The sequence below is a fragment of the Dipodomys merriami genome, unplaced genomic scaffold (genome assembly GCF_024711535.1).
Source record: "Dipodomys merriami isolate MVZ:Mamm:240054 unplaced genomic scaffold, mDipMer1.0.p SCAF_15, whole genome shotgun sequence".
Lineage (NCBI taxonomy): Eukaryota > Metazoa > Chordata > Mammalia > Rodentia > Heteromyidae > Dipodomys > Dipodomys merriami.
In genome coordinates, this window is record NW_027202826.1 from 19,919,321 (window position 1) to 20,035,647 (window position 116,327).

The 116,327-nt window shown below is 39.7% G+C and overlaps 1 protein-coding gene across 4 annotated transcripts; it reads right to left on the minus strand.

Annotated features, from left to right (window-relative positions):
* Positions 1-232: 232 nt before the first annotated feature.
* Positions 233-81,643, minus strand: Slc39a8 (solute carrier family 39 member 8). 4 transcript variants are annotated; one of them, XM_070022352.1, is made up of 11 exons: positions 81,496-81,643; positions 66,507-66,679; positions 59,363-59,502; positions 57,978-58,444; positions 34,156-34,318; positions 27,142-27,311; positions 23,657-23,779; positions 22,758-22,922; positions 4,546-4,753; positions 3,949-4,133; positions 233-1,881 (listed from the first exon to the last, which is right to left on the minus strand). In XM_070022352.1, the coding sequence occupies exons 4-11, from the start codon at positions 58,194-58,196 to the stop codon at positions 1,732-1,734; spliced, it is 1,383 nt and encodes a 460-aa protein (XP_069878453.1). In that variant the 5' UTR covers positions 58,197-58,444; positions 59,363-59,502; positions 66,507-66,679; positions 81,496-81,643; the 3' UTR covers positions 233-1,731. The 4 variants fall into 4 exon arrangements, with proteins under 4 accessions (XP_069878453.1, XP_069878454.1, XP_069878451.1 ...); XM_070022353.1 differs by lacking the exon at positions 59,363-59,502; XM_070022350.1 differs by lacking the exons at positions 66,507-66,679; positions 81,496-81,643 and having other exon boundaries at positions 59,367-59,839.
* Positions 81,644-116,327: the final 34,684 nt, after the last annotated feature.

Genomic DNA, 116,327 nt, shown 5'->3' on the forward strand with positions numbered 1-116,327 from the left:
ACTCTTATCTCCAAAAAGCCCAAAGTGGAGGTATGGCTCACGTAGTAAAGTCCTAGCTTTAAGCAAAAAAAAAAAAATCTCTGGGACAGTATCCAGGCCCTTATTTCAAGCCCCAGACTGAGCATCAAAAACTGAATAAATGAAAGACTATAATCCACATATACAACAAGGATCATTAAACTATCGTGTTTCTATATAATGATATAGTTTCTTAAATAAGACACACAATCTATATTTAAAAAGACAAAGATTATTTATTAAGATTGAATGTAAAAGATGAACAAAAAATAGATTTTATTCACAGAGATGAATAATAAATCTTTGTAGTAGTTATTTGCTAGATATCTTTGAAATAAACACATCAATTTCCTTTTCATCCAACACCCCCAAAACACCATAGAATCCACTTTTTTTAAAAAAGACATATGAAATGAATAATGAATGACACAAGACATGGTTTCAAAGGGGTTTACTATTGGTCAAGTGATAATTTCTTAAACTGTCAATCATAAAGTAACATATACATGAACATCTATGGAAAATGTTCATCAAACATGCAGAAAAATAGGATTCCTGAGATAACTGTTGGCTTTTGATGGTAATTTTCCTCATTGTCAAATCATCTTTCCTTAAGTTACTTGGGAGTGTGCCTTGAGGTTAGAATATTCCATTTTGAGCTAATTTTCTGAATGAACAGACTCTATCTTTTAGAAAGGGTAGAAATGTAGCCATGGTGTGATGATCTTTCCAAGATATGCTATATGGAAAAAAGAACACTGAACACAAAAGTCTTTCCTGAATGACTCTCAAGTAGCCATGAGGAATGTCTATTTTCTAGTTAAGCAGTCCTTCCTGGAGAGCAGGCCAGCTGTTGTTCAGTATTTATCGAAATAATCTCTGCTAAATAGTTATCTGCATCTTTAAAGGCAAATTGCTTAAAAATTATATTCAGTTTCTTTCACCCCCAACCAACATATTTCTTCACTGTTGCAAAACAAACACAGGGTATATTGAAACAGTTGACAATGGCTTCACAGGCTGTTCTGCCATTTAAGACCCCTAACCTAAGTCAAAATAAGAATTCTAGAGTTCATACTCAAAGATCAAGCTCTAACCCAAACTTCATAGGGTAAGCAAGGCTTTGATGATTTCCTAATTCACAGTAGTTTAATGTCATTTTCAAAACACTCCTACAACTTGCTAAAACCCAATAGGAGCAATCTTTCTTTCTGGGGTTCATTAAGACCTTGGAATCATTTGTCTCTGTGCTAAAAATGTTTTCATTCTCTTCCACATTTGGGCTGTACCTGCTCTTGGATGCATGAGAACAAACTGATGGCAAGAAAGCCATTCTGAAGTCATTGGAAACTTCCATCCTACTACGAAAGCCTTATGTGACCTATACATGACGCATCCTGTATTTTTCTCTGGGTCTGGGTGTTTACATGACTATGGAACACATGTGTCTTGCCTTATGATGATTTTAATGTATGCATAAAACACTGAAAAACATAGTTTTACAGAAGACCCATACACTGAGTATTGCAGATGGGAACCAAAAACCTTTTGAAACATTTTAAACAACAAATAATGGTCTGAAAGCAGTAATTCGATTATCTTGAAAACAAAATTATCTTTTAACTAAATAGGGTAAGCTTAAAAATCCCTTTGGAGATATTTCCTTTTAATTTCTGAAATGCCTTCATGAACAAGACCATCTTCGGTGTCCCATCACTCCAGGTCGATTTCTCCTGCGTACAAGGTAATGAGCAGAATGGCCGTGAAGCCAGTTAGCATTCCAGCATTCTGAATCATGAAGAAGGTGAAATCCTTTTTTCTTCCAGTTACCTTTTCTCTCAGCATATCATTCATCTCTGGAAACTAGAAGATAGATTGTTAGATAACTGTTGCCATCTTGTGGTCAAACATAAAATGGTCACACATAGATTTCTACCGGAGAGCTGAGCATTGACTGCCAATGTTTTGATGCTTTAATAGAACTTGTGTGGCTGGGGTAATTAATGCTTCCACCATCAATAGAGTAAAACAACTGAAATTGTGTTCTTCAACTGAGTCTGTTGGGATTTTTCTCATTTTGTTTCGATCACTCCTCTCGCTTCTCACTCTCTCTTCCTTCCACATCATTCTTTCAACACCCAAAATGCACAGTGCCTTTCTACACACTCTTCACGACTTTTTCCTGAACTCCATTCCTTCTAACTTTCCAATAGATGAAACTCCACAGGTTTTATCTTAAATCGCTTCCCATAAATTATCCTAGTTTATACTAAGTGACCCTATGGTCGCCACCACCTTCTATTTCACTGCATTTTGAAACTACTCATAGTTTTTTTAGTCATGTGCATGGCTTCTGTTTGGTTGGTTCCTGGTTTGCTTCATTCTAGATAGAAAATTTCGTGAATATAGGATCTGTGCCTATTTTTACTCTGCCTGGGGTCTAAGGGCCTGACTATTTTAGGCTTGGCACAGAGTATATACCAATATTAGCTTGTTGGACAGTTTTCAAAATGAGCCGTGTATTTATTTCCCCCTTTTTCTCAATTTGTTTCCTTTAGCTCATTCTACCCTCACAAAAATCCTTAAATAAATGATGCATTATTCTAGGGTTAAAGAAGATGAAGCCAGTACAATGAAAGTAATTAAAACCCCATGCTGTTTTACTTAAAATGTACCCTTTGTCAGCTGCATCTTATCTACCCTTCATCTTATCTACATGAAGAAGCTATGTCAGGATATAAGGAAATGCCAACTTTTCAAAACATCTTCTCTTATTACTCTCTGTAGATGCTCTGATGCATTTTCTCCATGTATAAAGTTCTCAGAATCTACAGTTAATGTGTGGACTTGGCTTAAGAAAATCCAGTCAGCTACAATGGATGAAAGCTGTGAGCCAGTACTTTAAAAAGTAAATCCATTGTATGGATATAGAACATAATTTATTAGTATCTCTTCTTCAAACTGAACATCTCTAATAGATTCTGTTCTTATATCAGAGAAAGGGCAAATGACCACCTACAATCAAGATAGTGTAAAGCATTAATTCTGTGGAGTGGTTTAAAGATAAAATCCTTGTTCTTGAAAGGGTGTGCAAAGAACAATGAACCCAGGTAGCTATAATTTGAGCTAAGAATTCATATGGAGATTAAGTTCTTAAATTATATATGTAATTCATATATGTTACATGAATTCATATATAAGTTATATGAATTACATATATAATCACACATATGGATTAATTTTTATAAGTGATATAAATTTAACTTCATGCAACATGAGTTATATAACTATAACTTATATGTAAATACAACATATATAATTCATATTAATTCATATATAATTCATATTATATGTGTAATTCAGTCCCATATATAATAAAAACTATTCCTTGATTTTTATGCACTAGATTTGTGTGTTCTAGAAGGTTATCCACAACTTCCATGGACACATCTATACTCGCACAGTTATGAATAAAGACAATGACATAAATATAGACCTACATATATATACTGACCCAAAGAAATATTGCCAATTTTAATTTTTCCCAATTTTTTGTGCTAGTTTTTAATTTGCCCCAAAAGTTTTCACTGCTCTGGCCTTTGAAGTAACCAAATGCTAGTTACTTTCCCAGCTTGTTCTTCTCCCAATTCTACATCCTCACAAACCAGGGGGAAAAGATTACACGGGGCAGAGAGCTTTGTGCACCACAAGAGCAAAAGAGACCGAAGTAAATATGCCAATTTCAGAAGGAAAAAAAACTCACTATCCTTAAGATCAGAGATAAAAGAATCAAGGAAACCCACTTCCAAGTGACCATTGGTGCAAGTGAACCCATTGAAATGGGAATGACTTTGTGCACTATGGAAAGCAGGCCACCCTTCTTCAATTTTCCTCTTAATTTAAAGCAAACAAAAGCATTCAATTTCTTACCATATCTGCCAGAGAAATGTAGAGAAACATGCCTCCAGCAAGTGCAAATATAATATTTGGAGCAAAATTGTTGCCCACCAAAATGCCGAATGCCAGCCCAACGTAGCAGGAGCAGGCAGACAGGAAGTTGAACAGCAGGGCTTGTCGGGTGCTCATCCCTGCATTGAGCAAGATCACAAAGTCCCCTAGAAAAAGAAAAAGGAAAAAACAAAGCAAATGAATCTCTCTCCTCTCTCCTCTCTCTCTCTCTCTCTCTCTCTCTCTCTCTCTCTCTCTCTCTCTCTCTCTCTCTCTCTCCTCTCTCTCCTCTCTCTCTCCTCCCTCCCTTCCTCCCTCCCTCTCTCTCTCTCTCTCTCTCCCTCCCTCTCTCTCTCTCTCTCCTCTCTCTCTCTCTCTCTCTCTCTCTCTCTCTCTCTCTCTCTCTCTCTCTCTCTCTCTCTCTCTCTCTCTCTCTCTCTCTCTCTCTCTCTCTCAGTTTCTGGACTGAGATCCAAGATAATCATCAACACGCACAATGGTTGCTTCAGCTTGGTGCATCGACAGTTCTTGCTAAAACCAAGATGAAGTCACCTTTGCCACAGGAGCAGTGTCTCTCACCTAGCTCATGCGGAAACTCCTCACACAGGATTGCAATGGAAGTGCTGAGTCCCTGGAGAAGAGATAACGTGCAGGAAGCTCCAATGGCCAGGCCGTCGATGAAGTTGTGAAGGGCATCACTGAGCGTTATCATCCAGGCAATTGTCCCGATTTCTGTCAACTTGGGCCCCTTCAAACACGTGCATGAACTTGACTCCTTTTTCCCATCCTGTAAAACAGCAGAAAAGAAAGCAACGGGATAAGCAACTTTGTTTTTTCTTTTGAAAGTCTAAGAGATACAGAGAAAGAAGTAGGCGGTGGGTTGTGTCTTCAGAGACAAATGACTCGACTTGGAAGTCTTTGGAGTGGATGGGAAGCTTTCACAGTATATAGGAGAGAAAAAGGAAACGTGTGTATGTGTGTGTTGGGGGGAGGGGGGTTGTAAAGTTTGAAGGTTGAAGGGATGACACAGATCAAGATGAACTGTGTACAGAAACAACTTTGGTTAAATGGCAAAAAGGAATTCAATACATATTCTAAAAAATTAAGAAAAGTAGGGAAGGGATGGGCTGGGAGGGATGGGGGAGAATTGGAAAGGGGTAACATTGATCAACATGCACTGTATTCATAAACTGCTCTGTTGAATGACAACTCCTTTGTACTACTACGTAAAGATAATTTTTAAAAATTACAAAAAATGAAACACGGTATGAGAAAGCAAATGTACCAATAGGTATACTTTGGAGAAGATTTTTACAGACATTTTTAGTTTCCCTTAAAATCAGTCCTTCAGACTAGTATGAACAAGCCTAAGAATTTGATTTGTATCCTTACTTTAAAATAAAGGTATGCAAAGACTAAATTTAAAGTCTTCTAGCAATTACAATTTAAATGTGAGATCCATAATTAAAGCATGGTGACACCAAGGGACATTTGGTTTCAGGACCTCCTATGTCACTGTGTGAATATGAGCAAATTATCTCAGCCAGTTTCTTCAACTGTGAAATGAAATGAACATATTATAGTATGCATTCTTTGGTCAACAACTTAATTAAGTCTCCACTTGGTTCCAGTAACTATGCTTGGTATTTAAACTCTAACAAGATGGCCCCTACCTACCCTAAATTTCAATTATTTGCAACAAATTCTATTAAGCTTGATTGAAGAAGGTTTGCCCTTATGCTAACACCTATTTCCATTTTGAAGCAATAATAAAAAGGAAATCCTATGACCATTGGAAGGAATTGCAAGTTCCATGAAATTGACATGTTATACAAAGTCAAATGATAAGTGCCGACTAGAGCAGTTTTCAGAAATTGTGAGTAAAGATGATACAATGCAAATTCATTTTTTAAGTAGGACAGCAGTTTTCAGTTGAAGAACTTCTCCCTCGCCTCCATCTAAGCACCTAATCAACATATTGGTTGAACAACTGCAATTTATAAAACTTTGTGTTGCCATAGCCAAATTGTGGAATCAGCCAAAGTGTTCAATAATGAATGGATAAAAAAATATGATGTACACAAACCATAGCATATTACTCAGCCATAAAGAAAATGGAACTATGTCATTTTGGGGAAATACATGGAGCAGGAATTCATGTTATTGAACAAGATAAGACAAGTAGTGGTTGGAAATGTGGATTAGTGGTACAGTGCTTACCTAGCATGCATGAAGCCCTGGGTTCAATTCCTCAGTACCACATAAACAAAAGATAATGATAATATACATAAAGATAAGCCATATATCACATTCCTGCTCATTTCATCACCATCATCATCATCATTACAGGATATAGATTTGAAAGAGGGGCTTTCTGAAGGAGGAATCAATGGCAGAAAAGAGAGAAAGAAAAGGATGGTGGAGTATGAAAAGAATCAAAACACAATACATATATGTGTGTACATACGTATCACCACAATCAAGTCCATCAAACATGGTTTAAGAGCAAGGGAGAAAAGACAGAATGGAACTATATAAATGAGGAGGTAAAATTTTTCAAAATACACCGTACTCATGCATGGAGTTATCACAATGAAAACCATCATATTATTAGTCGATAGTGAAAGCAGAAAGCATGACAATATTTACCAACATTTAAAAAATGAAATAAACACTCTGTGCTGAATGCTATGAGGAAGACACCAAAATGCCAACAGCTTCTATCTTCAAGAACCAGTGAAGAACCATCGCCACCATTATCCAGTGGAGGACTTCTCTTGAAACCATTATCTAAGAGGTTTGGCATTACTCACATCCCGTTTCATTTCTCAAAACTTTTGGGGGATTGACTGTCAGAACTAACAATAGATCCTGCAATCATTTTTTCTCACCGCTCCATTAGTGGAAAATCTATATCTTTTGTGAGGCTTTTTTGGTTGCTTATAGAAAGCTGAATGTCATTTGGTGCAAATGAGCTCTTAGACTACTATGGAAGGGTCAGGCACACTAGCAGCCACATTTGTTGCAATTGTCATGGAGTTGTCACAATCACTACAACAAAGGCATCCAGAATTTATTATACTCTACACACTGACTTAAAAGCCCTTCCGATGTTTTCTTCCAACTGTTCAATACTTTAGTACCACTGTTATTATCATTTTACAATCAAGGAAGTTAAAACAACAAAAGGTGACTGAACTTACCCAGTGCCACAAAAGGAAAGGTAGAAGTTTTTTGGTACTGCTGCTACAAATTAACGGGAGATTCTTGTGCGAAATAAAGTGAGAGCAATACATAGATAGAACTCCTGTTGCTCTCAACAGAATCTTTTCAGGAATAGAAGCAATGTTGGAATAAGTCTCTAATCTCCTTTACTTTATAAAGCAAATCTCATCTGCATAAAAAGAATTCAACCCTGTCTTTAATATTACAGCTATATCTTAAATGCACAACATAGTAAAGAATTACCATCCAACAATACATGTCCAGACGTGTATTAGACACATGTATTGGACACAAAGTGCCTTGGATCAGGGAGCTGGCAGGGAAAAGAAAAGTCATAAAGTTCTATTTAGAAGCTTACCACCCAGATATAGCTAATAATAGTGTTTTGAACTAAAACTATCATTTTCATTTTCTCACTTGGTTTACCTAATCACATTCATATAATCTATTTCCTTACTTGTGATAGTAGGCAAATGACTAAGTCTTAACTACCTAATATCACAGAATCTGCATACAAACACCATTAAAAAGGAAAGTAGATTAATATGGCACACATAGTTCTATTACCTCTAAGCATACGCTGCATTGCATTTATTTGTTTTGCTTTACATCAGCTCTATGAGCTTAGGTCTCAAATACTGTATAAGACAAAAAACTTATACTTTCTTTGTGCTGGTCCTGGGGCTTGAACTCAGGACCTGAATGTTGCCCAAGAGCTGTTTTGCAAGGTTAGTGATCTACCACTTGAGCCACAGCTCTACTTCTGGTTTTTGGTGGTTAACTGGAGATTTGGGGTGGTTAATTGGGAGACTTTTGGTGGTTAACAGGAGTCTCATGGACTTTGCTGCCTGGGCTGGCTTCAAACTACAATGCTCAGATCTCAGTGTTCTGTGTAGCTTGGATTACGGGATTACTGACCTGAAACTACGTCACTTAGCAGAGAGAACGCAAAACCTCCTTTAGTTATGTTGTCCCACATTTTATATAATAATTATGTTTTATATAATAATTATGCTTTAATTATTTTTAAAGTAATGGTACAAAGGGGTGTCTGCTTTAAATGCCAATGTATGAATACAAGACGTTTTGATCAGTCACTTCCTCTATCACTTTGCCACCTCGTATTGTCTGCTGTTACTGTTGTAGTTGTATGCTTCATCATTTGTTTGCTTTTACACTCTGAGGCTATTTCTTTGCTCCGTCCAGCAAAAAGATGGAGTCTGAAATAGAGTCATCCTAAACCTCACTTCCCCTTGCGACCTTCAGCGAAGTTCCTAGCACTGTCACTTCCGTTATGAAGAGAAGGAACGTCACAACGAAGAATAGAGTAGTCAGAAGAGGTGGAGGGTAAATATTATATGCAAAGTCCTAAAAGTGGATGAGAGACAAAGAGGAAAAGAAAAATGTCTGAAGAAATTAAAGGATGGAGACAGCAAGTGGTCTCACTATAGAACAACTTAAGCAAGAAGTTGGACGGGAAGGATGAGGCCTGAAGGAAGAGGATCAGGAAAGGGAGGAGTCACAGGCAGTAGGTATGGAAAGTTTGGTTAGCAGCTCCAGGAAGTATCCTGGGCTCAATCACCCCTCATTCCACCCCGAAGTGGGGGGAGGAGATGCGAAATAAGGCAGGATTCATAAGCACATTGTAAGTTAGTGTCTCTGTGAAAAAAAAACCAAACAACTATTTCAGGGAAATATTCAATTCCTAATTCTGCATCCCATACTGAAATAATTTTATATCAGAAGATTTCTGGTGAAGAAGGAGGAAGAGTAGAAGGAAGAGGAGGAGGAGGTAGCAGCCCATCAAATAATGATAAAATGAGGTACAGTATTTGTAAACAAACATCAAATCTATGATCAGTAAAGAGGAATTGTAACACGTAAGAATGATAAAATGTATGTGTAAAAGGCATCTGGCCAAGCCAGGCTCTGATGGCTCATGCCTGTAATCCTAGCTACTCAGGAGGATGAGATCTGAGGATCGCAGTTCAAAGCCAGCCCAGGCAGGAAAGTTCATGAGACTCTTATCTCCAATTAACCACCAGAAAACCAGAAATGGAACTGTGGCTCAAGTGGTAGAGCACTAGCCTTGAGCTGAAGAGCTCAGGGAGAGTGCTCAGGCCCAGAGTTCAAGCCCCATGATCACAACAACAACAAAAAATATCAGGTCAGAGGCTCATGCCTATAATCCTACTACTCTGGAGGTTGAGATCTGAGAATTATCATTTCAAACCAGCCCAGAGGGAAAAAAAAAGTCTGTGAAACTCGTGAACCAAAAGCAGAGCTGTGGCTCAAGAAGTAGAGTGTCAGCTTTGAGGGACAGCACCCAGGTCCTAAGTTTAACTCCCAGTACCAGTATCCAAAAAAAAAAAAAAAGATTTCAGAGGGTACAAAAGCTGCAGCGTCATGCAAGTGAGTTTGCCAGTCAGTGGACAGGAGTCTGGTCTGATTTCAAGTCTGAGCTCAGCCCTTGGGGAAGTGCATTTCATCTCTTAGCTTCATCAGATTCTTTGCCTGTAGAATGAAGAAAATCATACTGAAGTCTTCATAGAATGGTAACTGTGTTCATGGAGATACTATTTATAAATTAGTCAGTGGTCTACAAGGAGTTGTTTCCTATACCACTCCAAGTGTAGGTAAACCTAACATTATGACAAGAGAGAGAGAGGAAAACTGCTTACTCATATGCAAGACAAAGGATGCATTTTTTATTATGTATGGTCCTTGAACATATTCAGCACCTACTGGCCAAACGTGTCAAAGAAACATAAATTAGACCTGCAAAGAGAGAGCTTTTGAGATGTGTATGGGTACAGAGAGTTGTTAAACAGAAAAGAAGGAAGTTGTAATAAGACTGCGTGAACTTGGGCACAGTATGCTCAAGCTCCGGATGTATGAAGGTATCAGGAGATTAATTAGCTAGAAAGTAAAACTCACTGTGTAAAGCATAAAATCTGAGTTTAAAAGTTCACACAATTCAGAGATTTGATGGTGTGAGGAAAAGGAATCTGAGTCGTGGGAAGTAATCCTGCCATTCGCACTAACAGCTCTTCACAGTTTACAAAGCACTTCCAATCATTAGCTTCCTCATCTTTCCTTGATCCTTCCAACATCCTCAAGAGTAAAGAAGCACATACACCAGTACCTTCATTTTATTTTTTTTATTTATTTATTTTGTCGGTTGTGGAGCTTGAACTCTAGGCCTGGGCACTGTCCTTGAGCTCTTCAGCTCAAGGCTAGCACTCTACCACTTGAGCCACAGTCCCACTTCTGGCCTTTTCTGTTTATGTGGTGCTGAGGAATCGAAACCAGGGCCTCATGCATGCGAGGCAAGCACTCTACCACTGTGCCACCTTCCCAGCCCCAGTATCTTAATTTTAAATATACAGAATTTTAAAGAAAATGGTGCTGAGGAGATGGGAGGGAAGGAATGGTAGGGGAAAAACAAAGGAGGAGGCAACAATACTGGATAAGAAATGTGCTCATTACCTTGCTCATGTAACTGTAACCCCTCTGTACAGTATTCTCACAATAAAAAACTTAATTTAAAAAAAGAAATGGGCTTTTTACCAACTTATATAATTGTAACCCCTCTGTACATCAACTTTACAATAACAAAGAGAGAAAGAACAAAAGAAAGAGAGAAACAAAGAAAGAAAGAAAGACAGAAAGAAAGAAAGAGAGAAGGAAAGAAAGGAAGGAAGGAAGGAAGAAGGAAAGAAAGGAAGGAAGGAAGAAAGAAAGAAGGAAAGAAAGGAAGGAAGGAAGAAAGAAAGAAGGAAAGAAAGAAAGAAAGAAAGAAAGAAAGAAAGAAAGAAAGAAAGAAAGAAAGAAAGAAAGAAAGAAAGAAAGAAAGAAAGAAAGGTAGGCAGGCAGGCAGGCAGGCAGGAAGGAAGGAAGGAAGGAAGGAAGAGAAGAGAAGAGAAGAGAAGAGAAGAGAAGAGAAGAGAAGAGAAGAGAAAAGAAGAGAAAAGAATACCCTTGCTACTTCAGCCTGTGATAAAAGTTCCTCTTTCCCCTCTCCACTCTTCGTTTCTCTCTGTACTCTGTCCTGTGACTCCCCAAATTTTCTGGCCTCCATTGGAGATTGGCCACTGGGGACACTTGGAAGAGTTTGAAAGCTCAGTGGATTTATTCCTCAGTGCTCCTTTGGGGGTTCACCTCAGCCTCTCTATGACTTTGAAGTGAAGGTCACAGCTCCTCTCAAGAAAATTCTATACAGGCTCTTCTAACTGCTTCCTCCCCTCCATCTTTCTATTTTGCCACTACTAGCCTCTGATTCATTAGCTAGCCCTATAGTTCTCTTACACCCGTTTACACCCCATAAGTAAGCCTTCCTCAAATTACACTAACTTAAATGTGTCAAATGTTTCCTTTTGACACTCTTAACTGTTGTAATTGTGGATGTTACAAGTAGCCATAGGAAACAGAGCCTCAAAATGGCCTTGTTTGTGATCATTTGGGTAAATGCTCTAGAAGTGGGATTGTTGGGTCATAGGGGAACTCTATATGTAGTGTTATTCATCATAGCTAAGATATGGAACCAATGCCCAAACCCAAAGAAATATAGATCCCATGGTTTCTCTTAATTAGTATATGTCCAGGATAATCTTATCAGATGAGCAGAAAATCTCAAAATCTATGTACATATGACCATATAAGATGATGCTAAGCAAAATGAACCCCAAGAGAGGGACACAAGAAGTCTTTCTTGTTCTTGTTTTTAATGTACTATGTGATTTTTTGTGTTTCTTTTGTATGTTTTTCCCCCTGTACTTGTCACTGTACTTGGTTTTGGTACCCTGTATCTTGTACATACATTTATCTGGGAAGGGGAAGGGGAATAACAAATGCTGAAACAAGGATACAGGGTGGCCCATTGCCACAATGATATCCGTAAGACAGTTGGAAATGAACTTTACAACTTGGGGGTGGGGGGTGAGGGAGATGGAGGATGGAAGGGACAATGGGAAAACAACAAAGGAAGGGGGTAACAATGCTTGACAAGAAACGCACTCATTACCTTACTCATGTAACTATAACCTCTCCGTCCATCATCATTATAATAAAATAATTTTAATGGGATATATGCATTGGGTCTTCATAAATTCAAAGTATAGAGGAAATGAAACATGAGATACACACTGAATGGGCTGCATTTTTGATAATATTATGAAATAGTATTTTAATCGAAAATAATACATTAGCATTTCTGAATAATATTAGTATTTTTATTTCTATTATATCTAAGGAAATGGAAGATCTGGGAAAAAAATACCTTATTTTCCTAATTCTAGAGGTCCAAGACCCAAGTGGTGTTCTAGATAGTGTAATTAAAATTAAGAAAAATCATCATTTTGGCACGGACGTTATGAAAGGTCATTAGTATTTACACCACTTTAAATCCCAAACTGAAATGCTGAAAGGGGTGCCATTGATCAAGATACATTGTATTTATAAACTGCTCTGTTAAATGTCAACTCCTTTGTACATGTGCATCAAGATAATCATAAAAATAAATAAATCTTTTTAATCTCAATTAAAGGTCAAACTTTAAGAAAAACATTCTTTCTATCATGCAAGTCTGCAGTAGGAAGAGAACATGATGCAAGTCTGAAGTAGGAAGAGAACATGATGCAAGTCTGCAGCAGGAGAGAATATGCTGATCATATAATGACGTCAGGTCTCCTGGACCTTTGGAAACATTTTCTGTATAGTACAAAATTGACAATTAGGTTTTAATGTTCCATTTTGTGTCTGTTCTTGTGAGATTATAGGAATCCATCAGATGAATGAAAAGAGGAAGGGTGGGAGAATATTCCATGTGTGTGTATGAAAATAGAACTAGAGAAATTGAGAAGCTGGGTGGGGTTTGGCAAAGATGAGGGAGAAGGATGAAAGGTGAGACATTCATCAAGATGCATTGCCCTTGTAAACTGACATCGACTTAAACATAAGAAAGAAAATTAAGGGGCTGGGAAGGTGGCTCAGTGGTAGAGCACTTGCCTTACATGCAGGAGACCCTGGGTTCGATTCCTCAGCACCACATAAGCAAAAAGAAAAAAGCCAGAAGTGGTGCTGTGGCTCAAGTGGTAGAGCGCTAGCCTTGAGCTGAAGAGCTGAGGGACAGCGCCCAGGCCCGGACACAAATAATAAATAAATAAATAAAAATAATTAACAAAAACAAAAAGAATAAAAATCCTGTTGAGTTTGTTTTTATGACTGGATTTCCCAATGATTTCAATGTTTGTGTTTTGAGAGAGCTAGGGGCTCCTTGACCCTTCCTTTAGCTTTGAGGTCACACTCAGCTCACTAGAACCAAAATGAAACTTCATATTTAAAAAAAGAGAAATTATCTTTATCTTTAATGCATAGGACCAAGTATAATTGCAGCATATTAAATCTCCAGTCATTTAGTTTCAGGAAACATCTCCTGTTTCCAAAAGTCTCTCTTGTTAATGAAAATAATTATTAAGAAGAAAATCATAATTTCCAGAAATCTTTACCATTATTTCCTTTCTCTCTCAGCCTTCTGTGACATGTGAGTAAAGTTGCTTTGGTATTTAGGTGTTGAAATAATTGTCTTTTGTTTTCAATTGAGGACTATAGCATTTTACTGACTTGAAAAATATAATAATAATAATTTAGGAGAACCCTGGGGAACCTTCGAGAAATCTGCTACTATTTTGTCAATGGAACTGAAAGTACATACTAATTAAATATTTACAGTTCTCCTAATGGACTATTTACTCCACTCTAGAAGGTTGCCTGCCTACTGCTTTTACAAATAAGAATGGCATCGATGTTCTGGTAAATTCGGGAAATGTTTGTCTTATAAAAAGACTGAGTACCCAAAGAAACATAGGTCCCATGGTTTTCCTTATTTTCAATAACTAGTATATGTCTGGGACAAGTAGAAAAGGTCAAAAGCTATATACATATGACCAGATAAGATGAAGTTAAGCGGAAAAACCCTAAGATAGGAACACAAGTGTTTTTTTTCTTTCTTGCTATTTTTCTAATGTATTTATAAGGTACCATGTGATTTTTTTTGTTGCTTTGTATGTTCCTCCCCCATGGAATAACCCCTGTTTTCACTGTATTTGATGTCAGTATAATTTGGGGAGGGGAAGAAAAAAAACAAATTGTTTAAATAGGGATACATCTCATTGTAATAATGAGATGTACAAGACACTAAGTTGAACAATGAAGTTTACAATTTAGGCCGGGGAGGGAGTGGTGGGAACAGGCGGTGGGGGTGGAATTGTGTAGTTGAGGAGATGGGAGGGAAAGGATGGGAGGGGAAAAACAAAGGAGGAGGCCACAATGCTTGATAAGAAATGTACTCATTACCTTGGTCATGTAACTGTAACCCCTCTGTACAGTATTTTCACAATAAAAAAGAAAGAAAAAAACAGCCTGAGTAATATACTCCCCAGCCCAACTGTCACTAAGAAGTCTTAAAGACTTTCAGAATTTAGGAAACAGATTATGGTTTCGTGTAAGCTGGAGAAATCACTTGCTAAGATCCTGAGAAGGAGTATTTCCACAATGCAGAAACACTTCCATTGCTCATGATCACAGCTTCTAAAAAAATTCAGATGAGGAAACAGGAGCAGTAAAAGATGTCATGATGGACCCCACCCTGTGACCCAGCTGTCTTTTGTGCACTTAACATTGACGTGAATTATCCCAGGAACTGTAATATACCTTACCCAGTGCAACACAAAGGATTGATTGTCTGGCCCTACCAAAAGACAGGGGGAACCAGGGATACCAAGGAGATTAGAAACACAAGTCACTGAAGGCAAGAAGCTTGGAGAAAGTGATAAGAGGCAGAGAATGGTAGATGAGGATAAGGATGTGAGCCAGTGGTAACTACAGCCACTGTGACAGAACAAGCAATTAGCCATCTTGGGGTGTCAGGAAGCAGACAAGCAGCCAGCAGAGAAGAAGTATCAACAAAAAGCTGGAAATCAGAAATGGATTTCTGTGAAGGGTGAGCAACGTTTGGCTTACAGTTCAGGATTCAGCAAAACAGAAGCTATGTCTACTGAGGATGGAGAGAATGAGGGGTATGGGAGCCACACCAGGTACTAGTACCTTACTCCTAAAGATGTCCCGAAGGCCACCCTAAAGATTTGCTGACCAGCTGAAGAAAAGGTATAGGGGAGGGGTAAGGAATTACACATGAAAGACAGAGAACAGAATAGTGGATCAAATGACAGTATTGTATGAGGAAACTTTCAAGCTGGATGCTTAGGCCTCCCACAGGTGACTTTGCATCTGTGCTCTTTGATCTGAGTTGTTCCTTATTGCATTCACTTTACAATCACCTTGGGCTCCAGGAAGAAGGAAGTTTACTATAAAGCATCTTGGGATTATTCCTCCATAGAAGGTTATTTTCCCCAAAATTCATTTTCTAAACCTTTGCAGGATAAACCAGAAACCTTCAAAGATAATCTTATTGGTGCTTTCTCCACTATTAAATACTTCAAACTTTATCAATTTGCTGTAAACTTCACTGATTTGCTGTAAAGGTTTGATAAAGTCTTGTCCTTTAAGCTCTTTTTCTTATTTAGTGGGAGGTTCAACCTAATAAATTCTAGGGGAGGTTACTTTTAATCTTTCAATACCTGCTAACAAAAATACCAAGCAATAATTTCCAAACCACTTCAAAGAGAATTGGGATAACACATTGTTCTCTCCTTTCTCCTGATTAGGATTCAAAACAGAATAGTTCTGGATAAATTGGGCTACCCATAAGTACATTGAGCAAAGTTAAAGGCCAGAGAAAATCACCACTTAGTTGAAATAAATGAGGAGCCATTACCATAATTGGATTGAGAGATTCAGAAAGGACATAAATTCCTTATCTTAAAAAGCAGACAGAATAAAATCAAATTTTACCACCCAATCAATAATCTGACACTACCTGAAGGTACATGTATTAAGAGACAACATTTAAATTGGCCTTCAAACATCAATTCTTTGTCTTTATTCATTAAGATATTAATGAATTGTTACTAAATGAAAGTAAAATTTGTGCTTTAGACAATAGTCTCAGTTATAAAGTGAATAAATGTGATTATAAAGACAGATTGGTGAGTGGGTATATGTAGGAGGTTTGGGAGGGAAGGTATAATCTGCTAAGACTCTAGAGCATAGCAACATTAGACCCTAAAGCATTTCAACAAGACTACCCTTTGCAGGATGCTATAATTTTGTAATATTTTTAGTTTAGAATCTTTATTTTTAATATGTAGGGGTGAATGTAACATAGAATAATAGAATGCAGATTAAATTGTGCCTTTCTAAGAACAGATAGATATAAATTTCATTCATTACAAGATCTTTAGCAAAAATCCAGCATGCAACCCATTGAGGAAAACTTACCAGGTGTTGCTTCAGTATTTCCAAACTGCAAATGTAGCATGTAAAGAATACAGCACAATATGAGATACTTGTATATTAAAAGCACAAATTGAAGAAGTCTAGGACAAGATGGGGGGACTACTTCAGCAAGCCCAAAAATTAGGAGGTAGAAATCCTTTAAAATGCTATCTTTAAAAAAAAAACTGCTTGATGATGCTAATCTTATAAACCCCTCATTAAAAGAAAATGTATCTAACTACTGTGTTGTTCATGATAGTTTGCACAGCAGAATTAAATAATTCTTTGTCTGATATCCAGAATAACTTACTTAAGCCTTTATATTTTTGCCTTGTTTTTCGAAGGAAAATACGTTGGCATTGATTCTCTATTTTTTATCTCCCAGCATGCATGACAGAGTAACATACAATTTTTCATTATGCTAATGAGAGGAAAATTAACTCAACATCAAGCCTAATTGAGTAAAACCTCACTAATTCTTCTAAATAGGGATAAGTCTTGCTTGATTGGCAAAAGTAATTTAGTATGGAACATGTTTAGATAAATGCATTTTCATTGCTTTCCAGAATTTACACAAACAGCTTGGGTTCTGGCACTAAGTGCAGGTGTGCTGAGACCCTTAAGAAAATCTGCCAAGATTTATGGATAAGATTAATGCAGCATATCAATTCTGAAATAATGACTTGGTATTTCTTTAGTCCATTTAATAACTTTAGAAATAATCATGCCAAAAATATTTTTCAAAAGTAATTTTTGAAATAAGTGGCAGTGGCCCACACCTGTAATTCATGCATTCTTTACCAAAAGCTCCTTTTCTTTCAAGTATCAGGGAAGAAGTTATTCTTCATCCACAATGCGAGCGCACATCTGTGTGTTTGCTTGCACATGCACAAACACACACACACAAATATACATATGGTAACACTATCTGAATATCCTTCCAGGTTCTCACTAGCTCACAGTTTAAACTTTTCATGATGGATCCAATCTCCAATTTCTTGAAAGTTCTTGCAAAAATTGTCTTCCTCACTCCAACCCACTTCACTCTTTTCAGTAAATTCATCGTTTTGGAAGTTGATTCATTGTTCTGTCATTAGTCTGGGTCAAGACAGTGGAGAGATCTTTCCAAGTGTATTTCTCTGATATACACTGTCACACAGATAGTTCTACAAACACCACCTCACACTACCTGCTATGGTTTGACTATGAAATGCCTGCCCCCCACCCCACCCCAAATTTCCTCTCCAATTGGTGGGGCTATTTTAGCAGTTTTAGAAACTTTAAGAGGTGGGACTTACTGGAGGAGGTAGGTCACTGGATTAGACCCGCCAGGTATGTTGTCCCTGGCCCTGGCTTGTCTCTATTTCCTGTCCACCATGTGGTAAAAACTTCCTCTTCTGCCACATGTTCCCATCACCATGATGCTCTGCCCAAGCACATTAGGAGAAGCAAGGATAAACTAAAATCATTGAAACCAGGAGCCAAAACAAATCCTTCCTCTCCTTTAAGTTGTTTATACTAAGTATCTGGTCATAACAAAAGGAAAAACCCCATCCTCTGACCACCATTTCCTTTATTCTTTCTTATGACTCTGAAAACAGCACTGCTTAATACATGGAAATTTGTGCTTCCTATCTTGATATGCACCTGAGCCGTGGTCCACCTACTCATAGGCATGGCTCTGGAATTACTGATGCACACCACTGTGTTCAGGCTACCTCTGTGAAGATGAAGTCTCTCAGACTTTTCTGCCCAGGTTGTTCTGTTACCCTGATCTTCCCAATCTCAGTCTTCCACAGAGCTTGGGATGAAAGGTATGCACCATTACTACCCCCAGCTATGATTTGAAAAGGAGGTGTTACTAAACATCTTCTTCCCTAAGATGGCCTCAAACCAAGATCCTCCTGTTCTCAGCCTATGTAACTAGGAGTACAGGTGCGAAACACTGGTACTTGGCTCAACATCTCTTCTAATGAACCTGATACTGGGAAATTTGTTCTGAAGGGAAAGTTAATCTACATCATAATTCATCAACAAATATACAGATACCAAAAAAACTTTAAAATGAAGGAAATTCTTTCACTTGCAAGACAACATTAATAACGAAGGATATTAAACGAGGTTCTTAAGGACAAATACTTCATGATCTAACTTATATGCAGAATCAAAAAGTCAGTCTTACAGGAACAGAGTAGAATGGTGGTTACCAGAGACTGGAGGTAAGAAGAGTTTGGGAAAATGGGAGATGTGAATCAAAAGTTATTATAATTTAGAAACAACAGCATTTTATGAGGGAAATGTACTCTTTTCTTCCCTTAGTTTTCATCCTGCTTTAAGGCTAACTCTGGAAGTAGGGAAAATAATTAAGGCTTGCCATACTTGATTACAGTATAGAAAACCTGCAAGAACAATCCAACATATTCAGAAACATTCAGAAAAACCCGATATGAGGGAACTTCCTTAGCCTAATTGAGGTGCTTCTTTAAAAAAGGAAACTAAAGAAATCTACATGCTGGACTTAAAACCATGTTCAAATGTCAGGAACAAGACAAAATAAGAGTTTATCGTTAATTCTCTGAATCTTTGCCAATATAAGGAGACAAGAAAAAGAAGAGTCCTTCACATAGGCCAAATAGCAGAGACATTCAAATCTTTGGAAGTACTTTCATAGACATGGTCTTATTTACTCATCCTGGTCAGCCTGAGAATGGTAAAGTCACTTTAAGCTTCTCATGTAGTTATGTTACTAAGCTGATCTCCCGTCTGAGGAGAAGAACTGGCATTTCCTGGCTAACCAAATAGTCAGCTGATGCAAGAAGTCACCACAGATGGCCCTGACCTCTACCTCATGCTCAGAATCCAAATGTTTTTGCTAAATTTATATATCCAATACTTGGTTTTGTCTGACAAAGTAAAAGTAATTCTTAACTTGAGCTCAGTTAATCTGACATCTCTCATTGCTGCTCTATCTAATCTTTAAAATGACTCGTTACATCTTGCACCACTAAATGTTTCATCTTAACACTTAACCTGTTATAACCCATAGTGAAAAATTAACAGCACTAACTGTAACCTCTAATTTGATTTTTTTAAAGAGATGTGATGGGCTCTAACATTTCAATAATGAAACAATTGCATGTCCTTCCTACATAATCAAGGCATACGCATATTTGTGTTCGTTCAAATAAACTGAGTGTGTCAGATTGTGACAGATACAACTGGACTTATTGGGTGCAGAGCTAGACAACTCCATCGGAGAATCTGGTGCAGCGCCTGCTACTCTCATCATTCAAGTGGCAAATTAAATTAGATTTAAAAATTCTGTTCCATTAAGTGAGAGTGCATGTTCCAAATTCTCTTAATCTATCTGACAGATCAATGGCAGGCTGGCAGGCATTTAGTTCAGAAAGATGTCTCTATTACTAAATGAACTACAAGTTTTAAGACTAAACTTTACTTTCTAGGAAAATTACATGAAACAGTAAACAATAATGATGAGAAAGCAGGGAATTCTTTAACTTCTCATTGTAGTCTTTGAGGGAAAATACACAAGTTGATTCTAGCACCTAGATGGTTCAGTAGAAGAAGCTCTGTTGTTGTTGTTGTTGTTGTTGTTGTTGTTTTTGCCAGTCCTGGGGCTTAAACTCTGGGCCTGAGCACTATCCCTACACTTCTTTTTGCTCAAGGCTGGCACTCTACCACTTGAGCCACAGTGCCACTTCCAGCTTTTTCTGAGCAGTTTATTGGACTTTCCTGCCCAGGTTGACATCAAACTGCGATCCTCAAATCTCAGCCTCTTGAGTAGCTAGGATTACAGGAGTGAGCCACCAGTGCCCGACTGAAGCTTTCCTTTAAATAGCGATCTGTACATAACTAAGCATAAAAAGTTTGAGATTGCTTCCTGAGAAGTGACTATATAACTGTAATTAAAAATAAAAACCAAGCAAAGAAAATTGGTCAATGGAAGAAGGAGGAAAGTGTAAATTTATCAGATGTGTTCATTGTATCCACACAATGTCACCTAGTTGGTTCAGAATAAACTAATTTTTGAGACAGTCATACTGTGTTGCCCAGAATGGTTTCAAACTCCTGGACTCATAGCATCTTCCTTCTAAGTTAATGCTGCAAGACAGTCATCAAAAATAAGATACACCCTCTGGGGGATGTTGAACCAGAGACCTTCATGTAAGGACAAAGCAAATGGAAGTCTGGAGTGAAGTTTAGTGCTGAAGATGGATATTTAATATTTTTTTACTGTGTTTGTCACTTGACATATGAAGAATTACTCATCAGCATTTAAGTTAGCAACACAACTAACATACTGCTTGACTCACCATCAGAGTTTAACACGATGCCACTATGACAAAGTATTGACCAAAACTTTCCTAAGGCAACTAGAATTTAGACTTATAGTATAAGGAAGAGTTCTGTCATTCTCTAGGTTCTCCCTGTACTGAACTGTATCCTCAAAGACAAGTAATGTGACTGGGCCCAATTATCTTGTCCCTGACAAAAATAAATATTGACGAAGTGAAGAGTTAACATGGTCTTGTAGTAAAGCAACACAATATAGTGAACGAAGGGTATGGAGGCTTTAGGATCATACATCCTTCACATTCACGTAAGCTGTGCTATTTAGAAGCTGAGTGCCTTTGGTTTGTTTGTTGAACTTCTCTGAGCCATAGTCTCCTAATTATAATAGTGCTTATCCCCTAGGCTCTGAGGCTCACAAAAGGTAATTCATCTAATGTTCTACACATAGAGGTTAGCATTAATAATACTGAAAATATCTACTGAACATTCCCAGACACTTCATAAAATCTGAGCCAAAGGCATCATTCATTATATTACATAAAATAATTCCCTGCTACCTTCATGCTAATACAAATTTCTTCTTCAAACACACTTGAGACTTTTCCTTCAGCAGGTGGAGGAAAGTACATGATGGATCATATTTTCTTTTCAGAAGGAAACACAGGTCATTTGTCATAATAACCTCTTCCAGATAGCTCTTGCTTGCTTTGTTTCTTTAGTTGGCCTTCTTATTTATTGTAATTGTTTGCTTTTATATTGCATTTAACTTTGTAGCTGTGTCTCTGCCATCTACTACCTGAGTAATACAGGAAACGTTATTTAACATCTAAAGATCAAATTTCTTCCTGTCCAATGAGAATTATGATGCACACCACTGACACTATCATACAAGTATTCCTTTATAATAACTTCTCTTCCATTGAGACTTCCCCTATGGGGCCAGACAAGAGGTCCAATCATCTAAACACTTAGATTAGCCCAGATGCAATCATCTAATTTAAGTGTACCTCAGAAATATACTTACAGGAACTCTGAATGTAGGGATGAGAAAAGTCAATTTCCTTCTAACAACTGGCTTTATAAAACATAAATCTTGGGAGCGGTCAGTACTAACATGTCCCACTTGGTAGAAGACGGTCAAGTGAAAGAAAGGAATGAATTTAATATGTCCCAGGAAAGGAGGGATCCTGAAGTTGTAATAGTTCCTGGGTTTTTACTCATTAAGAATGAGTAGTCTGCATTTCCCATTACATATCCCAGTCTCTTTCCAGTAATCTTTTTATTTACAAACAATTTGAGTTTGGTTTCCATAGCTCAAAACCAAAATAGTTATAGTACCTAGAGAGAAAAACATCCTACCTTGAAGTGTTGTTATCAAAAGTAAAGGAGAGGAAATCATTAATTACTAAGCATATTACCTAGCAGATAATACTTGCTCAAGCAATAGTTCCCATTAATATTGTCAGAAGTCACAAACACAAACTCTAAGTTAATGAACACAAGCTTAATAGCTTTGTAATCTTTCTTCTTATAATTTTAGAATCACTCAATTGCAATAACAGAATCCAATAACAGAAATGTTCTGATGTTTGCTACATGTATTCTATAAATCTGCTTGACAGACTCTCATATAATTAGTAATCTTGGAGCACTGGAGCCCTAGTTCCAGTCATTCACAATCTCTTCATTAACTCGTTTAGAGTAAACCTACAGGGTAAGGGAGAAAGAAGAACGGAGACTTACAATGAACTTACTGACATGTACAGAAGTTAAGTCTGTCACAAGTAAAGGTATAAAATACCAACCTGGCTGCATTCACAGTATTCCATAGATAATGAAAAGCATGCAGTATTATATACCTGGAGAGACACGACACTGACGCTATCAAAATGGATGTGTCCATTAGGCTCTGTGACAGCAGGGTTGGCATAGCACGTCACACCATTGACTGCAGGCAAGGCTTTAGGTTGATGCGCTTTTTCTTGAGGACCAAAGTCACCATTTCCAAAATGAGTATGATCATTCTGTATGGGAAATCAAAGGAACAAAGGATGAAGAGGTTATAAGAAGAAAATCTGATAGCTCAAAATGGTGTAATGCTTTTGTTTGTAAAAAGGGGTTCTCACTGATTCTATATGCATAGATATAGAATATCTATGCATATGTTTACATACACATAGATATAGATATATCATGATGAAGTTCAAATGTAATCTCATATATTGGATTCCATTCCTCTCCTCTGATGCATGCCCTTTCCTTCTGAATGAATATGAATGGAATCCAATTTACACACATTTGCTTTTGACATTAAATTATTTATACCTGAGCCAGACATCAATGGCTTATGCCTGTAATGCTGGCTACTCAGAAAGTTGAGATGAGAGAATAAATTTTGAAAGTTAGCCCAGAAAGACAAATCCACAAGACTCTGATGTCTAATTAAACACCAAAAAGCTGAAAATGGAGATATAGTCTGAGTGATAGAGCACCAACCTTGAGCAAAAAAAGCTAAGGAAGAGTGAGAGTCCCTGTGTTCAAACCCCAATTATAGCACAAAAAACAACACATGATATTTTTATGCCTGTTCCTTGATTCTGCGATGGAAATCAAGTGTTTTTCATATACTTATCACTATACTGACATTTTCTTTTCATAACTTCACTGTTGAAATAATTCTAAGGGTAAATCTTCCTGACTATATTCAGGAGGTACCAAAGGTAGGATGCATCAAATGCTGGCAGTCAAGCCTTCTTACCTGACCATATGTCTTCAGTAACATCTTCAGTGTTCTTTCAAAAAAGAAAAGTAGGTAAAACCCACCAAAGATAGCAACCGCCTTCTCAACATAGTTGTCACTTTGGGGATTAAATCCAAAGGCCTGGGAAAGGAAAAGAGGCAATATAGGTAAAAGCAAGTCATTTAACTTGATCTCTAGAAAAATACTAATACCAGAATTTCCCAGTATACAATTTTTACCAGCGTTGTTCGGTCCAGCCTCACCTCCAGTCACACTGGGAAATTACCTTCCAAACCACAAATACTGTGAAATATAAACAACCACAAAGCAGGGATAGCATAGAAATCTTGTCACCAGAAGGCTCACAATATAAAGCCAGCAGAGGATCTAACAGTGTTCTTTCTGCACCATCTACAGTAATATTTGCTTTGTAACAGCAGCTCTCATAGTACAGAACCTGCATTGATTCCCATCTTTAGAGATTGTATTAGACCTAGGTAATGAAGGTAAAGGACATGTTTATTACCCATCATCTCCAAAAGTAATATATTTGCCAGCCATATCCAGACAAAAAGTTTTAAAGCAAATACAGCAGGCAAATACAGAGGGAAGGTTTTCTCTAGAGAGCCTTAAAAAATCAAGGACTAAGAACAATAACTAAGCAAGATGTAAGACTGCTACTACAGTCTTACATGGAATTTTACTCATCTATTAGAAAAATAAGATTATGGCATTTGCAGGGAAATAGATGGACCTAGAACAAATTTTGCTAAGTGAGGTGATCCAAGCTCAAAAACACAAATGGTGCAGATTTTCTCTCATATGTGAAAGGCAACTCGAAAATATAACTGGACATAATAACCTATATAGGACTCTAGGCCTTTACACACAGTCAAACTCAAAGAGGACACCCAGGGAGGAACCCAAAGGTATAACTTTTATGAACATTTAAAATACTATTTATCTAAAGGAATTCTAAGAAATGGAAACATGGGATTTTTTGTTGTTGTTGAAGATGATGATGACGATGATAGTGGTGGTGGTGTTGGCGGTTTTTCTGATTTCTTAGAGGAGCAAAAAAAGGGCACAAAAACGGAGGGAGGGAGGGTGAACAAATGCAGTCATGCTATTCAGCATATACTCTGTGGAAAATGGACTATGTAATTGGTAGACAGAGATGGGAAGGGGAAACTAAGGGAAAGCAAAGGAAGAACTGACAATGTCCCCCCCAAAAAAATGTAGTCATTACCTGCCTAATGAAATGGTAACTCCTTCTTTACAACATTCTTAATCATAACAATGAATTTACATTTTCTAATAAAAGATTGCTACCATGCACACACATAGACAGACAGACAGACAGACAGACACACACACACACACACACACACACACACACACACACACACACACACGAGACCGACAAAAGCACAAGTGTTAAGACTTTGAGGTTTGAGAGTCAAGGTGTCCTTAATACACCATAAAGATCAAATAAAGGAAATAGGAAGATACGCTCCATGCCTGGCCCCTGTGCTCAGCCTGCACGAAGATGGCCTACAAAATACTTCCTTCATACAACTAACACAGAGGTTATAAAGATAGAAAGGAATAGACAAAAAAGGGTTGCAAAAACATAAGGAATTCTGTGCTAATTTGAGATATGGCTACATTTTCAATAAATAGAACACTTTACATTGTACATGGAGAATCTGAAGCCCACATACAATATTCATGCTTGTTTATTTGTTTTTGTTGCTGAAACTTGAACTTAAGGCCTGGTGCACACAAAGAGACACTACAGCTCTGACATACATTTCCAGCCCAGTCTATGTGACTTGGTTTGTCTCATTATGCAAGCAAAATAACCCATACATTCATAGAGTTTTACTCATATTAAATATATAAATCAAAATGTACTCTTACTGAGAAAATGTGTATTGTCACACTAGCTGGGTTATAACCAATTATCTGGCTAAATTCAAGTCATTTAATTTTCTATTCTTTACAATTGAGGATTTACAATAAATGTTCTTTCTTGGTTCTAGATCAAATAATAATGACAATAATAATATTTATGAGCTTAAGAAGTAATATTCTCTGCCAGACACCAGTGGTTGTAATCCTCACTACTTGGGAGGCTGAGATTGTCAGGATCATGGTTCCAAGCTAGCCCGGGCAGAAAAGTCTGTGAGATTTCATTTCAATGAGAAAAAAAAAACTGGTCATAGTGGTTCTTACCTGACACCCCAACTATGTTACCAATATCTATTCTGTCAGGGACATTTTGGGCTTGATCTGGCAAGGTGAGTGGAGGTGTGTGGCTGTCCACACAGTATAGGAGCATAAAATAGGAGATTTCAAGTCCAAGATCCTGCCTACGGAGAAAGCAAGATCCTATCTCAAAAAAAAAAAAAATGAGCTGGAGGCCTAAGAAGCATAAGATTCTAAGTTCAAAGCCCAATACCACCAAAAAAAAAGAAAAAATAGGTTAATGCCTCTTTATTTTTTCTTTGCCAGTTTGGACTTCAAGGCCAGGCACTTGCCTTCTTGCTTGGGTGATGCTCTACCACTTGAACCATGCCTCTAGCCCAGAGTTTTGCTTCAGCTCTGTTCTTTTGGGATGGAGACTCATAGTCTTTTCTGCCAAGGCTAGCCTCTAACTCTGATCCCTCAAATCTCAGCTTCCTGAGTAGTTAGGGTTGCAGGTGGGAGTTATTGGCACCCACCTTATACCCTTACTTTTATACAGAGATTGGAACATGAAGGCAACTTTACTTATTGTCTAAATGTGTTGGGAGACCAGTCCCTCCTTACACAGATTTTTCCAGTGCTCCCTGTGGCTCACTCCTGGTAATGTCTTTCTCTTCTCTCCTTTCAACATTCCATCTCTTTTCTTCTCACTCACTTTCCTTCTTCTATTTCTCTTTTCTCTAATGTGCCCACAATATAGATCCGAAATAAAACCTACCCAGTATTTGTTGATTGAACGACTGGTGTAGTGTAATCAATGACAGACCAATAGCACATTTTTATCAGAAGGAAAAGATAAGTTGCTCTTTATTTATTGGCACTTGATTGATTTTTGTTTTCCTCAGGTGAAAAGAAGAAACAAGTTGTCAATCACACTCACACATATTCTCTGGTCTTCTAGCACTGTCGTGAATACATGAGGGAAACGTGTGGTGTGTCTTTAGAAAAAAAATAGTGGCTCTGTGTGCAGAAAAATTAAATTTGCAGAATGCAAAGCAGACCAAAGTTGTAAGGCTCGCAGAGGTGTCCTGAACCGTCTGAGCACGTGTTTGTGGTTTGCCTCTGAGGGTGTTAATGTTGCCTAAGAGCAACAGCCACCGAACTTGAGACAAGTGTCTACAGGGACTGTGATTCCATTTTCTTGCTCCCAAACTCAATAAACCAGACAACATTATGCATTGGTACAATGGGCCAAGCGCTCCAACGTCTGAAAGAAACGAGTCATCATAGAAACAAATAGCTCATCTTCTTACCTCTGGGATCAGCTGGAAAATTGCATTAGAAAAGAGAGTCCCTATAGCCAGTCCCACAAAATAGGTCAAGATTTTGGGAAAATATGCCTTCTTTATCAATGGAGTCAAAACCAATCCAAGGAGAGATGCCAAGTTAATTATTGTCACCGACAGGAAGCCGTAGCCCCAAACTGTGGGTCAAAAAGAGAAGAGAGTCAAACATAACCGAAAGCCAAGGAAACAAATGAGTTCTCATCATATCTTAAGCTTGAAACAAATCTCACGTTTAAAAGCTTGAAACCAAATGCTCTCAGTGAAAACTATACAGAAATTCAAGAACACAAACACAGCCTACTACTGAGCATTAATAGAATTCCTCCCTAAATCATCATGGGATCAAAGAGTTCCATATATTACAGAGAATTTGGAGAAAACCTAGGCTCATCTATGGCTCAAGGTGTAATTTGAAACTCAGTCTTCAAACCCACAGCCAGTGGCTCATCCCTGTCATCCTAGCTATTCAAGAGGGTGAGATCTGAGGATCATAGTTCAAAGCCAGCTTAGGCAGTAAAATCCAAGAGACTCATCTCCAATTAACCAGCAAAAAGCCAGAAGTGGAGCTGTGGCTAAAGTAGTAGAGTGCTAGCCTTGAGCAAAAAAGCTCCAGGACAGGGCCCAGGCCCCGAGCTCAAGCCCTAGGATCAGCACAATAAAAATAAATTAAAAATAAATTAATCAATTAGTTAATGTAAAAAAAAATCCTCATTCCTCATAGGCAGACAGATGCAGGGTGTTTCAGAGGACAGACATGCAGATGGGTCATCTTGGCTTGGCTTTAAGGATGGCACTGAGCTTGTTATAATCATTCACCCGCAGTCCTCTGAGAGCATCTTCTCAGAAATACAGCACCTCTTAGGCCTCCAGCCTAGCCACCCATGACCTGGAGTCAGCCCATGAGCACACAAGAAGTAGCTGCATGAGGAGAGAGGGACAGCCCCATTGCTGCACTCATCTCGCCAGATCAAGACCCAAATGTCCCAAACCATATCCCAAGAGCACAGGGCCTAATGCCCAATAGATAGCCGATACATCTCTTACAGTGAAGTGAACAAATGCTATCCAAAGTTCTTTAGCTAACAACATGTATGCCTAATTGTCTTTGGGCCTGAGCTTCCCTTCTTAGTACTAGGGGTGTTGGTTTAAGGCTATACTGGGAATGTGAATGAAACACGAATAGAAGCATCTATAGCCGTGTAGGCTGAGACATGATATGGCTCCAGGAACTGTGTGACATGTACCTTTGCCCACACAACACGCACAGAGCACAGGTTCTTATGGGAAAGCTGCCTCTGCACTGAGCTTTACACCTTTAAATGTCGGGCTACGTTTCCCAGGGGCCGCATCACGGAGTGTACAGCTTACACTAACTCCTGGCTCCCATGTAGGAGGCACTGGCTAAGCAATCTGCATGAGCCAAGCCTTCCCCTCAGCTCCCCACCAAGCCCTGAGAGATAGCACTGCCATGGCCTCCTTCGGCTTCAAGAGGAAGCGGGAGTACACAGCGTTCACCCAGGCACCCAGATGCAATGCTGGATTTCAAACCCAAACTACCTGGCTCCATCACACACCTTCATGAGCAAAACACTCCATGGCTGGCTCCTAACGAGGGCCCCTGACTTTTGCAAAGGCCTCAGAAACTTAGCAAAACTAGTTTTCAGTCGGGTGCTGGTGGCTCACACCTGTCATCCTAGCTAGACAGGAAGCTGAGACCTGAGGATCACGGTTCAAAGCTAACCCAGGCAGAAAAGTCCAGAAGACTTTTATTTCCAATTGCCTAGTAAAAAGCCCAAAGTGGAGGTGTGGCTCAAGTGGTAAGAGCTCCAGGCTTGAGTGAAAAAGCTAAGCAAGAGCATGAGGCTGGGAATTCAAGCTCCAGTACCATATCAAAATAAATATATAAATAAACCAAAACCCCAAGCAGTCCCTACAAAGTATTTTTCTTGAGTTATACCTCATGAACACAAAATTAAGATGACACGCTGTTAGGCCAAGCAACCCTATGTATAATTAAACAAACTTAGCAAGTGGTCATTAAGCTTAGATGTGGACCAAACCATCATTTCTGTTAACAAGGATCTTTTCTGTTTGTGGAGCCTGGAAAATGCACATGTGTGTGTGTGTGTGTGTGTGTGTGTGTGTGTGTGTGTGTGTGTGTGTGTGTGTGTGTGTGTGTGTGTGTGTGTGTGTGTAGTGAAAAGGACACATAACAGATGACACCATGTGATCATGAGAATCCACAATCACAGCATTACTCTGTGGGTTCTCCTTTTGGGAACATTTTTATCCAAATCACCCTAAACATCTCCGATATGCGCCTTGCATGACAAAGTTCCCATGGTTCTTTGTTTGAAGCTAGTGAGTCCCAATCTTATGTATTATAGAAATTTTATCACTTATGTGTTTATCTGCCTCATATACACAGAGATTCTCAAGAAAGGAGCTATGCTTAACTCCTCCTCTGTGCCTGGAGTAATGCATAGTAAATCTTTGCTATATGAATTCACAATGCCCTATTTTAAAGGACTCAGCAACACACAACTCGCCTTGCTTCCTTGGCTTACACACGTTTATAAGAACCACTTAGAAACTGTGGGAATGTAAGTCATTACACTCTGGTCACACTGCATACTTTCCTCTCACTGATTGCTTGGATATTCTTTTAAAAACAGAATTTTTTTTAAAAAAGGAACCATTTTTTGCCAGGCGCTTGTGGCTCACACCTGTAAATCCTGGCTACTTAGGAGGCTGAGATCTGAGGATGGAGGTGCTAACTCAACTCAGACAGGCAAGTCTGTGAGACCTTTATCTCCAGTGACACGTCAGGGTATATATAGGTCAGATGATAGGGCAGCAGCCTTGTAAAAGCAAAAGGTCAGCGCCTAGTCCCTGAGTTCAAGCCCCGGTTCTGTCAAAATAAATAAACCCATTTTTCCACTGAACTGGTGCACCAAAGAAGGCCTTCATATAGAGATGTCCCTTGGCCTCTACATGCACGCCCTGCTTTTCCTCTAGCAATCTGTTTCACACAGTGGCCTGCCTACTCTGGTGTGAACTCTGAGCAAGTTCCATAGATTGTCCGCTACACAAGTTTCCTCTAAGAACTCCATCTGCTTTAACTGATTATCACGTCAGCCCCCAGGAGACGCTATCCTCATTTTTCAGATTAGGAAATAGGCTTCTATAATTCCTCCTGTTCTGTAGATAGACAAATTGCCTGCTTTCAGTTTCTACTTGGCCAAATACAAATGCGAAGCTGCAAGGAGTAGAATGGCAGTTACCGATGGGAATCCACAGCCATAGGGTTTATGACAGTCAGCTTTTCCTTTGTCACATCATGAGTTGTTCCTTAACTTCATTAAGCTTCAGTTTCTTCATATTTAAAATACGTATTTTAATGCTGGGTGCCAGTGACTCACACCTATAATCCTAGCAACTCAGGAGGCTGAGATCTGAGGATCACAGTTCAGAGCCAGGAATGTCTATGAGACTCTTATCTCCAATTTACCACCAGAAAACCATAAGCGGTGCTGTGGCTCAAGTAGTAGAGCACTCGCCTTGAGCTGAAGAGCGCGGGGACAGTGCTCAGGCGCAGAGTTCAAGCCCCACAACCGGCAAAAAAAAAAAAAAGAAAGAAAATACATATTTCAAATACATACACCTATGCATGAGTACAAGGCTCATGTCTATAAGCCCAATCACTTAAGAGGTAGAAAAAGGGAGGATTGGAGTTTAAGCCCATGCAAAATGTTAGCGAGGCCCCCTTCTCAATAATAAGCCAGATGTGGTGATATATGTCTGTGGTCTCAGCTAGGTGGGAGGTACAGGAAGAAGATCTCAGTTGAATCCTGGCTGTGGAATAAAGGGTACTATCTGAAGAACAAAACAAGCAAACAACAAACCAAAATAAGGTGGCTCAGTGGTAGAGCGCTTGCCTTGCATGCCTGAGGCCCTGGGTTCGATTCCTCAACACCACATAAGCAAAAAGAAAAAAGCTGGAAGTGGCACTGTGGCTCAAGTGGTAGAGCGCTAGCCTTGAGCTGAAGAGCTGAGGGACAGCGCCCAAGCCCAGAATTCAGGCCCCACGACCAGACCCAAAAAAAAAAACAAAAAACAAAAATAAAAGGATAGAGTATGACTAAGTGGTTAAGCTCCTGTCCAGCAAGTGCAGGGACCTGAATTCAAAGCCCAGGACTTCTTAAAATTAATTAACTAATTAATTAAAATTAAAATTTAAAACTCAGATGAAATAGCTATTATCTGATAATTTTATAGGAATAAAATTTTAATTAATGTTTCTAGAATATGGCAAACATTCCATAAATACTGTTTATTATTATTTCTGAAAAACTTAGTAAACAAACCAACATATATATTTTATTTGCTTAGTTCATAGTTACGCAGTGCAAAAACAACAACAACAACAGTAATAACCTTGCAGCTGGAGTCCTGAGCTATCCACCCATTTCAGGAGTTCCTCCTTAACATCTCTGCTGCATTGTTACCAATTTTGCTGCACTGGACACTGTGATCTTCAAGTATTACCGTTTTGTGACCCTATAGTGGTATGAACTTAGTGCCTCATGCTCCTGTGGCTTGTTTGCTTAGCTGGCACTCTACTACTTGAGCCACCCCTCCAGTCCAGCTTCTTGTTGCTTAGTTAGAGATTGAGTCTCACGACTTTTCTGCCCAGACTGTCTCTGAATCTCAATCCTTCAGATCTTAGCCACTGAAGCAACCAGGATTACAGGTCTGAGCCACCAAAGTTGAGCAATCTTTAGGTATTCTTAAGTAAAATTCTGTGATTCTTCTCTGTTTTGCAAAGTAACTGCTACTATAGTACTCTATGAACTCCAGAAAATGAGGAAATTTAAAATCAACAAATTGTTGCTGAAATGTAATTCATTCCTCTTCTAGAGAATTTGTCATCAGTTACTGCATTCCCAATACAAGGCGACTTCAAAAATGAAAAATAATGTAATTATGCTGTCAATAATAACAAAAATGTTATGGAATTAAAAAGATCTCTGAGAAACAAGATGACTGTATCTGATCACTGAACTGTCAACATAAATGTGTTCAGAAAATGCTGGTGCCACAAACCCTTTGAATTGCTTTGATGTTGATTTTTTTATTCATTTAGTGAACTCAGACTTTATTAATCATCAGATATATCAAGAATTGAGTGTATATTATTTTTTGATGTGTATGCCAGAACCGAGATTTGAACTCAGAGTCTTGCACCTTCATTTTCAGCTTTGCTGGTGCTCTATTACTTGAGCCATGTCTCTGGTTCCAGACTTTTGCTAGCTGATTGGATATAAGAATCTCACAGATTTGTCTATCCAAACTGGTTTCAAACCAGGATCTTCAGATCTCAGCCTCCTGAGTAGTGGGTATAATTGAGCACTGGCACCCAGCTCATTATTTTTGAAAACATTTCCTTGTGTGAAAATAACAATAGTCAAGGGCCAGGGAATGGGTGTAGTCATGTATGAATGAGTAAGAAGATGGAAGAAATAATCCTCTCCCAGGTGCTGTTTTCAGTACTTACAGATAGCAATTCACATAATACTTCCCACTATTCCAAAAGAAATGTGCTAATATTGTTTCCATTATACATATGGCATAACTGGGCATAGGGACATTAAATAAGTTGCTCAAGATCACACATCAACACTAAACTAAAATAAGTTCACATCAATAAAACAATGGATTGCCAAATTAAAAGATGAGTAATAAGCACTCTGTCCTATTTATGTCCTCTCTCCACATATTTGGTGCCCTCCTGATCTTATAACTCAGAATTGTTGACTTTTCTACTTTATGACTTTGTAGTGTTCAATTCAGAATTCTCTCTAGCTTCCTTCTTCCTATCCTTGCCTCCTGAAATACAGTTCCTGAGCAGTTGAGATTAAAAAAAAAAAAAAAGTTGGACTATCAGTAATTAACTCCTCTGTGTACAGAGTAGGTTTGTTATTTTTGTTGGTGGTGGTTTGTTTTTGAAGCCCAGTTTCCTGGGACTGAGCATATGTTAGACATTATTTATTCAACAGGCCTATAAGACTGAATACAGCCTAACTTGTATGCAGGATAATATTCTGTATATTTTATAAATATTAAGTTACTCAACCATTATAGCAACTCTATGAGAAAAGAACTATTTTAAATGAGGGAACTAAGACAGGAAGAGGTTAAAGTCATCTGCCTGCTATCACTGGGAAATTTCAGTGTTTAGATTGAGCTTAGGCTTGGTGCTTTTATGATTCTATATGATTGGTGGGTGTTAGTATATTAAAGCATTTTCCCAATTTCCTTTTAGATGCAAAGTACTGACTGCATTAAACAGACTTGTACAGAGAAACACATACTCAAAACTATCTGAAAGAGCAGTCGTTATCCTAAATTGCTATTATTTCAAAATTGAAATTCTTAGTTATAAAATTGCCAGTCAGATTGATGAATTGAGCTGGGTGGCATATTCTTTAAGTACGTAAGATCAAGGAGCATGGATCGGAAGCTGTATAACTTTGGGGGGGCGGGGGGGGACAGTTGTTTTAGATACTGGTGCCAGGGCTTGAACTCAGAGACTGGAGTTCATGCTAGACTTTTTCCCTTGTGGATGATGCACTATCACTTGGGCTATGTTAATTAGTTCATTGGAGATGGAATCTCACAGATTTTTCTGCTCAGGATGTTTTTGAGCCATGATCCTCAGATCTCAGTCTCCTCAGAAGGTTAGCTTGAACCTACGTAAAATTTTGAGTCCACAAGTACAAGAGTATTATTTATAAAGTTTAAGTGAATTCCAACTACCCTTACTTTACATACTTGGAAAGGATAAATATTTTACCACGAGGGTCTTTGTCAGTTAATTAATTGAAGGCATACTGCAGAGAAAGAGATGTATGAACTTCATAACATACTGGCCCCTAGACATTTTGAGTGAGAGAGAGAAAACCCTTCTGGTACACATACCTTCTGAAAGGCTTGGTTTGGTTTTTCCCTTGAGCCTAGCATCACAGGGGTGGAAGTTCAACTGCTGCAAGACTGCTGGGCAGATGGCAGAGAAGTTTGAGCTGGTGATCAGGGTGGTGTTTGAAAAGCCATGAAGGGAAAAGATCTCTTCTGCCGATAAACACTGAAACAGAATCAACACCGGGGTGACACATACATTAAAATGGTAAAGGGATGCAAGCAAAGACCATATGCAGATACCTCATACTTCATGGAGTATTTCACAATACAAACTCATTACATCAAAGCCCACTGCAGAAATGTAGGGACACCTAAAATAGTGGAGCCCCTTGAAACCTTGAAACAAGCCAACCTCCAGAAGCTTGCTGTGTGAGTGTGTAAAATAAAGGCTTGACTGGAGATATAACCCAGTGATAGTATATTTTTCCAGCGGACACGGGTCCTGGTTTTTTCTTATGCTGCAGACAAATAAAGAAAGGAAGAAAATGCAGTTTAAAAGGTGGGTTGGAAGGGAAGTGTGAGAATGTTGGAAGGGGTGACATTGACAAAGATGCTCTGTATTCATAAACTGCTCTGTTGAAGGGCAGCTCCTTTGTACAACTACTTAAAGATAATACATTTAAAAAAAAAGAATGCCCCAAAAAAGAATGCATACATAAACAAATGAAATAAAGAAAAATGCACGCAAAGTATTGAAACGAAGGACTTGAAGGTGACTTTGTATTTTAGTCTTGCCTGTCACCTGATCCTTTTTTAGTTTGAATTATGAGGCGTTATAGGAATTATTTTCAGAATGCTCTTTATCGCTTCTTATAGACAAACACCTGCTTCTTGTAGCTTCATAGTTAGGAAATTCATCCCTCTTCTATACAGACATAATAATTCCAATTATGATAAACTGTTTTAGCATATTTTGTCAGTACAAACTATTGTTTACTAAAATCAGTATTCTTAGTGATTGTGGGCATGTAGAAATTCACTAACTGAATGAGAGAAAGCTATATACACTTTTAATATATTTTTATTGTGAAGATACTGTACATAAGGGTTATAGTTGCATGAGCAAGGTAATGAGTCCATTTCCTATCGAGCATTGTTACCCTCACCTTTGTTTTTCCCCTACCATCCCTTTCCTCCCCACCTCCCCAACTCCTCCCTCCCCCACCCCCTGCAAAGTTGCAAAGTTCATTTCCAACATAGTATCTTGTAATCTCGTTGCTACAATGGGTCATCCTGTATCCTTATTTCAGCATTTTGTTATTTTCCTTCCCCTCCCCAAATTAGAAAAATGTATATATAAGATACAGGACGCCGGAATCAAATACAGTGACAACAGGGGTTATACAACTCCCCTATGATCCAGCAATCCCACTTTTAGGCATTTACCCAAACGATCACAAACAAGGTCATACTAAAGCTACCAGCACAACTATGTTTATTGCAGCATTATTCACAATAGCTAAGCTATGGAACCAACCCAGATGCCTCTAAGTAGATGAATGGATCAAGAAAATGTGATATATATATATATATATATATATATATATATATATATATATATATATATATATAAAATAGAATTCTATGCCTCCATTTGTTAGGAAATGGAAAGACTTGGAAAAAATTATATTAAGTGATGTACGCCAGGCTCAAAGAAACATAGGTCCCAGGGTTTCCCTTATCTGCAATAACTAGTATATGTCTAGGACAAGCAGAAGATGTCAAAAGCTATGTACATATGACCATATAAGCTGATGCTAAGTGAAATGAACCCCAAAATAGGGACACAAGAGATTTTATCTTTCTTGCTGTATACATTTTTTCAAAGGCACATTCTGTTCTCAGACACACTTAAATCAGTAATTATCTTTTCACATTCTATTAAGAATATGAAGCCAGGCAACAGGGACTCATGCCTGGAATACAAGTTACTCAGAAGGCTGAGATCTGAGGATTGTGGTTCAAAGCCCGCCTGAGCAAGAAACTCCATGAGACTATTATCTCCAATAAACTACCAAAGAAACCAGAAATGAAGCTGTGATTCAAATGATAGAGCACTAACCTTGAGCACAAAAAGCTAAGGGACAGTGCCCATGCCCTGAGTTCAAGCCCCAGAACTACCAAAAAGAAGGAAGAAGAGAAGATGAAAGAAGGAGGGGGGGGAGGGCAAGGAGGGAGTGCAGGGGAGAAGGAGAAAGGAGGAAGAACGAGAAGAGGAAAGTTCCAGGTGCCCATGGCAGTGGAGGTATGGCTCAAGTGCCAGTCTTGAGAGAAAAAGCTAAGGAAGAGTGATGAGCTCTCCAGTACACACACACACACACACACACACACACACACACACACACACACACACACACACACACAAAGAGAGAGAGAGAGTAAAATAACATAAGTACTAATAAATGCCATAAGAATTTTATAGTCTGAGAAACATCCATCTGTTCAAAGAAGAGTCTGTCCTTAATAAATAGTTAGGATGCCAGGCACTGGTGGCTCATGCCTGTAATCCTAGCAACTCAGAAAGCTGAGGTCTGAGGATCACAGTTAAAAGCCATCCCAGGAAGGAAAGTCTGTGAGACTCTTATTTCGAATTAGCCACCAGAAAATTTGAAGTAGCACTGCAGCTCAAAGTGGCAAAGTGCTTGTCTTTAACAAAAAGAGCTCAGGGAAGTGCCCAGATCCTGACTTCGAGCCCCATTACCAGTTAAAATAAATAATACATACATACATACAATTAGGGTAGGTCTCACTCCAATTTCCTGTATGAGAAGCAGAAAATGTTTCTTTTCTTTTTTTCTATTCCCCCCCACACATATTTTATCCTGTTATACTAAAACACAACCTTGATAAACTAAATAATTAATTAATTAATTAATTAAAATAAATGCAACTGGAAAAAAGTTCTAAAGCCCTACTAAAACCTTAACTGTGTACTGTGATCTGAATTCTATCCCTCAAAATTCATACATTGCACCCTTAATCTCCAATGTGATAGCATTTGGAAAGGGTTCCTTTAGGATATAATTCAGTTTACATTCAGCAGGTTGGTTCTTGAAAAAAATGAATTTTGATTAGTTAACACTACCCAACCTATGTTATTTTGTTATGGCAACATAAACTAACACATAATGAATCATACTTAGAACTCAAAAGTTGGTATTAAACAGTTGATCAGAAGATATTTTCATTCTTTTCATAGCAGAAACAATAAAATTTCAAATGTCATTTTTGGTACAAGGTCATCATTGTTTGTAAAAAAAAAAATGGAAAAAATAATCACCAAATACACCAAGATAGATGTATGTGAAAAGCAAAAGCCAGGATTATAGTTACTTTACAGAAAGTGAACATTAGGGGTTTTTTTTTTTACAGTCTAAATGTGAATGAAAAGCTGTTCCCTATTCTCCTTTTTATTTTATTTTATTTTTTTATTGTGAAAATACTGTACAGAGGGGTTACAATTACATGGGCAAGATAATGAGTACATTTCTTATCAAGCATTGTAGCCTCCTATTCTCTTATTCAACCCACTCTCTCCTCTAGGTTCAGGGCTGAAGTCAGCTGTGTGCCTGCCATCAGCAGCCATATAAACTCAGTGTCTTACAGTCTTCTCTGTGGCTGAGATTACAGGATGCTCAACTATAAGCCAGAGAAAATAGCTGAGTAGCCAATCAGAAGAGAACGTGGATATAGTTATTTGTCACCATGAATTCACCCAGGAGCAGAATTGCCAATCCCAACCTTCACAAAGCCCAGGTAGTTCAGCCAGCCCCAGTGCCCTTCCAGGAATCAATATAGGAACACAAACACAAGGAAGATTTTCCCTTCAAAGAAGTCCTAACCGATTTGGACTTGAAGTTCTTCCAGCCATGATATTGGAGGAAGAGAGGAAGCTGCCTATAGATAATCTCAAAGACTTCTCTGAAATGACATCATAAGACTTCCTAAAACTTGATGACTCTTTTGTTTTGGTTTTTTTTTTTTTTAGACACAAACTGTGACAGATTGCTGGATTGGGAAGTCCACTTGCAAGAAACAGAATTTCTCAATGAAGTAAAATAGAAACTGGTAGAAACTCTAAAACTATATCTGTCACACATGGTAGCGCAAGTACTGCTTAGTCAGCCTTTAGCTTCCATTACGTATCATATGTGTAATACAGGTGCACACTAGATCACTCTGCAATCAATGTGGATCACTTACTGTGAACATGGGACAGGAGTTTTAATGCATGGCCTTTGCAGATGCCCTAATTTTCCAGTGGGCATCCTTAAAGACACTCTTCTATATACAGTTAGCAAAAGCGAACAGTAAGCCATGCATGAGTAGCTCATGCCTGTAATCTTTGACACTCAGGAGGCTCAGATCTAAGGATCCAGATCCAAAGCTATCTCAGTCAGGAAAGTCAACATGACTCTTCTTTCTAATTAACCAGCAAAAATCCAGAAGTAGAGCTGTGCTTCAAGTGGAAGAGTGACATTCTTGAACAGAAAAAGCTAATGGGCAATGTCCAGGCCCTGAATTCCAGCCCAGTAAGAAGTGTGGGGTGGTGAGAGGGAGGAGGAGAAGAAAGAGACAGGAGTAAAGTCAGATAATATAATATGATGCTATGAGAAGGCTTGCAATCTCCGTGATCTGAGACGCACTTGAGTAAAAATTTTAGCCAGGCTAAGTGACTGGGAATCATAATAAGTGTTCTGATTGATAAAGAAAGTCATGGTTGAAAAGTCATTTTTAATAAATGTTACGTCCATAACCTGGCAAGGTGGGGAGGTAAGTTTTTCCACTCTTTAATAATCAGCATTTTTTTTGCCAGTACTGGAGAGAGGGGTGGGTCAAATTTTGCCATGGTCTGGGACTGGGGAGAAGTCTAAAAGTTCACATAGCCAATAGAAGCCCTGCTGGGTATGGCTGCCCTCTCCCCATTCAGGTAAAGAGAAGGAGTTAAAAAAAAAAAACTTGTATAATGCACTTAGGCCCAAGGACAATCAAAGTTAGAAGAAAACATGAAGTTCAGTTTCTTTTTCTGGGTAATCAAAAGACAGAGCCATACAAACTTTAAACGAAGCTAAGAGTACTGGGTGTCAGTGCCTCACGCCTTATAATCCTAACTACTCAGAAAGCTGAGATCTGAGGATCTGAGATCGCGGTTCAAAGCCAGCCCAGGCAGGAAGAGTCTGTGAGACTCTTATCTCCAGCAAACCACAAGAAAACCAGAAGTGGCGTTGTGGCTCAAGTGGTAGAGCGCTAGCCTTGAGCTGAAGAGCTCAGGGACAGTGCCCAGGCCCAGAGTTCAAGCCCTACAACTGACAAACAAAAGAGAGGGTAACAATGTTTGGCAAGAAATGTACTCATTTCCTTACTGATGTAACTGTAACCTCTCTGTTCAGCATCTTTACAAGAAAAGAATTTTTAAGAAGCTAATAGCAAAGCTAGGGTTAGAATCCACATAGCAAGAACTCATATCTTGCCTTTTTGCAATTTCTTTACCCTTCCCTGCTCTGCAACCGCCTCTCCAGCTGTGGGTTGTTTCCCACTCCCCAGCAAGAATGACAGCTACCTTCTGGAATTTGCCATGTGTGGACCTGCAATGAAGACCTTCCCACGCTCATAAGGACAGTCGCCAGTTATTTACAGAGATGCCACCATGGAAAGATTTAATTCGATTTGTTCTCTTCTCACTTCAGTGTTTTTCCCCAGCTCTATCCTCTATCTCATTTATTATTCAGTCACCAAACAGTAACTACCCTCTGTGAACAAGGGCTGAGAATAAAACACAGTTCCTTCTAGGCACCTGTGTCTCATGCCTGTAATCCTAGCTTCTCAGAAGGCTGAGATCTAAGGATCAAGGTTTGAAGCCAGCCTATAAGAAAATTTTGTGAGACTCTTATCTCCAATTAACCACCAGAAAGCCAGAAGTGGAGCTCTTGCTCAAGTGGTAGAATGCTAACCTGGAGCAAAAAACCTCAGGGCAGTACCCAGGCCCTGAGTTCAATCTCCAAGTCTAGCACACATACACACACACACACACACACACACACACACACACACACACACACACACACACACACACACACACACACACACACACACATCAAGAAGCCATGTATTAGGAAGGTAAATTGTCCGAGGTCAGTTTATAAGTGTTAAAAAACAAAATACAAACCTATGTTTTCTCATGTCTTCTGATTTCTAAGCCAATGCAGTCTGCTGTGTCTTGACCAAACACTGCCAATAACTCAAATAATAAAGAGAAAATTTATACCATGACAGAGTGCATTTTATGGCACCAGTCACCTGAGTCATAAAGTTAAATTACTCTTCTACTATTTAGGATCCTATCCAGAGAGAAACAAACCTTATAAACAATCCCCCCCATCAAAACCTCAGCCAAGTTTTCACAGCTTGGTGAGAATAGGAGGAAATGAGAGATGGTCATGCTTTCTTACCCCCCAGTAAACACTCCTGACAATCCATCAAACAGGAAACTTGAAAGAGCCCAAAATCTACAATCCAGTAACAGAAGCCAAAGTCCCAGAGCCTAGCAACTGCTAACACTTTGGGGAAGGACTCTAAGAACACACCCCAACACCTGGATGCTTTGTTTCCCTATAACTATGTTAAACTAGGACAGAGTTTGTGCAGTTCCCCTTGAGGGCAGCCTGTTCATCGATCCACCAGAGCTACCATTATGTAACTATACAACTGTGAGACCAGGCTAACAGGGCTCCAGACTGGCTGGAATGAATCTAGAGAAGGAAAAGGTGAAGGTCCAAAATGATTATTTAATGGGAAAGAGGCTTCCGGAACCTTGGAGCTGGAATTGTCTTACCGTGTGCCAATCAATACAAATCGCACTAAGACCATCTGCCTGGCACACCATCAGGTTCCGTAAACATGTGGTGAATAAATGAATGAGGAAGGAAATGAATTGACCTCTCTTAGTTTCATAAAATATCTTTTGGAGCCATAATGCCTTTGTTGAGTAACTTAAGCAAAATGAAGAAAAAGCGAAGAAATGAAGTGCAGAAAGTCAGGCAGAGTAAGTATGTTTCGTATAAAATGACTGAGCTGGCCCCAGTGGCTATACCTGTAATCCTAGTTACTCAGAAGGCTGAGGGTCCCGGTTTGAAACCAGGCCAGGAAAGAAACTCCCTGAGACTCTTATCTCCAATTAACCAGCAGAAAACCAGAAGTGGTGCTGTGGCTCAAAGTGCTTAGAGATCTAAGCCTTGAGCAAAAGAGCTCAGGGACAATGTCCAGGCCCTGAGTTCAAGCCCCAGTACCAGCACCAAACACATAAAACAAAACAAAAAAAAAGGAACATGGCCAAGATCTAAAGAAAAATGTAAATAAATAACTGAAAAGGCTGGTTTGATTTTTAACAACTGTGAGGTCATTCTGACCCCAGAAATAAGTGACTAGGACTATTATTTTATGTCTTAGAGGCCCCTGAGCAATGTTGTATTGTTGTTAATATTTTTTTCAGTGCTAGCGATCCTACCCAGGGCCTCGTGTATGCCAGGGAAGAACTTTACCACTGAACAACCCAGACTTGGTTTTTCTTTCATACAGGTTCTTACGATGTAGCTGAGGCCAGCTGGGAGTATAAGTTTGCACTACCACACCCAGCAGAAATTGGTGACTGCTTGCTCCACACTCATGACAAGTATTCAAGGGAGGATTGAGTGAGGAAATCTCTTCTGGACTTTTTATTGCTGCAATAATTACAGCAAACTGGAATTTTACTCTTTGCTTAACACAAGTATAAGATGACTCATTCTCTGCCAACCTCCTCTTGAAGATTTGACTCCTTAAGCATTTCTTCAAAATTGATGCATTATTGTTTCATCAAGAAAAAGGACTGGACTTTCTGAGTTTTCACTGAAGAACACTTTAGAAAAAAATTATCTCTAGGCTGAAAATGTAGCTAATTGAATGACCCCAATTCTTGTTTCCCTGAAATTAATCCTTTCAGCTTTTCTTCAGTTTTTCTTATGCTTCTCAGTTAAGGCCACACATATTCCTACCGGTAACAAGCTCATACTCACACACGTGCACATCACCTTGAAATATGGATACTGGAGCTAACTGGTGCCATCTTAGCATCTTGGCAGAGGGTGGAGGATCACACATGCACTCCCAAGTGATAGACATGACTGAATTCCTAGAAGCAGATAGGTGGAGACTTGGACAATAGTCCTGGACCAGCCAGACCTGTACCATGAACTCATGAGACTCTTTGAACTCTGGAGCTTCCTGTGACCCTGCTCCCTGACCACGACTGTATTTAGGCCCTACCACCTCCACCGCCATTTTGTACCATGTCTAGTGACCCCTGGCTCTCCTCAGGCATCTTGTTTATCTCTCCATTAGAGTTGATCTGGTTTGTTGAGATCTTTTCTCTGCTCTTTTTTTACTAGCCTCATGGCTCAGTTTCCTAACAGTATTAACTGTATTCAAGGCTGCAGGTTTTGGGGAGACATGTGTCTGCTCACAGTCACTGACTTTCTAATAAAGAGTCTGGATTCAACCTCTCAAATATGGCTTCTCTGTATCTAGCAATCAAATTCCCATCTAACAACCTACACACTCATACATACTCGCATATACACTCACGTGTAAACATATACATTTTGCATATATGCTCACTCATAGAAATACACATACATACTTACATAAACATATACACTCATATATTCACATACACACCTACACATATATACACTCAGTCAAAATTCTTTCTCAAGAGCAGTTTAAAAACATTATTGCTGGGCTGTGAAGGTGGCTCAGTGGTAGAGCACTTGCCTTGCATGCATAAGGCCCTAGGTTCGATTCCTCAGCACCACATAAGCAGAAAAAAAAGCCGGAAGTGGTGCTGTGGTTCAAGTGGTAGAACGCTAGCCTTGAGCTGAAGAGCTGAGGGACAGCATCCAGGCCCAGAGTTCAGGCCCACAACCAAACCCAAAAAAAAAAATTATTGCTAATTAGAGGAGGAAGAGGAGGAGGAAAAGAAAAAGAAGGAGGAGGAAGATGGCAAGGCAGAGGAAGACAAGGAGGAAGAGAAAGAGAATTTGGGGGAATTGAAGTTATATATCAATCAAGCATTCTTTCATTCACCAAATATGTCCTGAGTACCAATACTATGCTCCACACTCCACATCCGGGCAAGCACAGGAGGTGACTGGCACCCCTCATGCCAGAGTCTCATATCACAGATCTTACAGACATTGTTCATATAAAATCAGAAATAATGCCAGAGTAGGGAAGTGGGAGAAAATTACAGAGGGTGTCACACTGTTCAAAAAGAAATGTACTCATTACGTTACCTATGTAACTGTAACTCCTCTGTACATCACCTTACAATAAAACATAAATAGATAGATAGATAGATAGATATAGATAGATAGATAGATAGATAGATAGATAGATAGATAGATAGATAGATAGATAGATAGATAGATGCAATATGGTCTTTGAATAGGGAAAGGGACAAAAAAGATTGAAAACATGGGAATTGAAGCAGATACCATCAGACCATAAATACTGTATTAACTGTACTCTCAGACTAATTAAAAATGGTGACATGGGGCTGGGAAGGTGGCTCAGTGGTAGAGCGCTTGCCTTGCATGCCTGAGGCCCTGGGTTCGAATCCTCAGCACCACATAAGCAAAAAAGCCGGAAGTGGCGCTGTGGCTCAAGTGGTAGAGTGCTAGCCTTGAGCTGAAGAGCTGAGGGACAGTGCCCAGGCCCAGAGTTCAAGGCCCCACAACTGGACCCAAAAAAATAAAAAATTAAAAAAAAAATGGTGACATGCTCAGATTTACACATAAGCCTGACAGCAATGTGGAACGGTGGAGAGGGTCCCGTGCGGGGACTGAGAACTTACCAGGCACACAAGAGAATGAGTAGATACATACCTGATTTCAAAAAAATTTACTGTGAGTAGGTAAAATTTTCTTCATTACACAAGAGGTTATTGGCGTTCTAAGACATTAAATTGAAGCTATTTAGAAACTAATGTGATCTCCGGGCACTGGTGGCTCATGCCTGTAATCCTAGCTACTTAGGAGGCTGAGATCTGAGGATCGCAGTTCAAAGCCAGCCCGGGGCAGGAAAGTCCATAAAACTTTTATCGCCAATAAACCACTCAGAAAACTGGAAGTGGCGCTGTGGCTCAAGCGGTAGAGTGCTCACCTTGAGCTGAAGAGCTGAGGGACAGTGTTCAAGCCCAGAGTTCAAGCCCACAACCTACCAAAAAAAAAAGAAAGAAAGAAAGAAAGAAAGAAAGAAACTAATGTCCATTTGATACAGGAAAGAGAAATGCAAAGAATTCAGGGAAAAGGAGGAAGATAGAGCAATTGGGAAACACATCCAGTTTCTTAACTTTCTTGAGCCAGCAAAGCAAGTCAAGCCCATTACTGAGCTAGGCAAAACAGAGGATTGCCAGGTTTTGGTGAAGAGAAAGATGGTTCATTGGTGAATCTATTTGAGGAAAGTGTTGACCTGTTGAGTGTGGGTCAGAGTTAACTGTCAATCAGTCTAAATCCCAAGAAAGAACATCTGATCCGAGCCACCCCACACAGACCGCACCTACAAATGTGCAACTACCACCATAGAACTGACCCTAGACCCAGCACATATGATGGAAAGCAAGTGAACTCGAGTCAGAACCCTGGGGCACCTGCATCTTAAAGAATGAGCAAAGGGAAATTGAAATTGAAAACAAGCAGCCAGAGAAATAAACAAAGTACATCGGACACAGCTGCAAGTTTAAAAAAATTATGTATATAAGAAAGAAAAAGGCATGTTTTAAGTAGGATATAATCAACACCATCAAAACTTACAGGGAGGTAAGGCACATGAAATACTCATTGTGTTTAACAATGACAAAGTCTGGGTGACCTTGTGTGAAACGATTTCAAGGAAATGGTGGGAGAAATCCAAGCACAATGCATTGAGGGGTGGCAAGGGGGTGAGGAAATCAAAGGGGGTGCTCACACATTTCCATGGTCCACATACACAAGTCAAGGAGGAGCTGGCATGCTCAGAGGATTCCACCCCCCAATATAGCATCTGCTTAAAACCCACACAAGGGGACAATGAAGGGAGGATTCAAAATTGGAATGTCACCTCCCCCTGTGGGATTAAGAGAAGTAAGGGATGGTAGATGTGGAAATGCTAGCACAATGCCTGGCACACAAGAAGCACTTTGGGATCATTGGCTATTGTTCCTAGTAGAATCCTCGGAACTAAGGTGCTGCCCACAGGTTTACTTCAATAGCACTCATGCCAAGATTAGGAACAGAGCCGTTACCTAGCTTTTCATCTTCATAGCGGCAGATGAAGTAGCCAAAAAATACACTTACATCCTGAAAACACTGCTTCCAAGAGAAAAAAAAATGAAAAGACTATAGCGTATCATGTTTTCATATATTAACCTGATTACCTGTTACAAGTGATAACCAGTATCCTTTAATGAAAGAGTGTGTGTTTTATAGAGCACATGTCATCAATATCTATTGAAGCAGGATCTGTTGACCAACTGAGAATCTATATAATGATCTGGCCATTCTTTTCTCTCTTGAGCTTGGGCTATCTTTCTCTCCATGCCTTGAAAACCCCTATCTCTCAATTTTCTTTTTAGGTAAGACTAAGTTTTTCTTATTAGTCACACTTGTTTTCCAATAAACAAAATTCAGCTGAATAGAAAGGATGCTAGACTTTTTAGCTTGCAAAATCCATATGGAAAGGATTGTGTCCATTTAGAAGCAGATCTAAATTTAAGACACAGTCTTATCAATTTCTAGTATAATCTGGACTCCCAACCATCTACACCTTAGTAGTGATGCAAATTTTGAAAAGAAATAATAAAACACAGCTAGCTCCTAAGGACAGGCTTGGAAGTCTGCAGAAAAAGGAATCTTTTCAATGTGCATTCAAATATTTAAATTATATTATTAGCCTCTCTACCTAAGATTTATGTCTTCAGAATTTTATTGTGAGTATTTGACAAAAGGGAAGTAGAGGCAAACAATTAAAGCTTTCCTCAAAGTGAGAGTCACCATGGAAACAAAAATGGAAAACCAGTTACAGGACTGACTTAGATCTATCTCCCTGAATGTTTTCTCTCATTAATTCTTGCTGTTTTCTGATGGTTTTTCTTGCTTCGGTAAATTGACTGACCTTGAGGTACTCATGTCTCCATGAAAGTCTATATACTACTATATAATACTACTATAACTAGTACTATATACATAATATACAATGTATATGTAATACTAGATGTAGTCTTATGATGACAATAATTATGTAATGAGCATATAATTTAAGCCAACTATAATGGTACTTTATGTGCATTGTCTTTTTATTATTTATTATACAAATAAAATGGGGGGAAATCCATTTTTGTGAGTTCATGTAACTTACTAAATCTATAAGCACCTGAAATACAACAAATGTGCCTTAAATATGACTGGAGTGTGTGTGTGTGTGTGTGTGTGTGTGTGTGTGTGTGTGTGTGTGTGTGTGTGTGTGTGTGTGTCAGTCCTTGGGTTTGATCTCAGGGACTTTTTCACTCAAGGCAAGAACACTACCACTTGAGCCACAGTTCCACTTCCAGCTTTTTGGTAGTTAACTGGAGATAAGTGTCTCATGGACTCTCCTGTGCAGGCTGGCTTCCAACAGTAATTGTCAGATCTCAACCTCCTGAGTAGCTAGGATTACAGATGTGAACCACCCTCCCCAGCAAATATGACTGCTCTTAGGTCAGTTCACACATCCATCCTAAAGAAGTCATTCATTTTGATTAACAGATGTCAAAACTAATAATTAGAAAGGTAAGCCACTTGTCTAGGGCTTGAATAAGCTAATAGGTGACAGAATAAAAATTACCTCCCAGGTGAATGCCACACTAGTCATTACATTCTATTTTAAAATAGGAGAGATCTAAGAAACTCACTAAATAAAATGAGTAAGGTTCCCAGAGCTGACTTACAGGCCTTGTCCATGCTAACTTGATTTTCCCCCCAACTATTCAGTGTACTTTTCAGTACATTATAAAGCCAAGGTGCTAAATATTTGGTTTTAAAAGACATAAAATGACCTTTCAGATTGAACCTCTTGACCTAGATTCACCAATTGTTCAACTTCAAGTCAAGAAAAGTAACCAGGGAATCTTTGGAAAGAGACAGAAACCAAATAACACAAAGCTGCATTCTGAAGGTTTTCTCCACCCTCAAATCCTGTCATCACAAAGATGATTCATGATAGTTTTGTTTCTTTATAAGTTAAAAAAAGAAAACTGTAACTCAGCAAACCCTGTTTGGCTATTTAAACTACCAACTGGCAATAGTTTGAGAATAAATTAGTTTTTTAATATTTTTTATTGTAAAAGATATTGTATAGAGGGGTTACAGTTACATGAGTAAGGTAATGAGTACATTTTCTATCGAGCATTGTTAGCCCCTCCTTTGTTTTTTCCCCTACTATCCCCTCCCTCCCTACCTCCCCAACTTTTCTCTACCTCCCCCCTCCACCCCCCAAGTTGTAAAGTTCGTTTTCAACATAGTGTCTTATACATCTCATTATTACAATGGGTCAACCTGTGTCCTTGTTTCAGCATTTTATTTCCCGCCCCCTCCCCAAATTAGAAAAATGTATATACAAGATGCAGGGTGCCAGAATCAAATACAGTCACACAGGGGTTATACCAGGGGAGAAGAATATGCAAAAAAAAATCACATAGTATTAAAAAAACAACAACAACAAAGAAAGAAATCTCTTGGGTCCCTATCTTGGGTAAATTAGTTTTTATTACAAACAAGAGTCTAATATTTGGAGCTGGAAATGGGAATCTTCTGAACACAATATATTTTTTAAAGATAGTCTAGACTTTAGTAATATTGGTATAGTAATAACAGTAACTACGCATCTTTTTAAATAAGATACACCATACATTATGTTTACATGCACTTAGTTATATGTATGCCCCTTGAGGAAACACCATTCTGCCTATAAATTAACCCTAACACTCTTGTCTCCAAACAAACAGAGCCACTTCACTTGAGAGTACCTTTACTTTTCCTGCATAAGTATTAATTCTTCTTACTTTACGGCTATATTTTCCATTTCTAATATATTTCCACTTTCTCCCCAAATTCTGCTACCAACAACAGAAACTGATAAATAGAGAGAATTCCAAATGCATTCACTTTACAGAAAATACTAAGAGTATAGTCATAGTTGAAATACATGGGTTTGATGGAGAGGAAACTAAGTCTCTGTCATTCAATATTTCCAAAGATGGTTATAACAAGAAAACAGGAACACAGCATGAACTATGAAAAAGCCAATAAACACAAATCACCATCCACCATTCCATAAGAGAAATCAAGATCTATTTAATAAAACAGGGGAGCTTAGCTCTTCCTCTCCTGGCAACTGTGTGTTAAAGGATTCAAACAAACCATCTGGTGGCAATGCTTTGCCTACAGTTAGAGCTACTGATTCTGTTCAAATGTCCTACTCCTAACTCTCCCTCCCAGCTCCAACCCATCCCCAGCACCTATGCTGCTCCACTGTTGAGCAGTTGGGATGAGGAAGGAAGATGATGGTAGATGAAGGAAGATTTCCACTAGATGAAGGAAGATTTCCACTAGAATTTTTCAAAGTGATCCTTGTAGAGCCTTTATAGAATCCAAGTGAACATGGACTCGACATAGAAGTTTCCCTCATTCTAGAAGTCTCTCTATAGAAGATTGTTGCTCAAAATATTGTCTCTCACCAGCTGCCCGTGGCTCATGCCTGTAATTCTAGATACTGCAGGTTGTGGTTCAAAGCCAGCCCAGGCAGGAAAGTATCTGAGACTCCTATCATCAATTAGATCCCAGAAAAAGTCAGAAGTGGCATAATGCCTGAAGTGGTAGAGTGCTAGCTTTGAAAAATAGGAGCTTATGGAAAGCGTCCAGGCCCAGAGTTTAAGCCTCAAAATTTGGGGTGGGAGGAAGTCTTGGGAGCAAACTCAGCAAGAGAATTAGCTCATACCTGTGATCCTAGCTACTCAGGATTCTGAGACCTGAGGGTCATGGTTTAAAGCCAGCCTGAGCAGAAAAGAACATGGCACTCTTATCTTCAATAAACTACTCAGAAAAGTCTGGAAGTAGTGCAGTGGCTTAAGTGATACAGTGCCAGCCTTGAGCAAAGAAGCTCATAGACAGTGCCCAAATCCTGATTTCAAACCCCAGGTCTGGTACAAGCAATCAATCAATCAACTAATAAGAATTCATGTAACTCAGGGGAAAATTCAGGTTGAGGTGAATAGTACAGACACATTTGTTACAAAAAGGTACTCAATTAGCATATTTTTAAAAAAAAGAGTCAAAACTGACTGAGTTATAAAACTTTCCAATCCAAAATGATCCTTCTCCAGTGTAAGCTAATGGTACCTGTTCCCTAATATTCCTCTTGTTAATTCTTCCTTTGTTCATGAGGCTGGTTCTTGCTATATAGCTAGGGTTGGCCTCAAATTTGTGGTCCTCCTGCTTTGGCTTCCTGAAATTCTGAAATTATATACAGACCCACACTATTACACCCAACTTATCTAATATTCTTTGACTAATTATATATAGCCTCATCATGTATGTTATATGCTTACACTGCTGATTACTTGGCTACTGTAGTGTTGACTCATATACTTATTCTTCACAAGTTTCCATCTTAATTCCTAGTTATATGAAAAGGTCTCTGAGGACCCAGGGCAGTAATCATCACTCTAATCCTAGTAGCTCCAGAACTGTTCCCTTCATGTGACTCAGCAATGAAGAGAGATTAATGATTGATCATTAATGATTGATGATTAATAACTTCTGTCCATAGTTCAACATATGAAATGATATTGCTCTGGCTAGAAGAAGTGTATTTTTACAGACTATAATCCTAAAAAATAGTACCATGACTTTGTGTTTTAGGTTGCCTGGGATTCCATTACTTATTTCATGACCTTGGTTCTGTTCTTTAACCTCCCTGTGTTTTCCTTTGTACAAAATAAAGACAATCACAGTACCTTTATCAGAGGACCATTCTGACTATAAAATATAATAAAAAATAAGTTGGCAGAGAAGGGTCCATGAGACTTCTAGGATAGTAAATAAAGATGCACAGCTAGACATAAAAATATATTTTCTTGTAGGATTCAAATCACTCTTGGTATCAAAGTAAACTGAGCTCTTGACACCTCAGTCCAATAAAGTAGGAATGTCCTTCATTTTCACACACTGCACACAATCCACATATGGGAGAGTGACACATAGATCACAATGGGCCCCTTGTCTTGGACAATACTTGACAAGAAACCAAGCACAACATCAGCTTTCCATGTCACCTTTCCAGTTTCTCATCTGAGCAAGCAGGTTGGAAGGCATTCCTGGCAGGTTTGCTTTTTCTCCTACATCTTCACACACAAAAAAAAAGCCAAAAGAGGAAAGAAAAAAAAAAGCACAGATGGTCTTTATCTCTCCCGCCTAGCATCAGTGCGTCCTAGAATCTCTCTTGGCATAGATGCACCATTGCCTTGGGCCCAGGGGGAAAAAAAGAGCAATAAACGAGAACAAGCAATGTAAAGAAGAAGAAGAAGAATGTGTTTGCAGTAACTACACACACACACACACACACACACACACACACACACACACACACACACACACACACACACACCCTTCCGTTTGGTACATATCACTAGCCTGGCCATCCAGTGATATGAGTCAGGAGTTATCTTTTCTCTCTCTAGCATAATAAGGCCAGAAGATAACAAAGGAAAGTATCTAACAATAGTTAAATGACCACTGCTGACAGAAGATTGCAGCAGGGCTGGGGGGGGGGGGGGCTGAAGGGGCTCCAAGATAGAACTCTTGTCTTCGTAGGCTCTGCATAAATTAATTAATTAAGCATATGAAACAAATGATGGCTGCAGATAAGGTTTATGTCTGGGGACTTTTTCATATTATTCACTCATGCCTGCTTTTCCAGAAGACTCTGGGAACAGAGCACCTGCATTATCTCTGCCTCCAGATTGAAGTGGTCCGTATATCTCTTGCAAACCACTACAGTGGTCTTCCTGGATCCCATTTCATCTACTCCATAATTCTATACTCCCATGTCAGGTTTATTACTTTTCACCCCATCCCACTTTTGGTTGTTATTATTTCATAAGATTTACATTCTTCTATTATACATCATAGTGCTGAGTGCATATATCTCTTGCAATAAGCTTTAAATAAGAGAAACGACTCATCTTAAACAATCTTCGTTCATTACTTCAAAAATTCCTCATGCAAGCCAAGCATGGTATAGCATACATGTAATTCCAGCTCTGGGGAGCTGAAGCAAGAGGTTCAAGAGTCTGAGGCCAGCCTGGACTAGTCAGACCCTACCTGCAACAAAACAACAACAAAAAAAAATGTCTCAGAAATATATGTGATGAACACTACACCAGCCCCTTGAGAGATTACTCAAGTCATTTCCTTCCATTTCTTTAAAATATGTTAGGGAGGAGAGGAAATCAGAAGATGGGACAGCCAAATAAATAGAAAACTGCAGGACATTTAAAATTATATACATATTGTAATATAATAGCAATTTTTTATGTTTACTTATATGATCACATAGATGGGTCTCCTACTGAACTCCTGGGCAGAACAAGAAAGATTTCTCAGAAGAAATAAAGTCTAAAGTAATACCTGAGCATTAGCAGGTGTGATGAAGGCAAAGATAAAGCTTGAGAAATATATAGAGATCATGTGATAAAATGTCCTTTTTGCCATATAAAAGCATTTGAAGTGGGCTGGGAAGGTGGCTCAGTGGTAGAGTGCTTGCCTTCCATACGTGAGGCCCTGGGTTCAATTCCTCAGCACCACATAAAAAGAAAAAGCCAGAAGTGGCACTGTGGCTCAAGTGGTAGAGTACTAGCCTTGAGCTGAAGAGCTGAGGGACAGTGCCCAGGCCCAGAGTTCAGGCCCCACAACCATCAAAAAACAAAAAACAAAAAAAGCATCTGAAATGTGAGGACTAGAGTACAGTTCAAATATAAGTTATTTGCCTAGTGAGATGCCCTAGGTTTGGTTCCCAGCACTGAAAGAAATAAGCTTTTTTTTAGTTTATCTAGAAGGGATTAGATAGTTTTCATAGGATAAGTGATATGATTACTTTTAGACTTTAAAATGAACAAAATGTTTGTGGAACCCATGTTCATTTCACTAGTATAATAATATTTCAGGGATTCAAAAACTAGAGAAACCAGTCAGTATTGCATGTAATGTCCCAGAAAGATTTTTTCTGTGGGTTTTGGGGTGTGTGTGTGTGTGTGTGTGTGAGAGAGAGAGAGAGAGAGAGAGAGAGAGAGAGAGAGAGAGAGAGAGAGAGAGAGAGAGAGAGAGAGAGAGCGCACCATGAAGCTGGAACTCAGGCCTGGACACTATCTCAGCATTTTTGCTCCAGACTGGTACTCTATCACTTTAGCAAGACTTCCACTTTGGCTTCTCTTAGGAGGGCATTCATTAAGTAAAAGAGTCTCATGGGCTTTCCTGCTTGAGCTGGCTTCAAACAATGATCCTCAGATCTCTGAATAGCTAGGGTTACCGGTGTAAGCCACTAGTACCTACCCCAGAAAAGTTTGATACATACTTTAACTGGGCTTCTTAAAAATGTGTGTTTGGGAAGTGGCACTGTGGCTCAGGTGGTAGAGTGCTAGCCCTGAGCTGAAGAGCTGAGGGACAGTACCCAGGCCCAGAGTTCAAGCCCTATGACATTACAGGATAGAAAAGGAGAAACCCTAGGTCTCCTTGGCACAGAATGAAATTTTCTTAATAGAGACCCAGAAACACAACAAATCAAAGAAAGGTTGAACAAATGGGATTGCATGAAATTGCAGAGCTTCCGCATGGCAAAGGACATAGCTAGCAAAACCAATAGAAAGCCCATGGAGTGGGAAAAGATCTTCACTAGCCATACAACGGACAAGGGTCTCATATCTAAAATATACCTGGAACTCAAAAAATTAAATCCCCCAACAACAAATCCTCAAAGAAACAACTGCCCAATAAATAAGTGGGCTAAAGACTTCAAGAGAAACTTCTCTGAAGAGGAAAGAAGGATGGCCAATAGACACATGCAGAAATGCTCAACCTCTCTAGCCATAAAAGAAATGCAAATCAAAACAACATTGAGATACCACCTCACCCCAGTTAGAATGGCTAGAAGCAAGAACTCTAATAACAACAGATGCTGGAGGGGATGTGGACAGAAGGGAACCCTACTGCATTGTTGGTGGGAGTGTAAACTTGTTCAACCACTTTGGAAAGCAATATGGAGGTTCCTCAAAAGACTCCACATAGAGCTCCCTGATGACCCAGCAATCCCACTTTTGGGCATTTACCCAAATGATCACAAACAAGACCATACTAAAGCTACCAGCACAACTATGTTTATTGCAGCATTATTTACCATAGCTAAGATATGGAACCAACCCAGATGCCCCTCAGTAGATGAATGGATCAAGGAAGTGTGGTATATATACACAATGGAATTCTATGCCTCCATCAGAAAGAATGACATTGCCCCGTTTGTTAGGAAATGGAAAGACTTGGAAAAATTATATTAAGTGAAGTAAGCCAGACCCAAAGAAACATAGGTCCCATGCTTTCCCTTATTTGCAATAACTAGTACATGTCTGAGACAAGCAGAAAAGGTCAGATAAGTTGATGTTAGGCAAAATGAACCCCAAGATAAGGACTCAAATGTTTTTTCTCTCTTGCTATTGTTTCTAACATATTTATAAGATGATTTCTTTGTTGCTTTGTATGTCCCTCCCCCACGGTATAACCCCTGTTTCCACTGTATTTGATGTTGGTGGAGGGGAAGGGCAAAAACAAATCGTTTAAATAGGGATACAGGTGGACCCATTACAACAATGAGATGTACAAGTCGTTACATTGAAAATTGAACTTTACAACTTTGGTGGGAAGGGGGGGGCGAAGGGGGAGGGGGGGTGTGCGGGAGATGGAAAGGGATGGGAAGGGGAAACAAAGGAGGAGGCAACGATGTTTGATAAGAAATGTACTCATTATCTTGCCCATGTAATTGTAACCCCTCTGTACGGTATTTTCACAATAAAATGTGTGTATGTGAGTGAGTGAGTGTGTGTGTGTGTGTGTGTGTGTGTGTGTGTGTGTGTGTGTGTTTGGCAGATGAGATAGAGTTGAAGGAGCACATTATATTTATAAATGACATTGTCAATTTTTGTCCTTGATAAAATTTTGCCCATGGTAAAATTGATGCTAATTTTTTTCCATGTGGAACAAATGAAAACATAAATAAACAAAGAGAATGAATAATCCAAGGAAGAGAAGGATCTAGTCAGAGGCAGGATGAGTCCCAGAAGATAATGACGTCAGATATGACTGAGCAAGAAGATCACAGGAGAGCCGCTGCATCAGGTGTGGAGAGGGCAGTCAGCGCAAGAGAGCAGGGCCTCCCATGCCAGGCTCAAGATTAGCACTGCGCAATACTTCTGGAGAACTTTTAAAAGAAGGAATACTCCACTGCTTTAAGAAGACTGACTATAAATTTAAAGGGGTTAAAAACAGGGTGTAGGTACCATGGTGATCGCAGGAAAGGGTGGTAAAAGAAAAAAAAATATGAAGTAGGAGAGAGTTGCACAATACTGAGGGCACAAAAGAGTTGGTAGAAAGAAGCCCCAACGAAGACAGGAAGCAGAGGTGCCTTCCCCTGCCAGCCCACTACCTCTTCCATGGTCCCCACTCTATAGGGGAGCTTGCCATTCAAAGAATGAAGACCTTTCCTTTCATCAGACCATTTAACTAGTGTCTCCACGTACAAGAACCTGAAGAGAAGGTACTTGAGGAGAAAAAAATAATAATAAAGGAATGAGAAAGGAGCAGGTGAACAAACAAAAGGCATAACCTTCCGTCTGCTGGATTAACCATTGACACTGGAGCTTCGTTTTTTGTTTTCTAGAAACTTCCTTAGACCAGTCAGTTATAAAGGATTCACGGGCCCGTTCAGCTTCCTTTCTTTCTGCTCTTTAGGTAACTTCTTCTATTTCACTTTTTGAATCTTTAGTAGCAATGAGAAAGAAAATAATAAATTGAATTTTTGTACTGTCTTTCACGTGAGCCCAAGTCTCTCTGTTTTCCCAAAGCAACAAGTTAATAGTGTTTAGGAATATTGAAAACAAGATTTAAATTTTTTCCAGAATTATCTAACAGATTTCCAGAGTTAAGTAGTATATTGTCTGAGAAGCTAGCCTAATAAATATCACAATGTCTTCAGTAGCTAGGTCTTATAGAAAATTTCAGAAACTCCTGCTTCATAGAAACAACTTCTACTTTCTCAACATTTTTTACAGTCAGAAAATTAGGTTTCTCACACCAGTCTGAATTTTATTTACATGCAGGTAAAGAGATGAACTTATGTTCTTTCAAGTATAAAGATATTAAAGGCCTTAAATTTTATTTCAATGGTGACCGTTTTAAGCTAGAGCAGATAAGAATGTCTTGGCTCAAATACATTAATTACCAGCAAATCAATGGATTCGTCTCGGTTAGCAGTTCATTTGTCATCATTTATGCAGTGATTATTGCTTTCATTAAGACATCTTAGAACTTCAAATAGCTGTTAGCCCTGATTAAAGTGGAGCGCTTTCCTTGGCTTTCCTTTGTTTCGAAGATAATTATGGGTTTCTTCATCTCTTTTTTGATGCCCACAGAGGTCATAATGAGAATAGTTGCAGATGCAAAGTTAAGAATGAGAACGTGTCAGCAAACATATAATTTACCTATCAAGTTAATCCTACCTGCTGATATACAATCATACTTAGTAGCATTAGGGTTACTGCTAACAAGCATAACCAATCTTCCTAAATAGTTTAGGTACAAAGATGGCTTGGAGGGTCTTTGGCCCTTTAAAGTTCACCTCCAGACACTGCAAGATAAGAATAGCACTTCAGTGAAACCAGCATGGGAGCTACAGATATGCAACTTAAAAGTCTCTAAGCTTGTTTCCAAGCATGTGACTGACTCGATGTATGTAAAGATACTGGAGTCCACACAGTTGTTTTCATCTACTTGGCAAGAAGACAACACAAGAACCCCCAAAACTTTTAGGAATATATGAGCTTTATTTTCTAAAATGTCAATATAATTTCTGAGCACTTCAGTTGTCCCAACTATCATTTAACCAACTAACTATAATGAATGATCTGCCTGCCAGAACTATTTAACCAACTAACTATAATGAATGATCTGCCTGCCAGAACTGCAGCCACACACAGTTCACAGAAAAGCCTGCGGAAGAGGAAGAATCCATAAAGCCTTCTAGGTCAAAGACAGCTGGCTTCTGATATCCAGAGCATCAGAAGTTCTCTTTCTCAAGTCCTGTACATTTCAACTGAGGTCAGATATTATTAAGAAAAATAACAACCTACATGTAATGTTCTTGGGATGGAGTACAGGTGATTAAAATGTCCCGAAGCATAACCCAAAATCAGATTCATTGGAGAATACTCTATTTCCAAGAACAGAATATTGTTAGACAGAATTTCCCAAACACCTGGAGCCACGAAGACTTCGTGTAACCATCCTTTCCCCAAAGTAACAAAGCATATGGAAAACATCATTCTCTCAGTCATCAATCAAACATGGATGGAGGTAGCACTGATTTAACTTAAGGCTTCCTGCATCTTCTACCCCATCCCATCCCAACCCACCCTACCCCAGACACCCCTGTAGTACTGGGGAATGCAATCCAGGTATCACCAGCCATGGAACAGGTATGCTTTTCAGTTACACTTAGGTAGTCTTCAGCTGTACCTAAAGCCAAGATATTATTGCAGGAGATTCAGATAGAGATAGATAGATAGATAGATAGATAGATAGATAGATAGATAGATAGATAGATAGATAGATAGATAGATAGATAGATAGATAGATAGATACTGTTGTTAAAGGCAAGATATTATTGCAAGAGATGCCGACATAGATACATATATTATAACTGCTATGGGTCCTCATATATACGTGTGAATCCTTATACATATGTGTATATATACATGTGTCCTCTAATGAGTCCAATGTATTTGAGTAGAGTATATATGCATAGATACATAGATACACACACAGATAGATATGCACGTATTTTTTTCAGATTGAATGAATTTGACCTTACAGATAGCAAGAAACAACACTTCAAACCCCATCCTCCCTCCCGCCCAAGTGAACCACCACCCTGATCGGGTGGTCCTCAGTTTCCCCCGGTAGAATCTGCCCTTCCCCTCTAACCTTCACGTACTATCCACCAGGGCTGGTTTTTAGCCGCCCATCCACCCAGGGAAGGTGTCTGAATCTGCACAGAGTTAAGTGAGCCGCTATCTTCCTGGGAAGATTTAAATACACCCTTCCTGCCTAAAACTCGTGTGTGGAGATTGCCTGCCGCCCTCGATTATTTCGTAGCCTTAATAATAATAGTAATAATAATAGTAGTAATAATAATAAATCTTTCAAGCCCAGCCTGTGCCTGCTGAGCTGGTGGAGACACGAACAGCAGCCTTTTGCCACCTGTCCCTTAACTCCAGTCCTTCAGCCCCCACTGGCTCGCCAGGGAAAATCAGTTCCACTGTAGCTTCGAACTGGGGGAGAAAAGAGCATCATGAAATCCATGAGCCGGTCCGGCGTGGAAATCAATCCGTAACCCAGCTGGTAGGCGTGGAAGGCTCCCACCGCCCGCGCGCCCCACAGGGCCCCGGGTCGTACCTGGTTGAAGTGCAGATGGCCCAGCTCCAAGGCGCCCCTGTGGGGCGCAGATCCCAGCTGCTCCAGCAGGAGCCCGAGCTGCGGCGCCGACAGGCTCCGATTGGCACCGAACAAGCTCAGCACGTCGTCGCTGAAGACCAGCCCGGTCCCCTCGGCCGCCCCTCCGAGGCCGGTGGCCGCCAGCAGCAGGAGCCCGGCCACTGCCCCGCCCGGAGCCATCCTGGACTCCTCGCAGCCCCTCGAGGGCGCACGGATCACGCAGCCGGCGTCCGCAGCGCCCCGCGCAGGTGTTGGGGGCGTCGGTGCCCGCGGGTGCGCCCGTGCGAGTTAGCGTGGCCCGGGCCACCCCCGGTCCTCCGCTGCCTTCCAGACGCCAGCAGCCTGACACCCCGAGGACATGGAAGGCGTTGCGCTGCCCGAGAGAGCGAGCGATAGGCAGCGTGGCCCCTCTAGGCCTCCTGCAGAGCCTGAGATAAAAAAAAGGGGGGACAAAAAAAAGGGAGGGGAGGAGGGACAGAGATAAAGGCCAGCGGCCACCAGCTGGCCAGCCCCAGGAGCACTGTGTGGGCTACAAGCTCCAACTCCCGATCCGGGCCCGGGGCCAGCTGTCTGGGAGCCGGGGTGACCCAAGCTCCTTCCGGATAGAGAGCCCCAACCTGCGCCTCTCTTTTAAGAGCGAACCCCACACTGACGACAGAACCCTACCTCCTCTTCCTGTCTTTATGCTTTATTCCTTCCGCAGCAGACTTAAAAGGATTCCAGGAGCTTACAGAGGACACCCCCACCGCACCCCCCAACTTCGGAGTCTCCAAGTTTGGGCGTCTAAGTGCCTGATCTTGTCTCTGCGCTTGACAAATGGATAGGAAGGAATCTTCCTCTCTCTCTCTCTCTCTCTCTCTCTCTCTCTCTCTCTCTCTCTCTCTCTCTCTCTCTCTCTCTCTCTCTCTCTCTCTCTCTCTCTCTCTCTCTCTCTCTCTCTCCCCGCTCCCCTCCCCTTCTCTCCCTCCTCCTTTCTCTCTCCTTCCTCCCCTTCCTCCCTCTCCCTTTTCTTTCTCTCTTCTCCTCTCTTCCTCTTTCTCTCCCTTCTCTCTCTCCCCCTTCCTCTTCTTCTCCCTCTCTTTTCTCTCTCTCTTCCCCTTTCTGTCTTCCTCTCTCAGTCTCTCTTATCTCGATCTCTCAGTCTCTCTCCCTTATCTCTGCTCCCCTGGGAAACTCAGGGATCCGGCCTTGCACCCTTTACAGATAAGAGTAGGGTCTTGTCCCCGCCTCTGTGGCACGTGGTGACACACTCCCCCGGGCTGAGCTCCCGCGCCCGTCCACGCCGGGGCGCAGGCGATCGCTGTCCACCCCGGCCTCGGCGGCGGGACACTCTCCGGGGGGATTACCTACAGGCCACCTGCCCGCGGGGCCTCCGTCCTGATGTGGGTGGTCCACTTGTTTGTTACTTGGGTGCAACCCAACTTCCTGCAATGGAGCCTCCTGCGTTGTCTCCGAGATTAACAGGAATTGCTTTTTTGTCTCACTTCTTAAATTCAGAGGAGAAAGAGGAAATCAAATCAGAGGCCCCGATGGCGGGCTAGCCGAGCCAGCGCTGCCCAAGCCGCCCTTCCTGACGCCTCTCGGGATATCCGCCGATCACAAGGAATGTTTATTTGTTCAGATGAGGATTTAAGAAAAGTTGATTTAGGTGTGAGGTCAACAAGTTTGTGTAAAGTGAATGTGGTGTTTGGGGACAAAGGTTGTGTCTGGTGGATGGGACTGTCCAAAAGTAAAGGGAAACACTGCTTCGCTTTTGGATGGCTAAAAGGGAATTCGGAGAGCTAGTCCAGCCTTTCCTTGAGAGAGTGCACAGGTCCTGAAAGACCAAGTTTAAAAGGAGAAGCTAAATCCAGACAACGGCAAAGAGAATCGAAGTCTCCCCAGGGGAAATGAGGGCCATAACTAACTACAGAAGAAGGGACAGCACAGAGCTCCCAGGAGAGTGGAGAAGCCCTGTCATAGGGAACAGTTTACCAACTTGCTAACTCCAGTGGGCAGAAGGCAGCCTGACCAGGGGCACAGATATCAAGGGGGAGATTTCTGCAGAAGTACCACACTGCCTTAATACAGACATAAATGATTTCTCCATGGCTGAAAGTGATTGGAACCAACAGCAATTGGCTACCTCCATCACAAGTAGTGGCAGCAAATCGCCTGCCTTGAAGGGAGATGTACTAAATGACCTTGAGGATCTGGTCATTTCCGTTTCCAAATCTCTACGTTTGCCAACATTAATCTACAGAATTACAGTGACTGAAAAGGGCCAATATGTCACCTAAGGGCCAGAGGTAAATTGATGTCACAGTTGAGCTTTTAAATCACTCAACTGGTGCAATTCTTCATGGCTTTTATGGGCTTTTTTAAGTGTAACCTGTTGCCACTTTTTCCTCTGGACCTTCATATTTCAAGATGACTTTTGGAAATTAATAAATGCTTTCAAACAGCTCACTTCCATCCAGTGAGTAGCTTGTTATCTGAAACTTGTTGATTATCTGCTGATGTGTTGGATTTCTCAGTGGCTGTCATCAATAATACAGATTTTAAGCAAAGGCTTAAGCCTGTAATCCTAGTTTGTTGGGAGGCAAACATTGGGTGATCAAAGTTCTAACCTAGCCTTGACAAAAAGAAATTCAAGAGACTCCATCTCAACCAATTTCTGGGCATACTAGAATGAACCTATCATCCCAGCTACTGAGAAAGGTCAATGACACTCTCCTACCATTCAAGGGAAGCACCAAGTAGGAGGATCACAGCTCCAGCTAGGACAAAAAGTAAAATAACACCACATAAAGGAGCTAGAGGTATAGCTCAAGTGATAGAGTGTCTGCCTAGCAAGTCTGAGACCCTGAGTTCAGTCCCCAAGACATCCAGTGATAATAATAATAATACAAATTTTATATTGTGGACTTTTTAATATAATTTATTTATGTATCAGTCATGTCAATGCATGTGTGTGTTGTCATTCGATCAACCCTATAAAACAATAAACAATAAAATAAGTAATAATCAACCTGCTTGGTATTTTTTTCAAATATAGTTAACATAATGTAAGCAGAGAGTTAAGTGAACATATTCAGAAGTTTACAAGTTACTACCAAATAAGCAAGACTGATTTCTAGTTGTTTCATTTCAGTAAACCACAATAACAAAAACACTGTTCTGGTAGTTTGGAGGCCCATATAAGCCTTAGTATTACAAATGTAGAGAAAAAGGCTTCCAATTTAAAATATAAGGCGTAATGCAGGCTGGGTGTGGTGGTGCAAGCCTGTAATCCCAGCTACTTGAGAAACCGATGGGAAGATGCATGGCAAAGCCAGCCTGGGCAAAAATGCAAGGGTCTCTGAAAAACAAACAACAGCAAAAAGCTATGAGGGTTTGGCTAGAGTAAGTAGAGTACTTGCCTGACATGCTCGAGACCCTGAATTCAAACTCTAATACCACCAAAACATAAAAAAATTTAAAAAATACAAGTGTATTTTTCTTGGAAATTTGCCTTAAAGATCAAATGGTTTTAAATATTAACAGTAAGGGTAATATGCCAAGAATATTGATCAGAAGTTTTGCAAGATGCTTTTTCTCTTTCTGACTCAGCCTCCTAGGAAACCTAAGAGTCCCCTGAGCTAACCAGGATTCAATTCCACAACCTATAAAATAAAACAATGGGGATGCAAAAGGTCAAAAATCTGTTCTAGTGGGATTTTTTTTTAACTTTCAAATGTCTAATGTTCACATCCTCTATTACCACAACAATATTAACTGTTGAGGAGAGAAATAACAATTTAATTCTCCAGTTGAAAGGACAATTAGTTCATGTCAAATCTTACTTTTCAATTCTAGCATCAATGTTTTCCCAGACCAGATCTTTTTGCTATTATGACAAATAAGGGGGAAATTCACTTTTCAAAATCTTTTTGTGCATGCATTTCCCTGTGGAAAAACAAATAAAGAAATGTGAAAGAAACCATCGACAACCCTTGCTCTTGCTTACCCATTCCCTTCTTTTTCTTCTAGACCTATACTCATTGGGTAGATCATAGCACAACAGTATGGATGACTGAGGAAGGGGAAAAGGGTATCTAAGCAGGAGATAAACACTGTAGGTAATTTCAGCACAAGCAGGATCATGAACATGTCCAGATTGGGGAAGGGACAGAAAAATCAGAGCTGCATCACTAATGCTATAAGGGTATCTACCAGTAACCCAGCACAGCCTACTAGAGCTCAATAATAATGAAGTGAGCATCTTTTTCAGTTGGGTTGAGCTAACAGAGCTCAAGCAGAGTGAAGAGCATCCATGGGTCCCATGGGGAGAAGAGGAGGTTAACCAATATGGAAAACCAAACCCTGAGTGAGCAATGAAGGCCTCCATTCTTGATACTGACCATGCACACGTGGTAAAGAGAGAGAAAGATGACCCCCGAAGAGTCGCAGTGTTGGGTGGCAGACTCTGTACAGTGAGGATGGCAGCCTTGTAGGGGTATCAGCACCCAGAGAAGACTTAGGGAAGGAGATGTCAGCAGAAATGGATTCTACACTGGGAATTTATTAAATGTGTGAGTATATTATAGGCCATAGTGCTCTGGTTTGTTTTTTGTTTTTTTTTACTGTCCCAAAACTAGAATGAATCTGATAGTTTGGGTTAAAATTGAAGTGTTAGTGGGCATCAATATCTAGGGTGTCAATGACTTGGGTGGTGACAACTAGTTTCTAGTATATATAAATACATAAGTGTACATATAGTTGTGAAAAATCATAGCCTTGTTCTTGGCGGAGGGCCTGGAAACAATCATTTAATCGCAATGGTTGTTAAGTAGGCACTGAGTTTGGCTTTAAAATCTTTCTCCACTAAACACGGTCAAAAATACTACAGAAAAGTCTGCTTCCAAGACTGTACATGACAAGATGGTACTGGAATATCCTCTTGTGCTTGGAAAGAAGGAAGTGGGTACAAAGAAGGTAAGACATGTGTACCGGCCAACTGTGGCAACTCAAACCTACCATCTTAGCTAACTGGGAGGCAAAGATCAAAATATCATGTTTCAAGGCCAGTCCTGGAAGAGAAAGAAAGAAGAGAAGAAAGGAAGGAAGGAAGGAAGGAAGGGAGGGAGGGAGGGAGAGAGGGAAGGAAAGAAGGAGGGGGAGAGAGAAGAGGGAGGGAGGGAGAGAGAAAGAGAAAGAAAGAAAGAAAGAAAGAAAGAAAGAAAGAAAGAAAGAAAGAAAGAAAGAAAGAAAGAAAGAAAGAAAGAAAGAGGGGGAAGGAGGGAGCGAGAGAGGGAGAAAGGGAGGGAGGGAAGGAGGGAGAGAGGGAGGGAGGGAAGGATGGAAGGATGGAAGGAGGGAAGGTGGGTGAAGAGCCTCCATCTCACCATCTCAACAAATAGTTGGTAGTTGCACATATCAGACCTTACCTGAATAATAATAATAATAATAATAATAATAAAGGCAAAAAGAAATGATGGAGGGGCTCAAGTGGCAGGGCTCCTGCCTGACTAGTAGAAGGCTCTGAGTTCAAACCTCAGTGCAACCAATTAACATATTTATAATTATTCCAATATTTGAAATGATTATAAGATAATGCAGCATCTGATGAGCCATTAACACATGCTACCAAAGGCATAAAGGTTGTTTACTCCGCTTGCAACTTTTCTATGTTTATCATTGCTTCAAAATTTAAAAACTAACGCACTAAAGAAGAAAAACTAAAGAAGGGAAAATATTCTTGAAACAAATGACATTAAAAGTAAAACTAAAATCTCCCAGAAGTGTGGACTTTATAACCTCCAGAGAAATCCATTTCCTCACTAATACAAACTGGAAGTGTTTACATTAGGATGCATGCTGTAGTGGGACTCAGAGTAAAAACAGCCCCGCATGGCCTGGGAATAAATCTCAGTACTTAAGGTCTTGCCTAGAGAGCCCAAGGGCCTGAGTTCAATCAGCAGCAGCATGAAAAAAAAATTGTAGAGAAGAAACATAGGGAAACAGGTATGCAGATGATTCAGGGCAAATAATTCAAGTAACCCTTGAGCTTGAAGGAGAAATCAAAGTTTGACAGAAAGAAAGGCAAGAAGTGGATGCAAATTCCAAAAACAAAACAACAAAAAAGGAAATGGTAAATAAAAAGCCCAGAGAGGTTTGAGAGAGCTGGGAAAACTAGGAGATTTTTCTTGAATCTGGAGAGAATGAAGAAAGTCTCAACATTCTGCTGGAGCAAACGTGTCTATTGGGGCCCCCAAAGATTCTCTAGATTCACAAAATTAAAAGTGAAAATTCCCCTCAATAAGCATGAAATTTCCTACTTTCTGTGGTAGCCATATTGAGTAACATTCATTCTCATTTCTAAAAATTCTAAAATAAGACCAAGAGAAGATCTGGCTAGATCAAAGGTCTCTATTCGGCCATTAATGCCAGGGACAATGTAAGCAGGAAACAGACTTTTGTAAGATTTCCCTGAATTTAATTCTCCATCTATAAAATAAAGATTAAAGTAATATCTGCTCCATTTATATCACTAAATAACTGTAAAAAAACAGATGTACAAGTGAGCCATTCTCATGAGCTAAAATGGAGGAAAGGGTAATGGGATAGAAATAATAGGCCTAGCAAACTGCCAAGGATATCTTATAACAAAGAGTGTCTTATACCTAACAAAATCCCTGAATTCTTTTTAGAGGAAATTAAAGCACTAATCAGAAATGATAGACCCATAGATAACATCAAGTCAAATCCAGTCTTTTCAAAGTCAGTAAGGGAAAGAAAGGTCAGAAGGTTTAAGTGTCATAGTAACATAACACACTTATGACAGAATGCAAACCCTGACCTGTGCTTTTCATTTTACCATCACACAAAATAAATACAAGGCAATGTTTCATGGAGAATGCAGGCTGGGTGTCCCTTATCTGAAATGCTTGGGACCACAAGTGTTTCAGATTTCAGATTTTTTTTGTTCAGACTTTGGAATTTTGTAGACAAGGTAATGGGTTATCTCCAAGATGGAAACCAAGCCAAAACACAAAATCAATTTATGTTCCACATAGCTAGAAGGTAATTGTTTTCACAACACCTTTAATAATTTTGTGCATGAAAAAATGTGTGGTATAGAATTTTCAACTTGTGGTGTCATGGTCCTGCTCAAAAATAATTTAGTTTACAGGCAGAGCACGGATGACTCATGCCTATAATCCCAACTACTTAAAAAACTGAGATCTGAGGATCAAGGTTTGAAACCAACCTGAGAGAGGAAAATCCATGAAGGAAGGAGAAAAGTTTTGAAGTTTTGGAGTATTTTGCATTTCAGTTGAACAGATGACAATTACTCATTATTCTTGTAATATAATTGGAGGTCAATTTAAGTTAATCTGAATACATAAAGCTGGGAATTACGCTATTCTCTCTTCTCCATCCTCTTTCCATGTCCTCTCACCACAAACCAATATAGCTGGTGCTTTTGTTCTCATTCAACCAGTTTGCCCAGCATTACTTTACCCTGAGTTCAATGATCTATCATTGTAGACATTGTTTAAGATATGCTAGAATGTGGGGAAAATGTGTTTGTACTAACATGAGAAGGTATTTTTAAAAATTAATGAAAATATAAGAGGCAACTATATTGTTTGTAATATAAACAAGTCAGACTTTGTGCACATATTTGCACGTAAAATGACAAAGGCTTGGGGAATATGCACTTTGCTGTTTGCAATGCTTTCCTCCTAGGGAGTGTTCTTTGAGGACAGGAAGTTTAAAGAGGGAAATGTACCCTTTCCTCTATAACCTTCCACCATGTTTTCTATGGAGTATCAAAAGATTTAACTTAAAGCTAACAGCCAGTGGCTCACAGCTGTAATCCTAGCTACTCTGGATGCTGAGATTTGAGGATAACAATTTTCAAAAGTCAACCCTGGCAAGAAAACCTATGAGAATTTGATCTCCAATTCACAACCATAAAGCTAAAAGTGGAGCTGTGACTCTAGTGGTAGAGTGCCATCCTTGAGTGAAAAAGTAAAGGAACAGTGCCCAGGCCTGAGTTCAAGTCCCACTACCAGCACACACATATCTTAGCTAAGGTTGTTGTTCAGGGGTATACTTGCCTAGAATGCATAGTGCTGAGAGAGAAAGAGAGAGGGAGGGAGGGAGGGAGATAGAGAAGGAAGAAGAAAGAAAGGAGAAAGAGGAGGAGGAGGAGGAAGAGGAGGAAGAAGAAGAAAGGGGAAGGAAGAGGAGGAGGGGGAAGGAGGAGGGGGAAGATGTTTGCTTTTATTAATTAGAAGAATAAAAATTATCCCAATGTTCATGACTGTGGCCAGCCTCAGTGTCTCTCTATGGAGACTAAGGATCACCCGTATTTTTGTTTCAGCTTGCCCACCATGGAGCGTCCTGAGCAGTAGGGGGAAGTCCTCCCTTAGGCTGTATACCTGGTGTACTTCCTTTCATTATCACACACACACAAAAAAAATTAGCAGATTTGTTTTAAAATATATAAAATAAAATAACCTGAAAAGCCTCCAACTCCTTTCACTCTGAACTTCCGTAGCCCCGGGCTTTGATGGTGAGTGGGGTCCGCGGGAATCATTCTCCATTATAGGGGTCGCCTTCCTGTCTCATCTCTCCAACATCAGAGTCCCAAAACTTGATGGACTGTCACTGAGCAGCTAGGAAAGGGAATCCTACGAGAACAATTAAAAATTCTTGTTTTGAAGATAAGAAAATACAAGGTCTAGCTTTTTTATAAAATAAAGAGCCGATGGAACACAACTCAACTTTAAAGGAAGTTAGAAAATAGATCATTCTGAGCCAAACACGATTGGCTAGGGACCAGTAACATGGACTCAAGTCACTCTAGAGGATGTTTTCTGGCCAGGAGACAGAGAACTAAGAATGGGTTTGGGTGCTGTCATAGACCACATCTGGGTTTTAAGATAATTAAAGAATACTTGTCTCACTATTATTTTTTACCCATCCACGCCTCTTGCTGACACTTTAGAATTCAGTGTTTATGAGAATAAAAACCAAAGCCAACAAGGAAAATTAGATGTGTAATTATTTGCTTTAATCCAGTTAGCACGATGACATAATCATATTGAAGCAATTGGCTCTAGGAGGCAGATCTGGTCAAACCAACAATGAACAATTTTCTCACTATAGCTGTCAGATTACTACATAGTTGACCAAATACCATCATGTTCTAGCAGATGTTACTGTCCCCAAATCACTTTTGCTTGAATTGTTATATGTTCATTTTATACGTGAACATGGGGCAAATTATCCTTTCTCATTTATTGTCTTAGCCAGATATGAATGTTTGTGCATATTGTGGATCATCTCAAATATTAGGGATGAATGTTAGTCTAGGATAGACACAATTCAGACAAAAATCCTGTGTGTGTATGTGTGTGTGTGTGTGTGTGTGCGCGCGCGCACGCGTGCATGTGCACGTGCCAATCTTGAGACTTAGTCTAAGTGCTGTCCCTTTTTTTTTCATGCTCAAGACTAGTGCTATGTCACTTGAGCCACAGATCCACTTCTAGCTTTTTTTCCCAGTTTGTTGGAGATAAGAATCTCATGGACTCAGCAGCTTTGAACTGCAATAGATCTCAGCCTGCTGAGTAGCTAGGATTACAGATGTTTACCACCTGTAAACAATTTTTTTAGTGAGGACTCTTTAAAACAAAGGCCAATAGCTAGAGGCGTAGCTCAGTGGTACAGTGTCTGCCTGATGTACACAAGGCCTTGGTTTGATCCCCAGCACTATACACATACACATGTACACAAGCCAAAATTTAAAATTACAATACATACATATTTCAAGTGTGTTAATCTTCTTTTCATACACTACAACCTACTAACAAATAATCTTCATTTAAAAAAAAAAAAAAAGAAATGCCTGCTGACCTGGCTTCTTTTCAAAAATCTTGGGTTAAAATCCAAAGATATTACAGCTGTGAAGTTTGTGTGATGAACCTGTATGCTTGTTCACTGAGTTTTTACCTTGGATTACATTAAAAACTTATTACAATACTGATGCTTTTGGTTTTCATTGATCTTTAATCCATATCCCAAATAGTTTACAAAAACAAGCTGGGAATCAATCGCAGGGCATGCAAAAGCACTCTAGAATGGAGCTATATCCCACCCCACCTCCCACTGCATCTTAAACTCCACTTTTTTCAACTTTTACTGGACACATAAAAACCTCCCAAGAGCCTTGTTCACATGACCCCAGTGTTCTTTGTTAAACTCTAGGCTACCACGTGGGCATGTTTAATACTTATACATTGTAAGTATAAAGAAAAAAACAGGTTTCTTTAACCAGGAAATACTGTAGACAAATGCTGTGAGGTTGAAATACATGATATGTAAAATATCTAGCATAAAAGCACATGGAAGCTGGGCACTGGTCGTTCATACCCATCTTCCTAGCAATTCAGCAGGCTGATGTCTGTGGGTCACAGTTTGACATCAACTCAGGCAGACAAATCTGAGAGACTTTTATCTCACATTAACTAGTCAAAAGCTGGAAATAGAGATGTGACTCAAGTGGTAAGAATACCAGCCTTGAGCCAAGCAAAAGTATAAGGCCCTAACTGCAAAGCCCCAGTACTCCATTACTGGTACATACTCAAAAAAAAATCACACACAAAATTTTCTCTTAAGTGTGAAGCATATGAAAGTATGTGTGTGTGTGCATGTGTGTATCTGTAGCACTACTATACTTTCAGATAGCTCTTTTTCTAATGCATATCACAAGGTCCTAAAACAATATCCAATCATGATCTGTGACAATGGTCTAAATTTCAAATGAAAAGCTTGTATTATTTTTGCACTGAGAAACTACACACGTGTCAACATGAGGGATATGTTCAGAGATAGGCATCACAAAGTGATGCTTGCACAAACTCAAATGTTCCTCATTATTACTGACAGTATACCATTGCATATGAAGACCAGCATTGACCAAGATTGTGAAACCTACAATCTGCCTTTATCTAAAAGCATAAACTCTACCTTTCTCTCCTGCTATAGCAATGAATTTCCTAAGCATTTTTCCCCAAAGATCAGCTGACACAATGGAGCCCTTCCCCTCTCGTTTATTCCTGTCCTCGCCTTCCCTGATCACCTCTTCTCTCTCTTACCATAGAATCACTTCTCACCCATAAGGTAGATCACTTCCAAGAGCACAAACATTCTCTCTCTCTGTTAGAAATTCTTTTCACCTTTTATCTTGATCAAGCTACCACTCTGTTTATTATAGGTTCACTTGGGACTTGAAGAAGAAGATTTGCTGGAGTTTTGACCCCATCTCAGACTGTGATGGATGACTCTGTGTAGTTAAGGATGAGGATTCATGAAGGATGAGGTCATACTGGGGTAGAGTGGACCCTGTTTCTATGTGACCAGTGCCAGGTAAAGACACTGAAGGACACACCCGGAGAACAATATGTAACAATGAGGACAGAACTTGGAGCAATGCAACTGGGAGCCAAAAAGTGCCAAAAATTGCCATCTACATACTAGGCACGAGGAGGAAAAGGAGAAGAGATTTCACAGAGAGGCCAGACTTGCCAGCAACTTCATTTCCAGCTTCTGGCCCCTGGGATCATTAAGTACGACTGTAAATCGCTGTGTTCTAAGTCATTCAGGTTGTAGCATTTGTTACAACAGCCCTCAGAAAGTGAAGATTATTATTATTAGGTTATTTCCATGTGCAGAAAGTATATTCTTTTGTATCTTTTTACCTGATATCTCTCTTAATTTTCACTCTACTCATTTGCTTCCTTTTGAGAGTAAAGTTCTTGAAAGAGCTCTTTATGATTGGTATCATTACTTTACCTCTTCTCTATTATCTAATGCTCCCCCTCTAATGAAGATTACAGGTGTGAGCCTGGATCGCCCAGATCTGATCAAGGATTCTTACTCCACCCTCCCCTTCCCAGAGGCTACTTTTGTCAAAGTAACTTAGTGTGCTCTGTTTTCCTTTATGACAAATAATATAATAGGTTCAGGGTTGTTCTTGTCATTGGTCTTGAACTAAGGTTTTTGCTTTCTGATTCAGCTTTTTCACTCATAGCTGGCACTCTACAACTACAGCCACAACCCCAGTATAGCATTTTGCTGATTGATTGGAGATAAAAATCTCACAGACTTCTGTGTGTGGGCTGGTTTCGAACTATGATACTCCAGGTCTAAGCCTCCTGGCTAACTAGGATTTCAGTCATGAGCCAACAGCACCCAGGTTATATGTTATTTGTTTGTATTGTTTGTTTTATTTTGTTATGCTGTACTGGTATTGGGACTTGAGCTCAAGGCCTCATGGTCTTGCGTGACTTTGTTTTTATGTTTTTTGTTTTCTGGTTTTATTTTTTACTAAAGGCTGGTACTCTTACCCTTTGAGCTACACCTCCATTTTCAGGTTTTGGGTGATTAAGTGGAGATTACTTTCACGGTTTTGTCTGTCTGCATTAGCTTGAACCATAATCCTCAGACCTCAGCCACCTGAGTAACTGGACTACAGGAACAAATATGTTCACTCTTTAATGTTGCCATTACCTCTCTCCATTACCAGAATCCTAAATTGTGGAAAGATCAGGGAATGAGGGCTGTTTTCATTTGAAGTTCAGCCTCAAGCACACACTAAATCCTCAAAGTAAGTCAATGAAATACATATGATTTTTCAATTATTGACTCTATGAAGTACAGAAAATTTTCATTTGCATTTAAGCACTCTTTGTTTATGGATGTTGAATGTTTTACAAAGATTTTGCTATGGTTTGTCAAGACTTCAAAGGCTCCTAACATAAATATTGTGGGTTTTGTAAACAAACTTTATCACTAACCATTTATTTCATGGTAAATCAGGATGTCTTTAAATTTTATATTATACCCTCCACACTTATTACCACTTATTAATCTCCAGAGTCATCCAATGTATGAGAGAAAAGAAAGTCTTTCTAGCTTTGGAAATTAAGGAATCAAAGAGCTAAAGGACCTTCTTGTGACATCTAAGTAAATAGATGACAAAATGTAAACTGGGTATAAAAACTTCTGACCAATCAGCTTAATTTCCAACTTCTCAATCACCAACCCCATCTTATAATTCCATCAACATCTAAGATTATTATCTTAAGTATATTAAAGAGAAAATAACATCCTACTGGATATTAAAACAATTTCAAGATAAGAAACTGTGCAATCAGAGGTATTATAGAGATAAATGCAATAAATGATTATACTATATTATAGTTATCTGTTTGCATTTGTCTCATTTAGTTTGTTACTAATGTTTAAAGTTTCTCTTTCCCACTGGTATCTCAAGAACTTCATACATTCTAGGAATTCAGTAAACATTGGTAGACTATTGGTAGACTAAGTGAAATTATTGAATAATGTTAAAAATATTTGTAACAACAGAAAACTAGCCAACAACTTCTCAAAAATCATCTAGAAAGAGGTGAAGCAAAACTGAAGCAAACACCGTGTATTATAGTACACATCTGTTACCATGTGTCATGGTACACATCTGTAATGCTAGTACTTGAGAGCCTGAGGAAGATGGATCATGAGTTTGAGGCCAGACTGCCAACTTAGCAAGTTTGAGACTCCCCTGGGCTGCATAGAAACTTCATACAAAAAAATCAGAAGTTGATATAAATAGAAACTCTGTCATAAGTATATATACATGATAAAATGGCAACTTCAGAAATTTTTTCCAGAATTACTATCATAAATATGATATACATCTACTTAGGTTTTTTTTTAATCTGTTACTTTAAAAGCAATTTTAAAAGTTTATAGTACAAAATGAAACTACCTCAAAAATTTAAACAATCCCAGCAATGCATGGATAGTTTAAATGATTTTTTTGTTGATATTACTTTATGACCTCACCCAATGGAACAGTAAGATAAGTAAGTAGGGCAGCCTTCAAGAAGGCTGAGAAGTGAAATTCTATTCTGTTCCAGGATGTCAGCCTGGAACATCTGCATCTCACAGGCTTTTCTCCATTTCCTGCCTCACTCAGGGTCCTTGATCTGAAACCTGAGGTGTTTGAGTCTTCCTGTTGGGATGCTCCTTATTAAATCTGATTCCCTTATGAGGCCCTGGTAAACTACCTTTTCCAGCACCCCTTAAAACAACACATGATCACTGCCACTTCCTGCCATTCCAGTTGGTCAGATGCAAACAAAACCCAGCACCTGAGTGGACCTGGGGGAATTTCAAGTCAGCTAAAGTAAAGAGGTTGGTCTCTTAAGATAACTATATGAAATATGTAGCAGGTAAGACATAGCCTTGAAGAACCTCAGCAAGTGTTCTCAGCAAACACTTCTCATCCAGGAAGGCTTACAATTCCAGTTAGGATACTATTAGCAAAGCATTGCTACCACTGAGTCAGAGTTGTTTTTGGCATAAGCCAGATAGGGACATTTTCTCAAGAGCATGCTTAAATTTTCACCAGCACAAGCATACCATTGTTCTCATCAAAAGGAGACAGGGCAGGAACCAAACCATGGTTCTAACACATAGAAACTCAGGGGACATACTCATATATATTCAAACAGAGCACACATCCTGCTATGATGAACTAGTAGACACACAACCCTCCTTTACCATATGAGGAAGTCAATACCATAATCAACCCTGTACAATATGAATATATAAGATGATGTTAAGCGAAATGAACCCCAAGATAGGGACACAAATATCATTTTTCTTTCTTGCTATTGTTTCTAATGTATTTATAGTGTACCATGTGATATTTTTGTTTCTTTGTATGTTCCTCCCCATGGTATAACCCCTGTTTTCACTATATTTGATGTCAATGCCCTGCATCTTGTATATGCACTTTTCTAATTTGGGGAGGAGAAGGGAAAACACAAAATGCTTAAATAAGGATACAGGTTGACCCATTTTTAACAATGAGATGTACAAAACACTATGTTGAAAACAAACTTTACAACTTCTGTGGTGGGGGGGGGGTAGTTGTGGAGGTAGGAGGGAAGGGATGGTAGGGGAAAACAAAGGAGGCAACAATGCTCAATAGGAAATGGTGCTCATTAAGTTGCTCATGTAACTGTAATCCCTCTGTACAGTATTTTTCAAAAAAAAAAAAAAAGAATTTCAATCAGTCCAGTACAAGTCTAAGACTGCACAATTATTTCTACCCTCCTGTAAGCAGACAATAATTTTTACCAGACACAAATTCTAATTTAATTCCAAAAAATAAATCATACAAGGTTCACAAATACAATTATTTTATTTATTTAATGAATATTTTTGGAGTGCCAGCCAGACTAGACTGTCTTCTATATGCTGAGAGATTATCAATGAACATACTGGACCAAAATCCTTGTTTTTCTAGAGTTTCTACTTTAGTAGGGAGTAAGTAGAATAAGGTAAGATGTATGGTTCATTTTTGAAGTACTTCTACAATGATTCGCTGTGTAGTTATTAAGTATCACATTACCAAAAAAATTAAATATTTGGAAACATGTACATACAATGTTAAGTGGGAAGAAAACTAAAACACAAAACTATATTTGTGCCAGGTGGTGATGGCTCATGCCTATAATCCTATCTACTCACAAGGCTGAGATCTGAGGGTCATGGTTTAAAGGCTGCACAGTCAGGAAAGTCCATGAGACACTTATGTCCAATTAACGACTAGAAAGCTAGAAGTGGAGTTGTGGCTCAGGTGATAGAGAGCTAGTCTTGAGCAAGAAAACTCTGCCACAGTGGGGCCCTGAGGCTCACCCCAATACCAAAACAAAACAACTATAGATGCATAGGGCTGGAGGTATGGCTTAAGTAGTTGAATGCTTAGCAAGCATCAGGCCCTGAGTTCAAGACCTAGTACTTAGGCTAAGAAGAACAAAGGACACATGTTTTTCTAGCCTACGTGGATGTTATATCTAAATTATAAATCTGTATGAAAACATAAACAGGGTCATATGCATATATATAAACATATTGTCTAAAGAATGGTATTCACAGGTGAGAATTACAGTGTCATAACACCTTCAAACAGCTAACAAAGTTTAGCAAAATGAATACTGGGAAGCTAAAACGTGTTGTCACGAGGGAGTAGAGGTCAAGGGGAGGGAGGAGCTGACTAGAAAGAGGAATGATAAGTGAATATATGGATAACTTGAATATATTCAGTTTACCTTTGTGAAAACAGAACCCTGTAACCTGAGAGGATGGATGGGGTTGGGACAGATGGGGTAACATGGATCAAGATGTCATGTACTCACAATATATTGAACTGAAACCCTTTTGTATCACTACTTAAAAATAATAAAGGAAAAAAAGAGAGGGGGGAGGGAGGAAGGAAAACTAAGATGGACTATTGCTTTGACTTTCCAGTCATATCTAATTCAAAACACTCACAAAAGTGGTGCCCAAATCTCGGAATGTCCATAATAGAATATTTCCAAGGATCTAGGGGAGAAGGCAGTTGTCCACTTTTCTCCTGCCAAATTAACACATCAAACATGTATGATTGTGTTTATGCACACAGATACCCCTCTCTCCCTCTCACTAATCTTCTGTTGAAGAAGAAAGGATTTTTTTTATCACCAAAAGCAAGCATATGATCTTAAAATAAGGAAAATTCCCTTGAATATAATAAACTTGGACTTACAGAAGAGATCTGATTCCACTTTGTGGTGTTTTTCTTTCTGCCATGCACTGGTGGGCACAGGACATGACAGGATTTAGGAATCACTGATGTACAGCCTGCATTTTTCCCACTAAAGTCCAGAGAGTGAGGGGTGGTGCTATGAAAGTCCACATTCCTCAGCCTGGACCACACTCCTGTGGTCACTGGGCATGGTTATGTATGAGTGCCAGAAATGCCTAAGCTTTCCTTACCTCACACCCTCTCCCCACCAATGCAAGTGGCATTCCCTGGGATAAGCCAGGCTCACCTGGCAATGTCACGGAAAATGAGGAGAGGACATCACATTTATTCTGACCTTCTCTTCCATTCTAAGTAGGTAAAGATAGGGTTCACTGCTCTCTCGAACTCTCAACAGGATTGTTTCTCTGAAAAGAAAGCCGTTGTAATAGCCCTTGTCAATAAAACAAACAATAACAGATGCTAGGGAGCATGTGGCCAAAAGGGAACCTTAATACATGGTTGGTAGGAATGTCAACTTGTTCAACCACTCTGGAAAGCAATGTGGAGGCTCCTAAAAAACTAAACATAGAACTACCCTATGACCCAGAAATTCCATTCCTGGGGATTTACCCAAAAGATAATAAACTAGGACACATTAAAATCACCAGCACAACCATGTTGATTGCAGTACTATTCACCACAGCCAAGATATGGATATCAACCCAGATGCTTCTCAATGGATAAATGGATCCAGAAAATATGATATAGATAGATAGATAGATAGATAGATAGATAGATAGATAGATAGATAGATAGATAGATAGATAGATATAGATAGATAGATAGACAATGAAATTTTACTCATCTATTAGAAAGAATGATATTGTACCATTTGTAAAGAAATAGAAAGACTTGGGGAAAAATATCTTGTCAGACCTTGAAAAACAAAGAATGAATGTTTCCCTTTATACGTGAAAGCTAGATTTAGCTTACAAACTCATAAGTAAATACATCAGGTGGTACACAAGTGTACACAAATGTACTAAATGAAATACAGTTGATTCAAAAGCTATCTCAAATAGTGTAATTACTTGGAAGGCAAAATCAAAGCTCAGACAAAAAAAGACATCAGGAAGTGGGTACTTGAAAATGGTGGGGTACACTTTTGGGCATTTACCCAAATGATCAAAACAAGGCTATACTAAAGCTACCAGCACAACTATGTTTATCACAGCATTATTTACGATAGCTAAGATATGGAACCAACCCAGATGCCCCTTAGCGGATGACTTGATCAAAAAAATGTATATATATGAATCAAGAAAAAATACATACACACACACACACACACACACACACACACACACACACAAACAAACAAACAAACAAACAATGGAATTCTATGCTTCCATCAGAAAGAATGACATTGCCCCATTTGTTAGGAAATGGAAAGACTTGGAAAAAATCATATTAAATGAAATAAGCCAGGCCCAGAGAAACATAGGTCCCATGGTTTCCCTAATTTGCAATAGTTAGTATATGTCTGGGACAAGCAGAAAAGATCAAAAGTTATGTATATATGACCATATAAGATGGTGTTAAGTGAAATGAACCCCAAGCTAGGGACACAACTTGTTTTTTCTTTCTTGCTATTGTTTTTAATGTGTCTAAAATGTACTATGTGATTTTTTTGTGTCTCTTGTATGTTCTTCTCCATGGTATAACTCCTGTTTTCACTGTATTTGATTCCGGTGCCCTAAATCTTGTACATATATTTTTCTAATTTGGGGAGGGGAAGGGAAATAACAAAATGCTGAAACAAGGATACAGGCTGACCCATTGTAACAATGAGATGTACAAGACACTAAGTAGAAAATGAACTTTACAACTTGAGGGGGGTGGGGGGAGTTGGGGAGGTGAGGAGGGAAGGGATGGTAGGGGAAAAACAAAGGAGGAGGTAACAATGCTCCATAGGAAATGTAGTCATTACCTTACTCATGTAACTGTAACCCCTCTTACACTATTTTTACAATAAAAAACAAAAAAATTAACAAAAATCTATCCAAAAATAAAAAATAAAATAAATAAAAAGAAATAGAGTAGGGTCAACAGGAAGGAAGTAGACAAACAAAGAGAAGAGAAGGAAAATTCAGACTAGAATCCAATCCTGCAAAACTAGGAAGAGTGAAGAAAAGGGTAGGTAGGGGAGGATGGGTGAAAATGTTAAAGGGGTGACATTGATCGAGATATACCGTATTCATAAACTGCTTTGTTAAATGGCAACTCCTTCATACAACTACATAAAAGATAGTACACTGAAAAAAAAGAAAGGAAGGAAGGAAGAAAGCAACTCACCATGCCTTTTAACTGTAAATTGAAGAAGAGAAAATGGGCAGACTTGTTCCTTAGAATTCACTCTGAATTAACAGCAACAACAACAACAAAAGTATTAAGTACAAACTATTAGGGTCAAGTTGCAATATTTAAGTTCAGTATCTCTGGTTACTAAATAAAAGAAAATTCTGAAGAGGTGGGCTTTTCTAGAGAACTTATCCATACAAAACTGACAGCTAGAGGTCTGGGTTCTGATAAAACTTAATGGGTCCATTTTTGCTCAAGTAACTTGACTTCCCTCACTGACTGCTGGTGTAAATGGCCACCTGAGCTGAGGATGAAATCATCCTGCTTTACTACTATTGAAATGGTCTCATGTAAAACCACCTTGATGACAGCCATCAGGGAGATGTAAGCCTTCACTGACCAGAAGAAAGTGAAGTTGAACACAGGAGCAACAATGAGCTATGAGTCATATGCCCTCAGCCCATTTCAGATACAATATATAGAGCTGATAGAACAGTAGCCTCCTGTCTCTCCTCTCACAACAGTGGTATGGATGACCTTGAAACAAGTCATGTATGTCCACATGTGACTTATTTGAACAGGTTATTCTAGTAGAATTGAGTCTTGATTTGTGTGGGTGTATGCTGGTGCTAGGGCTTGAACTTAGAGCCTGAGCTCTGTTCCTTAGCTTTTTTGCTCAAGATTGGGGCTCTACTACTTGAGCCACAAATCTACTTCTGGCATTTTAGTAGTGAATTGAAGATGAATCTCCCAAACTTTGCCACCAGGGGTTGATTTCAAACCACAATCGTCAGTAGCTAGGATTATAGGCATGAGCCACCAGAGCCTGGTTCAGATCATTTTCTTTTTTTTCTTTTTTTGCAGGGGTGGGGGCAGGTAATCCTGGGTCCTTGAACTCAGGGTCTGGGCAGTGTACCTGAGTTTCTTTTGCTCTAGGCTAATGCTCTACTACTTGTGCTACACCATTTCTGGCTGTTTCTGAGTAGTTTATTGGAGATAAGAATCTCATAGACTTTCCTGTCCAGGATGACTTCAAACCAAAATCCTCAGCCTCCTGAGAAGCTAGGGTTACAGGGACAAGTCATGTGTGTGCCCAACTCAGACCAGTTTCTTTAAAACACATACACACACACACACACACACACTATATATATATATATATATATATATACATATATATATGTATATATATATATGCATATGCATATATATATATATACCAATCACTAGCAGAATAAGATGAACAAATATCAAACGATTCTATTAGTTGCTAATCTTTCCTAAAAAGTGTATTCACAATTGCTATACTTACTTTAATTATGGGCCAAGTAAGAAACAATTTGTGAACTGGAATTGCTCCATGGCCCACAACTTCATGTTCCTCCAAGTTGGAGACACATTTGATTCACCATTTTATGTTCTCAGAATGGGCCCAGGTACCTCGGATGGACTGCTGCTTAAGTTAGATCCACAGGTCTACTCACAAATGGCAGCTTCAGTAATAAATACTTCAATCAAGTCAGAATTCAAGCATTAGAAAGCAGCTGAGATCAGTTCAACACCTAAACAGTAGCCAGAAGTTCTTTCATTAATTAATATATAGCTTGTTGACTAAATAATGCAGCATTCATTGTATTAACTGGAAATAATGCTTTTTTTAAATTTCAGGTACTTATACATAAACTATGATAGGAAATAATTCACCATCATTAAAGCCAAAAATAGAGCCCAATATAATTTCAGCTCTAAAATGCCAAAGAATTTCAAGGTTGAACTTTGATACACAATAGTATTTACAGATAGTGTTTTGTAATTTTCCTAAGAATAGACTTTGTTGATTTTTTTTAAGGTGAAGACTAGGGAGGAGTTTGAAATTTGTTTTTATACTTCTCTTGACTAAAATGTTAACAATTATACAAGTAGCTTCTAGATACTTTTATGATCAAGAGAGTGAAATGTATTTGAGACATGGAGTCCAAACTTGGGCCAGGTCCCTATCACAAGTTCCTGAATATTATTATCCTTGTGAAAGACACCTTAGAGCAGTTATTTTAATCTCTATGAACCTCTAAGGAGTCTCAGGAGAGGGATTTAGGTAAAAAGAGACTTGAAGTTATGTGCTCAATTATAGTGCTCTCCTCAGTGAGGGATACAGAGAGGAGAGAAAGAGAGACAGAGACAGAGACAGAGAGACAGAGAGACAGCAATCAGAGCTAAGGCATAGTTGACCTGGGTTTGCTTGCTTTTCCTTTGGCACATACATACACATGTGAACATACTCATACAGCACATATAGCATTTACATTGACAAAACAGCCATTTCTTTAGAATGTTAGTACAATTAGCATTCCAGGAGTATGTACACATATACCTATATATGTATGTATATAATCATTCATCTTCAAAGGATATTATGGAATTGATTATCTCAAGAACCAGTAAAATTTAGAATCAAATCTTTATCTTGCCTTTCCTATATAAACTGTACTAGTAGTCAACTAAATAAGGTGCCAGAAGCATCTTTATTTTTAAAAAATTCAACTAATACTTAAAAACAAGCATGATCAAACTAGAACATCATCCTTTTGTAAATCCCAGTGTCTCCTAACACCAGACAAGGACTTTCGAGATCCATAAAGCAAACCAGAGTCGCATCCAGTCCCTGAATCCAGCTTCCAATATTTTAGGAAACTGAGGGAAACTGAGAGAACCAAAGAATATGTTTAAGTATTGGATCCATAAGAATCCAATAATTTAAAGTATATATGCAGACTGGAAGGATATCTCATGTTAAATGGCCCAGGTTCTTCAACAGAAAGCAAAGAAGGAAATGGAGGACAAATATAGGTTAAAAAGAGACATAAAGACCATACCAACCATGCTTTTAAAGGGGGAAAAAGGGGTCTGAGGATATGGTAAAAATAATAGAGCACCTACCTAGCAAGTACAAAGCCTGAGTTCAAACCCCAGTACCACCAAATAGTAATAATAAAGGAGGCTGAGATCTGAGGATCGCCAAAGCCAGCCTGGGCAAGAAAGTCCGTGAGACTCTTACCTCCAATAAACCGCTAGAAAACCAGAAGTGGCACTGTGGCTTAAGTGGTAGAGCGCTCGCCTTGAGCTGAAGAGCTCAGGGACAGCTCCCAGGCCCAGAGTTCAAACCCCACAACCGACAAAAATAATTTATATTAATAAGAATAACTCAAAATAAAGATTGAGATGAAAAGAACTTTTAAATCAAAAACATACGAATTTTAATAACGTATACTCCAGTGATTTAAAACAACAACTAGGTGTGATAGCAGTAGTACACCTGGAAATTTCTAGAATAGCACATCTGGGCACCCTGGCCTGGGAGAAGGTAGTTGTAAGTGCATGGTTTAAAATCAAGCAAAGCACCTCGGGTAAAGTAGGGAGGGAGGAGATGGTAGGGGGAAAACAATGGAGGGGGTAACAATGTTCAAGAGGAAGTGTACTCATTACCTCACTCATGTAAGTGTAACACTCTGTATAGTATTTTTACAATAAAAAATAAAATAAAGCAAAGCTATAGAGATCTTTTATGAATTTTTTTTCTCCATCAGCCTTTGTTTCACAATAAAAAAAGAAAGAAAAATAGTTCAGGTTCTTGGTGAAAAACAACCAGATACAGCTCCACTTGACAACTTATTACTCACTAAGCAAACACCACAGGGGTCTGAAGGAGGATTTTCCCTGAGTGATTTACTGCCTAATGCCCTGCTCTAAAATGAAGGGCTCTTTCCTGGAAGTAGAACTTGGGTGTTAAATTCTTCTCATACCTCCAAAGTACACAGCTAAAATCGGTTATCTCATTCTGAGTCAGGTATTGGCTGTCCTAGCAATTAAAATAATACAAATATTTTACAGAGATTCAGTCTAAACCCCTACCTATAAGTCTGGTTACAGGTTCTAACAATATCCCAACTTCTCGGCTTTTATTCCTATCCCCTTAAAATGTTTGCCACAACAAAATGAAAATGATTGTTTTCAAAGATCAAATGAAAGCCAGGTATAGTGTTGCATTCCCCTAATCCCAGCTTCTTGGGGAGGTGGAGACTGGAAAGACTGTGGCTAGAAAGTAATAATGCGATTCTGCTTCAACCAACAAGGCAGGTATGGTGGTACATTTCTATAGCCTCAGCTACATAAGAGTCAAGATAGTAGGATCATAGTTTGAGGTCAGCCTGGGCAAAAGCACAAGACCCAGGACTGCACATATTCATCATGCACCTTACCACTTGAGCTACTCTTCCAGACCACAATAGTTGGTTCCTTGAGCTCCAATGAACTTTTCCTCTCCTGTGTGTTGAATAATTCTTTCCTGAGGCTCAAGGGCATATGAAGAACTAGAAAGATTAACACTCTGTTTTAAGAAGTCAAGTTAAAAAGTCTCAGGAAGAAAATTGAATAGTAGTGTATTAGAGTTCTCTAGAAAACAATGAACACATCAAATGTGTGCAATGAGAGTTATTTTGACTAACTTACATAACTGGGGAGAGTGGCTGGTCCAAAATGTATAGAGTCGCCAGCAACCTGGAAAATAGAGAAGAGTGCAATTCAAGTCCAAAGCCTGTCTGCTCACAGAATTCCCTCCTCATTCACAGGGAGTGGGGAGAAGAAGAGGGAAATCAGGCCTTCAGCTGATAGGTTTTGGCCCATCTACATTGTGGGACACAAAAACAGCTTTATCCAAAGTCTACTAATTTAAATGTTAATCTCATCTGGACTATGCCTTCAAGAAAGATCTGCAGTAATGTTTGACCAAATACCTAGGTAAGTGCTCTAATCCATTGACACATAAAGTTAACTGCCATGCCCGCACACATTAACCATCACAATCATCACATGATGTTTGGTAAAGTTTAGTTCTGTTGGAAAAAACAAAAGGACTTACATGGAGTATCGGTTACACTTCATCATGAATCCACTTCCAGTAAACTATATAATTTTGAACACCAAGCCCCAAATAATTTCTTAACCTCTAAAGGGAATAAAGTTTTCTTCCTGTGATTGTTATGAGTATTAAATGAATTCGTTAATGGTGTTTATCGTATCATGAATATTGAATAAATAGTACTTGATTGCTATTATAATTAAAATGTGCAATGCTTCTCTTAACTTCTACATATTACCTTTGAGATATCACGGAGATTATTGTAATGTGTCTTTTTATCTATTTTCCCTCAAGTAATCAGCAATTTACAGACCTTTTCTAAGAAATATTTATTAAATATTAGCTAGGCTCCACTGGCTCTCACCTGTAATCCTAGCTATTTCAGGAGGCTAAACTCTGGAGGATCAAAATTAGAAGCCAGCCAGGAAACACTTCAAGACTCTGTCTCCAAGATAAACAGTAAAAAAGATGGACTGCAGGTTTGGCTCAAGTGGCAGAGCACCAGGAGAGCGCTGCAAAAAAGACCCTGAGTTCAAATACCAGTCCCACCAAAAAGAAAAAAGGAAAAGATTTCTAAAATAAAAGTAAATGTGAAGAAAATGACAATCACCAAATATTCCCTTCCTTTTTCTCTACCTCCCTCCTTTTCTCTTTGTCTCCATACACCCCCTCACCTTCCCCCCCCCCCCCACACACACACAGTATTTCCACTGGAAGCTGTAACAAAAGACACAAAGCCCAAGAAATCCGGATGCAAAATTGGATACATATGCCAAGATGCCAATTTCCAAAGAGCGCTTCAAAATTCCATACACACACTTCATTCCCTTCATGAATAGAAGAGTGGCCATTTCTGGGGATGATCTCTTTGCAGAGCCTTTCTCACACAAGAAGTCATAGAGAGCCCTGACCCTTGAGCTACATGGCAAACTCTGGCCTCAGTCATGTCTGAGACCCACAAAAGTCATTAGGACCTAATTAGATCCCAAGCCTTATTTAATTGAACAGCATGTTCAGGCCAGACTTACAAATACTAACAGCCTCCCAGAGGCAGCTGCTCAGAGCCACATAACCCAAGGTACGCAATGAGCTCAGCTCAGCCACATGTAATCTCAGTGGAGGAAAATTACCGTCTGACGTGAACATTTGTTTTTGTTTCTTGTGTTTGCCTTGTTTTTATCTTTGTGGTAGTACATCAACACAGGGAAGAAAGAGAACTGCTAAAACAAATTCCTCTTGTCTCCGTTTAGCAGGGCTGCCAGACCATGGCAAAATGCTGTGAGCCAGTTATCAGCAAGCCAATGTGGGTGGTAGTTTCTGCTATCCAAACTCGACTGGCAAGCTGGCTGAGAACCATTGTTCCATTGGGCAAAATGGGAATACACATGGTCTACTGAAAGATGTGAAAAGGGAAGGAAGGAAGGCAGGGAGACCAGGGAGGCAGGGAGGCAGGGAGGGAGGGAGGAACGAAGGAAGGAAGGAAGGAAGGAAGGAAGGAAGGAAGGAAGGAAGGAAGGAAGGAAAGAAAGAAGGAAGGAAGAAGAAAAGAGAGGAAAGGAAAGGAGATGGGAGAAGAGGGGAGGAGAAGGAAGAGAGAGGAGAAGAGGTGAGGGAAAACAAAAGAAGGAAAAGGAAAAGGAAGGAAAGGAAAGGAAGGGGAAGAGAGGAGGTAAAGGGGCAGGAAGCAGAGGGGAGGAAGAAGAGGCAGAATTCACTGAAATCTTCTCCAAGAAGGCTTACCCTCTAATTTCCTCCCAGGTGTCACTCCTAGCATATATTTGCTGTACATTGACCTGCTCAACAGCCTGAAAGCATGGTTCATTGTCTGCTTTGCTCTTCTTTGAGTATGGATTATTTTTCCTTGAAGTTGGAATCTGTGGTTCAAAGTTCTCACACAACCTACAGGGCCAGCCTACTGGATTGATATGGCTGGAGGCCCTGCAGATATTACATTACATCATCACTACTGGATTGTGAAGTCACCCCAGTGACCCTACAAAATCTTGCCTGCTATCAGTTCTCTAGAAAATGTGTCCATTTCCCAAATAAAAAAAACCTTCCTAGCCAAGTGGTGGTGGCTACATCTGTAATCCTAGCTGGGATCTGAGAATTGCAATTTGAAGCCAGCTTGGGCAGAAAAGTCTATGAGACTCTTATCTCCAATTAACCACCAAAAAGCCAGGAAGTGGAGATGTGGCTCAACTGGTAGAGTATCAGCCTTGAATATAAAAAGACAAATGAGGAACTTGAAGACCTGAGTTTAAGCCTCAGTGCCTGCACACATGCATGTGTGTCCATACACACCACACACACACACACACACACACACACACACACACACACACACACACACATCTTGATAAACCATAAGATTCTGACTTTCACATTTATATTCATCTCCCACAAGCTGGTAGCTCATACTTTATGATCCTACCTGAGATCTGGAGGATCAAGTTTAGAAGCCAGCCTAGGGAATAATGTCCTCAAGACTTCATATCCAATTAACCAGACACGTGCCAGACTGAAAGTATGCTCAAGTAATAAAGAGTGTCAGCTGTGAGCAAGGAAGCCAAGAGAAAGATTGAGGCCCAGAGTTCAGGCCATGGTAATCACTCTAAAATAAATAGAAGATAGATAGATAGATAGATAGATAGATAGATAGATAGATAGATAGATAGATAGATAGATAGATAGATAATACATACATACATACATACATAGATATTCAGGGACTAGGGATGCAACTCAAGTATAGACTGACCACACACAGACATACACACACACACACACACACACACACACACACACACACACACACACACACACACCAAAATGACTTTAAATAAAGTCATTCAATAATCTGCCATCTATCCATTGTTGTTGTTGTTGTTCCAGTCCTGGGGCTTGAATTCAGGGCCTGGGCACTGTCCATGAGCTTTTCTATATTAAAGGCTAGATCTCTACCACTTGAGCCACAGCTTCACTTCCAATTCTTCGGTGATTAATTGGAGAATCTCACAGACTTTGCAGCCTAGGCTGGCTTTGAACCATGATCCTTAGATCTTAGCCTCCTGAGTAGCTAGGATTATAGGTATGAGCCACTAGCACCCAGCTCATAAAAAATATGTATTTTTTTATTGTATTTCTTCAAGTAAGACTTTTCAAAAATGATGGTTAAAGACAGGATATGCCTTGGCCAGGGAAAATCCTGTCTGCCTCTGATTCTCAGTATGCTCATTCATTTTCCTCTCTTCTGAGACTGCACAGCTTGTAACCCAGTCACTACTTTCAGGCTTCACTCTTGGCTACACATTAAATAAACTCTCTTTATTGCTTATTTCAAATCAATGACTATATGTGAGTAAGTAGAATGACTACCTATAGGAAAAATAAAATTCACAGGAATACAAGAACAAACACTACAAAACATTTCATGAAGGTCTTCTGGCAGAAACATTTTCTGTCCTTTCATAAATTGGTTCTCTCTTCGTAGATGTTTCCTCTTCCTTGTTCTTTTCTTTTTCCAGTCATCCCAGTATTGAGAAATGTAATAAATGTTTACTGAAAACGGCTGGACCATATTCAGAACTTGGGCAAACCTCAAATTACTTAGTTTATTTGGCATGTGCATCATCCACGATTGCTTAATTTCTTCACCCTTTTCAAGTTCCTCAGAGACCTGGAAATCTGAAACTAACCGTGGATGGTTCATTTATTTTATTCAGTCCAATGGCCAAAAAACAAAAATTTATTTTCTTGAAAAATTCCAATTCTTCCCAGTTGTCAGCCATAGACTTGTTCTTGCCTTGTTATTTCACAGTCTGGGTCAGAAAACTTAGGGACACAGTCCTAAATTGTTGCTCATTTTAATCCCTGGTCCTGCTTTGGGCTAAGCTGGACATCAGTCATCTTGTGCTATGCTTATAAAGCAATAATCACAGGTGAAAAATCTGGGCATAAGCCAGATTGTGGCTTTAAAAGGTATAAAAATCTATTCTGGGAAACACAATCAGAAATGAAAAACTCTAAGATGGGAAAATAAATGATTCCTTTTGCAGGTACAAAGGAAAAAGAACTTTCTCATAAATTGAGAGTTTTCTGTGTGTGCAGGTCCTTGGGCTTGAATTCGGGACCTGGGCACTGTCACTGAGATTTGATTGTTTGTTTTTTGATCAAGGCTAGCACTCTACCATTTGAGCCACAGCTCCACATGGATGGATGGATGGATGGATGGATGGATGGATGGATGGATGGATGGATAGATGGGTGGAAAGCTAGCATTTCCTGGCCTCAAGGTACCTATCATCAAGTAAGAAAAGTATGAAGTGTGCCCAGATAGTTGAGTGTGGACAATCTAGCAGATGTGATGTGATCACAACTGTATTTCACAACAGAGATTATAATCTGAAACAAAGACTAGTTAAATGCATATAATGGAGTACTTTCATTTATAAGCCAAACAGGAAAGGTTGCAATTACATTGCTGATTAGCACTTAATTTTAAAATTTAGAAAAGTAAGGAGTCATCATACAGATTTTATCACTTAGAAGAAATTGTTTTAAAAATGCTTTTAAGGAAGTGTCTAAATCTCTAAATCTTGGAGTGAATTTTGGGGCTATTTTAAGCTCTTTCCCACCATTGGCCTTCCCTAAAGCAGATGATGTGTTTAGTTGCTTAGGGTTTCAGGCTGACTTCCTTCTCATTTATCATAGTTTCCAGATCACTGGACACTATGTTCTCTTCTAATCCACAATCACTGCTGTCATCCAGCTGGATAAACCAGTATTTAGATATTAAGCCTTCCAGTGCACACAGCCAACATCACCCTTACCTATCTCCATCACACCCAGTAGCATTTAGCCTCTAAACTGACACCCTTTGGGTTGGTACCAAAGGACTGAACAAATTAAACATGTTATCCTCAACCACAAATTCTGGCAATGAGCAGACCTCCTGTAATGGATTAAATGAATAAATAAGCTAAGTCAACTGTGGAACCAAATGACATTGAAACATAAACCTTTCTTCTTTACATCAACCTGTTTTCTAGTATGGAAATGCAGAGTGTATCTATTCAAAAGCATCTCTAACACAATAGAGCTTTGTGTCAGAAAGCAAAAAAAAAAAAAAGAGTTGTGTTTGATCAGATAAACCCCCTGGGTAAATGAAACTCATGAACAAAAATGGAAAGACTGGTTTAAGGTAGCGCTAACATGCTATTATCTCTCCGAAGATGCCAAGATTGTAGTGACAGGTTTATTTTTTAACTTCAAATGAGTGGTCCAGCAACATTCCTCCCATTCTTAGGACTAAGACTAACCTAAGGAGTGTTTTAACTTTATTCTGATTCTTGAAAGGAGCCAGGAGGGAGGGCCAGAGACTTCACAAGATATCACCTCAAGGGACATCAATGGTAGTGGTAACTTCCCAACCAGGAAGCAAACACCTCTGTCCTCATATGTGCCAAAATATGACCCAAGCACTCAGAGCAACAACGAAGTGATATCCAGGCCTTGGCATTCCTTCCTCCCAGGAGACTCATCTCTCCTAAGGGTTTGTGACTTTCTCATCTACAATAATCTTTTTCTGTTCATTTCCTGAACATTTGTTGAATAGTCTATCCATTTTCCCCTTCAAAAGATAGCTGTCCATCATTTCCGAAGGATATTTCCAACTACCTCCTATTGCTCCCCAAGGGTCAATACTCCATTATCTTCTTATTTTCATAAGATATCTCTCCTTCTGTCTTTCCTATCTTAGATTCATGAACCTACCTCACCCCAACTCTTCCATATTAATGAGTTGCCAAGTGTTCTTCACATCAGCTTCAAAATACAGTATATGTGAGCTGGGCACCAGTGGCTCATGCCTATAATCCTACCTACTCAAGAGGCTGAGATCTGAGGATCACAGCTCAAAACCAGCTCCAGCAGGAAAATCCCACCACACTCTTATCTCCAATTAACCACCAAAAAGCCATAAATGGAGCTGTGGCTCAAATGGTAGAGCACCAGCCTTGAGCAAAATAGTTCAGGGACAGTGCCCAGGTGCTAGGTTGAAGCTCTAAGACTGGTACTAAATTAAAGAGAGAGAGAGAGAGAGAGAGAGAGAGAGAGAGAGAGAGAGAGAGAGAGAGAGAGAGAGAGAGATCTAATAATTAACTTCTACTCCTACTAATCCTTCCATCTTCACTCAGTAATTTTAATATCAGCTAATGAGCTTTACTGAGATCTTCTCTTCTTGTCTTTACCCAACTCCCTCAGTTTTCCTCCAGTGTTTTCGTAATAAAGATCAACAAATCTAATTTTGTCACAATCCTGCTTACAATGTCTCACTGACTCTCCCTTACCTACAAGGTCAAGTCCAAACAATCAGAAGGAAGGGCTGTGCACCACCCTTCCCAATGTAATCCAAGTCTATCTTGGCCTTCACTGCTACACCTACCACACGCTTAACTAGATTTCTTTTTTTGCCTAGACTCTCCTGTTTTCTGCACGTGTTGTCTATATTGTCTCATCCTCCCGCTCTACCTTCAGCCTGTAAAACTCTTTTGCTTAAGCAAAAGAGAAAGACGTCCATAATTTCCTCAAATTTTAAATACACACATTTCTTGGCATTAACAGGAGCTACATTGAACTGTACCCAGCATCTGAACTTTAATCTGTCTATAACCTATATTCAGTATGTGTGTATGTGTGAATATTAGATAGAGATAAAAGGTAAGTAGATAGGTAGAGACAGACAAACAGACAGACAGACAGACAGACAGACAGACAGACAGACAGACAGACAGACAGAAGAATGACAATGTCTCACTGCATAATCCAGACTGCCCTTAAAATCTCTGTCCTCCACCCAAGCATCCCAAGTGCTAAGATTACAGGCATGCACTACCATACCTGAATGGTATGGTGCTCTCTGATTTTTTTTTTTTCCATAGAAAGAAGAAACCAAATCAAGGCAGGATATTAGAAAGAGAAAGAATGTTAGGGAAAGAGGAAGAAAATTCCAGTCATAGCTGGGCACTGTCTCATGCCTGTACTTCTAGCTACTCAGGAGTCTGAGATCTGAAGATCACAATTCTGAGCCAGCCAGGGCAAAAAAAGTCCTTGAGACTTTAATGTCAATTAATCACCAGAAAACCAGAAGTGGCACTGAGGCTGAAAGTGGTAGAGAGCTAGCCTTGAGGGGAAAAAAACTCAGGGACAGCTCCCAAAACTTGCATTCAAACCCCAGGACTGACAAAAAAAAAAGGAAATTCCAGTTGTTACACAAAATAAACAAACACAATCCAGGCAAAGAAACTAATGGAGCTTGAACAAAGAGACACCTGGGAAAGCCAGATAGGAGATAAGGTTCCCAGACTCAGGTGAGGACAGAGAGGAAGTAGCTCCTGATGCTAATCTAGGCTGAACTCAGGGATGGTAGATCTTCCTCTGTGATCTCATTAGTCCTATACAAGTAGTAGCTTGTGTTGCCATCTATCTCCTTAGAACATGAATTCTTTGAAGCAAACCACCTTATTTCATTCAGCTCTGTATTCTAAACAAATGACATCATGGCCACCACGTTACCATCTTTTACTATCAATATCTCCTTGTATTGAAAAACCTTGAATAAATGAGTGTACCCAGCACACAGTGAGTGATCCCAGCACAGGGATGCAGAGGGAAGACTATGTGAGAATGGGAGAAGGAAGGAAGGAAAGAAGGAAGGGAGGAAGGGAGGAAAGGAGGGAGGGAGGGAGAGAGGGAAGGAAGGAAGGAAAGGAAGGAGGGAGGGAAGGAAGGAAGGAAGGAAGGAAGGAAGGGAGGGAGGGAGGGAGGGAGGGAAGGAAGAAAGGGAGGGAGGGGGAGGGAGGGAAGAAGGGAAGGAGGAAGGAGAGAAAAGGGAAGGAGGGAAGGAAGGAAGGAGAGGAGAGAGGGAGGGAAGGAGGGACAGATGGAAGAAAGGGAGGGAGGGAGGAGGGAGGGATAGAGGGAAGGAGGGAAGAAGGGAAGGAGGGAAAAGGGAAAGAGGGAAGGAAGGAAGGAGAGGAGAGAGGGAGGGAAGGAGGGACAGATGGAAGGAAGGAAGGAAGGAAGGAAGGAAGGGAAAGGAAACAGAGAGGGAGGGAGGGAAGAAGGGAAAGATGGTGGGAGGGAGGGAGGGGAAGGGAAGGGAGAAGGCTGAGCACTGGTGGTTCATGTCTGTAATCCTACTGAGGATTCTGAGATCTGGTGATCCAGGTTTAAAGTCAGCTTGGGCAAGAAAAGGCTTTGAGACTCTTATGGCCAATTAACTACCCCCCCCCCCCCGCAAAAAAAAAAACAGCTAAAAATGGATCTGTGGTTCTAAAAAGGGGGTAGCCTTGAGTGAAAAGGATAAGGCCCTAGTTCCTCCACCACAAAAAAGAAAAAAAGAAAAAGAAAAAAAAAGAAGCCAGAAAAGCAAAAGAAAACTCATGGATAATCAATGTTCTTGAAAGGGCTGAGCTTCACATTGAACCAAAGGAGGGCAGACTGCAGGTAGAAAGCCTATCACATCCACACAGAAGGTGTAATTGTGGAAGTCCAAACCACACCTGAGCACTGGGAAGCTTCAGCTAGCTTTTCTTGGCTTTAGTTTTAGTGAAATGACTCTGAACTTGATGACACAGTTGGAGAATCTACCTGGCCTCCGTAGAGCTGCGGAAGAGCTCTAGCTGAGTGAAGAACCTCATAGAAATTCTTTCCACCACTTCATCAGGGCCTTTCTGACATTCATGGCTTGCTGACTTTCTAAGAGTAGGGTCTAGCCGGGTTCAACTCAGAATACAATCAGCCACAGTATAAAAAGACAAATCGACACCATTAATAATTCCATTTTTCAGCATTCTGTTTCCATACAAAATGTAAGCCGCTCAGATAAACTGTTTCACATGAACATTTTCATAAAAGTATGATAAATTCTTTAATCTTCCTCCTGTCAAAAGTCAAAGCCTGCTGAGAACCAATGGCTGAGATCTGAGGATCAAGGTTCAAAGTCAGCCTACACAGGAAAGTCTGTGAGACGCTTATCTCCAATTAACAGTCAAAAAGCTAGAAGGAAAGCAGAGCAGTAAGAGAAAAAAAGCCACGTGAAAACATGAGCTCCTGAGTTTAAGTCCCAGTACCAGCACACACACACACACACACTCACCTTATGAAATGCTATGGGATGCACCCTAATCCAATTCATATGTTAAAATCGAAGCTCCTGCTGTCTTAGTGGGAAGGCCTTCTGTAACTGATGATGTCCCATGGGCCTCCCTCATGTTTATTCACACAGTTTATAAGAGCCTGATAGTACTGTGAGCAGGTAAAAAGAACTCAGAGAACTTTCTCAGGCCTCCCACCACACAGGAAAATAGCAGGATGGGAGTTGCAAAGTATCAAAAACAAATGGACTCTTTACCTGACTTAGGCCATTGTAACCTCTCCCTCTAATAATAAAATCAAACCTTTATAAATAAACAATAACACCAACAATTAAACAAGAATTGATAACTAAACAATAGAATAAAAGCTTTATAACAATAAAAAAAAGTTGAGAGAAGTACAAATTATCAATAAATGCATGAATAATTGTTCAACCTCCTTAGCTATAAAAAAAAAGGAGGAGGGGTTGGTCCTGTGAATCGCAGAGCAGGCTCTAGCCACACCTGAATCTGCCAGCACCTATGTCTTGGTGCTGAAATGAAGTCCTGTTATTTATAAGCCATCCATCCTCTGGTAGTGTGTGATAGCACACCCAGACAAACTAGTACAAAAATGGAAGTGAGAAGAGCTAAGTTCCAACTTGTTTTGTGTTTCCCATGAATAGAAACAACCTGGAAATTATAGGGACTGTCCAAAGTAGTTTGATACTCGGGCAGCATGGAATAGGATCTTAAGAGAAATCATGGCACCAGCCTGGTGACATGTTCTGGAAACAACTGAACTGTAACCTAGAGTAAATGGTAAGACCTCAAAGTTTTGGGGGGTTGTCTGATTTGTCTTGGGTTTGGATTTTGGTTTTATTTGGCTCTACTGGGGTTTGAACTCAGGGCTATGACCTTACAACGCAGACACTCTACCATTTGAGCCATGCTCCAGACTTTTTGGGTCTGGTGCTTCTTGACATAGGATCTGACATTTTTTTTCTCCAGTCAAACTTGAACCTTGATCCTCCTGTTTCTACTTTCTGCTGTAGGTAGTAAGGCCCAGCTTTGCTCTGTGAAGATGAAGTTGTGTGTAAACTTTTTCCTGGATTGGTCTACAACTTCAATCCTCACAATCTTCACCTGCTAAGGATTATAGGTATGGCCTGTGTGACCTTGTTTTTATAACACATCAGCAACCAAAACACATATGCATGCACACGTTTGAAGGAATACTGACACAAACTTAAAAAAGGTCTAAGTGCTTGAGTATTTTTGTTTTTGTGTGAATACTAGGGCTTGAACTCAGGTTCCCTTACTCTTGCTCATGTTGGCTCACAGCTGGTGCTCTACCACTTAAGCCATTCCATTTTTGCTAGCTAATTGGAGGTAAGAGTCTCTTGGATTTGTCTGTCTGAGCTGGCTCTGAACTGCGATCCTCAGATTTCAACCTCCTGAGTATCTGGGTTTACAGGCATGCGCCCTGGCAACCAGCTCAGAATACATATTGTAATATCCAGCTTTCTTGGATAGTTGTGTATAAAATTCTAATATATTCCTAGCTGTTAATCATTCGTGAAGAAATACACAATCAGCAGCACTGAGATTATCAGAAGCTGAAAGAAAGCAGTCTCAGTTTTTAAACTCCATTATAATTCACCTTGTGGAACATAGAAAGAAATATTCTACAACTGTACTGGACTCATCCCATAATTTTGCTACCACATAACCAATCAAAAGGATAATGACAACTCTCCCTAAACACAACTTCACATTTTTAGCTTATATCTTCCCCAGTTTAATCAGTTTATAGCTAACAACTCTAAATAGTATGTCCAGCATCTTTACTAATCAGGGGTTTATTTCACCAGTAATTTTCCCCAGAGGGCTTGCTAAGAATCTCAAATACAGAAATGGATTTCTGAGATTTTTTTTTTCCTGTGCATACGTCGCTTTGAAATTTTCCAAGCTTAAGCACCGAACTTTGGAACCCTGATGATTGATTTGTCCTTATTCTGGAGCAGACCCAGAATTGTTTTCTGAGAAAAATCTATAAACCTTCTATAGGCTCCCCCAGAATGCCGCTATACTGAGACAGAAATAGACTTTGTGTCAAGACAAAGTCTAGGCTCGCTACCTTCATTTGCATAAGGAATGCTAACTTTCTTCTGTTGATATTTAAAGGATATTCTTTGTGAAGTATGTGACTTTAAAAAAAACATATACTAAAAAAAATCCTAAAAAAATAAAATAAATAAAATAAAAAATAAAAGAAGAAAAAAAACATATACTTAAATAATAATCCAAATACTTGAACCAAAGCAGCTGACAGATAATAAAATATCTCACTCACTTCCTGACTTTTATCAAAAGCCAAGGTACAAGAAGTAATGTTTAAGAAAGACTAAATGTTGTTAACATTTTTACCTAGGGGTCAGTCCAGACATGTAAGGTGACCAAGGGCCATATCTATCCGTCTTACGGAAAGGGTCAGTCTGGGTTAGTTGCCAAGAGGTAGATAAGGCTGAGATTATGGAGGCTTTCTAATCTTGTTTTGCTCTAACCTATGAAGTGCTCTGTCAGCAAAAGATTTTTTTTATTGTGAAAATACTGTACAGAGGGGTTACAATTACATGGGCAGTGTCAGCAAAAGATTTTTATATATAGGGTACTGTTACAAAACACCAAGCAATAGCATGCTTAGCATCTACTGTGAAATTGTATTGGGATTTAAATTCTGTAGGATTTAAAACTGGGTAAAGAAATTGGCAGCTAGTGTCTTCATGGCTATAATCCTAGTACTCAGGAGGCTGAGATCTGAGGATCACTGTTCAAAGCTAGCCCAGGCAGAAAAGTCCATCAGACTCTTATCTCAACCAACAACAAGCCAGAAGTGAAGATGGGGTAGAGAACTAGCCTTGAACAAAAAATTTCAGGGCCAGGGTAAGGCCCTGAGTTCAAACCCGGGACCAGCACATTCATGTGCATGTGCATGTGTGTGTGTGCGTGCACACACACACACACACACACAAATGCATGCACACACACACACACGCACATACACACAAAGTCAGTGTTGAAAAGGACAATGAAGAGTTAGAATAAATGCAAAACTTCATAAATTTCCATTGCCCTGCACTAAACTATGAGAATTTAATTTTGGGGAAGCCTTCAAATATTGGCAAGTACTAACACCATCACATATCAAAAATGTATTTTGACAATTAGTCTTCATGAGTTTCTCTCATTAGTATTTATATGGACTTGCTGTGATTACATCTTCAACAAAACTATATCAGTCAAACAAGCAGAAACTACAATAGTAGCCATTGTAAATGGATACATTATGTTCAGAAGATGGGGTAGAGCTGTAGATAATATATATTATGTGGTATTAGCTACTAAAATTTCATTTGATGTTCTGAAGTGCTTAGTGTACAATGTTTCTCTGGCCAGCTGTTATGTTGACAAATTTGATTCGTTTTCTCTTTCTCTTTTTGCAGAACACTAATCAGCTGAGGTGAGCAGTTTCAGAATTCTCTTATTAGGGTAAATGAAATCAATTTCTTTTCCTACTGTTTCTAGCACCATTTTACAGTGAAATAATCAAAATGAAACCTGGAGTGTACCACAGAATGAAATTACACAATTGTCCCTATGTAGCATCCTTTGCTTTTTAGAGTCAAACTGTGAATTCCTCTGTAATGAATCAATGTCTCAGGCAAATGTTTTTGCTAAGAGGTAAATTTCTCCCACTAGACTTGCTGTATAAAACAGAAGTTACCTCTCACTCCCCGCCCTTTTCCCCCACTCCCCCACCATTTTCTAAAGCCAATAGGACCCTGTTGTAAACCAGTTTTATCTGAGTTGTTTTCCTTTCTTCTTTTGGACTCTGTGGGAAAGTCATTTTTTGTACCTGATAATTATGCCCTGGCTCTGTAAAACATAAAAAGTTATACTTTGAACATTTTTTTCCATTTTGAGATTGGTTTTGTTTACGGATATATGGATGGAGGGGGGAAAGGGTATAAGGAAGAGACAACGTAGTCTAAATTATTAACCATTTTAAAACTTCAAAGGCCAGGAGTTAAACCTGAAGTCATTGGAATTTGTCATGATTTTGGAGGGTTTAAACAACAGATCCAAAAGTATATCAAGTTTCTCAGAAACTGTTCTGTTTTTACTATCCTTTGATAAATATATATATATATATATTAACCTGAAAAAGGAAAACAATGTGTTTGGAACATTTAACACACTTCTACAACTCAAAAGAAAGCAGCTAGACCACAAATACGGAGGAAAGCCTTTAGAATACTGCCACCAAGCGGTCCTGTCAGTCTTGTAACTACTTCAAAATACACTAATTAAATTATTCTAGGAATTAGACACTAGGTGGCAGTAGATTTCTTTTAAAAGTTTGATCATCTTGATCCATATGGAAACTATATTCACAGTCAAGGTCATTCAACCATTTAATAAATAACAAGAAGTAAAACATGGTGAAAAAAAACTGATCTAGCTGGGCACAGGTGGCTCACACCTGTAATTCTAGCTACTCAGGAGGCTGAAAACCAAGGATCACAGTTCAAAGCCAGCCCCGCCAGGAAAGTCTATGAGACCCCTTCCTCTCCAATTAACCACCAGAAAACTGGAAGTGGCAGTGTGGCTCCAAGTGGTAGAGCTCTAGCCTTGAGCAAAAGAGCTCAGAGAGAGCACCCAGGCCCTGAGTTCAAGCTCCACAGCTGTGAAAACATAAAATAAGATACAATAATTATTAAAGCCGAGTGCTGGTGGCTCACACCTGTAATCCTAGCTACTCAGAAGGCTGAATCTGAAGACTGTGGTTCAAAGCCAGCCCAGGCAAGGAACTCTATATGACTCTTATCTCCAAGTAATCACAGAAAAAGTCAGAAGTGGTGCTGTGGCTCAAGTGGTAGAGTGCTAGCCTTGAGCAAAAAGGGGTCCAGGGACAGTGCCCAGGCCCAGAGTTATAGCCCCAAGACTGGCTAATAATCATTTTAAATGAAATGGAAAAAAAGAACTCAATCTAGAGAACATTTTTCAACATAGATTAATCATATAAAAAGACTCATTTTTCATACTTTTAATCATTACTTTGTTCTCAATAATCAAGTTTCCTTTATTAACATGACCCAACTTAGGCAATCCATCTCATAAATTTTCTCTGTGAAAGTCCTGTGTCTCGTATAATAAAATCCAGCTGTACTGACTGTATACAAATACTTATTAATGAACAAAATGTTATTTCGACTTAGAGGCGGAAAAAATGAGAACTATTTGCAACTAGTTATCTTAGGTTCATTTGTATGTGGTCTTCAAATATTTTTTTAAAAAGTACAGAGAGATTAGGTATGATTATCATCCATTTCCTTCTATCTTTCTGATACTGAGGCTTTCTCCTTATTTGTCCTGTTCATCAGAAAGAAACACTCCATATTCTACCTTGAAGTTCAAATTCAAGATGTATAGTTCAATAAGCTTTTTTTTATCCAATCAGTATTACACAATGCAGATATCCAAATCACCAGTTGTTTTATTTTAATAAAACTTTGTCTCCTCTGTAGCGCTAATCAAATCCAGACTTTTTTTTTAAATTGTCCAAGGATTCTAAGAAAAATTGGCCAACATAGAAGGATCCATCTGTAGTTGACAGATTAATTTCCCTCAGGGTTACCACTTCTGACACCGGACAAGGACTAAAGGAATGATTGCTTATCTTCAACATTCTATTTTTACACAAAGACCCTCCCTTTCCTGCAACCAAGTAGAGCTACCACCAGGCTAGCTCATCTAAGAGACTTGAGTGAATAGAAAAGAATAGCCAAAGAGAGCTCCCCCAAAACAAAGTTACACTAGCTACAACAAGATGAATGGTTAACTATTTTGTTGGATTTTGATCACTCACCAGGAGAAAATTAAATCAACAGTTCTGGGAAAACTAGCTAGGTATAGCAGAGGAATGGAATTCGATTTCTTATCCTCTTACTACATTAAAAAAATAATAATTAAGGGATGGATATGATGTACACACCTGAAAATCCAGCTACTTAGGAGGCAAAGGTCGGAGGACCACCAACTGAGGCCAGCCTTGGAAAAAAGCCTAAAAACCCACCCCCTCCTCAAAAAAAAAAAAAAAAAACAACAAAACCAAACAAACAAAAAAACCCAAAGCCAAAAGGGCTGTACATATGTAGAATACCAAGCACTTACTAGGCAATGAGTTCCCAGTACTGTCAAAAAAACAAAAACCAAAACAAAAACACCTTTTTTTAAAAACTCTAAATAAATTAAAGTAGGTTTTAAAAATTCTAAATAGATTAAAGACATAGCAATAAATATTTACATAGAGCTAGGAAACATGATTTAATAGAGTGCTTGCTAAGCAAGCATGAGGCCCTGAGTTCAAAATTTAGAAAGAAAAAGAAATTAAAAAAAAAAAAAATAGGACCCTATGACCAGCAATCCTACTTCTGGGCAAATATCCAAAGTGAAATCAATTCTTAGAGACATGTGTGCAGGGATATGTACCATAGCACTATTCACAATAGCCAAGGTCTCTACAGACAACATGTCTGTCTATGACTGTCTAACTTGAGTGGTAATTCACGGTAGTACTGTAGACGGAACACCGCATGGAAGCCGCACCCTTGTTGTTAGGCCTGGTCGAGCTCCGCAGAAATCCCTAAATCTGCATTTAGAAGAGAAGACATGGGAAAGCTTTGCTCATCCTGGGTAATGAAGAACAACAGTGATAACAACCCAGGGAAAACTGGGCACTCCTCCATCTTCCTCGATGTGTAAGGCCCAGGTTTCTCAGGCAAAGCAAAGCGCACAGGCTGATCCTTTAATGGCGCTGCGTTTCCGGCCCATGCTAAAGAATGGAGGCTAAAAGTCAGGCTAAAATGGCAATTTTTTTTAAACGATGACATTTTATCAATACTAAATGTAGTGTAGCACTGGTGGCTCACACCTATCATCCTGGCTACTTAGGAAGCTGAAGATGGAGGTGCCAAAGCCAACCCAGGCAAACAAATCTATAAAATTCTTATCCATAATTAAGCAGCAAAACCCATAAGAGGAGGCATAGTTCAGGCAGTAGAGCTCCAGCCTCGAGGGGGAAAAAAAAAACTAAAGGAGGATGCAAGACACAAACAAGGCTATACTAAAGCTACCAGCACAACTACGTTCATTGCAGCATTATTTACCATAGCTAAGATATGGAACCAACCCAGATGCCCCTCAGTAGATGAGTGGATCAAGAAAATGTGCTAAAGATAGATAGAAGATAGATAGATAGATAGATAGATAGATAGATAGATAGATAGATAGATAGATTCTATGCCTCCATCAAAAAGAATGATACCACCCCATTTGTTAGGAAATGAAAAGACTTAGAAAAAATCATAGTGAGGTAAGCTAGTTCCAAAGAAATCTAGGTCCCAAGGTTTCCCTTATTTGCAATAATTAGTGTATAGATAGATAGATAGATAGATAGATAGATAGATAGATAGATAGATAGATAATCTATATATTATCTCTCTATATATAGGATAATCTTATCCGATGAGCTGAAGAGCTCAAAAGCGATGTTCATATGACCATATAAGATGATGCTAAGTAAAATGAACTCCAAGATTTGGACACAAGAGGTCTCTCTATTATTATTGTTTTAAATGTACCATGTGATTTTTTGTTGTTGTTTCCTTTGTATGTTTTTGCCCCTACGGTATATCCCCTGTTGTGACTATACTTGATTTTTGTATCCTGCATCTTGTATATACATATGTCTAATCTGGGGAAGGGAAGAGGAATAACAAAACACTGAAACAAGGACATAGGATGACCCATTGCAACAATGGGACCCACAGGACAGTATATTGGAAACAAACTTTACAACTGATGTTAATACCCCCAAAGGTCTTAATCTAACCAATGGCTTGTCAGTTCCCAGCTGAGAATCTCTGCTTTCCAGAACAATCGACGTTAAGGATGAAAGCCCTAAGGGAGACAATCTTTATCCACACACAGGGGCGTAACTGTTCAGTCTCCCTAAGAATTGCCTGCCCTCCCCCAAACATGACCAGCTACCTCTCCTCACACAGACAACACTCAGCAACACAATGCAAACGTCTCTTCTGTTATAGAACATTTCCCTGGTAACCGCAATAATATCAAAGCAGTTTCCTTTTCTGAAGAGCACTTGCTTCTAATCTTTAGTTGTTCACCCCATGATGACGTTGATGAAACCAGCTGTGAAAAGAGGAAATAAAGCTTCTGCTCCCCCCGCTCTGCCACCCTGAAAAGGCTTCTGCACATTGATGAATGTGTGTTCTCAGTACAATTTCCACAAAGTGACTCTTCTTGGTTTGGGGGTTGTTGTTGTTGTTGTTGTTGTTGTTGTTGTTTTGTGGTTTTCTTCAGGTCTTAGATTTAGCACACAAGCAATGCACAAATCCTAGACATAGAAGTCCCAAGTGACAAAGTAAGCCTGCAAAGTTTCAAGGCGAAATGGCAAAACATTGTTTTGTGTGTCTGCACACCTGTACTGGATCTTGAACCCAGATCTTAGTCACTCAGGGGTTTTTTTTGCTTTTTGTTTTTTGTTTTTCCATTCAAGGCTGTCACTAGAACCAGACCTCTACTTTTGGATCTTTGGTAGAGTTTAACTGTGATGCATTTTCTTGCCCAGGCTGGCTTCAAAATGAGATCCTCGAATCTCAGCCTCCTGAATAACTAGCATTATAGGTGTGAGCCAGGGCCCTGCTTTAGATCTACTTTAGCACACCTCTTCAGATTGGAACGAGGGGGGGAAGAGGAGAGTAAGGGCTGGGGGGGGGGGGAGGTCTTCCCAGAGAATGCCCATCCTTGATGAAAGAAGTTTCCTTTGGATAATTTGAATACTTTAAGCTTCCCAAGATACAAATTCTAAAGATTTTTTATTTTTTTATTTTTTTTACCATCAGCAAATGTTTATGACTTTGGTGAGTTCTGGAAAAGCAATTATAACAATTATATTGCTCACCTCTACAAAATGTCAAGTGACATCTATCTGCTTAATCAGCATATCAGGAAATAAAAGCTACTGCCAGTGGAAGAAATCCTGTTCTGATGAAACATCTTAGATTCTCTCCTCAGTACTAATTATAATAATTGACATGTCACATGGTACAATTATTTTTAAAAAAAACAGCTGACATATACACACAATGCCTGGCAAAATTCCCACTCAGTTTCGCAAGAATGTTTATTCCAGGCTGAAATCATCTTCCCCCAAAAAAGTGGGGGGTAAAAAGGAAACAAAGAGACAGAGAAGCAAAGGATCAGAGAGAGCCAAGAGGAAAGATGAGAACGAAATGGGGAGAAAACAAGAGCCAAGAAGATTCTCAATAAATCAAAAGAAGATTTTAGGTTTTCAAGTTGTTTTCTCATCTTGATTGGATACTTACCCAATCTTTCAATCAAATCTTGCTAATTACAGGAACTGAAGGTGTGGGCCAAGTGGTCAAACACCAACTATGAGAGCAAAAGGCAAACGACAGCTCAGGCTCTGAGTTCAAGTCCTATTCTGAGACGAAAACACAACAATTGCTGATTCTAAAGGAGTTGAAATATGTTTTAACCAGACTTGTTCAAAATGTTCTGACATCAAGTTGATACAGAAGAATCATAGCAGGAGACTCTGTGGGGTTCGTTTTTACATTTTAATCATTTTCCTAACTAATATAAAGGGTTGCAAGAAGACTCTGTGGGGGGGGGGGTGGAGAGGGAGAGGGAGATGCAGGAAGGGAAGGAGGGAGGGAGTCTTAAACTCAGGGCCTGGACACTGTCCTTTTAGCTTTTTGGCTCAAGGCTAGCTCTCTACCACTTGAGCTACAGCTCCCCATCTGGCTTTATAGCGATTAACTGGAGATGAGAGTCTCTTTCTATCTAGTCTGGCTTCAGAGCTCCTTAGATCTCAGCCTCCTGAGTGCTAGGATTACAGGTGTGAGCCACTGATGCCCAGCTTAGTCTGCTTTTATCCTCCTCCTCCTCCCCCTCCCCCTCCCCCTCCCCCTCCCCCTCCCCCTCCCCCTCCCCCTCCCCCTCCCCCTCCTCCTCCCCCTCCCCCTCCCCCTCCCCCTCCTCCTCCCCCTCCCCCTCCCCCTCCTCCTCCTCCTCCTCCTCCTCACAAGCACCCAGGAGGTGACAACCTCCTGGCAAAGACTCTTAACCACCTGTAGGCAAGGTGAGCCTGGAGAGAATGGCTATGCAGCAGTTAGAAATTTTAGATTGCCTAGTTACAAAGCAAGGGTCAGCTTATACAATAGGATATGGGTTCACACACCTAGACCCAGAGGAGGGTCCTCAATGCTGGGGAATCAGGTCAGTAGAGTCAATGTGTCCTCTCTTCTCTCCACCATCAGCTGCTCCATGAAAGGCCATTGACAATACTCAGCTCATTGCCAACTATGTATTGTGTGGGGAGATTGCCATATGCGGGAAGAGGTAGTACTGGGACATGAACTCAGGGCCTTGTGCTTACTAGACAGTCACTCATATCATCCAGCCAAGCCACCAATCAAGAGGAGATCACCCTTTGGTTATTCAATATTAACAAAAGGGTAACAGGTTTATAGAGCTTAATGATGCACACTTCCATATTGGTTCTGTACTTGACATTCGTATTTCAAAGAAACTTCCAGTCTTTGTCCCAAGCTTTGCTGTGGGAAGACCCAAGCTTAAGATATTGCTTCTAGTGCACATTGAACCCCAAATTTGCTTCTCGATCTAATGCAACAGACTCCCAACAATTTCTACCATGTAGTTAGGGATTCCTGGTCCAAGTCGATTAAACTAGAGAAAGAAGCATTGACAGACAAACTCAGGATTTCCCCCAGGAGTGTGGAAATAAGTTGGGGAGGGCCGTTGTTCTGGATCTAACAAAGCTTAATGGCTTCCTTTCTTTCTACAGAGTGCAGAATCGCTGGTTAGACACTCAGGAATGCCATCAACAGGCTGTTGTTAAACCACCGGAAGCTGGGAGGATACCCTAAGAGAATAGTTACATTACAAAAAAAAGCAACAACTGTTATGTCGATTTACTAATGTACCACTGCCTCTTTTCCTTTGTATTCCAAAATCTGATAGTTATAAGGCTCTAGTGGGAAAACCAACTATGGATGGAGCAAAATTCAAATAATCCCGAAATACAGGGCATTAGTCATTCATATTGGGCAATCGCCTTGGGCCTGAGACCTGAAATGAAGATCTCTGAGCAACCGAGCAGTTTGATTTACTGACCCATTATCAGGCTTAGAGACTAAAGTAGGCCTTCCAGAGGAAATCTTTGATCTGGTCTAATTACTAGGGGGACAAAGGGCAAAGGATAGCCCGGGTCCACAAGTCAACAAGAGGCAAGAATGACAAGGGATGGGGCTTCCCACATTCCCCAGTGATGATGTCACCTGTGCTTAACAAGGCACACGGTGCACCTGTCACTACTCAGCGTGACTCACGAGATAACAAAACTTCTGCCTTTGAAGAGGAACAGGCCACAGGGGTAGAAAGAAGGGCCCAATGGTTTCCTCCAGTGCTGGTCCTTTGTGGAGAGGAAAAGGAGAAAGGCCTACTCCCTTGTAAGAACATGAGCCACTGTGAACCAGCCAGACACCTGAGGAGCAAAAGAATCCACAGCCTATGGGGGAAAGGCAGTGAGCCTTCTGAGTAGTTAGGATTACAGGTGTGAGCTACTGCACCCAGCCCATGGGTTTTTCTGTTTTGCTTTGTTTTTTTAAGTCAGTTCTAAATTTGTCATTGTAAGATGTCAGGAAAATTCATATTCCTGGTCAGTTCTTGTCTTTCTAAACTGTAGCATCCTCATTTGCTACAGCATTCCTGTGTATCAGCGGCTCTGATCTCTCTTTTTCCTTCTGTTGGACTTCTCCCAACATTTTCGCATACTTAAGATGCATTACCCAGAGTGACAGAGAGTATGAGAGGTGAATATCTAAAACAGTGCTGAAGTGCCAAGGACTTTTATTTTGGTATTGCTAGGCCTCTGATGACAAATCACTTTGACCTTTCTGGCAGTGCAGACCAGCATTGTCTCTTCTTGGAAATCACTGTCTCTGGGGTCAGCATGAGGTGTCTAAAATTACGGTCTGATGGAAAGAAGCCTGGCATATGGATGAGTGTGTCAAGTCCTATTTCCTGCTTTACCAATTCATAAAAGTGTGATTGTGGGAAATCTATTTACATCTTCATGGTTTTACCTACCCAGTAGGAAAACGGAAAAGCAACCCCGTTAGAAGGATGAAGAATGCGGATATTGAAGACCAAACATCCAAGTTCAAAATCTAGATGGATTCTCCATTGGTGTCCTCTTGACCAACATTTTTGTGCCTCAGTTTCCACATTTACAAATGGAAGTTATAACAATAATGTATGTTTCAAGCATCCAATAGTTGCTAAAAAGCATCAGATCAGTTTATAAATAAATGTTCTTTGAAACTAGAACATTGTCTGGAACAGCGTTAGATCCTGTTGGATTTCAAGGGCACAGTGAGGATTGAGAAAGTATAAACATGTAGTGTCTGAACTATGAACAAGGATCAAGACACTAGCTTACTCACTCACTCACCTGTGGTAAGCTCTGAATACCTAAAAGGCAATATGGTAGATAGAGGAATATGAACCTGTGAAAATATCAAGTCATCACCACACTAATACCATTGTCACAAGAACAGGAAACAATAAACCAATAAATAAATATAGTAAAAAATATAATCTAAAATATATATATATATAATCTGCATTCATGAATAGCTACTTGGGTGTTGGTCCTATTCTATGCCAGACAAATACCCACACACCTTCAAGACTTTGTCCTTCAGGAGTTGTCAGTCTGGGAAAGTAGAGGTGATTGTTAATTGAACTCCAGCTCTAAACTAGCCCATTATCTTAATGGAGACCCATGACATCATAAGCCTGGATCTGTTTGAATTCAAAGTCCCCTGCCTCTCCACTATCCTTTACAACCTTCTAGCAAACAGTTTCCACAAATAGTGATGTTTCCAATGAAGACCAGAGTGTTTTCCTTTCTCTTGTCACCAGCCCCAAGGCTGTCCTCAGCCCAACAGAAAGCTGGCTCCACTCAGCAGCCGATGTATTGGAAAAAGTGACTTTGGAAGCTAAAACTGACTCTGAAGATAGCCGCTTGAGATAAACTTACTCATCCAAACTCAGCATAATTTACCTTTGGAGGTGCTTCTCTAGACTAAAAACTTACTGACTTTTAGTAAGATTTGTAACTTTGAGCAAGTTACAAACAGCCAGTACCCTTCTTTAATAAAACACAGGTCTGAAGTTGATAACAGTTAAGTGAATGCAAATAAAAATTGAATTAACCAGCAAATGATCCCAGCCTCCTCCCTAAATGCACAGCGTGGTCTCAGAGAAAACATTCTTTGTTGCTGATGTTTGCTTGCTTGTTTTTTTTGTTTGTTTAGATTTTTTGTTGTTGTTTTCTTTTAACTGACTTTCAAATACTTTTTCTTTCAGGAGCTATCAGAATGAGTGTCAGGAATTCTTCCTTAAACCAGAGCTGACTACACACCCGGCAAGTATCCTTTTCAAGAGAAAACTGTTGAAGCAACCCTTGGCTCTATTTTAATTAGATGGCTGTGAAAAGGAGTTTCCATTAGTTAAAAAAAATTTTTTTAATCCTTGATTCAGAGTTGCAGGAGTAGAAATTCACAAAGTTTCTGAGTTTGAGCAACCCTTAGAAAAGAAAAATGTGAAAAAACTTATGTTGCATACGCTCAATCAGAAAGTGGTGGAGCTGGGCTCCAGTAGCTACATCTGTAATCTTCGGTACTTAGGAAACTGAGATCTGAAGATCTCAATTGAAGCCAACCAGGGCAGAAAAATCTATGACACTCTTATCTTTAATTTATACATATATATACATATATATATATATATATATATATATATATACAATGTGTATATATGTATGTGATTGATCTACTTTTATCTGCTTTCCCAAGAGAACAACAGGCACAAAGACCAAAACACTTCTCCCCTCTCACAATTCAAAATAACCCACTCACACGCCCTGTGTTGTTTTGCCAGACAAGAATTCTACCACTTGAGCCAAGCCACCAATCCAAAATTATGACAATTATTACACACATGGCATAATTTACTGGCAACTACATTCTTCCAAATGTTGGTGGATCATTTCAGTTAAAGTTAAAGCACGTGGAATAATCATGTAGCAAGAGTATTTTCACCAGATTTTGACATTGTAAAACTAGAGGCTTCCAAGAGCCGGCCTGGCCTGAATGGCTTGTGCTGACTGCAGCTTGGATGCACAGAGCCAACAGTCAGAAGCCCACGCTCATCAAAGCATTCATCTGTCTTTTCCATATAGGTATCAAGTCCCAGCCCATTTGCTTCTTAAAGAGCAAATCAGAATCCCCAGTGAGGTGAATGGGCCATCCACTTGAGTTTTCTTTGTCCCCTCAAACTGCACGAAGGAAAACAAATGCATGAAGGGCCATGTCTGGGAAGTGGTTTACAAATAATATCAGAACGAAGGGGCAGACTCTGCTCGTCAGATTTCAACTCTTCCAAAAATGCCAGGAGGTGGCAGCATACATTACAACCAGTATGATTGTCTATTTGGACACAAGTCAAACCTATCTCAAGCACAGGTTCTTATTTGGAGGGGGCCGGGTGGAGAGGGAAAGGGGCGGAGCCTGGGTGGGGAAAGCATTAGGACAGTAGTATCACATGATTTTGTACTTGAAAGCAAAGTGAATCTGGTGTTGCTTATGTTCTTTTCAAATCTTAAAATCTTGGCTAGTGGAATTACACAGATACTAATAACATTTGTCAAAGAAGAAATGGGGGCTAGGAGCCGTTAGCTCCTCCTAGCTCCTCCTTCCTAGCTAATCAGGAAACTGAGATCTTGAGGATGCATGTTCAAAGCCAGCTCAGGCAGGAAAGCCTATGAAACTCTTATCTCCAATTGATCACTAAAAAGCCAACAAGTGAAGCTGTGGCTCAAGTGATGAAGGCTGAACTTGAGTGAAAAAGCCCAGGGACAGCACCCAGAGCCTAAGTTTAATCACCAGTACTAATATCAAAGAGAGACAGGCAGACAGACAGGCAGACAAAGAGGAAGGAAGGAAGGAAGGAAGGAAGGAAGGAAGGAAGGAAGGAAGGAAGGAGGGAAGGAGGGAGGGAGGGAAGGAGGGAGGGAGGGAGGGAGGGAGGGAGGAAGGGAGGGAGGAAGGAAGGAGGAGAATGGTACAAATGGGAGCATATATTTAACTGAGATACTAAGTGTACAGGCATTTCTGTGATCATAAACAAATTTGCTTCACCTATGTCTGCACAAATCTGTTTCACCTATGTTTGGCACAGGGCCAAGACTAGAGTAGGAATAAATATCCACTCAGGGGTGTTTATTTCCTACTTTAACTCATCCCCACTACTTAAGGACATTAATCCCAGGACAATTATTATTTTACCAACCTCCAAAGAGTAATATATTTGTTTTTCATATTTTTCTCATAGGAAAAATATTTAAAATAAAATAGCCATAAACCATTTATAATGGTCAGACCTTTAATCCTAGCTATGAGAAGGCTGAGATTAGGAGGATTTATGGTGAAGGCCAAAAAAGGTAAAAAGTCCATGAGTCCCCTTCTCAATAAGTCAAAAAGCTGGTATTGTGGTACACATCTGTCCAAGCTACAAGGGAAATAGAAATAGGATGATCAGCTCAGATGAGTCTGGGCAAAAAATGAGATCCATCTTTGAAAAAAAAAAAAAAACAGACACAAGAGGTATGACTTAAGTGGTAGAGTTATTAGTAGCATGTGGAAAGCCCTAAGTTTGAACTTCAGTCTCATTTATAGTACACACATTTAGATATGTAATAAATATGGAGAAATGGTACCTGACAAGTTGGCAGCAAACAGATAATCCAGAAGGAATGAACTGGTTCTTTTTGAAAAGGAAGACTGTTGCATCTGTAGACCATTGTTCTACAGAATAACTACAGGAAATATCATTGTCTGTTGTCATACCCCACCTTAATGTTCATTTTAAAGCCCTCTCGGCTGGGGTTGGGAAGGAGGAGGGAAATCAATGAAAGGGGAGACTTTGATCAAGATTCACCATATTCATATACTATGTTGCTGAATGGCAACTCTTTTGTACAACTACATAAAGATAAAAATGAAAAATTTAAAGTAAACAGCCGGGCACTGGTGGCTCATGCCTGTAATCCTACATACTCAGGAGGCTGAGTTCTGAGAATCGCAGTTCAAACCAGTCTGGGCAGAAAAGTCCCTGTGAGATTCTACCTCCAATTAACCACCAGAAAACCAGAAACGAGCTGTGGCTCAACGTGGTAGAGTGCTTGCCTTGAACAAAAGAGCTCAGAACCAGTACCAAAGCCCTGAATTCAAGCCCCATGGCTGACAAAAAGTAAACAAACAAGCAAATAAATAAGTCTTCTCATCTTCTTTATTGGTCTCTCTATGTTGCTGTTCAGAATAACAGAAACATTATTTATGGATCATTGTTTAAATTTTGGACTCATGTTTCTGAAACAAAACTATCTTGATTTTAAAAACAGGCATTTATCCTATTGAGAGATTTATGAACCTATAAATTAACAGTCTTTATAGTCTTCTTTTCCTATAAAATTCTACTTCATCATCAGTGAGTAACATGTTTTGTTAGAAATATTATTAAAACTTTAAAAACTAAAGTTGTTCTGGGATCATGCATTTTTTTTCATCCTGTGAATTCTTCTTGTAGAGTGAACTAAAAATGAAGTCATGGTTCATGAACACTCATGGTTTACAATAATTCAAAATTCTAAAGAACAGATGTGGTCATTGTTATATATTATTTCCCAGAAAAAAAACTATGCAAGCTTGTGACCTAAACTACTTTTTAAAAGCTTACCAAAATCTATATATATTAATGTTTCAAGAGGGAAATTTAGAACTCAAAGAGAATAGAGATAATATAGCTCAACATTTTTTAATGCAGATGAGAAAAAACTTAAAAATTCAAAGAATATTTGTTTTTAAATTTTCAAGAATGTTATTTTGAAATATTCATAACTATATTCATCTATGTAATTATATATAATGTATGAACATTTTAAAATATTCAATTTCAATATCTTCTTTCTTTTTTTAAGAAGGTCGTTTTGTTAAAAATAACAAACTATGACTTGCACACGGTCACAGATTTCCTAAATTGACAAGACTGTTTCTGGAGTCTATCTGGCTCAGCCTGGCACACAATTACAGCAAGATTAAGAAGAGATGACACATTTGTGAAATTATATAATATATTATATTTATATATTATTATAGTTATGTAATTATTTAGCTTGAAAAGAAGAGGAAATGCTTAGAGTGTCACAAGTATTTGGCAAACAAGAGGAAAAGACACAAAATAGGATAAACCAGTTTTGTGTGTGTGTGTGTGTGTGCCAGTACTAAAGCTTGAACTCGGGGCCTTGCATTCTTGCCTGGCTTGTTTGCTCAAGGCTGAAAGATAGATAGGTAGATAGATAGATAGATAGATAGATAGATAGATAGATAGATAGATAGATAGATAGATAGATAGATAGATAGATAGAGTTATATATATACCACCTGGTGCTGGTGGTAAGGAGATAATTTTTTTTTAGTGTATCACATCATTGAGTGATTTCCTGTATTCAATTTCCTTCCTTCAGCAGGATCTAAGCTTGTGATAAGAAGATGCTAAATGCCTGACTAAAGTTTTCTATGCCAAATCCTTCTGTTGAAAGCCCAAAACAATGAGAGAATCTGGAATGTGTCCCCCCCCTCCTCCCTACATACACTTCTCCACCCCAGTGCTGGGTGTCTGAGGGAGGTAACCCCAAGACTGAAGACGCTGACCCTGAGCCTTCCCCTCCTTTGGGCACAGTCAGATCTGCCAGGGTCAAGAGGGTCATGAGTCCCACTAAGAATGCAGTGCTGGAAAGGCATTTCCTACACTTGGTGCTTGCCCTGACTCCAGCAGAATACAAAGCCAGCAGCAGTGGGGATGGAAGGACCGAAGAGGAAAAAGAAAGACCTGTGAGATCAACAGGGGAAAGAGAACGAGAAGACGGCCTGTGGGCCAGAAGCTCTGAAAACAGAGCTGGAGCTCCACATGCTACCAATACAGATGATGGTTTTAGAAAAATCCGATTTACAATCTGTCCTGACCCACATGCAGCAGGTGGCCAATGAAAGAGCACTGCAGAGACGGGTGCCAGTGACTCAAACCTGTAATCCTAGCTACTCAGGAGGCTGAGATCTGAGGATCACAGTTCAAAGCCAGCCCAGGGCAGGAAAGTCCGTGACTCTTATCGCCAATTAACCACCAGAAAACCACAAGTGGTACTGTGGCTCAAGTGGTAGAGCGCTTGCCTTGAGCTGAAGCCCTCAGGAACAGTACCCAGGCCCAGAGTTCAAGCCCCACGACCGACAAAGAAGAAAAAAAGAGCACTGGAACAGAAGGATCTTGCCAGCCGCCTGCAGGGTGCTGCACCGCTGTGGGTAACAGAGCTAGAGATGCCAGTCTGCAGTCTCCACCGTGCAGAATGAGACCGACATGAACAACCTAGAGCTCCTGAAAGCCTTGAAGCTGCAGCTCCTGGAAAAGGCCAAAAGCTATGATGTCCTGGGGGAAGAGAATGCAGAGCTTCAGGAGAGGTGGGAAGCGCTCCTGACACAGAAGGCCCACATGAAGATCAAAACTCACAAGTTCCAACAAGCACTGATGGAGCGGGCAGAGTTAGAAAGACATCTGGACAACATGAAAGAGTTTAGGGACACCATGAATGATGGAGAGAGACACCTTTGTAGAGGTCCTGAGGGTGGAGAGCTCCCTGGGGAAGGAGCACTTGGAGCAGAGGAGCCCAGTGCCGCAGACAGCTGGAGCGCCAGGCCCTCTTTCCCTAGCGCTGGATCCATGGCCTATTTGGGAGGAGGAAGCAAGACACACAAGCATCCAAGGAGCAGCTGGAAATCTGCTTTGCCCAAGACCTGCTGGACAAGGTAGACTACCAGAGTCAAGTGCGTGATCTTCAACATCATCACATGGCCACCGTGCAAGACTTCGTGGCTTTCTATAAAGAACAGATGGAGGTCCTAGATAAGCTGTATCAGGAGAAAGATGAACGTGTCAGCCGGCTGTCCCCAGAGAAGAGGAGGAAGAGGAAGGAGCTGAAGGAGCAGGGGAAGGCACAGAGTGCCAGGACATGATGCTGGCATCTACCAGGCCCCTGCTGGCGAATCCTCCTCAGGGCTCTCTGGCCCCACCAAGATGGAAGTTATGGAAGAGCAGCAAGGTTTTGAAGATGTGCAACTTGAAGACAATAGGAAGCCTGCCCTTAAAGGAGCTGGGGTGCATGGATCCCCCTGTAGAGCAGATGGTACTGCTGCTACCTGAGATCCAGTTGCACCAAGAATCTGTAGGTTTGGGCAAAGAGCCCTGCTTCCCTTTCTTCTGCAAGGCTGGTGCAAATGATGAGTTTGGGATAATTAATACCTAAAGGCCTGGGCTACTATCCTTTAAAACATGCTTTGGCACATGACAGCTGGCTGACATTCTCTCAGGCCTAATTAGTGTAGGGTGGTGGGCGAGAAGGGTTAACTGTAGGCCAGACCAAGAAGGAGTAACTGTAGGCCAGACTGAGCAGAGGCTTCTGGGAAGTGGTACAAACTCTAAGGACATCCAACAGCCCATTGCTTGCCAAGGAAGGGGACCAGGTGTGGGTTATTACAAGGAGTCAATTCTTTACAAAGGAAGGTAGGGAGGAGGGCCAGAGTTTTATATTTGATAGCAGCGATGGTAATTATTTTATGGCATAATTTAACAATACAGTCATATCTTACTGTCATGACATTATATTAATTTTTATGTAAAATCTTCTATTTCTGCATTATGTATATTATTTTCATCATTTCATGGTATAGGTTAGTAAAAATCCATTGAATTTTTTAAAATGTACTGAAATATATAATTGCAAATTGCAATGTGCTACAATTACAAAACACTCACCAAAGAATATAGAATTATAGAAGATCTATAGAATACCATGGATCTCAATATGTTCAATATTATTTCTTGAATAAAATATTAACATTTAAAAAATACCAAGCACAGGTGGCTCATGCCTGTAATCTTAGACATTTAGGAAGCTGAGATCTGAGGGTCATAGTTCGAAGCCAGCCCAGGCAGAAAAGTCCCTGTGAGGCCATTATCTCCCACTAACCACTCAAAAACCAGAAGTAGTGTTGTGGCTCAAGTGGTAGAGTGCTACCCTTGAGCACAAATACTCAGGGACAGCATCCAGACCCTGAGTTCAAACCCCACAACTAACAAGAACAACAACAACAACAAAAATCCCACAGTATGATCAAATTCTGGCCAAAATGAAAGAAAAGATTAATAAAGGCTTCTAGGAAAATCCTTCTTTGGTGTTAAAAAAGAGTTCTAAGAACCTACTCTGTCTCTCCCTTTCTTTGTGAGTCTCAAGGTGAAGGAGATTGTTGTCCATAATTCAGCCATGTTTTAGTGGAGAGGAGAACCAGCATGAGGAAATTGCTAACAATGATACAGAAAGGCAAAAGCAGATTCCTTCAGGAACAATAGAACCAAAGTCCGTTTTGCACTCTCCCCAAAGTTCTCTTTTTTTTAAGATCTCTTTTTTATAAGCACTGTCAATAACATGATTAAGTCATTAATTAGATCATGGGATCAGGATTCTATACCTTGTGGCATACAGAGATACAGGGATCAAAGGCCAAATTCTGAATTTCCATTCTTGAGAAAAGTCAGCCTGAGAACCATTTGCAGAGCTATCCATTCAAGAAGCTATACATCTAAGAAGCTATCCAGTGAAGAAGGAGCTATAGGTGATCACCTGTGTGACCTGTTCTGAAGATTGGCCTAGTCTAGCTGGAGGGTGGGTAATACAGAAGGGATCTGAACCAAGAGATTCACTGTTCCCACCCTTTAGGCCAGGCAGGTGTCCCAAGGAGTACCAGGAGAAGAAAGATTTTCTTCCCAAGCTTTAGCTGGGTGTCGACAGCCAGCCAGTTGGTCCAGGGCCAGCCCACAAGGGCAGAAGCCTTCCTCTGGTAGGTTTGCTGCTGCCTAAAGACCCTAAGGACTTGCTCTGTAATTATAGGTCCATGTATACAGAACAGGAAACAGAAAATAACAACTTATTCTACTAGTTACCAGCAAGGCAAAGAGGAGAACCAAGATTAAACACTTCAAACAGGTGTTTCATGGAAATCCATCTCCATGGATGAGTTAGATAAAAAGCATTTCTAAAAAGTAATACATTCATGGGCTGGGAAGGTGGCTCAGTGGTAGAGCGCTTGCCTTGCATGCCTCAGGCCCTGGGTTCGATTCCTCAGCACCACATAAGCAAAAAGAAAAAAAGCCGGAAGTGGCGCTGTGGCTCAAGTGGTAGAGCGCTAGCCTTGAGCTGAAGAGCTGAGGGACAGTGCCCAGGCCAGAGTTCAGGCCCCATGACCAGACCCCCCCCCCAAAAAAGTAATACATTCATTCAAGAAGATATAATTAAAATTTAAGAGTTTGAGTATATGTTGGATGCTAGCACTTAAAATATCATTTAAAAAGCATGTAGTAATTCCATGATTCTGACAGCAGTGCCCTTCCTGATGAAAATAACCAAAATGAAATCTCTGAAAGAAATATGAGAAATACATATTTAAATTAAATACATATTTAAATACATATTTAAAATACATATTTTAAAAGATTAACACATTGCTTAGAGAGCATAAATACCAGAAGTCCATCAATTTCCTAAAATGACAATCATATTGTATTAGTTTAGCCCTTATCAGTAGACAGAAAAAGAAGAAATTCTCCTTTCATTTTGATTACTACACGTAGTGAATCAAAACCAATCAAGTAAATAATTTAAAGAATCTCCAAGCCAAGCACCAGTGGTTCATGCCTGTAATCATAGCTACTCAGAAGGCTGAGATGTAAGGATCACAGTCAAAGCCAGTCTTGAGAAGAGTCCATGAAACATGTATCTCTAATTAACCACCAAAAAGCCAGAAGTGGATTGTGGCTCAAGTGTTAGGCCTTGAGAGAAAAAACTAGGAGACAGTGCCCAGACCCTGAGTTGAAGCACCAGTACCTGTACACACACACACACACACACACACACACACACACACACACACACACACACACACACACACACACACACACAAATACAACTACTCCATAGATTACTCAATCTCAACCTAGGCTTCAAAAAATTTCAAAAGATAAGGCTTCAAGAAATATAAGCAACCTGTTATTGATAACTTGGTTGATAGACTAGGCAGCATATTTAGCTGTAAACAGATCTGATGAACCAGAAGGTAAATCTAAAGAAATCATTTAAAACACAACGCAAAGATATAATGACATGAGACATAAAGGTTAGACTGAGAGGTCTAGCATGATACCAAATTTAAATTCCAGCAGGAAAAAGTAAAGAAAACGAAGGAAAGGAAATAATAGCAAAAGGATAACCTACTAGCAATTTTTCAGAATTGCTGAAAGATATCTAATCTTGAGATCCAGAGAGGCATGTAAAGCCCAATATAATCCAAGTAAGACACGAAAGTACTGCATCGAGGTTCATCTCGAGGAAACTTCGAAAAATGAGAAAAGAAGAAATTAGAACCATCCAGACTTTTCTTTCTTGGTGGTGGGATTGAACTCAGGGCCTTGCATATGCTAAGCATGTACTGTACCACTGAACTGAACTTTATCCAGATTCACGTGTGTGTGTGTGTGTGTGTGTGTGTGTGTGTGTGTGTGTGTGTGTGTGTGTGTGTGTGTGTGTGTGTGTGTGTGTGTCCCAGTACTAGGGCTTGAACTCAGGGCTTTGTGCTCTCCTAGATTTCTTGCTCCAGACTGGTGCTCTATCACTTAAGCCACAGTTCTTCTTTGGCTTCCAAATCCCCACTCCCATCGTGGGGCTTGAACTCCAGCCAGGGTCCTATCCCTGAGCCGTTGTGCTCAAAGCTAGTGCTCTACCACTTGAGCTACAACTCTACTTCTGCCTTTTGGGGGTTAGTGTATTGGATAAAAGTCTCATGGACTTTTCTGCCCAGGATGGCTTCAAACCACAATCCTCAGATCACAGCCTGTTGAGTAGCTAAGATTACAGGTGTGAGCCACCACTTGCCAGACTTGATTGACTTCCTAATAACTTGAATGAAAACTAGAGAATTTTAATTTTGTAAAGAAAGAGTAACTCCTGATCTAGAATCATACATTTTAAGAACAATGATAAAATATACTTGCCACCAAGGGCTACTCAAGAAAATTCCACAGTGGAAGGTTTGCTGCTTCTATCACTTGACTATGGCCAGATTACACCATTAAAAATAAAATGAGCCAGGCGCTGGTGGCTCACACCTGTAATCCTAGCTACTCAGGGGGCTGAGATCTGAGGATCGAAGTTCAAAGCAAGCCCAAGCAGGAAAGTCCATGAGACTCTTATCTCCAATAAGCTTACTTATACTTTTTTCCAAGTCTCTCCATTTCCTAACAAATGGGGCAATGTCATTCTTTCTGGTGGAGGCATAGAATTCCATTGTGTATATATACCACATTTTCTTGATCCATTCATCTACTAAGGGGCATCTGGGTTGATTCCATATCTTAGCTATGGTAAATAATGCTGCAATAAATATAGTTGTGCTGGTAGCTTTAGTATGGTCTTGTTTGTGATCATTTGGGTAAATGCCCAAAAGTGGGATTGCTGGGACATTGGGGAGCTCTATGTGGAGTCTTTTGAGGAACCCCCATACTACTTTCCAAAGTGGTTGAACAAGTTTACACTCCCACCAACAATGCAGTAGGGTTCCCTTCTGTCCACATCTCCTCCAGCATCTGTTGTTATTAGTGTTCTTGATTCTAGCCATTCTAACTGGGGTGGGGTGGTATCTCAATGTTGTTTTGATTTGCACTTCTTTTATGGCTAGAGAGGTTGAGCATTTCTTCATGTGTCTATTGGCCACCAGAAAACCAGAAGTAGTGTTGTGGCTCAAATGGTAGAGTGCTAGCTTTGAGCTGAAGAGCTGAGGGACAGCGCCCAGGTCCAGAGTTCAAGTCCCATGACTGGAAAAAAAATAAACAAATAAAATGAGCCTTAAATTCATAGTGTAATGAGGGTAGATGTACTTCTAGCGGTTGAGGAGCGATTACTGCTTTGTGCAGAGATATTCAAGGGGACATTGGCTATATAGTAGGAAGGTTGTACCTAGAAAACAGCAGAAGGAGCTCCAGGGGGTTGCAAGAGAGGAAGGGCCTTGCTGTGTCTGCTGGCACACAGTGAGTAACCAGCCCAAACAAACCAGAGAAGAAATTCACATCCACTCACACCCAAAGCACAGAGAATCTTGGAGACCATGGAGTTCAGTGTTCACCACGAGTCATGGAGTAAACCACTGGATGAACTTCATCTGAGGAGGGATTTGATCTGACCAAATTATCCTTCCAATAACTAAAATAATATGGTCCTTTAACAACCTTCTGCAGATAGGGTTTGATGGCTCTTGTCTCACAGGGCTTTGACAGGAACTGGATTGATGGATGTTTAAAATTATACACTGTCATGTAATGAGGACTGCAGTGTGTTCTCTACTGCACATTCATCATAGAATGATGTTTGCAGGCATTATGCAACTCCAGCTCACAGTCTCCTACTGTTTCCATCAGGATGCCTTACTACAGAACAAAGCTGATGGTACCAACGCACACGAATGGCCTAGATGCTGGCTTTATTATATATAATACGGTAAATATTTAAGGGCCAGTGTTCTGTTGTGGATGTCCTGTCTTTGTCCTCCAGACTTCTCTCTCCACTCCGTGCCATCCTGGATCCTGCTTGGTGCCTCTCTGGCTTCCAACTTGTGAATTGTGGGAGGAGAGGTTGAGTAATCAGTCCTACGGTTTTCCCCCTGCCATTTGGTAACTTGTTGTTGGCTGTTTTCTCAACCGAAGTACCCAGCTCTTTTTTGGATCTCTCAATATCCACAAGCTCTTTTGTGGCTTTAGTAACCATTCTCTCCCCCTTCTCCTTTCAGGCTTTAGATAGGTCAAGGATCCCAGTTTTTTGGTGAGCCCTGGAGTATACTGCCATCCCTTTAATGGTTCCCCTAATCTGCCTACCTGCC

Coding starts and splice junctions, on each gene's coding strand:
- Slc39a8 (XM_070022353.1), bottom strand. CDS start 58,196: ATGGCTCCGGGCGGGGCAGTGGCCGGGCTCCTGCTGCTGGCGGCCACC. Junction 23,780..27,141: donor TTTTCCAGCTGATCCCAGAG/GTAAGAAGATGA, acceptor TTCCTTTCCCAG/GCCTTTGGATTTAATCCCCA. Junction 22,923..23,656: donor TACTGAAGACATATGGTCAG/GTAAGAAGGCTT, acceptor TTTCCCATACAG/AATGATCATACTCATTTTGG.